Below are 121,896 nucleotides of genomic sequence, written 5' to 3'. Positions count from 1 at the left end.
CCTGCTTACAGCTTAGACTCACAGCAGATAAAGTCCTGGTCACAAATGAGTTTAAGAAGCTGTGAATGGTCTTCCAACTGTGTTTTTATTTTTACTCTGGAACATTAAAGGTGGTTTTCTGTCTGCTCCAGGAGTGTACTAGAAGGCTGGGGCTCAGGCACTGGTGCTGCTGGTCTTATTGGAGCCCTCCTTTACTCAGGGCTCATCCAAGCTGGCTTCCAAGCTCAGACAGTTAGTCCATTCATCATTTTTAGAGTTTTGCATGCCACAGTGAGACTTAACAAGGGTCCAATTTTGAATTAAGCTTCTGTAGGTCTAAGGTGTAGGTAGCCCAATGCTTTCATCTGTGGAGGTGAAGTGGTGGCCAAATAGTCACTTTAATTGAGTTCAGTTGACTCCAGTTCACTTCAGTCAAATGAGACATTGACAGGATGTAGTTTGTATTTCCTGTTGAGACTTTTTCCCTGTAAACTGCGTATAAATGAAGCTGAAACTTACAAAATGATTTGTCGTCTTCTTCATCCCAACAATTTTACCAGCTATTTCCTCCTGCTGGTTTGTCCACCTTCATTACCTCAGTGGAGGACCAAGGACACTGAGTATGCAGCTTTGGTCTCTGAGGACAGACAGCAACTTCTGGACAGTTCAGACGAGGAGGAGCCCGAGAGCTCCACCACAGGTAAATGTCACATTAGAAGGGTGTAGCATGAAATCAGCAATAAACTGAAATTTAAATAAAGTTCAGCGACCAAATCCTGTAAAGACAAACTCTGTTTCATTGTTTGATATATCTACTAACTGAACACGAACACATGAGTTCCTGTAAGTGTTTGAGTCCTCCATGACACCAGTTTTGTTTTTCCGTAAGAATACATGAATTTTAACATTTTAAGCAATAATTTGCACAAAAAGGCAGATGCAACAAATATGATGAAGATATAAAATCATTTACATTTGAAGTTTGTCCACAGACACTCACGTTTTCTTACAATGATGACTTTACACTGTTGCCCAATAGACACGCCTGAAAGATCCCAGAGCGTTGCTTTGCTGTTATCTAATCAGATGGTCATCAACACGTGTCAGTTTCTGTTTATAGCCCAAATTTTAAAATTGCAAATTGCACAACAGGGCTCACTTTATTATTTTATTATTTTATTTGAAGTCTAAACAACAACAGACCTCTTTGACATTGTACATATATTAATCAGCTATACACGATCAAACATTAGTTTCACTTGCAGAAAGTCATCTGTGCAGCTTCATCCTCACTCTCTTACTGCCTCCATTTAAACTATGCATGTTCCTCTCTCCCTCACTTACTGCATGGTAGTTCTTAACATGTAAATAAAAGGTGTCTGTGTTTTCCACAACAGATTCCTATAAAAAGAATAAGCGAGACAACGTTCCTCCAGGACCATAGTGCTACATATATAACATGTAACAGACAATCAACACAGGACTACATAAAGTGCAAGTATACAAAAACTGCAAAAAACATTGCAGCACCAGACAGAACAGAACGATACAGACACAACAGTGCAACAGAAATGTGCATCAGTGACAGCTGGTTGCGCAAAAAACTCTGAGCTTTGTGCAAAATGTAGCTTGATGCATTAAGGTGTGCGTACTTGTGTGTGTGTGTGTGTGTGTGTGTGTGTGTGTGTGTGTGTGTGTGTGTGTGTGTGTGTGTGTGTGTGTGTGTCAGTCCAGTGTGAGTGTTCAGTAGTCGTTTGGGGGAAGAAACAGTTTCACTGTCTGGCAGTGAGGGCCCAAATGCTCCAGTACATCTTTGCCAGAAGGCAGCAGAGTGAAGAGTGTGTGTGAAGGGTGTGATAATTTACTCTAATGTGCTCATTTTTGAGCAACTGTGTAGCCAATTCAGTTCAAACTTGAGCGGGGCTAAGAGAAGTGGATAATGAACTGTTTCCAAGAGGGAGCGTGTAATGCACCAACAAAACAAATGCAGTGTTATGACAGGTTTTAACAGTTTTTTGATTTGGGGTCTTGGAAGCTGAGACTGTTGTTTCCTGGAATAATTTGACAGCTTATTAAGAGAGCAGGGTTAACTGGGAGACGGTGCTGAGGTTATTTAGAGTTTGCAAGTATGAAGCTGAATTCAATGTGCAATAGAATAGAATTCAACTTTATTGTCATTGCACATCTCACAAGTACAAGGCAATGAAATGCAGTTTGCATCCATCCAGAAGTGCTTTGGCAATAATATAGATATATTACAAAAATGGGTCTATTATAGGTATGTTACAATGTACACGGTATGAAGGTATGTTATGAATATGCTATAACTATAAGTATGTACAGGCTGTAGTGAGTGTACAAGCTATGTACAGGATATGAACAGGATATAAATATTCAAGCTTTTAGATTAGATTAGATAAAACTTTATTAATCCCTCGGGTGGGTTCCTCCGAGAAATTCGGTTTCCAAAAACACAGCACTGACAGAAGTTACAGAATGTGAGCAGAATACCATACGCATATATAAATACAGAGACATATATAAATAAAGAGAATACAAAAGGGATAAATAGAATAAATAGGAATAATAATACAAGGGAATGGCACATTTCAAGTATTGAAGTCTATTGCACCGTTGGATATTAACAAAAAGTATTGCACAGTGAAAAGGCACTACAGCTTAGTTGCCCCCCCCCCCCCCCCCTCCTTTGTCCTCCTGTTTCCCCTCCCTCTCCCCTCCAGAGAGGAGTTAAACAGTCTGATGGCGTGTGGGACAAAGGAGTTTTTAAGTCTGTTGGTTCTTGTCTTTGAGAGAAGCAACCTGTCACTGAACAGACTCTTCTGGTTGTTAATGGCCGTGTGCAGAGGATGCCCAGCATTGTTCATAATGTCCAGCAGCTTTTTTAGTGTCCTTTTCTCTGCCACTGTCACCAGAGTGTCCAGCTTCATGCCGACCACAGAGCTAGCCTTCCTGATCAGTTTCTCTAGCCTGGATGAGTCCTTCTTTGCTGTGCTGCTCCCCCAGCACACCACAGCATAGAAAAGTACTCCAGCAACCACTGACTGGTAAAACATCCTCAGGAACTTCCTGCAGATGTTAAAAGACCTCAGCCTCCTGAGGAAGTACAGTCGGCTTTGGGCTTTTTTATACAGGTGCTCTGTGTTGCATGACCAGTCCAGTTTGTTGTCCACCCACAGACCAAAGTACTTGTACTTGTTGACCACCTCCACCTCCTCTACCTCTATCTGAACCGGCAGTGGACCTGCTCTGGACCTATACAGTAATATGGTATAGGTCCAAGTAATAAACAGTTGTAGAACTATAATTGTTATCATACAGAATGATTGTCTGTACAGAATTTACAGTAGTGCAGTTTAGATCAGTGAGATATGTGGCTAATTTCTACAGTGGCTATATAAAGTGCTAGTGGTTGTGAGTGGTGGTTCGGTCCATGTTATTATTGTGTGTATGAGGGTACAGTTGGACATTTTTTTGTTTTTGTCTAGATGTGTGTGTGTTCAGTTATAGGTGACTGTGGGTGTGTGGGTGTAAGCTGTGTGATGAACAAAAGACACATGTTAATGTGTATCTCTGTCTTTTCACTGCTCCACGCTAAATTCACTTCAGTACTGTTACAATAAAATATCTGTATTAATAATGAGGCTTAGTTGCTGAGGAGCTACACTGCGCGTTCACTACTCTCCTGGCTTCGAGCTGCACTCGTACTCGTCATGATAACATCTCCCTCTCTCGTTCCAGATAAACTGATGCATCTCGCAGCTGTCACGACCTCATCAGGACAGAATTATTTCAGTGTTAAATTTGATGCAATCTGCTAACATAAGTATCTCGTGGCTGAGTGACTCATTTAAATTGTCTCCTCTCATAATGTTGTGCTCTAAAAGGGAAATATATACACAATAAAACCATATGTGGAATCACTGTCCAGGCTTTTGGGTTGCTCAGCTGACGCTGGGCCTCTTTAGTAAATCTGGCTCTACATAGTTTGACAATTGACAGTTTTGACCATTCAGATTCTTTCTTGGCTCTGTCATGCATGTGATTGAAAGCTGATACCAAATCTTCTTTTTCGTCAGGACAGAAGAAAGTAGCAGTGCGTTGCTCTGGCACATTCTAGCAGCTTTACATTTATCCATGGATTAATAAAGTATTCTGATTCTGATTCTGATTCTGATGAGGCCAAATTGTAGCCTGAGTCGCTCATGTGACTGATAATAATACTCAGTTCAAGGTTCAAGGTTCTTTATTTGTCACATGCACAGTTATAAAAGTATAACACACAGTGAAGCAGGTGAATTCTGTACATTAATATGAATAGACATCTGACTATTTTACAGGATAGACAATATAAACATATTTAAAATTAAAGGAATTGAAATGTACATTGTGCCTTGGTTTAGTGTCTGGAAGAGTCCTGACTCAGTCAATTATAGATGATGTGAGAGGGCGGGTGTGTGTGTTTAGGGCACGGATGGCTTGGGGATAGAAGCTCCTCTTGAGTCTCTCTGTCCTTGCCCGGAAGATGCGGAACCTTCTACCAGATTGCAGAAGTTGGAACAGTTTGTTGCCTGGATGGGACGGGTCCTTCAGTATCTGCGCTGCTCTAGTCCGGCATCTCCTGGTGTAGGTGTCCTGAAGCGGGGGGAGAGCAATCCTGCAGCAGCGTTCTGCTGTACGGATCACTCTCTGGAGAGCTTTTTGGTCCTTCACACAGCTGTTCCCAAACCACGATGTGATGTTCTGTGTGAGGATGCTCTCCACAGCGCCTGTATAGAAAATCCTGAGGATCTTTGGAGAGACCCTGAACTTCCTCAGTTGTCGTAGGTGATACAGGCGCTGCCTAGCCTTTTTGGTCTGGACCTGAATGTGGGCAGCCCATGTCAGGTCTGAGGAGATGTGGACACCAAGATACTTGAAGGACTGCACCCTCTCCACTGGAGCTCCATTGATGATAATGGGCTTGTAGTCTCTGTGCTGACCCCTTCTGAAGTCCACCACCAGCTCCTTGGTCTTGCTGACGTTCAGCTGGAGGTGGTTGTCCTGGCACCACGATGCCAGATTCTTCACTTCATCCATGTAGGCCGCCTCATCGTTGTTGGAGATGGCACCCAACACCACTGTGTCGTCAGCAAACTTCACAATGGTGTTGGAGCCATGGGTGGCCACACAGTCTGAAGTGTAGAGGGAGTAGAGCAGTGGCGAGAGGACACATCCCTGAGGTGCTCCTGTGTTGATGGTGATGCTGTTGGAGAAGCACCTGCCCACCCTCACCACCTGAGTTCTGCCAGTGAGGAAGTCCAACACCCATGCACACAGACGGCTGTTAAGTCCCAGATCCCTCAGCTTTGTGAACAGTCTGCAGGGCACTATTGTGTTAAACGCTGAACTGTAATCAACAAACAGCATTCGCACATAGTTACCCTGTTTCTTGTCCACGTGGCTGAGAATGGTGTGTAGGACGTGGGCGATGGCATCCTCTGTGGATCTGTTGGATCTGTAGGTGAACTGCAGCGGATCTGTGGTGTCTGGGATGGAGGAGGAGATGATGTTCTTCAGCAGCCTCTCAAACACCTTCATTACTACCGAGGTCAGTGCAACTGGCCGGTAATCGTTCAGGGATGAGGGTTTGCTGTTCTTGGGCACAGGGATGATGGTGGATCTTTTGAAGCATGTGGGGACCACAGACTTCGCCAGGGACTCGTTGAACATGTAAGTGAACACACCTGCTAGCTGGTCAGCACAGCAGCGCAGCAGACGGCCGGTGATGCCGCCTGGCCCCGCCGCTTTCCTTGTGTTCACTCTCCTCAATGCCGCTCGGACGTCATGCTCCGTGTATTGGCAATTGGTTCTTATTCGTCCTCAAAAGTTTGTATAGTTGTCACCTTTTACAGTGGCCTCAGTGAGAGGCTGCTATGTGCATACATATCATTTAGTAACCAGAAATTCATTCAGCATAAAGTACAAGCCGTTGTTTCAATGATTTGTAATTTCTGACCACGTTATCACAGCTTTCTTTTTGCAAACTGAGGAGAAACTGCAGTGTTTGTTAACACTTAACAAAGACAGAGAACATGAGGCTGCTGACTTCATCTCCTGCTGTGGAACTTCACAGTTTATGTGAATGAATTGTCGTTTTAAAGTTCTGCTGCTTATTGGGAAATAATGTTCTCTTCCTCTTGAATGTAGCAGAGGACCAACCCACTGGGCCTCTCAGTTTCAGAGAGAGACTGTTTGTTATCAGAGTAAGTACACTTTTTTACTTGTTTGATCTGAAACTGTTCAGCCAAACTGTTACTGAACTTGATTTCTGTGAGCAGGGCTTGTGGAGGTTTGTGCTTCCACTGGGAGTGGTCTACTTAACCGAGTATTTCATCAACCAGGGTTTGGTGAGTCCTCTGATGCCCTCTAGCAGCACACTCAGCTCACTGCATGCTGTTAGTGAAACTTGGCTCTGATTTTGTGTGATGTTGTGAGAATATTGAACCAGGAATATTTTTTCCCTCTCTGTAAGATGGAACTCCTGTTCTTCCACAATATTTTCCTGACCCATGCAGCTCAGTATCGCTGGTCAGTGATCCATTACAGAGAGTATTCAGTATGAATGACTTCATGCAGATTGTTTGGGGTGTGCAGCTTTACTTGTTTCTTGTTTGCATCCTCAGGTATCAGACTCTGTACCAGCTTGGTGTACTGCTCTCTCGATCCTCTCTGCACTGTGTGAAGATCAGGAAAGTGTGGATTCTCAGTGTTCTGCAGGTGAGAAATGAGAATAAAATACAAATCAGCATCAGAGGGATGTCTGCTCCCTTTTTTTTGACAAGGTAGAGGAGCTTGACCTGCAACTTACTCTGACTGGCTCCTCACTACAAACAATAGATTTGAACATCAGTATTTGTGGCTGCTGTGCACAAAGTGTGTACACACAAATCTGTGTGTCTAATCTGCCTAATGTGAGTGTCTGAATTTGCACTTGAAGCCATTTATAATACTTACCTTGCTTGATCTGCTGCTCACCACAAACAAGCACAAGAAAACAGTTTGCACCTTTAACTGTATATTTATAAGTTTTACAAAACCATATTTATGGACATTCATATTACACAAAGTAATTAAGCAATAAACAATAAATGAATGTGTTTTTCTTTCTACTATGGACACTTCTGTTTTTGTTACGACAACAAAACCTACAAAACTGGACAGTCTGGGGAATGAGCTACCAGAGGCAGGGTCAAAAGTATACATGTCACTTTAGTTTGGTTGCCTATTTGAAATGAATCATTGGTCAGTGTCAGACGGCTTAACAAACAAAACTTGCCTCTGAAACTGTTCAGGTATAAGGCCTGGACTGAAAATGAGTGAAAAAGAAGCCAGTGTTCAAGAAAAACCTTAAAATATCTTCAGAAAGCCGAGAGAGTTTAAAAAATGACAAGAAAGTTAGGTTACTTGGAAGCAAAACATGAAGAAAGTAAGGCCTGGTCAAGACTTTACACAATAATACATACATATATATATATTTACATGTCAAGTCAGTACAATTTTTGCTGGTTTCACTGGTTGAGGTGAAGTTACTGTATAGACTTATTAAAATGCCACAAATTAGACCAAAACATTAGCACACAAGTAATGAAACTCTGTACCTGATGAAGGTGTTGCTATGGATGTGCAGGTGTCATCAGTGTCTTTTATTAAAGCATGAACAGGAATTCATCAAATTACAAAAAGGACCTAAAAGTAATGCTTTAATGCAATGAAGTCTGGCAACTGAATCAGGGTAACCTTCCATTAACAGGCAGTGACTTTGCAATACAGGAAAGCTGAAGGTTTCTCAGACAAGTGGACGTAATCATTTATGAAGGTCAGATACTTTGCAACCTCGGTATAGACGCTAGGATGGTTGGCGAGGCCACAACTGCCAGGACTCCCATGACTCATGATTCCCACCTGCACAAATTTCTCCCTTTTACGACACACCAGGGGACCACCATAGTTTCCCTGTGGAAATGAAACACACAACACTGATTAGTGTGGCCTTTTTGTTCCTGTTTAGGTCTCATTTAAAACACAGCAGATTCAATTATACACTAAAAAGTAACTAGTAACTACAGCTGTCAAGTGACTTCAGTTGAGTGAAACTAAAGTACTTCATGTGTGATAAATCAAGTGTTTTCAAAGGTATAATCATCTATTCAATTAAATGCAAAAAAAGAGTTTAAAAACTCATATAAAATAAAACTCACTTTGCAGGCATCCCTTCCCTTCCTGTTGGCACCACAAAGTGTATTACGGGCTATCTGAGGATATGTCTCGTTACAGGTACTCCGAGGCATGATGGAAATCCTCAGCTGTTGAAGGGTTTTTGGATCAGGCAGTGGTACTGCATGGACACACAGGAAAAGTATGGAAGTGACGGTTTGCTAAATCGGTTTTATTTGAAAAAGTGATTTGAAATAGAAATTTTACATTTTGGTATTCAACAAATTAAAAAATGTCTTTCAAACACTAAATGAAAACTATTATATTGAATGAATTATTTTTTCAAGCAAATCTTTTTTTGTTTTTATAGTTTCAGGGGGTTTGGCTTCTATTTCTTTATTTTATTATATCCATCCATCCATCCATTCGCTTCCGCTTATCCTTTTTTTTCAGGGTCGCGGGGGGCGCTGGAGCCTATCCCAGCTGTCATAGGGCGATAGGCAGGGTACACCATGGACAGGTCGCCAGTCTGTCGCAGGGCTAACACATAGGGACAGACAACCATTCACACTCACTCGCACATTCACACCTAGTGACAATTTGGATTAACCAATTAACCTATCCCCACAAGTTGCATGTCTTTGGACGGTGGGAGGAAGCCGGAGTACCCGGAGAGAACCCACGCAAACACGGGGAGAACATGCAAACTCCACACAGAAAGACCCCGGCCTGATGGTGGAATTGAACTCAGGACCTTCTTGCTGTGCGGCAACAGTGCTAACCACCGTGCTGCCTATTTTATTATAAATCAAAAAATTTTGTTTCAAACCCGTTTTTCATATTTCAGGTCTTTTTTTTCTGCTTCAGACTTGTAGGCATGTATCAAATCAACTAATGATTGACAGCTCCTGTGTCGTGTTCGTTAAAAGTTAAAAATGAGGCCTTTGGTTAAAGATGGCGCTCCTTCAATGAATGTTGCCAGCACTAGCCGAACAATAAAGACATACGGTTTCTGATGAGCCTGTGATGGACCATATTGATATACACTGAAATTATAGATGTATTAAGGTGGATGTGATATTCTGGATTAGGCTCTTCGAAAAGATCAGGACAGAAGGACGCGATACGTGCTTTATTGAACAGCAGGACATCACACACAAACTTGTTGTTTTTCTTAGCGGTGCACAAGCTACCTTTTTTTTGTTATGTTGGTCAACCAAGAACTAGCCCTGTAACAAGCACTTCTGTATTTTACCACTGGGGGGCAACAATTCACTCTATTACAGTGGGGGATTCAAATTTGAAAATGATGTCTAGAATTTGAGGTCGAGTCTTCGATTCTTCTCCAGTTTATAGCTCAGCTCAGCCCAGCCAATCAGAAAACAATATTCTCTGTTGCTGGGGTAAAACTGGAGCTGTCAATCATTTGTATGTGCCCCGCCCCTCCTTTTTGTACACGCCCACAACACACAACGGGCTCAAAGGTCTGAAACTGAAGAAGAAAAAAAACAAGTGAAAAACAAACAAAAAAAACAAAAAAACGAAACATTATCAATGAAAACGAATAATTCAGTCCAAATAAAATAATTCTTTTTTTTCTATACACACTGTATTCAATATAAACATTTGGAATTTCATTTTCAAATCACTTTTCAAATTAATAAAACTTCTGACGATGATTTAGCTCCTCAGTGATGTTTCTTATCTGTAAAGTGCTTTGCACGTTATAAACATCTGTTTTATTGGTGACGGTATGGATAATTACAATGGAGTACAATGTGAGCCTGCCTTGATACAGCATGTATACTTTAAAGCCTACTTTCTGTGCTTAACTTACCACCATTTCCCACTTCCCCCCAGCCAGTCATCCAACACTCAGATGATGGATCAAAGGTGTCATCCTTGTCAGGCAGAGCCACTGGTGCAACATCTTTTGAAAATGTAATCGGTTTCCTCAGCTTGATCAGAGCAATGTCATTTTCGTAGTTGCTGTTGCCCAGGTCTCGGTATTGAACAATATTGGCTATACGCATGTAACGGTGAGCCGCCTTTTGCAGCTGATATGCGCCGACAACAACGAACGATCGAAGATGATCATAACTGCATGACAAGAGAAACACACACATTAAGTCTCATGTATTTTGGAATGACCAAGCCTTCAACAAAACAACACTACACATGGGTTTTGTGGACACTGGTGCATTCAGCAGTTTAAAGGGCTGCGCATGTTTTTTCATAGTTGGCAGGAATTAAAAGAAAAGGAGCTGCAGTGGAGTAAACATTACATTAGTTTGGACTTGATGCGGTGTCTGCTGGGTGTGTAAATATGCAGCTACTCACTAAAAACACAGCTTAAGATGCTGAAATGTGCATATGGTGTATTTAAATACTGACTGAGGCCTCCAGGTCTGACAAGTTAGGCCCACTCACCTAACTTGTCAGACCATTTCAGGACACTTGTCAGAAAGTGTCCTGAAATGATTTTGTCTTTATTGGCCAACAGTGAAGGTCCCTATGAGTAATTATTCCCCCAAAATACTCACATGCAGTGTGAAGCTTTTTTGTTATGACTGCTCTGGAGGATGTTCATAAAAATAATGAGACACGTTTCTGCAAACACACACAGACTTACTTAGCCACGCACTGTGCAGAAGTCAGCACCCACTGCTTTGCAACGACGGTGCCGCCGCAGCCCCATTTCACCATTTTCGAATCATGAGATGTCATGTTGAGGTGAACCATCCATGGCCAACTTTCCTTTTTGGCATCCTCTGCACCAATGATGGAGCTCCTCACTTCATTTCCCAGTAGACCTGAAAAACACAAACAAAATGCTGGATGTAAGTTTGAGGCATCTAAGAAAATTAAATCCCATCAAAGTAAGAGCTGTTTGCTATTTTGCTCAGAATGGATGATAAACATTAGAGCATCAGTCTATCGAGGCTGCACTCTGAAATCTGGGCTCTGGAGTTGGGAAATTAAGGTTCAGCATTTTTCTCTCTCACCACCACTGTTGTGCAGCAGTACCAACACAGTTAGCAGAAGTTTGCAGAAAGCCATGGCCGTGATGAAGAACAGTGTAGCAGTACCTCTGTGTGGTGAGGGGGGAAGAAGTGCAGCTTTATATGCACTGCTGGAGAGATGACTATCATTAGTCCCGCCCTTTACATCTCAAACCACACCTAAAAAAATGTACATGCGATTTTAACATACAGTGGAAAAATTGTTGAAGAGTTTGGTTGACCATTTTTCCAATGTGTCAAGGTTTTCACCTCTATTGTTTCATTATCTGCACTGCAGACCTGTTTGTGTGGCACAGTGTGCTTGAAAAGTTACCTGCTACTGCTGTGTTTAATTTCCACTTAAATTGTAATGATAGAGTTAAAGTGTAAGGCATAAAAGGTTAAACCAGATCAACTATGGGATTGCTTTCTCCTATTCCACTGAAATGATCTCATATTGATGTTATTTTAAAATTGTTCTCTGTGTTTTGCTAATGTCTAATATCTTTACTTATATTGTTAAACAGACTGTAGTGAACAGGGTTCATTAATATATTTTATATTATAATATAAAATATGCGGTGGTTGGATGCATCAGCAGGGATGATGAGACAGAGTACCGGGCTGTGGTCGACTCCTTTGTCACGTGGTGTGAGCAGAATCATCTGCAGCTCAACGTGGCAAAGACCAAGGAACTGATCGTGGACTTCAGGAAGACCAGGAAACACTTGACCCCTGTTTCAATCCAGGGGGTCAGTGTTGACATTGTGGAGGACTATAAATACCTTGGAGTACACATTGACAATAAACTGGACTGGGCTAAAAACACCACAGCACTTTACAGGAAGGGCCAGAGTCGTCTCTATTTTTTGAGGCGACTGAGGTCCTTCGACATCTGCCAGAAAATGCTCAGGATTTTCTACGAGTCTGTTGTGGCCAGTGCGATCCTCGATGCTGTTGCATGCTGGGGGAGCAGACTGAGGGTCGCAGATGCCAACAGACTCGATAAACTAATCCGTAAGGCCAGTAATGTTGTGGGGATGGAGCTGGACTCCCTCAAGGTGGTGTCAGAGAGGCGGATGTTGTCCAAGATAAAGACAATGTTGGATAACACCTCCCACCCACTCCATGACATGCTGGTCAGTCACAGGAGCACGTTCAGTGAGAGACTGAGATTACCGAAAAGCACCACTGAACGACACAGGAAATCTTTCCTGCCTGTGGCTCCCTGTACAACGCATCCACTTAACACACTGGATACTGCTACAACTACACATGTTTCTTTTTCAGCTTTTACACACACACACACACACATATATATATATATTAGGGGTGCAACGATATTCGTATCAATATTGAACCGTTCGATACAGTGCTTTCGGTTCGGTACGCATATGTATCGAACAATACAAAATTTGTAATTTATTTCATCAACTTTCCTTCTGACGATGCTGTCTGTGTTGAGCGCTCAGTGAATCTGCGTTCGACTACTCCGCCTAGGCTGCACTGTCGAGCGCAGATCCACTGAGCGCTCAACACAGACAGCATCGTCAGAAGGAAGAGCGCAGGGCAAGCTAGCGAGACAGAAGTTAAGCTCTCCTTGCAACATGGACCTCCCCCACCCTCATTCAGATCTGGCGTTTGGAATTATTTTGGTTTTCATGTGACGTATGACCCTGAAGGTAAGCGCGTCATGGACTAAAGTAAAACAGTATGTTGGATGTGCCACGCAATGCTCAATTACATGGGTGGGAACTAGTGTGTTAGCGCAGTTAGCTCGTTAACGTGTTGGCCGTCTAGCCTCATGCACGGGGCGATCAGCGATAGCTCGTTAACGGAGATTTGCCGTGTTGTGGCAACGTCATTTCAACGAGATTAACCTGAAAGCACTAGTGGGAACACAACGAATATGACTGCACATTTACATCATCCTAGTGCAAAAACAACAAGCATGCATGCTACAAACTTTAGCCGAGTCATTTAGACAGCCGTTAGCACATGAGTCTCCTTATGGGGACCTGATATGTTTAATATGCTGCTGAGAATATAGCCCAGAAGAAGCGGATAGTATAGCTTTTATTTTGGAAAGAGCCATTTCTCTGTAATAAACTCTCTTTTCCAAAGATGCATGATTCCTCAATCAGATACAGGGCTCGCAATATCCCTAGCCCGACGTCCAGGGGCTAGTGATTTTTCCAGTCGAGCTACCAAAATCTATCTCTGCCCTGCCCGTCGGGCTATTGTAGGAAGGAAAAATATATGTCAATGCTTTTGCATTCTTTCGGAAATGTAGCTGGGTAATTATGTCATTGGCATCGGTGAGCCACTGTCAATATGTGACATATTGAAATCGCGTTTGAATTTGGGCTTGTTTTTTTGCTTTCACTTTGCAATCGCTCAGACAGCACTGATTGGTGAGTGATGATAATTTGCGCACCAATTCCTCTGACATCGTCTTATTAATCGTTAGCTTACTACGCAAACATGACAAGTGAAATCTCCCGCAGCAAGCTTAAACATGTGAGAGGTTGATCGTGGAGAGAATCGCTGAGCTTATGTGAGTGCGTGTGTAAAAGCATCAGGATATATATTTCAGTTCTGCTGAGCCAAATAAGACAGGTCAGAGTGAAGAAGTGACAGCCAAAGAAAAGCTTACCACAAAACGGAAAAGTTATGACAAATCAGACTATAAGGCAAAAAGAAAGTGCAGCTTTATGGTTTCATGGACAAAATAATTTCTGTGGCTGTGATATGATGAGCTATATAACCAGGGCTGCACATAAGTGGTCCGCAGGTACGCATTCGCTGTCAAAATAAAAAACACGCACAAGAGTTAGGGTTAAATTTAAAAACTGTACTTTTGAGTTAAAATATATATTTATAATTTTAATAAATGACAAATTAAAAAGGCATGAACATTTTTTTGTATCGAAAAAATATCGAACCGTGACACCAAAGTATCAAACTGAACCGAACCGTGAATTTTGTGTATCGTTGCACCTAGGGCTGCCACAAACGATTATTTTGATAGTCGACTAGTCACCGATTATTTTTGCGATTAGTCGACTAATCAGATCATCATCCGTTGGACGTAAAACTACAGCTTATTGCACCAGCAGCATCTGCTCTTATATAACTATCATTAGCTTACAGCTTTAAGTGTTTAAGGTCTGTGCTAACTAAAAATAAAGAAAAGATGATAGTTTATTAAATTTTAATGAAATTTGCAGATTGTTTCGGTGAAGTTTAATAAACTCCTTGCTATCTAAAATATAACAGGACACTGGAGTATATTCTGGAGCATCTCACACTTCTGATAATCAGTTGTCTGCTTGACGTTTATTCAGCTGTGTAAAAACTATAACTTTAATCTCAGACAAACTGATTTACTCAGGAACAAATAAAATACTAAAAAAAAGCCAAACAGTAACATTTTAAGTTATCTAAGTGACTCATATATATATTTAACCTGAGTAGCGAAAGACGGCGGTGGGTTTGAAAATGATTTGCGGGCAGTCCGGTGTTCTCACGGTGCTAGTGAGCCTAGCCCCCGGCTCGCTAACGAGCTAGTGGGTAACAGATGTCTCCGAAAACGTCGGAGCGCTTTTGAAAATATGTGGTGTCTTGATAAACTGAGCAGATATTTGAGGTTTACACAGCTACATTCTCGCCTGAAAATATGTTAAACGTTTATTTTGTGACCCAGAAAGAATAATAAGAGTAATATTAAAACTAACTAGCTGCCGCCATTGTTGGAAACTGCGCTGGGCCGCGCTATGAATTCTGGGACACAGCTGCTTCTTCTTCTTCTTCGGGGTTTAACGGTAGCTGACATCCTTGTACATGCAATGCTGCCATCTTCTGTTTCAGTCCGGTATTACACTCTTAAATCCTGCCACTTATTCCTGCGTCTTTTGTGATCTTACAAAGCTTCAAACGACGCGTCGACTATTAAATCAGTCGTCGACGATTTTGATAGTCGACGTAATCGTGACTAGTCGACAAATCGTGGCAGCCCTAGTTGCACCCCTAATATATATATGTATGTGTGTATATATATATATATATATATATATATATATATATATATATATATATATATATATATATATATATATATACACACACACACACACACACACACACGGTACTATTCTTAGTTAGCGTATTGTCTGTCTTGTTAATGTTTGTTTATAATGGAGAAGTGTAACAAAAAATAATTTCCCCCAGGGATCAATAAAGTATTCTGATTCTAAAAATAAAGTGTTTTGCAAGTATCTTTATGATGTGTTATTGAACCTATATTATAGTCAGTCCTCTTTTTAGAAGTCTTTTTTTGGTTTACTTTACTGTGATTTTGTATTTGTTACGATCTCTGAAGGAGGCATTTTTTGATGGAAAGACTTTTTTACCAGATAAAAAAAGGAGAAACATAACGATCACTTTTCCCAAGCCGATTGCAGCTTCTACCTGCTGATAAGAATAACGTTTCATCACTCACGAATATCTGTTTGACATATTATAATAAAAATCCAACTGTGTTCTTGACATTATTTGAATTTGAGCAAACTTAATGTCTCAGGCGGATCAGGAACGTTCAGAGCTGATATTGTTTCCGCGGGGAGGTTTTAGGTTGAAGCGCCGTCTCTGGTGCTTCGTCGGTGAGGTTTGTGAAAGTTGCTGAGCTGAGGACCGTAAAAGCAGTTACGGGGCGTTCTTAGTGACAGCTTCTCGCCAGTGTTGGTGGGAGCTCAGAGCCTGTTAGAATGAGAGCTGTGTGCTTTTCAGCGGTTCGAGACCAACTCAGTTTCTCTTTCATTTAGCTTGGACTGGTTTGTAAACATGGAGCAGCCAGCCAGTGTCAACTCAGATCCTCTTCAGCGACTTGACGGTACCGGTGAGTGTGTCAGCGGCGGACTCGTGTAACTATCAGCATTATTGCTCCGTGAGTCCCTAACGTTTGCTTTATCCTCTCATTTATAGGTCGTTGCGTACAAATCCGCAACTGGATTGGATTTTGGTGAGTGTCCCGATATTTTCAACAGATCACCAATAAGAAAGATCCCTCTTATTTCATCTAAATACATGTTGTGTCGTATCTATAGTAAAAGACGTTGTTCGCTCGTAAGTACTTCTTATGCGAATAAAAAGTGCTGACTGTGAAAGTGAAGTCCACAGCTTCGTCATCTCTCATTTCTCCCTAAACTTTAATGGGATGTGATAAGAACCTATAGATACACGTCATTGCTATGTTTATTCACACGCAGAAATGAGGAAATGTTTTTAGGTCTTATTTGTAGTCTTCCTCTCACCATTAATCGGATTTTTCAGCTGTGGGCCCCGCCCCTTTTATGTATTTAGCTCCTCCAGCAAGCCTTCCTAAGACCACATGCACTTCAGGAATTGCTTCAAGGTGGCACATTAAGATTGGCTATTCACTGTGTGTGCAGTCAGGTCTTTATGTGGAAAAACGACAGACTTGAGTCGGCACTGGGAAAGCAAAGATGATAATCAGGACTGAGCAGGAGAATAATCAGTAGCCTCTCTTGTACATTCGAGTCTTTGCTTCAGATCTATCACTGTATCTGAAGCACAGTGTCATATGTCACGTCTCTTACTCACCTACTCACGGCTCAAGGTTCACGAGAGCAACGCAGATATAAATAAAGGTCTCAAGCATGTACGACAGAAAGGGAGCAAAGGGAAAATGGAGACAGAAAGGCAGAGGAAAGGCCAGGGACCGAGTACTCGTGCTCCGCTTCGTACTCATTGCAGAGACCTGAGTTCCGTTGTGTTTTGCATTTGCTGCATGTCTCTCCCTCGGTCTGTCTCTTTACGTTATTGCCATTCAACCATCACCTTGTAGTAAAAACAAAAAGCCACAAATAAGTCACAAAAGAAAAGTTGTCATTGAATTCTGTCACACTGATAATTCACATTAGTAAGTAAACTGAAGCACAGATGGAAAGCCCAAGGTGGCATAGCAGGTAGTGAAATGAAAAGGCACTTTAGCTGCTACTGGAAAACAAGCAATTAACAAAGGAGGGAGGGAAAAATACACAAAGCTATAAGAAGATGAAAGCTAGAAAATAATGAAGAAGCAAACTGGAAGGATGGACAGGAAAAAGGTGGAAGGCAGGTTGGAAAAGGAAGACTTTGAAGAAGCTTGAAAGAACAAAGGTTAACGACATGAAAAGCACAAAGACTGTGAAAAGGTCTTTGTTGAAAAAGTTTTAATATTATTTTAAAAAATGTATCCTTAAATGAATTCAAAAAACTAAACTATGAGTAGCTGATAAATGCTTGCTAATGCAAAAGTTTTGAAAGTGCACGGTACTGAGTGCACGATATTTTGGGGGGTTTTATGTTGAGAGAAATTTTGCAGCCGCTGATTAAGTTGTTATTTTTTGATGCATCTCCGTATCTCGTTTTTATCTTTCCACATCTATACAGGCTCCTCGGTTTGTGCAACAACTTTGCTTACGTGGTGATGCTGAGCGCCGCACATGACATTCTCGAGAAACAAGAGTCACGAAATGAAACGGCGTCTGTAAGAGAACAAATGTGTATTTAAATATGCACTGCTCAAATAAATGAAAGGAATACTTGATCACTGGATTCTGGCACAAAGTCTTCAGAGATGTTGATCTGTCCAATCAGGAAACAGAAACTGTTGTGAATGCATTTCACCTGCTTAGGTGCAAATGAAAGATGCATAAGGTGCACTGGAGGAGTAACAACAACTATTTCTATGTCACTGCTCATAGTAAGAGAAGGTACCTGCAGTCTATTCAGAGTGCACAGCTCTAACCCTGCAGCAGGACGGTCATGTGATGAGGAGCGCTGCCAGAGCTCATATACTCATCATGTTCCAGGCAGAGGATGACTTTGGTTTCCTCTGATTCCATTTCCATCGTTACATCTTATTTTTCCACAATAAACTGCATGATGTACTTTACCAGTTCATATTCTCAAGTTAAAAATCTCATTCATTGAGATCTGATGTGTGACTCAAGTGTTCCCTTTATTTTTTGAGCAGTGTAGTTTGGCAGTGGTCACGTTTCAAAGTCGTTCTATGTTTAGGGTTAAGTGAACTTCTCAGCTGTATATTTCTATTATTGTTTCCCAGACTTCAGCCTCACTGCACGTGGACTTCCAAGTTGGGAACAGTAGCAACAGTAGCATCTATGACTGCAACCCTGTCTCTACTGCGGTAAATAAAGGTTCACTGCACTGATGCAGTAAAACGTTTGTTCTGGGTGTTTAGTGTCGAGACAAATGTTATAAACTTTTGACTGGTTCACAGTTTGTGCTCTCGTTTAGAAGCGGTGACTTCCTTTTAAATGTTTATTTTAAAAAAGACAAACGTCACATGATTGATGAGGTACTGAAACTAGTATAACACTTAACCAAAGAAGGATAACAGCAGGAAAGCTTCCTACACTAATAAGGCTAATGTGTACATATTAACAGAAGTATATTCAATCAATAAATACAGTCCAATATATGGTATAATAACAGATATACTGTAGATTGTATCTTAGATAGTAAGTTAGGAAACATGTTCATGTTTGTAGTCAACAGTATTTAGCAGATCATAAATATTTCAGGTTCCTGGAGGTTATGAAAAACTCATAAAATATTATTATCATTATAGAGACATTACTGAGCACATACATTTATGTATTATATAATTTAGTTGTCATGGCCATTACATTATGGTGGACCAGCCAAACACCATCACTGTAGTAGCACGCTCCACATAAATAATGCGTTCTGTTTGTTGGTACATTTGAAAGTGTGGAAAAGAAAAAGGTCTAACATGTGTTCTCAGTTTAATCCACAAAACCCAATGTTACAGGAAAAATGATTCTATGTTTCTTTACCTTCTTTTAAATGTACAAAGATGCCCTTTGTCTATGGTTAGATTAGTTTAGAATTATCCTTTTAGACTTTCCCAGCAAAGACATATTGTTTTGGGACATATTGTTTTATCTCTCACAGCTCTCTCCCAGCTCTCTGCTGACGAGACTAGTACCACATATGGAGTTGTTTATTTTATCTGTTTATTATTTTCTTATCCTGTTCTCACTGTCTCTGTGCTCTGTGCCTATAAAAAATGCCAAGCCACTGTGCATGGTGTGAGTTGTTCTCAGCAGCTCACCCGTGTACACGTTTAGCAAAGAAAGTAACTTTGTCTCATTGTGTCTTTATTTCTCCTGGGTTTTTTACAGAGTTTTCTCCTAACACCCAAAAATAAAAGCTGAGTTTTATTTCTGGTTGTTTCCCAGCTTCATTAAAACTATTGACAGATGTATGAGGCAGCAGTGGTGAGGTGTGTGGTAGGAGTGACGGATGGGTTTAAGCTGGGGGTGGCATCCGCACTCTTTACTGTGAGCCCCTTTTGATTGTGATTGTGATGTTCATGCAGGAGTCTCTGTGGACGATGATGTTTGCAGATGACGTTATGATATGTAGTGAGAGCAGGTGGAACAGTGTGTGGACAGGTGGAGGTAAGCGTGGGAGAGATGAGGACTGAACATCAGTCAGAGAGAGAGAGAAGGTGAACATGCAAGCAGTAGAAATGGAGAAGGTAGATAAGTTTAAATACCTGTAATCAGTCATCCAAAGTAATGTGCAGTGCACAACAGAGAGGAGTGGAGACGATTGTAAAGGGTGGTTTGTGACAGAAGAATTAGAGGAGGAATTAGGAATGTAGTAAAAGCTGTGATGATGTATGGTGTGATAACAGTGGGCACTGGCAAAAGGTAGAGCTGAAGCTTTTCATTAGGAGTGACCAGGATGGGCATGATTAGAAATTAGTATATCAGAGCGTTTGAACGTGTACAGAGGACAGAAACTGAAAATGCAGGACAAAAGATGTTAGATATGGAGCAGCCAGGCAGGAGGACAAGAGGAAGACCTCAGAGGAGATTGATGGATGGTAGTGAAGGAGGGCATAAGGATGGATGGTGTGGCAGAAACTACAAGCTGTATCATTTGTGTCCACAGACGTTCAGTTGTTACATTTTTCTTGGCAGGCTGTGCTGTTAGCTGACATCCTACCAACACTCTTCATCAAACTGTTCGCTCCCTTTGTGATCCACAAAATGCCTTATGGGTAATTATTACTTTGATTGCTGTTCTTTGTTTCCACTTGCTGTGTTTTTACAGTAACTAACAATCATCACTCACATTATTGGTACGATCTGATTTCACTGCACTGATAATAAACAAATAGTTGTTTCTTTGACAAACTTGCAAATGACAAAAACTGTGACGTCCTTCCTGTTTTACAGTAGTGTGCTTGTATCAGGTGTCAGGATTTTAGCCCCACTGGCAACATGAGGTTTGAGTTTGGTTTAAAAAAAGAGACAGAAGAAGAAAACAACAAGAACTTTGTTTTATTTGCATATTATTTCCACTCAATCCCACCTTTGGCGCTCTTTTTGTGCTGCTGCTGAGCTGCTGTGATGTCTTTTGGCAATAATGATCTCCATTTGTTTTCGTCTGGCTTTAATGTTTTCATGTATATAAGATGTTAAATTTATGAATGAGAGCTTAGCAGTGACCAAACATATGAAATTGGAGCAATAAACAAACCTACTTGGTTAATGGCTGTGCCTGGTTTCAGTGGCCCCGGCTGACTAATCAGAGCTGAAAAAGAAAAGAAAAATTGGACTTTATATGTTTTGTGTGTGATATAGTCAGGAAGTCAGTTGTTAACAGACTGAGTTCTTCTTGCTGTCTGCATAAAAACATCGCTGTCATGGTGCTTTCCAGCTTTCCTGGTTAATTCCTGTTCTTTTATCCCAGCATTCGAGTGTTGTTCTGTGCCATCATGGCAGCAACGAGTTTCCTCCTGGTGTCCTTCTCCTCAGCTGTGTGGATGAGTATTCTCGGTAAAGCAACCTGTTAATAATTCAGATCAGATCTTTTATCATTAAGGGTGTCTGATATGGCTCTGATGAGCTTTTAGAAGGTGGATTAGATAAAACTTTGAGTTATTTTCTTCGGTTTAATTTCTTCTTATCTACTGTGAGCATCTGTGGTTGTTCCACAGAAGCTTGATAGAGCTTTACTGCTGCTATAAATAATCATTTATCGTACCCGTTCACGCTTCTATCAAATACACTCCTCCAGACACCAAACGTACCAGCCCCAAACTAAATGCTGCCACCTTGAAAGCAGTAGTGATACTGGCACCACAGATCTACTGGTAGAACTGGATACCAGATGCAAAGATGGCCCCTGCTTGCTAGAAATGTCCTGATAGGCTCTAAAGGGCTTGTGCAGCAAAATACCATTAGCAGTGGATGGAAATTGTTTCTTTTTTTTAATAGACAGCACTATTTCAGACATTACTGTTAGAATCAAGCAGACCTCTATGTGAATAAAATAAGTCAGTAAAGAGCAACTAAATTCGATTCAGTTCACCAGTAACTAAAATGTAACCATTGTGACTGCCCACAAAGGTCCTGTAAATGAGCTCTTTTTATTGAAGTTTGTTCTTCAAACAAAAGAATAAATTCTTCCTCTTTGCTCTCTCTGATCACGTTCTCTGTGGCTGTGTTTGCAGGAGTGATCTTTGCCAGTATCAGCTCAGGACTGGGAGAGTTGTCCTTCCTCTCTCTAACAGTATATTTCAGCAGGTAAACACTCTTCACTCATTCTTTTTGCCAATTTTGAATTCAGTTGCTGCTCTCTTATTAAAGATTCAAACAGAGCTTGTCCAGATGACAGAACTTGGGTTGATGCCCAAAGTGTAGGGTAAAGTTTGTGAACAAGGCAGAGTTTACACAGTCGAATTCTTTGAATTCCTGCATAAAGACAAAATTTTATTTGTATTTTATTTGCTGTGTGGAATCCCGTTTCTGCCAGGACTGAAGTAAGAATAGCTTGAGACCAGAATCATTCAATGGAAATTACTTTTTGTTACACTTGCTTAGTAAAAATTGTGAAAAGATAAAAAATTATAAATAAAATAATAATTCATTAAGTTGATATAACAAAGTCCAAGTGAATTAACTGCTATGGAAAAAGAAAAATTGAAAAAAACAAACAAAACAAAACTAATTCTATGTGTCAGAATTAAATGAACAATACCAAGTGTGCAGTATTAATGGAGGTTTGCAGAAAGTAATTTTACAGTAGTTTAAATGTAAGTTGAGAGTAAGGAGCTTTGGTTGTTTTATAAAAACAAAAGTTTAGAGGGGTTGGGATTGTTGACAGTTCTAACTAAAAACTGAAATAAAATACAGATGATAACAAGAAAAGCAAAGTGAGTTTATTTTTCATACATTTTACACAAATTTCCATTCATCATTTTCTCCCTGATGCCACCCATTTGTTTCTGGAGCGTCATAGTGTTTTATGGAGCCAGACTCAAGCAGAGGTTGGAGTGCTGTCTCCATGAGCTGTGCACACAGACACACCTGCTCATTAATAAGTTACACACTAATAAAAAACACCACCAGAATTCCCAGACTTCTTGGACAGTCTGCACCACAGAGTTATATGATCTTGGTAAAAATGGTAAATGGCCTGTATTTGCGTAGCGCTTTACTTAGTCCTGATGGACCCCAAAGCGCTTCACACTACATTCAGTCATCTGCCCATTCACACACACATTCACACACTGGTGATGGCAAGCTGCATTGTAGCCACAGCTGCCCTGGGGCCCACTGATTGCCTCTGTAAGATAATTCCTTCTTCAAAAGACATCAGCAGCATAAATCAGCTGGCATCAGTGACCAGCTGTGCTGATGCCTAGCAGAGAACAGATGGACTGCTACAGGTTTGCAAAAAGAAAAGTTATGAAGGAGTTATCAATCTGATATTCTTGATATCAGACATTTTCCACTGAGTTACGTAGTTTGGGTGCTTGACTTTAAATGTCAGTTTCCACGATGACAGAGCTTTTTCACAGTAACTCCAAGTTTCCTTCTAACAGTAATCCTGCTTACAGCTTAGACTCACAGCAGATAAAGTCCCGGTCAGAAATGAGTTTAAGAAGCTGTGAATGGTCTTCCAACCGTGTTTTTATTTTTACTCTGGAACATTAACGGTGGTTTTCTGTCTGCTCCAGGAGTGTACTGGAAGGCTGGGGCTCAGGCACTGGTGCTGCTGGTCTTATTGGAGCCCTCCTTTACTCAGTCCTCATCCAAGCTGGCCTTTCACCACGGGTTACACTGCTTATCATGCTGGTCGTCCCATTCACTATGGTGGTAAGGTAAGTGTGCAGGGACAAGGATTCTCTGTATTTTTGTGTTGTGACTCATCGCTCACTCAGATAGTTAGTTTGTGCTTTGTTATTTGTGGACATATTATCTTATTTTGTTTTTAGCATTTTTGGATGGGAGTTGCTTAAAGTGAATCAGTGGCACCAAACTTGGCAGGGGATTAAGACATTCTTTAACTATGGTCTTGTGGCTTAGGCAGGTAGGCTGTTTTTAAGTTGTCATAGCATGTACACCGTGTGTGCATCTAATATGTCAGTGGTGATGGATGCTAATGACATCCTCACGAGGTGAGTGTTTTGTGCTGTGACCTTTAGTGCTGTGGGAAATATGGCTACTGGATCACTTGTGAGTGTTGTTGGCCAGGTGATGGCAATAACACTGAGGGGTGCTGAGCCATCCTTGATGTGATCATTGTGTGGCCATAGCTCTCCATTTTGTGGTTGGTCACTAGTATGCTTTCTTTACTGAACCTTGTGGATTAACCCTTTAGAGCCGATCGGAGCGGACACGCTCTGTTTTGCGTAACTATTTTTAAATCCCAGTAGCACTGCAACCACGTAAGCTAGCGCAAATTGTTTTTTTGCATATGAAACCGGAGGAGTTGTACTTACATCTTATGCCATCAGATTGTCCTAGGTCACGGTTTCCTTCCACATAAAGCTTTGCAAAAACTGCATAAAAAGCGCTTGCAGGAACAAAAACATGATATTCCAGAAACACGCTTTGCCGATCCGATCAGCTGTTCATAACACTTCCTAGTTGGAATAGACGTCAGCGCGAACTTTTGCATTTCCGCCATTACCGGCCCGAAACCGGAAGTGACTTCATTTTCGCGGAAATGTAGTCTTTTTTACCATCAGGGCCTCAGGGCATATACTGGTCTTTTTAAAAGTTATCTTTGACTTTATGACTTTCTGTGTCGTTTCTGGGATGCTGAGGACTCATATTGCACTGCTGGAAATAGTTTATTTTGATGCATATGCTGCTTTTTTGCAAATTTGCAGTATAATATTTATTTTCGTTTTTCCTGCAGTATATAAAAATTGGTGTATTTCAAAAATAAAACTATGAAGACACTCAAAATAAATTTCCTGTGGTGGGAAACTATTTTGTGCAACTTTTTTGTATTTACAGTTTTGAGGGATAAGCCTCTTAAATTTCTCTAACTACAAATATATGTTAAAAAAGCAAAAACGATTTTCAATTTTTTTGTAGTTTATTGCACTTTTTTGCAATTTATGTAATTACTATGCACTTAATGAATACATATTATTAAAATCTGGGCTATAATGGTTGTATTGATGTATAGCAACTTGAAATGCTCCCAAAAATGGCTCCACAGCATGTAAAAATATAATATAAGCTCTGGCGGACTTGGTTCTATGGTAGGTCTTAAAGGGTTAAAGTAACTTGTGGTATAAGGCCATTTGAATGTGACCATTTGTGTGGTGGAAACAACAGATCACTTGATTGTGGGTATTTGTTGCTACTTTTGGTTTTGTGTTGTAGCAGGTCAAGTAATCATTTTGAGTTTGTGACTGTCGTGCTCCTTTGTGTTGGTCACATGTTACTTCCTGTGTGTTCAGTGTGGCAACTTCAAATCCTCATGCAGGGGCATCCATGCTTAAAGATGCCTACTATAATGTGAACACTGTGCTTCTGTTAGCTTTTACTTTTATTTCAGGTTTGTGGTTCAAGGACCTGAAGGCTTCAGGGGGGCTTTTAATAAATGTAGGGGTCCTAGAGGAACCCTTTTGAGGGAGGAGGTGTTATGTCCCTCTGCAGCCCCTAATCTCCTCAGTGTGTTCACCTAGTCAGGTGCTGATAAAGGCATATCTGAGGCAGGCTTTTTAGCCAGCCATTTTAGCCGACCTGCTATGCATTTTAGGATTAAAACCTCTTCTCACCCACAATCTGGTATTCATCTCCTTTTTTATGTTGCGGCTTTTGAGCTGGGTCGTAACAGAGACTTAACAAGGGTCCAATTTTGAATTAAGCTTCTGTAGGTCTAAGGTGTAGGTAGCCCAATGCGTTCATCTGTGGAGGTGAAGTGGTGGCCAAATAGTCACTTTAATTGAGTTCAGTTGACTCCAGTTCACTTCAGTCAAATGAGACATTGACAGGATGTAGTTTGTATTTCCTGTTGAGACTTTTTCCCTGTAAACTGCGTATAAATGAAGCTGAAACTTACAAAATGATTTGTCGTCTTCTTCATCCCAACAATTTTACCAGCTATTTCCTCCTGCTGGTTTGTCCACCTTCATTACCTCAGTGGAGGACCAAGGACACTGAGTATGCAGCTTTGGTCTCTGAGGACAGACAGCAACTTCTGGACAGTTCAGACGAGGAGGAGCCCGAGAGCTCCACCACAGGTAAATGTCACATTAGAAGGGTGTAGCATGAAATCAGCAATAAACTGAAATTTAAATAAAGTTCAGCAACCAAATCCTGTAAAGACAAACTCTGTTTCATTGTTTGATATATCTACTAACTGAACACGAACACATGAGTTCCTGTAAGTGTTTGAGTCCTCCATGACACCAGTTTTGTTTTTCCGTAAGAATACATGAATTTTAACATTTTAAGCAATAATTTGCACAAAAAGGCAGATGCAACAAATATGATGAAGATATAAAATCATTTACATTTGAAGTTTGTCCACAGACACTCACGTTTTCTTACAATGATGACTTTACACTGTTGCCCAATAGACACGCCTGAAAGATCCCAGAGCGTTGCTTTGCTGTTATCTAATCAGATGGTCATCAACACGTGTCAGTTTCTGTTTGACATGGTGAGAGGAAACGCACTATTCTACATCTTTATTGAAATTGATAAAAGGAGGTCATGACGTAGGGGAAGATGTGAGTCGCTCAGATGGAAAACAGTGAAAAGGTATTTAAAGCACAACAGTAGTTTATATTTACCTCAGCTAAGAAGGTAGAAGTAATGTTATTAATCTGTCAGTCAGCAGGTTTATAGCCCAAATTTTAAAATTGCAAAACGGGGCTAATTTTATATTTTTATTGTTTAAAGTATAAACAACAGACTTCTTAAAAGTTCTCTTCCTTTTTTGAATGTGTGCTGGTAGTCCATAGGAGCTATGAGTTTGGCAGGTATGTGTTGTGGCTGCCTATTGTCACTAAGTGAAGTGTCTCGAAAGAGCCAATAATGTGGGCTACGGTGGATTATGTTTGGCCTTCAGTTGGTTCTTTAGCTCAGCCTCTGTTTCACAGAAGAGTCATAAGAGACTCTGGTGAAGTGGGGAAGTGAAACTTCCTCAAAACTGTCTGCTGCAGTATTGTTCATGTTTTTCTCGTGTACTTTTTGGTCTTTGATTTTTCTTAATGCCTCTGTCTTCAAGGTGAACATGCTGTTTCCTTTTTAACCAATCAGCATTTGACCTACACAAAGGCTGTATCCCAATTCAGGGTCTGCAGCCTTAACGGTCCACAAGGGCCGCGTACTCAAGGAAGACTAAGGCCGGAAGTGCGAGGCTTGTGAAATGGGACGGTCTAGTCTCCGTGGCACTGCCCAGGTTGCCTAGCAACCATGACACTAACAGCTGGAAACGTTTCATACAGCATTATTTGACAGAAATGAAGGAGAAAATCTTTTGTTTGTTTGTTTGTTTGTTTGTTTGTTTGTTTGTTTGTTTGTTTGTTTGTTTGTTTGTTTGTTTGTACATGAGCTTTGATTTGATGAGTATCTGAGGCTGAGACCACAGGACTGTGAAATCATGATTATTGGGCTTCACTTCTGTACTGAACAGTCATTTTAAGATTAGCTTGTAAATAACAATTAGCTAATGTTGTTCATGAGACTAAAGTCATCTTACTTTGGTAATGTAAATATAATATGGACAATATTAAAGTCATTATTTCAATCATTATTAGTTATTAAAGCAGTGAAAGAATTCTGTTTCAAATACTGAGCTTCAGTAAAGATTCAAGCTGCATTTATTTGTATTTGCTGTCACCTTAAATCTTCACTCAAAGACAGGTTTCTTTGACACTGTATATATAACTGTGTTATATATAAGAGACAAATATTGTTGTTTTAATATGTTGGTATTACTCAATTTGTCTCAGTGTTTACTTTAACCTCCTAGGACCTGGCGTCCACATATGTGGACATCACATTTTGGGTTATTTAGACCAAAATACTAAATTTTGCTCTACAAGGGCCTGATATCCACTTACGAGGACATTATACTGCTACTGTTCTATCAAAATTTTAAACAAATATCCTCATATGTAGCTCTTATTTTTCTTAAAAACAAAAATAAGATTAAAAAAAAAATCTGGTAATTCTTTGTTTTTCATTCATCGGGCCTCAATACTCCCAAATATCAAAGAGAAATTAAAAATGCATGTCATGGAAAAGTTCGGGTCTTAGGAGGTTAAATATCCATAAAATCATCACATTCTCTGTAGGATTAAGGTCAGCTATTGAACGGCGTATATTTTAAAGTAAAGGCTTTAAAACCGAGCAGCCTTTGAATTGGTACAGCCTTCGTCGCGTCACTGTGACGTAATCGGCCTTAAAAGCGGCCTTTAAGGCTGCAGACCCTGAATTGGGATACAGCCACAGTGTGACTGCATTGGCAGAGGTGTAGCGCACATGTGCATGCAGGTTACCTGAGTTTTTGCATATATCAAATGACACATCTGCAGTGGCATCAAACATTAGTTTCACTTGCAGAAAGTCGTCTGTGCACAGCTTCATCCTGACTCTCACTGCCTCCATTTAAACTATGCATGTTCCTCTCTTCCTCACTTACTGTATGATGGTTCTTAACAAGTAAATAAAAAACGTTTGTTTTCATAATATTTCAGAATAAGAGCCCAGTTAAGAAATTAAGTGTTTCTATCCAGTGAAGCACGAAAGTGCTTTTAATTTGAAATGGTTACAGGAAAACCTGAGGTCAAGTCAAATGGCTTTATTGTTATTTCAACCATGTTCAGTGCTATAGTACACAGTGAAGCGAGACAGCGTCCCTCCAGTATCATGGTCAATGACATATATGACATGACATATAAAAGACAATCAACACAGGACTACATATTTTAATTCAATTCAATTTTATTTATTTGAATTGAATTGATTTGGCGCTTTATATAATCACAACAAAAGTCACCTCAAGGTGCTTCAACATACATACATACAGTGCAAGTGTGCAAAAACTGCAAAAAACATTGCAGCACCAGACAGAACAGAACGATACAGACACAACAGTGCAACAGAAATGTGCATCAATGACAGTTGGTTGTGCATGTTTGTGTATATGAGATTGTGCAGATAAGTGTGTGTGTCAGTCCAGTCACTGAGTGGTCAGTAGTCTGACGTTTGGGGGAAGAAACTTTCGCGGTCTGGCAGTGAGGGCCTGAATGCTCCGGTACGTCTGTGCCAGAAGGCCAAATTGTAGCCGGAGTAAAATACGAGCGCTCACAGGCTCTGCAGTAGCTGTCTCAGTTTCTGACCACCCTTTGGAACACAAATTTGCGTGCTAAGCTAAACGGATCACATGTTCCTCTCTGTTCTTACTCATGTGACTGATACTGATACTCAGTGTATTGGCAGTTGCTTCCTATTGCTGCTCAACAGTTTGTATATGTTACCTTACAGTGGCCTCAGTGAGAGGCTGCTATGTGTATACGTATCATTTAGTACCCAGAAATGAAATGTTTCAATGATTTGTAATTTCTGACCACGTTATCACAGCTTTCTTTTTGCAAACTGTTTGTTAACACTTAACAAAGACAGTGAACATGAGGCTGCTGACTTCATCTCCTGCTGTGGAACTTCACAGTTTATGTGAATGAATTGTCGTTTTAAAGTTCTGCTGCTTATTGGGAAATAATGTTCTCTTCCTCTTGAATGTAGCAGAGGACCAACCCACTGGGCCTCTCAGTTTCAGAGAGAGACTGTTTGTTATCAGAGTAAGTACACCGTTTACTTGTTTGATCTGAAACTGTTCAGCCAAACTGTTACTGAACTTGATTTCTGTGAGCAGGGCTTGTGGAGGTTTGTGCTTCCACTGGGAGTGGTCTACTTAACCGAGTATTTCATCAACCAGGGTTTGGTGAGTCCTCTGATGCCCTCTAGCAGCACACTCAGCTCACTGCATGCTGTTAGTGAAACTTGGCTCTGATTTTGTGTGATGTTGTGAGAATATTGAACCAGGAATATTTTTTCCCTCTCTGTAAGATGGAACTCCTGTTCTTCCACAATATTTTCCTGACCCATGCAGCTCAGTATCGCTGGTCAGTGATCCATTACAGAGAGTATTCAGTATGAATGACTTCATGCAGATTGTTTGGGGTGTGCAGCTATACTTGTCTCTTGTTTGCATCCTCAGGTATCAGACTCTGTACCAGCTTGGTGTACTGCTCTCTCGATCCTCTCTGCACTGTGTGAAGATCAGGAAAGTGTGGATTCTCAGTGTTCTGCAGGTGAGAAATGAGAATAAAATACAAATCAGCACCAGAAGGATGTCTGGGTTAAGCTAGGCTCCCTTTTTTTGGTAGAGGAGCTTAACCTGCAACTTTATTCTGACTGGCTACTCATTACAAACAATAGATTTGAACATCAGTATTTTTTGCTGCTTGTGTGTATCTGTGTGTACGTAGTGCATATAAAATGTTGTGCACAAATCCATAATTGGTCCATTAGGCAGTAGGTGAAGCTGCATTAGTGCATAGAAGTGTTAGGAGCAGCCAATAACAAAACGGCGCAGCAGCTGTCCTCAAAAAATTACGACCACACAATGATCCTCATCTAGTAATATTTACAAGGAAACGTTCATACTATTTACACAGTGACCCTGTGTAAATTTCCAGGTGAAACAGAGAAAGTGCTGATGATGTTGTATAAGAGAGAAGCCTGCACCTCTAAGGCAAGAAATTTGGAGAAAATCTGACTGTAGAAAAAGAAAGAAGCCAGGAGAGGTGTGGCTTTGCAGAGTGTCTCAACAACTGTTTAGGACAAAGTGACACTCAGGCTGAAATAATAGGAGAGCTGAATAAATGATTATTTTCCATCATACATTGCATAGTTTATGGTTTGTTTTCAGGTGACTGAATAATTTGTGTTGCTTTGTGATGCAGATAACTATAGTACATGCATATGGGGTTGTTAAATGTGTGTGAATGTATACTTTACAGACACTGCTGTGTTTCTCAGAGCTGCTTCTCTCTCCTCTCCACAGACGCTGAACGCTGTGTTTCTTCTGTTTGCTGTACGTTACCTGTTCCTGCCCACTGTTTGGTTGGTGTTCACTTTTATCCTCTATGAGGGTCTGCTGGGTGGAGCAGCATATGTCAACACCTTCCACTTCATCAGCAAGGAGGTAAAGGACAGCTTCAGAGAACCATTCATATAGTTTAGACTCTGACTTTAGGAATCTGGATAATTCCATATTTTCTGTTCTTCGACCTCTGTGCAAAGCTGCATTTCATTTTTTATCCATTCACGGATACATACACACTCTGCAAATGTCACAATGATTATTTTAGGAGATCAGTACAGAAGCAGCTGTGCACTGTTGAGCTGTTTTTACTCCACAGTAAGCATGCATCTACCTCAGAGTGTCTTCTCTTTTCTCCTACAGACTGAAGACAGACACAGGGAGTTCTCCATGGCTGCTGCCAGCATTGGAGACAGCCTGGGCATAACTGTGGCTGGACTCATATCTCTTCCTGTCCACACTTACTTCTGTTCATTATAACCAAGCCCACACACTGACCAGCACGATGAGTAAGCAAAACGTGGGTGCGTTCGATTTTTAAATCCGAACTGGGTTAGAGACAAAAAGCAGACATTACATAAAAATGTCAATATAAAGTCTTTGACTCCACATCCTGTACTTGCTGCATATTTATAGATAACAGCAAGTGAACTATATAGAAAGTCCAGAGTCCACAAAAGTGTTTTTTACCTTCAGCCAGAGATCAAATAATATCAATAACATCCTACCTACGATCACAGAAGGTAAACCTGAAACACAGATCAGTGAAACCGATAGGCCAGAAAATATTGTCTTGTTTTGATGACCAGTTTCTTTGTGGTTTTCCTTCATGAAAAACCTTCCAGTGGTTCACAGAACAAAAGCTTTCAATGTGAAACAAGATCGGGATATATTTCAATTTGACATAATGAATAAAAAATATATAAATGCAATACATTTTAAAGTCACAGAAGAGGAGATGTCATTTCAGCAAGTTTACTGTGTTTTAATTGTGGTAACTAAAGAGTCCTCTTTAAGTATAAAGTATCTCTGAGCTGTGACCAGGCAGCTAGTATCGTGTAGGAAATCCCTCCACACCAACCTTCAACGCTAAGATTTACCTTAAAATCTAAACTGTTATTTTACTGACCTTCATTTTAACATTAACTCCTCAAACTGAACTCTGGGTTCAGAAACTGTTCTATGAATGACTACTCAGCTAGGATGTGCCATTACTATTTTCAAACTATTTTAAAAGTCAGAGAGCTCAGTCATTGAATGCTGCAATTAAATTTTTGGGAGGTGAAATTATAAAACTATTGCTTTCAGGGGGCAAATAAAGCTCAGTAGGTAGAGTGGTTGCCCCATGATCGGAAGGTTGGGGGTTTGAATCTACTGAACAGCTACCCTGAGCAAGGTACTGCTCCCTGGGCACTAGATTGGTGGCTGCCCACTGCTTCACTGAGTGAATGGGTTAAATGAGAGGAATTTTCCCACGGTGATCAATAAAGTATACATTATTATTATTATTTGAAGAAACTGTGAGTAAATATAATGCTGAAGCCTGACGGCTCTCACTAAGTGCCTTCTATAATAAGTAGTTCTATAGTTAAGAGTTTAATTCATGTTAATAAATAGCAGAGATTACTTTCGTATTTCAGTTGTAGTCAAACGTTTGCAAACACTCATCGTAGAAATGAATCTGAAATTTGGGATTTTCATTATTTTTTTGACATGACTATAGGTGACTTCAATCTTACTGAAAGATTGTGGACTATGCTTAAAATCCAGGTTGGTACCAGGAAACCAAGAGAAGAATAATGGTCAAATATAACGTCAGAATCATGCCTGATTGAGGTGGAAATTTTTCCAAATTAACTTCAACCATGTGCATCCAATTCTCATTTTCAAAGTCTTTTGTTTTTGCAGATGCTATAAAATCATTCCTCTCTGGGAAGAAAACAATTCAAAGAAATGATTAAAGTCCAAAATTACCATGACATTCATGTCCATGATGAGTGTATGTAACAAAGCGAGCAAAAATGTGAGTGTATGTAACAAAGCGAGCAAAAATGTGAGTGTATGTAACAAAGCGAGCAAAAATGCCTTCTATTATAGTTTTTAATACCAGGAGATCATTCGGAGCTTTAAAATGCCACTTGTTTCAGATTTGTACAAAAACAATGTCACACACAGATTTGTTTTTGTGATGTTTATCGTGTGCAACTTGACATCATTTTGCTTAGCTGTGGCTTTTCTGATTCTAATGAAAGACTGCTTGTTAAACTGTGGCACAGTTAGTCACTGCAGGTGGAGCACAGAACACCTGGGAATGGCTGAGATGTGAAACAAAGTTGATTTTAATATTTTTGTTGTAAAATAAAGAAAATAGAGGTTGCTCATGCCGTCATGCTGACATGTATTTTACTAAAATTCTTGGAAGCACTTTTGTTATTTTTTTGTAACATTGTGGGCTGTTGAATTTGTTTTCTTTTCTTGGAATGCAGTTTATGTCCTTAAATACTTGATTCATGTGTCCTGTTTTCTCCTGAACACTCAAACGCAGACCAACGGTCCTACTGACATTCTAATGACCACATAAAGCTAATGCTAATGCTTAACTGGAAGAACCTTGTTACAATATAATATTGTTTTTTAATCTTCTGCTTGCTTCAAATCAAATTTTACAGGAAATCAGAGATGAGGTTCACTTTGACTTTGTTAGCTTGCCAGTTAGCTACAAACATGTGGTTGTCCTTTCTTGCGCAGAGAGCCGTGACATTTCTAATTGTACCGATTTTTTTCTTTGATATAAAGTGTATGTGTCATAAACTGGAATGTGTCGTGCTTTATTACTTATAGTGATGTAAGATAACATAGGTTGGTCTTTAACTGGGGTGTTTCGTGAACCATTTATTAACCTAATATTTAATTCAAAATTATTTAGGGAAAAAAGTAAGGTTGCTATAGTCAGCAATCTGCAGTATTTTCTCTGCTGTCCACTTTGTGCCTAATATATCAGACAAATGCTTGTAGAGTGGAGAATTTATACTGTGGTATCCCAAAGCTATAGGTGATGTTTCTAAGCCAAAATGAATTAAAATGTATAAATATAGGTTACTGTTCCATAACACACATTTTTCTTGTTAAACTTCTACTTGAACTACATTACATTTCATAGTGGAGCACAGAACATGACACAAAAACTTTAATTCTTTATAATTAAATTAAAAGGGTATATTCTACCTTCGTTACAAGTCAAATATTTCAGTAGTTCAATATTTTCTTGATTTTAATGATAATGGTTTATAGCTGGTGGTAATCAGAAATCCTGAATCAAAATATTAGAATATCTCTTTTCCAGTTTCAGACAGCAGCAAGAGGGGATCGGACAGCCGAGGCCTGCCTTTGACCTCGGCTCAGTCCACCCTGAACCTGCTTGCTTATTGTGGGGCCATAGGGAGGCTCAAAATTAAATACTGTATTTCTGACTTTATTCAGTGTCCTTAAACTTGATCAAAATTGTAAGAAAGGGTTTTGAAATACTTTTCATACAATAAATATCGAGTTTATTTTTTTAAATTAATCACTTAAAAAAAGAAAACAAAAATAAACTTTTCATGATATTCAGTATTTGGGATGGACTAGTAAGCGATCTGTAAATTACCACTACAGTGAATGTCGGGTTGAGTAGACTGAGTAGTGAGCTTCCTATACCGGAAGTTACAGCCGACCTGCAAGTGTTCACGAGCACGGCAGGCGTAAACCGGCAAAGACGAGACCGGGGGAAGAAGAGGGGCCAGTGAGTGAGCCGACGCTCCATGGACTGAAATATATTAACGTTGGTTCTTTTCGTTTGCTCGCTGTTTTTGGTTATTCGAGTTGAGCCGTTTTTAAATAGTGTTATTCGCGTTAGCTAGTTTACTGGCGACATTAGCAGTAACCAGCGTTGACGCCGAAAACCAAGTAAGTTAGCCCAGGTCGGCATCGATTAGCCCGCTAACATGCAACATTTCAACTACGCTTAACACATTGCTTTTATTTTGTTTTTTTCTGGCACATAGATTATCTGTAGTTTGTTGGTATCGACTGTCAGACATTTTTGTGAAGCATCTGTTCAAATTCCCAAACAAAATGGTTGGCTAAGTTATCAAAGAATCAGTTGTTCGCTGACGTCGTTAGCTGTGATGTAAGCTAGCGTGCTAATATTAGCTTACTGCTACGCCCCGAGGCCTTACATTCCCTAACGAATAACATCAGTTTTCTGTGGGAGACTACTTTTATGTTAGGTGTGAACAAACTAGTCGTATGACTTTCACAGTGGTGTGTTAAATTGGCGTTTAGTTAGGGATTTCTATGTACGACCGGGTCTTATTTATCATACAGCAGACATTACCTAAACTGGATTATCCGCCTACCAGGTTGTTATTGCGATGTTTAGCTCGGAATTACTTCGGTTGAATAACCTAATTTATGTTTTTTGTCTGCAGTTCGTCACTCCGAGCATCGTCGTAGCAATACCCTGACGTTTAAGAGCTGAAGCCCCCCGGCTGCTTTCGAGGAAGTTTTTGTTTGGGCTGTTCGCTCTTGGAGCCACATATTTAAGCGAGCCCAGTGTGCGAGAAGAGGAGTGTGTGCCTGGTGTGTGAGCAGCTCTCCCTATGTGTGTGACAATGGGGGACATCAGTGACCTGGACCGACAGATAGAGCAGCTCAGACGCTGTGAGCTCATCAAGGAAAATGAAGTCAAAGCACTGTGTGCCAAAGCTAGGTAAGCATCAGTGTGCTTGGACCAACAGCACTTTTATTTAATCAATTATACACTCTCGATTCAAGGCAGAAAACTGTTTAGCTGTTGTCTTATTTCTGAATACTTAAAGAACGGGAAGGATTGCGAATTAAACTTACTTTAAGAGGGGTGATATTTAGTAGAGCTTAAATATATTTATATGTAATGTTCAAAAGTAATGGGGCAGCCTCTTTGTCTTAACTATATGCAGACCAATGGCTGTTTCGACAAAGGGGTCACTACATGGGTGAGCTCCGCATGTTTGATTTGGCACAGTTTTACAGATGCCAAAAATTGATTAACTAGACTAGCCAGACCTGCATCAGACGCTGACCAGTTACAGCTGAGAATTTTAAAGAAAATATATTTATCTATTAACGATATATAACAGGAATAGTTTACGAGTTGTTAAAACTTAAACCCTCTGGTGACTGTTAAATGTCTATGCACTGTGCATATAAACATGCTACTGGGTATGTTGGGTAGACCTTGATCATGCAGTTTCTATACACAAATGCACAGTAAACAAAATAATATTTTTTATTTAAAGTTAATATTTTAATCAATCACCATATAAATGTTACGAATCCCACTGTCGCCAAGTGCTTGCTCATAGAGGCCCATTTGATTGTTTTCTCTGGGGATCTGACAGGATCTTTACTGTATAAAGCACTTTGAGGTCAGTGTTGTTGCTATACAAATAGAATTGAATTGAATTTTAGGACTAGGTTGTTTATAGACTAAATTTAATCAAGATTGAAGATCTTGGAGGAGTCCAGGAAAAAAAAAATATACGCAAAGGTATGCTACGATCATTATAGGATAAGGCGCAAGACCAATCACAGGCCTATTGTGAACTAGGAAGAACTGGGATAAGTCTACTGGATGCAAACTGCCATACAGACTCATTAAATGGAGCCTTATCCTGACTGACCTTTGTTAGCCAATCAGCTGCTCCTGGATATTATTAAATAATCAAGTAACTCAGATAAGGATGATGGAGAAACAATTTAAGCAATCTGATCTTAATTTGAAATGATTATTGTGGTTGGTGGAGGAGTGAAGGTGCCCCCCCCCCCCCCCCCGGATCTGTCACTGGGCTTCAAAAAGTCGATCTGTTTAGTTTGGATATTTTTCAAGTTGCAGTTACATCACCTGTCAGCTGTGTTTCTGGAGTCACAACAGGAAACGGTAGATGTGGCCACTAGGGGGTGCTTGTCTGTAACTCAAGGATTGTTTTATGTCTGCTGTTAGTCTTGTGCTGTTGTGCGTTATTTGTTTATTAATAAATACACATATGTATTTTTATTTCTTTAGAGAGATTTTGGTTGAAGAAAGCAATGTCCAGAGAGTAGATTCTCCTGTTACGGTAAGTAACATCTACTCACTGTTGTCTCCGAATTTGCCTGGATGTCAGATAAATGTGGTAATAATGTTTCTCCTGTTATTTCTTACAGGTTTGTGGAGATATACACGGTCAGTTCTATGACTTGAAAGAACTTTTTAGAGTAAGTTTTTTTCTATTTGTTTTTAAAATCTCTTTTGCTTCTGATTGGGTTATATTTCATCGTTTAAGTATGATACTGCTGTTGCTGAGTTACAATCCTGCACAGCACTACTAAACTTGGTTAGTTATTAGAAATAAATGCAGCTTTTTAAATTTGATACTCTTGCCTGGAGTTTGAGTGTGTGACCATACTGAGTACTGATTCCATAACTGTATTAAATGAATAATTCGTATTCTTAATTCTGATGAAAATCTGGGTATCGTTCTTTATGTTTAAGGCAACGTGTCGCTCAGCTTTCACACTGCGCTCCTAAATTCATCAATAAATATATTTAAGAATATAAATCCAGTGAAAAGGTATTAGTAAAATTGGGGGGGGGGGGGGGTACATTTTTATTTTTCAGCTAAAATATGCATGAGTCTCATTTCATACTGCTGTTACTTATGGACATCCTAGTTTCTCCTGTTATGGCTCTTCCTGTGAGTACACCTCCTCACACACTCACACAGTGAAGCTGACGAGAAACTTGGCATCATGTTATGTTGCTGTAAATGCTCCAGTAGAGGCTTCTCAATAAGATTTACAGCAGACGTAATGAAGAGCGAGAGTGGGTGCAAGCAGTACACTGCTGCTCCAATGTATCGATACCCAGTGTAGCTTTGAGTCAGTATTGGACCAAAATGTCGTCCAAATAGTGAATTGATGCTAGTTTCTTTTACTAATCTCATGTGAGGTAATATTTTGAGATATGGTATGTAGGGCTGCACGATTAATCGTTAGAAAATCGCAATCTCGATTCATACTTATGTGCGAGCTCATTTCCAAATGACAACGATTAAAAAAAAAACAAAACAAAAAAAAAACGACGACGATTGTACCGCATTTTGATCCGGGACGTACTCTGCATGAAAACAAGCGCTCACTCTTCCTGCTCAACAAATGGCAAGGGCGGAGCCTTATACCACGTGATACAGAAGCTGTGCCGTGTGATGCTAAAATTAGCAGGGAAACAACAACGGAGAGCACGTCAGGGATGACGAGAAAGTGACAGGAGAAAATCCGTCCCGGTCAACCACCCAAACATCAATAACGGGAACCTTATACAGCGCTTCCCTATACCCGTCGAACTCCCGCAGGCACAAAGAAATTACGGAGGCTATCACTTATCACCTGACCAAAGATATGGCTCCCATCAACTCTGTGCAAAACGAGGGATTTAGGAAAATGATCAACACCCTAGACAAACGCGACACAGTGCCGTCCCGCAACTATTTTTCTATTGTTGCACTGCCTGCTCTATACACGCAGCGTCGAGCAACGGTGGAGATGGAATTTCAAGCAGTACAACATTTTGCAGCAACGACAAAATGTGAGACATTTGTTGTTTTTATGTTTATTTATTGTTTTTATGTTCAGTCTCAACTGTTACGAAGTTGATGTGCATTTAATAAGCGCGATAAATATTTATACTGGAAAAGAAAATCGTGAGAGAATCGTGATCTCAATTCTAAGCCAAAAAATCGTGATTCTCATTTTATGCAAAATCGTGCAGCCCTAGTGGTATGGTTCAATCTTGGTGCATTGCAGGTCTTGGAGCCCATTATTGTGAGTTGGGGAGGTAGAGACTTGTGCACATTAAATTACCAGTATGCATCTGTTTAAAGGGCTTCTTTTTCATTTTTCTGCATGACAGGTGGGAGGAGATGTCCCGGAGACAAATTATCTGTTCATGGGTGACTTTGTGGACAGAGGCTTCTACAGTGTGGAGACTTTTCTTCTGTTGCTAGCTCTTAAGGTAGTTTGTCTGTCCACTGCTGAGCTACACCAGTCACAGTTTTTACATTTACTTTCCCACGGGGTGTCAGAACTCCCTTTTCTTCATCTTTTATCTCTGCTGTACGATCCAGGTACGTTATCCAGACCGGATTACCTTGATCCGGGGAAACCACGAGTCCCGGCAGATCACCCAGGTCTACGGCTTCTATGACGAGTGCCTCCGCAAATATGGCTCAGTCACTGTCTGGAGATACTGCACAGAGATTTTCGACTACCTTTCTCTCTCTGCTATTATCGATGGCAAGGTTAGATACGTCATCCAGCACTTACTTCATATGTAGCGCTTTCTTCTGAACATGTTACTGCTTTTAAAACTCCCTGTGTAACGTAGCTGTTTCATTTGTTTTGATATAATTCTGTGTCTGTAGATCTTCTGTGTGCACGGGGGATTGTCTCCCTCCATCCAGACACTGGATCAGATCCGGACCATTGATAGAAAACAGGAAGTGCCCCATGATGGACCAATGTGTGACCTCCTGTGGTCAGACCCTGAAGGTACAGACAGTTCACTTGGACATCTAAAAATTGAAATTGACGTTAACAAGAAACAGCAGTGGAGAATTAAAGGACTGTATGACGGATGTGTTTGTGTGACCAGTTTCTCTCTGTTTTCAGACACCACAGGCTGGGGGGTGAGTCCTAGAGGTGCCGGCTACTTATTTGGGAGTGACGTAGTGGCTCAGTTCAACGCCGCCAACGACATCCACATGATCTGTCGAGCTCATCAGCTAGTTATGGAAGGCTACAAGTGGCACTTCAATGAGACGGTGCTCACAGTGTGGTCAGCACCCAACTACTGCTACAGGTACATAGCTACATTAATCTCAGATATCTTGAATGGGGAAAGATGTCCTCGTCATGCAAATACTGATTTGGTCCCTGAAATATTCCAAAGGCGGATCATGTTGTCTTAGTATTAACAGCAATTACCAGTGAAATTCCAGCACTATAAATTGAAATCTACAGCTTATGCAGGCCAATGTTAAGATTGCAAATGTTTGGAAAGGCATACCTGCTGCTGTGTAGAGACTTGCTGTACAACAAGTTGAACCATGTTCGGGTTTGTTCTAGCATCAACTGACGTCAGCTGAATTGGCCAGTCAAGCCTCCATTCATGGTGGATTACTTTATAAACAGACTATTTGTTCTGTTTACCTTACTACTGTTGAAATATGAGATGGTTACCCCTGTGACAAATAAGCATTAAAAGCCGTTGTGTAACATTTTGATTCCCCATAATGCTTCATACATGTCAGTCTGCTGCTTTGACCCAATTGGCATAGATACAAAACAATACTCACTTTGGGGAATGCATTTTAACAAGCATAGTAGTAAGGAAACTTTTATCTATAGAGCAGTTTATACCATTGTGCTATGGCTGGGTGATAAAACACTAAAAATAATTACAGTGAAAGAAATTTTCCTCGATCAAAATATGAAACATGGTCTATATAAAGTTGATATAACTCATTCTATTCTTGACAGGCGACACGAAAGGCCACTGACAATCAGAATAGATGGGATTACATACATTGCATGACTAATAAAAGGAAAAGTTTCCAGTGATCAGGCATGGTTAAGGCCATCTCGGTGTTGTTTCATACCAAAGAAATGTTTGAAACTGTGCTAATTAAATATACACAAGGCTCTTTTTGTGTATAACCAATGTTTGTTCCTCTCCTAACAGATGTGGTAATGTAGCAGCCATCTTGGAGTTGGATGAGCATCTACAGCGGGAGTTCATCATATTTGAAGCAGCACCACAAGAGACCAGAGGCATACCCTCCAAGAAACCAGTAGCCGACTATTTCCTGTGAAGTCTTTGAGCAGACAGCCATGACACATCCAAATTTCCAGTACCGTTTCAAATCAGCTGCCCTCCATCCTGCCGCTGGATCGTTCTGTCAGTGTGAACTCAAAGCAGTGAGACAGAAAACCTGCCAAACCCTGCCAAGCTCCTGCACAGCTTCAGCTTGAAGAGCTGGATTTTTTGCCCTACTGCCCAAGCCTGACAGAGCAGTCACTGTGGAAGGTGTAAGGACGAGGTGGTTAATGGGCCCATGACTGTTGTCATTTCTCTTCAGCTACATAAAGATGGCCATTTCTTTCTGCTCTCCTTCCATTTGTTCTCATCTTCCTCACTCTGTGTAGATATGAATTTCTCCTTTCCTGGCTCAACTTTCACTACAATTGTAGTAGTTGTTGTTTTTTTTTTTTTGTTTTGTCCCCCTCCTGTGACAGACACTGTCATTTAGTTTTAGACGTATTTGGAAGGAGTGCTTTTTTTTCTTCTTCTTTTTTTTCCTTCTCCTTTTTCATGATTTTTCTAAAGTATGCAGCCGTAGGAAGCTTCAGTTTTATCATTTTAGAAATTCCTTCAATGCATATGTTGTCTCTGTTTTTGATTTTTGTATAATTGTTGCTGCCAGGATTAAACAAAATGCCCTCTCTTCTCTTTATTTGCTGTTTAACTGTCTCCCACCACATGTGCTCCTTTTAACAAGAGCTTCCCGAGAGCTCCACACCCTCACATCTTAACACCAGAGATGTAACGACTCCCAACACGAGTCATGTATTAACCATTGCCCTCTTAATTTCTTTTAATCTACACTTCTCTGTAGGTGTGTCAATTTTGATATTGTGAAAATAAAGGTTTTGTATCTATGCTGATATATCAATTCAGTTGCACCTCCTTATGAAAGATGGCTACAAATCCACAGTTGTCAGTTTGTTATTTAAAGCAGACTAAAAAAAATCCTCTTGTCTAAGATGTTAGTCACAATACACTAATTGTCAAAATAGCATCATTGTTTGTTTAGACCAGGGGACGGAAACCTGCGGCTCTTTAGTCCTTATACTGCGGCTCCGGGTGGTTTGGGAAAAGAAATTAGAAGTATTTAGCTGAAGTGTATTTTATTTGTGTTTAGTTCTTTTTTTAAACTTGTATTTCTAAATTGGAAGATTATTGTGATTTTGAAATATAAAAATAAAATTATATCTTATTTTTTCATCGCTCAAAATAAGCGTCACACTCGCGGAAGCCGGTATACCCGCCGAAACGCCGTGCATTTATCGACTTTCAAACCCAGATAGGCCAGTTATGGATCTTCGGATCCACATTATGTCAGTAACTTCTCCACCGTGAACTATGTTAAAAACAAACACCGCTCACGCCTCACAGACGACAGCTTACAGTCCTGCGTAAAGATGAAAGCCCCGATTTGCAGACGCTGTGCGCAGAGGTTCGGGACCATAAGTCTTATTGTAAACATATCACGGCAGACCTGACAGTGTTTGCATGAACACGCTTTTCAGCATCTCTTTATTGACCACTTTTCACACGCGGTTGCTGTACGCACGCGGTTGCTGTACGCACACAGCCGGCTGTAGCTTTTCAGCTCACAGCCCGACACACAACAGCAGAGAGAGCACAGACTTTAAGGTGGCGAGGCGTGATTGCGGGTGCTGTTTTTTTTAGCAGCATAGTGCTTTTTTTTCCAATTACTTTTTAAAAGTCAGGTCAAGGCTCCAAAAGCCCAAAGGCGATATAAGGGTGGCGGCTCACAACAGTTTTTGTTTACTACATGGATTATTTTAGTTCAGCTGGGTGTCTTTCCTTTTGTTATATTTCTTTAAGAGTTCAAAATGTGTTAATTACATAAATAAAATGTAATTTTCTCTGTAGCACTTCATGGATTTCATAAGCAACACACCTTAGTTGCTCTGTGGATTATTTTAAAAAGCAGTTAAAAACTTTTCTGTTCAAACAAGCCTTTTGTTGATCTACATATTTTATATTCTTTACATTATGTACATTTGATCTTTTACATTGTGTATAATGTCTATTGATTGTATTGTTTATTTTAATATTTGTGTACAGCGCTTTGTGACTGCCTGTCTGTGAAAAGCGCTTAATAAATAAACTTTGCTTACTTCCTTTAGTTGTTCACACAAAGCATAAAGGTAAAAAAAAACAAAACAATATATACAGTGTTATCTTCATTTTAGATTTCAAAAAGTATTTGCGGCTCCCAGTGTTTTCTTTTGCGTGGAAACAGGGTCCAAGTGGCTCTTTGTGTGTAAAAGGTTGCAGACCCCTGGTTTAGACAATGAAAAATGTGTGAAAGTATAAAAGTGGACAGCTTTATTTTTCCGTCCCTGGGGCACATAAGGCTGGCTTTGGTAAATAAGGTTTAAACGGGAGTTTGTCTTATTCACGCTAAAACAGGAATAACTGCTGTACCCGTAAAAACGTCAAATGTAACCCTCCGCGGGGACCACTGAGCCAAATAACTGCGACACTTAACTCGCTTACAGTCAATGCTTCGCACACGGAAATGTATACTAAAAACAGCCACCTTTGCCGCTTGACAAGTTTTAAGGCTAGTTTTTCTAGCTCGACCAAAAGTGTTTCCCCTCCCAAAGAAACCCGGTGTCTGTACTTCCGAAAAAAGGAGTGAAGCCCGGTGTTGTGCCAAAAAGTGATTGTCTGCCAGAAACTGATTGCCGTCCGCGGGAGCGCGCGCAGCTGCTTAAAGCTGCAGCGCCCGGATTACTTGCGTTGCCAGCTACTTCCGTGCAACTGATATAACGTGGGGGGAAAAAACTCAAACACATTTATGCCTTTGCTATTAGGCAAAGGTATGCATTTATGGAGCTTTAACGTTTCTTGTAACCGAATTATGACGCTTATCAGAAGGTTGCTTTCAGTGTGTAGCGCAGTCACGAATGACTACACGCATCACGATGGAATAATTAATGCCCACAGGTTTAGTATGTCTACTCTCGTTGTTCATATTTGTTATAAGACTGTGGAATAGTAGTTAAAACAATAAAGACCTATTGTGCCAGTATCACCATGACTCTTTCTTGTTTGTTCAGAATAACGACTGAGAACATGGCATTTTAGCGCTACCAAAAAGTGATTGTGGCCTATAACTTGTCACGGAAACAATATTTCGGCTCCAAACTTGGCGGATGTCATTTAGAAGGGTCATATGTCAAATATTACATCTCAAACAGTCCCTTAGAACTGCTGAATAACCATTAAGGGAACGATAAAACTGATAATATGCAATTTTCAACCTGCCAAAAAGTGATTGTGGCCTATATCTTGTCACTGAACCAATGTTTCTGCTTCAAACTTGGTGGATGTCATTCAGAAGGGTCCTATGTGACATATTATATCTCAAACACTCTCCAAGAACTGCTGAAAAACTTTTAAAATAACATTAATACCAATAATATGTCATTTTCAACCTGCCAAAAAGTGATTGTGGCCTATATCTTGTTAATGAAATACTATTTCTGCTTCAAACTTGCTGCATGTCATTCTGAAGGGTCCTATGTGACACATTATATCTCAAACAGTCCCTTAGAACTGCTGAATAACCATTAAGGGAATGATAAAACTGATAATATGCAATTTTCAACCTGCCGAAAAGTGATTGTGGCCTATATCTTGTCACTGAAACAATATTTCTGCTTCAAACTTGTTGGGTATCATCCAAAAGGATGATATGTGGCACATCATATCCCAAACAGTCTCTAAGAAATGCTGAATAACTTTTAAAGGAACATTAATATTGATAATATGCCATTTTCAGCCTGCCAAAAAGTGATTGCCGCCTATATCTTGTCACTGAAATACTATTTCTGCTTCAAACTTGGTGGATGTCATTCAGATGGGTCATATGTCAAATATTACATCTCAAACAGTGCCTTAGAACTGCTGAATAACTTGTACAAGAACAATAACACTGATAATATGCCATTTTCAAGCTGCCAAAAAGTGATTGTGGCTTATAACTTGTCACTGAAACAATATTTCTGCTTCAAACTTGTTGGATATCATCCAGAAGGGTTACGTGTGACATATTATATCCCAAACATTCTCCAAGAGCTGCTGAATAACTTTTAAAAGAACATTAATACCGATAATATGTCATTTTCAACCTGTGCATAAAAAGTCAAATTTCAAAAGTGTTGTAATTCAAAAATAATACAAAAAAAGGATAATGGCCAAATGGAAACAGGTGGGAGGAGATCTGCTTAAACACATTAGGAACACCAAGTAATAGGAAAGAGAAAACAAACGGTAATAAAAATGTCATTCCAATACAGCAATTATTGACAAGATATAGGCCACAATCACTTTTTGGCAGGTTGAAAATGACATATTATCGGTATTAATGTTATTTTAAAAGTTTTTCAGCAGTTCTTGGAGAGTGTTTGAGATATATGTCACATAGGACCCTTCTGAATGACATCCACCAAGTTTGAAGCAGAAACATTGTTTCAGTGACAAGATATAGGCCACAATCACTTTTTGGCAGGCCGAAAATGGCATATTATCAATGTTAATGTTCCTTTACAGGTTATCCAGCAGTTCTAAGGGACTGTTTGAGATGTAATATTTGACATATGACCCTTCTAAATGACATCCGCCAAGTTTGAAGCCGAAATATTGTTTCAGTGACAAGTTATAGGCCACAATCACTATTTGGTAGCGCTAAAATGCCATGTTCTCAGTCGTTATTCTGAACAAACAAGAAAGAGTCATGGTGATACTGGCACAAATGGTCTTTATTGTTTTAACTACTATTCGACAGTCTTATAACAAATATGAACAACGAGAGTAGACATACTAAACCTGTGGGCATTAATTATTCCATCGTGATGCGTGTAGTCATTCGTGACTGCGCTACACACTGAAAGCAACCTTCTGATAAGCGTCATAATTCGGTTACAAGAAACGTTAAAGCTCCATAAATGCACACCTTTGCCTAATAACAAAGGCATAAATGTGTTTGGGTTTTTCCCCCCACGTTATATCAGTTGCACGGAAGTAGCTGGCAACGCAAGTAATCCGGGCGCTGCAGCTTTAAGCAGCTGCGCGCGCTCCCGCGGACGGCAATCAGTTTCTGGCAGACAATCACTTTTTGGCACAACACCTGAAACGTCAACGGTCTTCAGCATTTTGTCGGCACGGTGTCTGCTCGCAGGTCTGCCAGTTGGACAGACGATAAGCCCAGTAGCAGGTAGGCTAAACACAGCAGTATCTTCGCTTTATTTCTGCTGTTTGCAAAATGCTAGCTACTTCACGCAAATGAATGTTAGAGCAGTTTAAACCATCGTGAGAAAATCCTGACTCCCACACTGAAAGAAATGGTTACACTGGAACCTATTGTTCATCTCTCCCGGGAATTACTTCCCACGATAAAGTTTTTTTCGCCCTAACCACAAACAGCTAGCGTACGAATGCACTTATAGGCATCCAAATCCCGCGTGGGAAATCTGCCAGGCTGTAATAATTATGTTAAAAAAATTTGTTTGATAATTCGTCGTTTCTGTGCTGTTTGACTGCACTTATCAGTTAACGTCCGCGTGCCATTGTCTACAGTAGCGTGCGAATGTCCGTTGGAAATGTCACAGTTAGTATTTCTTCCCCATTCCGCAAAATCAGTGTTCCGGTCATTTCGCCACACAAATATTTGATATATCCGCTGTGCAGTGGCGGTCCTAGCTGTTTTTGCGCCCTGGGCGAACACTCCCTCTGGCGCACCTTGCAAACGAAGGGCGCCCTTACTCCCAGCAAATGGGCGATAGAAAACTGATTGGTGCCTATGCCGTTCCCAATATGCGCTGGCATGATGTCGGGGCAGCATGAGTACCAGCAATTTTTTTTATTTATTTTTTTCCCCCATGCCCCTGATGGCGCTCCCCACCACGATGCCCCCCCCCCCCCCCCAAACCGCCTGTGTCGCCCCTATCAAAAACCGCTACTGCCCCTGTGAAATGTTGCGAAATCCATAAATAGTGGATTTAAAAGCTGTGTGTGGCAGTAATTTCTCAGACTCGCTGGTCTTGTTCAGCGTTTTCCAAACTAGACTTACTGGGATGAGGAAATGTGCAGCTCACGTTACTCACCGGGTTCCATAATCCCTTTTTCAAATGAGTCATCTGCCGTTATTACAGGCTGTCACAACAGTGACCATGCAAACGCTGTCAGAGTAATTACACAAATTGAAATATCGTTGCCAACTATTCCATCAGAAGACTGACAGGAGCGGTATGTAAAGAGCTGTGCAGTGGTTTGCTTTTTAAAATGCAGATTTTATACACATACATTTGGTATAATTCATCATTTACCTAATACAGTTTTTGTAACGTTTCTCATGACGTTTAACATTTCTGAGTAGGAATAAGTAATCGACGTGCACTGAGTTGAAGATGTGAGAAGTTAATGTCCACCTTTCACAAAGTATCTGCCCGTTACAGCTTCTAGGGAAAACAATCCTTCTTTTCTTTCTTTTCTTTTTGTGAAGCTTGAAAAAATGGAGAGCCAGAGTCAGGTTTTGGAAAGGCTGCGCACAGCGTTTGAATCGCGTGTTACAATACCGGAGAAGTTTCGCAGGACACAGCTGACCAACCTAATGTCCATGATCAAAGACAACGAGGAGCAGATTGTAAATGCGCTGCACAAAGACCTCACAAAGGTACAGGACTGTGCTCACGTGTTCCACACAAAGCATGAACACATGACTGTAATTCTCCAACACATAATTACGCAACTAAAGCCTCAGGCTTTTGTTTGTCTTGCTGTCATGATGATTTTGCAATCATGACAATTTGTTTTAAAGCCCGTAATACAACTGTACGGAAGTGGTTAACATCTCCTTTAAAAAACATTAAAGTGAGAATAGTTTAGTGAATTTAATCGATAAATCCAATGGTTTTATTAGTAGATTATTCATTGTTGTCTGCTGTTCTTAAATAAGCACTAATTGTCTTGCTGTTGTTGCTGTCGTTGCACAATAGCCAAAATTTGAGGCTATCCTGTCTGAGGTTGAAATAGTGATGAACGAGCTCCATTGCGCCCTCAGTAACCTCACAAGCTGGATGCAGCCGGAGTATGTGAGCAAAAACTTGGTAAGTTTAAAAAAAAAAGACTTATTAATAGTGTGTGTGCGACCAAATAAAACAAAAAAGGAAACGTTACACAACTGTTTTCATGGCCCAAGTAATACTCCTCATGTCAAACAAGTTGAACCTCTTGTGTCCTCGCAGTCTTTTTCCTGCAGAGAGAAATCCCTGGCACCTCCCAGAGAGATTTCAGGCAGTGCCAAAGGAAATTCACCACTGCAGAATGATGAGAATGAATGTAGCAACTCCACTCTGAACGTATTTATTAGGAAATCACTGTTAAACAAAGAGCACAGACTGAAATACGACGTGTGCTGCGCTTTCTATTTTTTGCAAGATGAAATTTATGGCCAGTGCCTCATTGGCACATATAGTTTTCAGACTGTTTTTAATGTTAAATTTATAAAATGTATATGTCTAGCATTTACTGACAGCAATCCAGAATATCTTCATATATCTATGCATGTCCTGCATTTTGAAAAGCCTTTTCTTGCTGCATAATTTATTTTGTAATGTTTTCTGTTGTTCAGGCCACAAAGCTTGATGAATGTTTTGTACGGAGGGAACCTTTAGGAGTTGTGTTGATCATCGGGCCATGGAACTACCCCATGCAACTTCTCATCGTACCCTTGATTGGAGCCATTGCTGCAGGTAGTTCCACAAACACGCTTTTAGCAAAACTAAATCCTGAAGGCAACATTAAAATTGATGACAATAATGTAATCACAGGTACCTTGAGTGAGGTGACTTCAGAGATTTAATGCTAGCTCAGGAAAAATGTAACTGGGAGGGGCGTGGTGGTGTGACATGTGAATACCTCACAGGAGCGCGCTGAACAATCTGCAGACGTCTTAGGGATGTTTTGAAGTTCAATAATTCAAATGTGATGAAATAAAGGGATGACTAACAGTTCATAGACACAGTGGAACTCAACTTGGTAATATTTCTAAAAGTAAGAGCGAAAGTTTTAAAGTGAGCTGACAGAATTTGCAAATATGGCAACGAGTCCTAGAGTCCACCTTGAATGATTTTATAGACTTCACGTGCCTTTACATGCTGCCTGTTGTTGATGTCTTTGATTAGGAAACTGTGTGGTCATCAAGCCCTCTGAAGTCAGCGCCGCCACAGACAATCTGATAACGGAGCTCATCCCCAAATATCTGTCTAAGGTGAAATAACTGATAATATCAACCAGAAGTAACAGACAAATGAGTTTTTCACAATTGTTATGAATAGAGATGGGCACAGTGAATGTGACAGTGACGATATGACTGTTGACAGGACTGTTATGCAGTTGTTCGCGGTGGAGCAAAGGAGACCCAAGCCCTTCTGAAGAATCGATTTGACCACATTTTCTACACAGGTAAAAACCTCAGAGCACACAGGTATGCATCAGATGTCAGGAATTTTACATAGCCAAAGCTTCACTGTACTGTTTAGAGGTTTAGATGATTATGAGTTAATTATGACCTGTCTAATACAGCATGTCAATAGTAAAGTGACACACAATTCTCTCCTCTTTTCCCTGGTTGGCTTAGTAAGACTGAAATGTAGATTATCCTTTTCTGTTCTGGGAACTGAGTCTTCACCCATCTTTGTTAGGTTCTCAGGCTGTGGCACGCGTTGTCCTCCAGGCTGCTGCAGTCCACCTGACCCCAGTGACCTTGGAGCTGGGAGGCAAGTGCCCCTGCTTAATATATGGTCGGGTGAATGCCACTGCTGCTGCTCACCGCTTGGTGTGGTCCAAGTTTTTCAATGCTGGCCAGAGCTGTGTGGCACCGGATTATGTTCTGTGCTCGAAAGCCACTTGTGATGCCCTTGTGCCTGCGTTGCGCCAGGTCCTGGAGGACTTCTACGGCAGTGACATTCAGAAGAGCCCCGATATGTCACGCATTGTAACACCTAAACACTGGACTCGTCTGATGGGACTGCTCAACAGGACCAAGGGCAAGGTCGTTGTGGGAGGAGAGCACGACGAGAAGGATAGGTACATAGGTGGGTTAAAAAGTATTTTAAGGAGGATTTGGTGTTTGGTATAAGACCGTATATTAGCTGGTATACATTTACTTTTAAATAAACAATGCAAAAAATGTTACACCAGTCGGCCACAACATTAAGAATACCTGCCTAATATTGTGTAGGTCCTCTCTTTCCACCAGCTCTGACCCGTTGAGGCGTGGACAAGTAATCTCTGTCTGGTATCGGGACATTGGTAGCCAGTCCCTTGGGTCCTGGCGGTTGCAGGGTAGGGCCTGTGGAGCGGGCTTGTTCCAGTCTTTCCCATTGTTGCACAGTTGGATTTGGATCTGGAAAGTGAGGAGGCCAAGTCAACACTTAAATTCTTTGTCATGTTGAACCGGTCTTGAACAGTTTCTCTGGTGTGATGGGACACATTGTCCTACTGGGGGAGACTGCTGCCATTGGGGAGTGCCATTACCATGGCAAGGTGTGTTGGGTCTACAAAAATGTTTAGGTAGGTGGTACAAGTCAAACTAAATAAACATCAATGTCAGAACCCAGGATTTCTCCACAGAACATTACTTTTTCCTAGTTTTTGTTCATTGTTGTGGCTGATCTGTGTTTAGATCACACTTTTACTTAATGTTTCAAGGAAAAACAAAAAGAGGAAATTAACAGTCTTCTTGACCATTGATGTAGGGAAAGTTGCTCTCCCAGCCCAGAGTTAGCCTTGCACCGCTTTTAAAAAAGAAAAAGAAATTGCCTTTCAGCTTTGAGACCTGTACTATATTGCCAGAATTATTTGCTTGTCTGCTTTCACATGCATATGAACTTGAGTGACATCCCAATTTCAATCCATATGGCTGAAAATACCTTCCGCGAATGGATGGATGGTTGAAAATGACATCAGCCTAACCTTTTCAGATCTAACTTCCACAAGTTTAGCAGTGTGTTTCTGGGAATTTTTGACTATTCTCTCAGAAGCACATTTGTGAGGTCAGAGACTGATGTTGCATGAGAAGGCCTGACTCGCAGTCTCTGCTCTACATAATTCTTCTCAAAGGTGTTCTTTTGGGTTGAGGTCAGGACTCTGGCAGTTCTTAGACACCAAACTGACTCATCCATATCTTTATGGAAATTGCTTTATGCACTGTTAGTGATGTTGTAACAGGAAGGGGCCATCCCAAAACGGTTCCCACAAAATTGGGAGTGTGAAATTGTTCAAAATATCTTGCTCTGCTGAAACGTTAAGAGTTCCTTTCACTAGAACTAAGGGACTGAATCCAACTTCTGAAAAACACTACACCATAATTCCCCCTCCACCAAACTTTACACTTGGCACAGTGCAATCAGACCAGTACCATTCTAGCGACAGAGAAGTGTGATTGGTCTCTCCAGAGAACAAATCTCCACTGTGTTAGAGTCCAGTGGCAGGGTGGTGAACACCACATGAAGTTTGGGGCTCTGTAACGGTTGGCTCTGCAGAAACGTGGTGACCTCTGTGCACTATGCACCTCAGTTGTTATTTTATATGGCCTACCACTTTGTGGCCGACTTACTGTTGATCCTAATCGCTCTTACTTGGTTATAATGCAACAGCTGACTGTGGAATATTTTTAATAGTGAGGAAATTTCATGAGTGGACTTGTTGCAAAGGTGGCATCCTATCACGGTAACACACTGCAATTCCCTGAGCTCATGAGAGCGACCCATTCTTTCACAAATGCAGTAAAACTGCTTGATTTTATCCACCTTGCCATGAAATGATTGGAACACCTGAATTAAATGACTTGGATGGCACAGTGAATACTAGTGTTTAAATAGTCTCACTTTTTCTTAAAGCAGTCTTTATATTAGAGTGTGACCAGTGTATTGATGAGGCTGATATATTGGCTGACATTAGCTATTTGGAGATTCATTGGTGTGATGAGTGATTAAATGAGAATGTAAAAAGTAAAGAAGAGACAAGAGAAACACCCTTCAACCAAGTTATGCATGTTGATTTTGTTTGTCCACCAGAGGGCGTTCTACAACTTTCCTGCTGGTAACATGGAACAAACGACAACCAGCAGATCAGAGCAGAGTTGGGCAATAAAACAAGATTATTTTTAAACTGCATTGTCGTTAGCTTAGTAAAGACTCAAACATTAACTACATATAAAAATGTTAGAAAAATCTGAGTGAAAGGGGGAAAAGCGCAAACAAAAACCAAACAAATGGATTCATGTGTATTTTTGTACCCAAGTTACTAACAGAAACCAGGTTACATGGGTAACACACTTCATTATTTTTGTCAGTGAGATCATTATGTTATTCTTCTTTTGACTGCATCCTTTACAGGTCATCTCACCTCATTCCTTGTATCCTTTTTTTGTCACACTTTTCTATAAAGTAGCTTGAGTCTGAATTTCCTTGACTGAAAAAAATGCATATATGAAAGAATATTTTGTCCTCATCTTTCCATAGCTCCAACGGTAGTGGTGGATGTAGCTGAAGATGATGCTCTAATGGAGGAGGAGATCTTTGGCCCCATCCTGCCGATCCTCACGATTGAGTCTCTGGAGGAAAGCATCAAATTAACCAAAACAAAAGAGAAGCCTCTGGCCTTCTATGTTTTCTCAGATGAATCCTCTGTAAGAACACAGAACTCTGCAGCCTCCACTTTCTGCTGTAACATTTATAACATTTAGTCTTTTAGCTAATATTGTCATTATTTCTTTAAGGTGGTGAAGAAGGTGCTGGAAAATTCAAGCAGTGGAGGATTCTGCTCTAATGATGGAATTGTGCACATGGCCCTGCCAGGCCTGCCCTTTGGAGGTGTAGGTATGTGTCAGGCTGGCCTGCTGAGAAAGAGATGTAAGAGATGCAGTCATATGCGTAACCAGTGTTCACTCTGCCATCCAGGAAACAGTGGATTTGGTCACTACCATGGTCACTGGGGCTTTGAGGCGTTCAGTCACCAGCGAGCAGTCATGCTGCGTGGTTGGGCTTTGGAAAAACTTAACGCCCTGCGCTACCCACCGTATAGTGATGAAAAGTTGAGCTGGCTGCGCTGGACCACCTCACCCAAGAGCTGCTCAATCATGTGATGACCGGCAAGAAGAGTGTGAGTGAGAGCGAGAGATGATGAGTAACGGTTCACATTAAGGATTTTGTAATAAGCCTTAGTAATTAAGTTTATTTAGATGTTAAGGCATTCGTATCTTACTTAATAACAGTATAGATGTTTAAGAAGTTGCTTTGAGTGTCTTAGTTATTTAGAATAACATTAAAATTCATTGTGGTTTGACTTATCCATGAAGGAGTCGCTCGAGCCTCGATTATATTTTCTGCATCCACCGGTCTGCTAAGATGTAGTTGGATGTAAATAACAAAAATTATGTCATCTTACTTACTTTTATGCTGTTTTATTAAATAACTCATTTTTGTTAATATTGGCTCTAAATAGACAAGTTTCTTATTAAGGTTCATGACTCTGTTATGCTCATAATATTTCTGTTATTTTTACAGATCCCCCATCTGGACTGAGCGCTGCATGTTGTCAAGTGTCATTCAAAAATGAATAAAGTTGCATTCAAATAAATCATTTTAGTGTTGAAGCAGAAAAAGAAATAGCTCTTTTGAATTTATTTTGTTACCCAACAAAGACGATGTTTTATTTACCTCACTGGATTATTATACCTGTGGCAGTGTCGGGCATGTCTTAGGAGTGATGATGCATATGATAAACATATGATTATTTCCTTTTGAAAGAGCTTTTCCCAAAGTGCTCATTTTCTGCACAAACTATCTGCTGAAATATTAACTGCATTACTGACTTACTAGCTTTAAAAGCGAGTAATCAAAGATGCTTCCCGTTGCCTTTTTCCCCCTCTTTGTTGTCCTACCTCTACAAACTGTGCTGTATTAATCCTGTGGTTTAACTTGGCCTGTTAGACTGTACCAGACTGAGGTTCTTGAAGTCATGTGCCAAGTACTTTTTGAAAAGTTCCTGCCTTTCTAACAGTTTTGAATAACATCTGACATGTCAGGTTAATGTTTTAAAAAACTGTGTCGAACAGCCTTAAAAAAAAAGAAAAAAGCTTTTTAAGAAAAGTAAAATTCTCTCTCATAATCTTTATATTATGAAGGGAGAAATCGGTGACCAAACGGTGTTGGCTATGTTTATTTGATAGCTTTTTCTGAATGTTTTATAAAAGTGACTTATTTTTGTTCAAAATGATGTTTGCTGAGTGTCGGTATGTTAGAAATGTATCAGAATTGTAATACTGTACACTGACTAATATCATTGCATTGACAATGAACATATCTAATAATACTCTTCAAATAGGGAACATTATTAAAGTGAATATAATCTTCAGTAAGACTTACAACTAGTGATTGAGACAATGATGCCTCCTGATAATTGCCTGCCTAAAATGTTAGCATGTTGGTCTTTTTGTAGCCAGAAGCTATCACGTTTAGCGGTGCAACGTTTGGCTAATGTTAGCTAGCTTGATTAACAAGGTGCCGACTTCAAACTTATTGTGTTAGTAATGCAGCTATACAAGTAATTTTAGCAACTTTAAACCAATAATGCTCATGAGTATCTTTCTCCTGTAAGTCGAAACCATATTATATTTGCCAGGAAATTATATATTTTGTTATTGTTTATTCAATCTTCTGACATTAAAAACAAATACTAATTAGCATTTGTTAGCATATGCTGGTTTCATTTTCATGACGGTGAAATGTCTCATCTTTGCTACACTTGTGCAACTCATTGCTTAAAAATGCATTGTCCTATTTATTTACTTTTTTGGTTGGGAAACCAAAAGTACACTGACATCTCATAAAAGCTCATTTATCAAATATGACACACTTGGTGTTACATGTTAAGCATAATTATAATAGTAATTGTTACACTTTATTTTCATATGCTTCCTAAAATTGCCTTTTTGACCTATCAACTGATAAAACTTGTACTATTTCATGTAGATTTTTTTTTATTTAGAGGTTGGTTGTGTTATTGTGCACACATTAATTTTTCTCTAACTTCTTAATGGAAATAAAAGATGATACTGTGTGGTAAGTTTACATCTGCTGTTGTTATAGACGACATGCTGTGGCGTTAAATGGCCGCGCATCTTAAATGTCAACTGTGTCCTTTCCTGTTCCTGTGCTGCATAGTTATGTGTAATTTTGTTACAGTGTTGCCGTTTTAACAACCGTACAGTTTTAGCCAGATGGTTTCTGTCACTGTTTTTCGTGAAGTAATGTGAATAATGTAACTTTGCTTCATGGTGTGACAAAATTAATAAAAAATAAAAATACAGTTTCAAACACAGCCTTTAACCTCCAGCTGAAAACTTAACAGTACACTACTGGATCAAGAAGTAGCACATTTTGTGAGTCATGTTTAACTGATCATATTTATTACAAATATTAAGCATCAGGTCATCAAATCAGGTTCTCTCCGGTCTCGAGTGGACATCAGCCAGGAGAGAGAAACAGATGGCTCTGTACTCTTAAGCTTTCCCCCTAAACAAGCTCATGTACAGTACAGCTCAGCCACCATAGAGAAAGGACCAAAGCCCACCCAGATGAAACACTGCTTTCCTTCCTGTGGTATAAATTATAAAAATCAACTACGTTTTAATATCACTTCTTTGAAGATTTCTTTCACAGAAATTACGTTTAAAAAAAAAAAAAGGAAACAGCACCATCATAAAAAGACGTTACTGTGATGACTGTACATGAGGCTGGCTTGGGTCCTGCTCATGTGTAAGCTACTACTGAGTGGAGGAGAAACACGGGGAGGCTGGATCTTGCTCTCTTGACTCCTGAAGATGATCTTGCAGCTAGCAGACAGCTCTGCTGTGGTGCGTTCATGGCTCTGGTTTGTATGAGGAGGGTGGATTTGTCCCAGGGGAGGCCTTCTCAGGATCTGTGGACTCTGGCTGGGGCGAGGGGCTTGCTGCTGCTGCTGCTGCCGCTGGCTCTTTCTGCACCAGCTCTGGCTCATCCTGCCCTGCCTGTGGTGGGTGGACCAGGACCCGGTCGATGAGGCCAAAGTCCTGTGCTTCCATGGGACTCATGTAGCGATCCCTTTCCATCACACTTTCTGTAAGTTGGACAGAAATGAGCGTTTTATAGTTTAAATGTTTTAAACTAACTTTCCTCCTCTCCTTATACATATGAAAATCGGTTTCTTTGAGATTAGGGATGGGTATCGAAAACCGGTTCTTGTTGAGAACCGGTTCCCACTGTTTCAATCCCTTGGAATTGTTTGCCATTTTTGCAAACGATTCCCTTATCGATTCCAGTCGCCCCGAATGACGTCACCACGTTGCGGAGCGTCATTTACCTGGCAGGAAACACGGCGCGTAAGCGGCTCAAACGCTCAAGTTTGGTTATTCTTTACAAGAACGGATGACAACAGGGCAACTTGCAATACTTGCTAAGTAGATATTTCATTTAAGGGAGGAAACACTACGAATATGCAAAAGCATTTGCTCACAAAACACGCGATGACCTTAAATGAATGTCGTGTTTTTAATTCCGCTCCGGACTCGTGAATCTCAACCCAGCAGCAGCGGTAACGTTTGCACGTCCTCTCCCGTTAATGCGGCAGGTAAATAATCAACTAACAGTGCATATTATGTTAGCGCGATCTGCCTTATTACAAAACCTGCCATTACTGTGCATTTAGGCGACCATGATGAGAGAGACAGAGTCTGGCTCAGATGCTGGCAGTTCTCGCTGCAGTCTACCGGTAGCGTCTCCTTTCAGGCCAGGATAGACGAATGTCACCGAGCAGTGACTAAGTTTGTGGTAAAAGGCTTGCACCTATTTGCCACAGCAGATGCCCCCGATTTACGATAAGTGAATGTGTTTAATTGTAGGCAGGGACATTACTGGATATTCTTGTGTAATTGCTACAGAATAATTTATGTTATACTTTGTTATTGCTACAGAAGAATATTTATTTTATTATTTTACATTTACAATTTTTTTTTCCTGGGGACCCTGTGACACCCCATTGAAGAGCCGTAGGCTGGATCTCTTAAGATCTCACTGTTGGGTTTGTAAGGCCATGTACTCCTAAATTTCTATCTTGTTCAAAGAGAAGATGTAAAACAAAGTTCTAAGCTAATTGACTTTAGTGTTCTCCTTTTTAAAAAGAATCGAATCGTTAAACAGAATCGAAAATGGAATCGGAATCGTGAAAATCTTATCAATACCCATCCCTATTTGAGATGATGTCTAACACCTCTGTGAATTCCAAATATTAATGTTCATCACACCTGCAAGTCCTACACTCTTCAGAATAAAACATTATGGCCACCCTCGTCCATATATAATATACGGTTGGTTATTTGCATGTCACACATTGCCACGAACTTGAGACGTGCACTCCAGGCCTGGATTAGCCTTCTTTGTCTGAAATCCAAGTTTTTTGTCGCCAGGAAACATGCAAAGGGGGGAAATCATTGTGCTGCTTTTGTCCTACTTTTAAGTTTGTACTGTGTTGTGGTAATGAGCTGCACAAACATACCAATGGTCTCCAGTAACTGGCCCGTGTGTTTGGCGTAGATGTTGTTGATCTGTCTTTTCAGCTTCAGGATCTCTTCAGCCTGGATAGCAATGTCAGTGGCCTGACCCTGGACACACAGCACACTGAATGTTATTCCCTTCTTTACACCAACTGACCAGCACTCACAGAGAGACTAACTTACTCTGGCCCCTCCTGAAGGCTGGTGAACCATGATGCGGGCATTGGGCAGTGAATGCCTCATGCCTGTCGTTCCTGCTGCCAGGAGCAAGCTGCCCATGCTTGCCGCTTGGCCAACACACCAGGTGGAGATGGGATTCAGAATGTACTGCATGGTGTCATAAATGGCCAGTCCTGCTGTCACCACACCACCTTAAAAAGAGACAGAATGAGAGCTGTCTTTGCATGAATTTACTCATTTACTTAAATACACTGCATTCAACAGAGACGTTAATTATGTCAGGCATAAAATTTCATCTGTGAGATTCAGATCACAAAGTATTTGGACTGTGTGATACCAACAACACAAGATCATCTGCTGCTGCTCTTATATGTCCATATTTGGAATATACTGAAGTGGGCGTATTGTGCTTTTCCTCAAGTTTCATCACAATAAAAGCAATTTATGCTCATTTTAAAAACGGATAACGTTAAAAAAGACAAATAAATAAAAAAATTAAAATAAAATAAAAATCAGGCCACCCTATGTATAGTAATCCCTCCATTACCGTGAATGCATGCTGTCAAAGAGAGGGGCTAAAAGGAAGCTCTGCCCATCTGCTGTTCAAACTTTTTATTTGGCAGCCAATCAGAAGAAAGGTGGCTTAAAGGGGCGGGGCTAGAACTGCTTCTTTGACTGTTGATGGACAAACTGGCTGCACCAAAGCCCAGTATAAGATAAATCAAGATTACTTTGTATTGTGAATCGTGCAAAGCTACTCTAACAGAGTCCAAAAGTAAAACATGGAGCTGACAATGAATATAGCAGGTCCACTTTAACTTCAATGCAACGCTAGTGCAACCATCACACCCACAAACAGTGTTACAGCACTTAATACAAACTGTACCATAAGCATACATGCAATGACCAAAGCTGAAGCATGGCCACAAACACCGACAGGCTTCAGTCACAAACAAAATGACAGCAGCCTGTGAAAGTGCCAGTGAAGCAGCTGGTTTTGCTTCTGTTACTACAAATCAAGAAACTGTTACTTTATAAATACTGCGATTAAAAACATCAATATTTTGAATAAGCAATAAAAAATTATAGTTAATTTTAAAGGTTTTAACTGCACTACTTTTTGGCAAAAGAATTGTAATCAAAATACAAATTCTTGTAGGTGCTGAGTGAGCCTTAGCACAATGACACAAATATACGAGAAAATATTGATAGTTAGTGCGAGTACTCTCGCAGTCAGCAGTGGTTTACTGTAACACTGACGCAGCTCAGCCTTTCTCTGTGGATCAGAAATGAAAAAGTAGTGCTCTAACAAGTTCTTTGCTGTTTCATTTTCATGACGGTGAAATGTCTCATTCCTTCATCCTTCTTTTCATAAAGTTTATCAATAAACCTCACAGCAAAATACTCAGATTGGAACTCTTCGTTTTGATTATGTCATACCAGGACTGTTGATGTACATGTGGATGGGCTTGTTGTTGCTTTCTGACTGTAGGAAGAGTAGCTGGGCTATAACCAGACTGGCTATGGAGTCATCGATCTGAGCAGACGGGGAAGAGAAAGAGCTTGAATATAAATCACTCTGAAAACATGTTTCCAAAAATCTTCAGGAAGACACTTACAGGACCCATTACACATATGATTCTCTCTCTCAGGAGGCGAGAGTAGATGTCATATGCTCGTTCTCCTCTCCCCTGAAACAAAACAAACAAAAAACGAAACAAAAGGAGAGGATTTTAAATCAAATGACAAAGATGTTCTCTGTGGATTACAGGTCTGAACAGCACAGTATCTCAAATTCATACAGAAGGTTCACAAATATGCTGCCGCAACACAAATTCATGTTTTTACATCGATATTAGCAGGAATAAAGCCACTTATACAGATGTCTGTCTTTGCTTTGCCAAGCAAACAAAAATTCTCTCATCCTAAATCTTCATGATTCACACCTGTTTAAATTCTTTTTGTGCAACATTTTTGTTTGCAGGAGAAAAGAAACCATCATGTATTTATATTGTATATACACCTCTATACTGACTGTATATACACTTCTACTAAACACAGAAAGTCCTGCTTCAGCCGTTCAAATGATCACACTCACCGTCTGCTCCACGACTATGGGTATGAGTGGAGTCCGGCATATGGAACTGTGGTGGATGGATCTGCTGTGTGTCAGTGTCAAAGAACCGATACGCAACACCTGCTGAAAGACAGACAAAAAAATCCTCCCAAGATATAGGATCAACAACACTCCCAAAAGTTCAGTAACTGCAGTTTCCAGACATTTGATAACGACTGTGTTTAGTCTGTTCCTTCCCATTCCCTACAAGGCCACCTGGGTTGGCTGGAACACTGTTTACTTAGCCTGGCAGGGCGAAGGACACTGTCTCAGCTGAACTATGGACACGCACACACATACATATACTGATACTGATAAGCACTCACCGACGCATCACCCTCCCTACCCCGGATCCAACGCCACCTCCAACGCTTACCTCCCCTCTGATGTGGCCATCGGGTCAGTTGGAGGCGCAGTCGAAAGATTGCAACGGTCCCAGATCAGATGTGCACACTGGAACTCTTTCCCATGTTGCTTGTCTGTGTTTATTGTGCTATGGTGTGTTGATATCTGTGCATTCCTGTATTATCATTTTGTGTTACACATTTCGATGTTTTTTTCCTCGCTACCTAGCCTGACCTGTCTCCCCAATGTGATGTTTGTGTATTGTATGTACGGTCGGCAAGGTCTGTCATCTTGGTTGTGGCCAAAGACCTGCAACTGACAAATAAAGGCTATCTCATCTCATCTCTCATTTACAGACTGCTGTTGCCACCTAGTGTCAAGCATGGCTCAGTCCTAGCTGAGACAGGGAAAAAACTTTGCCCGGTTTGTTGGGTCTTCATTTCTGCTGAGACATTTAGATGGTAGAGTCTGAATATGGTGTAAACAACATAAAAGCATATCTCCATCCTGCTTTGTATAAACTGGTCAAACTGGTATAATGGTGTGGATGATACTTTCAGTGAACATTTTGGCCCCTTTAATACTAACTAAGCATCATTTATAGGGCAGAAGTAACCATGTACAGCCTTTTATGATCTGCCCATCTTAATCGCTGCTTCCAGCATGATCTCAGACTGGTTTCGTGAACACGACGATGGATTCACTGCACTCAAATGAGTCACAAGATCTCAGTCCAACAGAGCACTTTGGGACGTAACAGAGATTCATATCATGAATGTGCAGCTGTCAAATCTGCAGCAAGTGCATGACACTATGTGTGACCATATGCATCATGTGAATAAAGGCCAACATCTCTAAGGGATGTTTTCAGCACTAGTTTGTTTTTAAGTGACAGACTAAAATTGCTTAAGGAGCAAACATGTTCATAAGTTCACAGCTGTCCTCGGACTAAAAAATAATCCAGAGAGAATTTGCTCATAGAATTCTGATCATGAGTTGAAACTTTTTTTCATACGACTATTTTGAACACTCTTTGTACAATCAAATAATAATAACAATAATACAAACTAAAAAAACTAAAGAAGCACCGCGTGGGGAGAAAGCCCCACAAACTGCTTTTAAGCTCGTTGTGTTTGCTGATCGGGCTCTCTGTGATCCTCAGTGCTGTTAGCGTACAGAGCTGGCAGCTTTAACCTCCTAGGACCTGGCGTCCACATATGTGGACATCACATTTTGGGTTATTTAGACCAAAATACTCAATTTTGCTCTACAAGGGCCTGATATCCACTTACGAGGACATTATACTGCTACTGTTCTATCGAAATTTTAAACAAATATCCTCATATGTGGCTCTCATTTTTCTTAAAAATAAGGTAAAAAAAAAATCTGGTAATTCTTTGTTTTTACATTCATCGAGTCCCAATATGCCTAAATATCAAAGAGAAATTAAAAATGCATGTCGTGGAAGAGTTCGAGTCTTAGGAAGTTAAAGGTGATGCCATCAGACTTATGTCACACAAGCTGTTAGCTAACATCATCAACACGACAGAATAACAGCACAAACCGCCGAGTACACATATAACCAGTTTGTGATGTGTCGTCTGCGGACAGTCAAGCTTACTGGAAAGGTTTTCAATACTCACTCGTAACAGCATTTTGAAGGATTTTAGGGTTTAGCTTTCCTGTGTGACCCCGGAGCTCCTCCGGAACCAATTTCAACTTCTTCTTCCTTTGGGTTTATTGGCACTTATCCAACGGGTTTGGAGGTGCTATACCGCCACCTGCTGACCAACCTCATCGTGCTGGCTTTCTTCGTCTGTCAGTTGGCAAACCACGCAATGGTGCGTTTAACCCGGCTAATGCTGTTTCCTCAAACTTCGTGAGCACCTAAAAGAAAAAAGAGTTCCATTCAGAGGCACTTAGTCCAGCTACAAATCTATATAGTATGAAGAGGAAGCACGTGTTAAATAATAATGGTGAGGATTAGGAAGAGGCAAATTAGTGAAAAATCAGGCACCAAGTATTTAAGAGCCTTCGTTTGAAATTAGTTTAGTTAGATTAATTAATTAGAATAATTTGTGCTTTGTTGTACAGTACTGTACAAAAGTATTGAGTCATATTTTGCTAGGATAATAGGATAGAGGTAAACGGACTGGTACTTACACAGCACCTTTCTACTCAGTTTTAGCACTCAAAGTGGGTTCTACTGCAAATCTCTTTTAGTACTTTGACACACGCATTCATTCAGTATTTTTATCTATACACAAGCACTTTTATCTAATATTCCCACACAAATACACTCAAACTCTGATGGATGCATTCAAAACATTGCTACACCCACTCTAGAACCCGAGCCTCAGGTCCAGTGATGTATTGATAATGTGTCAGTTTATATAGAAATACAGTATATAAGGCAAAAACAGAGTTTGCACAATTCTAATGAGCTTGAAAGTCAGTAAATGCTGATTTTCAGTTATTTTTCAATGCATGCTCTCTGTTTAAGCAGTCTAATGTCAATATGACCTGAAGAAGTCACTCAGATGAGTGACAAAATGTTTCTCCCACTAAAAACACTACATGTGTATAAGCAGACTCAACTTTCTGGGAGTTTTGCAGGCTCATTGAAAGATATTCCAAAGCCCTTTCTTTGAATGTTGTCAAGCTTTTGTTTTGTTCTCTATGAAGATGATCGTACACTGCTTCAGTATGTTTATATCGAGGTTCTGAAGGAGCCAGTCCATGACTGAGTGCTGCACTTTGTGTTTACTCTGGGAATGTGTTTGAAATTACTGTCATGTTTAAAAATTAGGCTGTTGCTAATCATATGCTTTCCAAATGGTAATGGATGTTATCTCATAATCTGATGCCAGTTTTCTGTGACCATAATTCCATCTATTTTGATAAGATCCCCAACACCACTAGCTGAAATTTCAGCCCCAAACTATGACATAGCCTCCATTGTGTTTTGCACAGAAGACAATCACTGCTGAACCTCACTACTGATGGCCCCGATACAAATACTGGGATGATTTGCACCAAAATTTTCAAATTTGGATTCATTGCTACATAAGACCTGTTGCATGTGACTTTCACAGGAAATCCCCTTGTGAGTGCAGAAATACAATTTTATGGTTTTCAAACTGTGTCCCTGCCTCGCCACTGGGAGATGTACTGAGATAGGGAGCAAAACATCCAATGCTCTTAGCCTCCGGCTGATGACCGTGCAGCTGACAACCGTGCAGCTGACCCTTGTTGGCAGAGCAAGTGCACAGGCTTAGAGCAGGAGAAACATCACGCCTGTAAAAGAATCTGAGCACTCTTGGAAACCAGTGACCTCTTCAAAAGGACAGGTGACAACTGGGAAAGGCTGGTGGATGACTAGGAAAGGCCATCTGCCAGCAGGAAAGACTGCAACACAAGTGGGTTTCTATTCACCTTACCTCAGGGGCTACATGAAGCCCCATAAAGCACCATTTCTTGACCGTAAATAAGCAGAAAGGAAGTCAACCCATGGAGTCTCTGAAAGTGAACAGGTGCTTCAGCTGTGCAGATATCTGGAGGATGTCACAGAGTAAGCTCCACACCCCTCTATCACACCTACTGGTTGGGTAAGGAAGAAGACTCATCGAATGGGAAATTTCCAGCACATTCTGTCAGTGTCCCAGGGAAGCTTGGTGGCACTATGATCATGTCCTGCCGAAGACACAGAACTAAAGAGCTAAACACAAAGGCTGGGTCACCAAACCAGGACCATGACAGTGTGTTTTTAAAGATTAAACCTTTTCTATACAATTTGTATTACAATTTCTGTGATGTGTTGTCTTTACTTCCTACATGAGCCTAAAGTCATTTTATTTTTATTTTATTTCACTCTTTTGTTTTATTTAGTCATGGAAGCAGCAACTTTGTAACACTGTCAGAAAACGAAAGTTTATTACTGTGTTATAATGGAGTATTTTTTTTTTTTTTTTTTTAACTGAATGGTCCAAATACTTTTTCAGTCATGAACACGAACAGGATTTTTATTTTGAAAGCTTGGACCGGAAGATGTACTTTCCTACAGCCCAAACTTGGAACATAAGTGCAGTTGTCTACTTGCCCCCTCACTCTGTTACTTGGATTCAATCATGTCGAACAACAGCGCCGCCAACAGCAGTTTAGTCATCGCTCAGAAGGCAGTGAAACAGCTTCGTCTGGAGGCCAGCGTCCGCCGGATAAAGGTAAGCTCACCTCGCTTCACAGCTGAACTCAACACTTTATTACTCCGCTGCCTGCGCGTGACTCCCGCCCTGAAGCACAACCTAAGCTTAACGTGGCGCCCGACGCAGCTAATTAATCTGTCAATTAGCGTCAAAGTGGGAACATTAAAATTCAAAAGCTATTTCAGTGTTTCACTAAGTGTTCTGTGTTTGCTCTTGTTAAAAGTATACAGCCTATACACTCACTAAAATGAATTATTGAATTATTTATTCCTGCATTCACAAAGGACATCAAACGACCTGATACGCACACCACTGCAATAACCTATATTTTATTCATTCCCATGTTAGCGTGTTTTGAAAGCCATTCACAGTGTCATCTCTTGGTGTGCAGTGGAAATGGTAGCAAAACAGACTTTTCTGTAGGAGCAAACACAGTGGCAGCTTTGTTAATTGTGGTGCTGCGTGACTGGACTGATTGTTGGGTGGCTACTTATTTTAGAACAGAAGTCAGACCAGTTTCAAGTGTGTCTGTGTTTGGTGAATTAAAAGAAATCACACAACAGTTTCATTCAGCAGACAAGTTCTTGTAATTTGTTACAGTCCGAAAACCAAAACACACACAGAAGAATTTAATTTGTGATGTTAGTTTTGTAAGTTTTGCAACATTTTCTTATGGTTTCTGTGTTAAACTGGGGTATTGGGGACCAAGCACAAGGCTGAGGGGCTCACAGGAAATCCACATGAAACAGGACCTCACACTGTGTCAGAAACAACTTGCAGATGATTTTCAAGCTCATGCAATGGAAACTGGCATCAGTGTTTTTTAACTTTAAATATTTTGATAAGCAAAACAAATGTGGGCAAAATCACAAAGTGTAACATCCAAAATGCATTACACATGCATTTTGCAATCACATGGCACCTCAAGTGCCATGTGATTGGCTGATTAGATATTTGCATTAACAAGCAGTTGAACAGGTATGCTTAGTAAAGTGTGCAATACCTATTTATTGGAAAAGGAAATGACAATTCCATGTCTATTGACAGCATGTACAGTACTGTGCAGAAGTCCTGAGCCACCTCTCACTTATTTATATTTGGCTAGGACTTCACTTTTATATAATGCAAAATCAGAGTTTGTAAAATTCTGACAAGCTTGAAAATCAACATTTTATGTGATCACATCTATTCTTCAATACAGTCTGTACTTTTTTTTAATTAGTAATCTTCAGGAAAGGTTCTCCAAGATTTTCTAAAAACAGTTCTTCTTTGGATGTTTGCTGGTTTTTGTTCCATTCTCTGTCAGGATGATCCCACATAGCTTCAGTGTGTGTGAGTGTGTTTTATTTAGCTATCCTTTTTACTGCGTTGGCAGTGTGTTTGGGCTCATTGATCAGTCGCTTTACAAGTGGTACTACATAATAAATCAAAGTCTGGTTTTTACTTTTCTGTGTCCATAATTCTGTTAGTTTTGATACGATTCTCAACACCATTAGATAAATCCAGCCCCAGACTGTGACACGGCCTCCACTGTGTTTACTGTGCTATTTGGGATATGCCAACAAAACAAAAACAACCAAAACTCCACATCACATACTGTGAATATTTCTGAGGAGTTATTGTAGCACTCTTCTTTTAGTTATAGTACTTATTAGTTAACACTAACACTTGCTTTCAGGTTTCTCAGGCTGCTGCAGAACTGAAAAACTTCTGTTTGCAAAATGCCCACAAAGACCCTCTCCTCACCGGGGTGCCCTCCAGTGACAATCCTTTCCGGCCTCCCAAGTCATGTGTCCTCCTCTGAGGTATGAGTTTTTATATATATATTTGTGCTCTTTTAATTTTGGAAATGCTAAACAATAAGCTTGTTATTTATTAGAGCACAAGATGTATCCCTCTGAGCTAAATCTACTTGTTCTCTTTGTAGATCCGTAGAGTGCATTCAGGCAGTCTCCTCATTGTTCTAACGTGGATTTCTGTCATGTGCGCCGCCACTGTTGAAGATAACGAAGACCTAGTCAGTGAGGGAGTTGATTAAATGATAATGATTTCAGGTGAAACATTTAGCCAATCTTATTTTAATTATTTGTGTGTTTCTGCATTCTGCATTTCTGTTTTGAAGACCTGTGGAATAACATTTTTAACAGTCATTATCAGTGGATGTGCAATTGTATTTGGCACTATATAAATAAAATACAACTGAATTAAACTGGATGAAAACTCACACAGCTGAAAACAACATGACTAGAAAAATTCCCATGAAAATTACACCTTAAAATACAAACCTAAGCAGTTTATTCCCATTTATAGATGTTTCCCAGGATCAAGCAGCAACCTCTAGACTCTAGAGTTTAGAGTCTAGACTTTAAAAATCAAGAAACAGAAGTTCCTCTAATGACCACTTGGCTCCAAATGTCATTTAGTTTGCTTTAAAACAGAAATAAATGTGTTTACTCAGACTATTCAAATATTTTTTTATGTTACTTAACACTACGAGCAGCTAACTGCTAGTGTTGGTAAATAACATGTCACACTCTCATCCAAATATAACTTCAAACAAACCCACTGAGCAACATCACACTGGCTCCATTTATCTTTAGTCTATGTCCAGAACAGGTGTAAAACAATCGTTTAATCTTTATTTCTTTATTTATATATTCATTTTTTGTCAATTCTTTCAAGCACTAGATGAAAACATTCAATATAACTCAATTTCTGAACAACTGAGTTTAACGCATGTATTCCCATCATCAGTCAGAAGCTGACTGTCTGTAATCATCTATTTTTACCACTGAAAATGACCACGAGTTAATTCAGATATGAAGGAACTAACTGAGCATAAATGAAGCTCATTGGACACGGAGCGTACTACACAAATGACCAGCCATCAGTTTGTGTCAGAAAGCTCTCTCTAAAAATGTATTTGAATTCATATCATAACATAAAGAACAGCAAATGTTTTATGGTGACTTTATTTACAGTGTAATGAAATGTGCCAGATATGGGCCCTTGTGTTTTTTACACCTACTGTTGCTTGCACTGTCATTTAATTGCTACTATGCATGTATCACATTAAATTATTACCCTAACAATCTGTATGTACTTTGTTTCCTTTCCGTTTGCTTTCTCCGTTTTTTAAAAATGTAATACAAAATGCACAAAAGATATCTTCAAAAAATGAAGATGTACTATGTTTATACATTATTAATAATGTAGTGGTCAGTGTTTAGGATGTGAAAAGCTAATGGCTATCATGGAAATGGGGAAGCAGACGCAAGAGTTAATGAATCACTATCATGAATAGTACTCGTCGCCATTGATCGGTGGTCATGACGTTAACAGGCCTAAAACTGAGCCCGTGGCTCCATGTTAGCCTGTGATGCCTGTGTCACTCACTGTGCATCAGCAGTGTTTAGAAGGTTGGGGAAACCTGCAGTAAGCTGAAACTCAGATGAGTGATGACACGTTTCTCTCACTGAAAACGTGTCCAGATGAGCTGAATCAACTCTCTGGGTTTTACTTACCTGGATTATTGGATTAGAGTTCCGCTGTACACAGTCAGAAATAGGGGTACGGAAGGAGTACATTACTGTGCCCCAAGGTACAAAAATGACATTAATACAGTCTAAGGACAAATATTGGACCTCGGGGGAACTATCTGTACCTTTTTTAGCGTCTGAAAGGTACATACATGTTCCTTAATTGTGAAAAGTACTTATTTGTACCCATTCTTTCAAAAGATAAAGTACAGGTTGATTAAGCTCTTTTTGATTAGAGGTTTTTTTTTAATTCTTTTTGACAGTAATTTATTTGCAACTGTATTGATTTAAGCATATATTTTAGTGTTTTTATTTTATTTTTTATTATTTTCATTGCTGTTGTTGTTTTTGTATTCCCTGAACCCCCCTTATTTTTAAGCTGCTTTAAGAACAACGAATTTATTTGAAAGAAAAAAAAGTAAAAATGCATTTAAACATTTTTTTAAGAGAGCGTTTTTTTTTTTTTAAGTATAAGTATTTGGATGAATTGCAAAAAAGCACCCTCGGAGTGCGAGTTGAGCCCATCCTCACAACATCAAACAAAAAGTAGAAGAAGAAACTCAACGAATAGCTGGTGGATTCTAGAACTTTCTTTAAATGCAGCAGGTGCCATTTTGTTTTATCAACGGACGGAGATGGATTACGAACTTGCAAGTCCTGGTGTGCTCTGTTCACTTTCAACCGAGGAACTCTTAACAAAAATACAAGAGTGGGGCTTAGATGTCACCGAAGCTGAAGCTCAGCGTTTCAGAGGTAAGTTTTATTTAAAGAAAAATGTAGCGTAATTACTAATTATTGGTTTAGCCTAGCTTAACGTATATTAGCAATTTAGCTAGTTTCGGCACTCTCTTAGCTCAAATTATGTCTTTTTACAAACGTTTTTACAAACGTTTCATGTGTAAAGTTGAGGTCACAGTTCTGAAAAATGAAAAATGTGTACACATAGTATTTGTATAAGTTTGAACTTATATATGTGGTTCGGCCACAGTCTATGGGTTCGGTAACCCCTGCGCAGCGGAACGGCGCGAAATTTGATTCCCTGGTAGCTGAATGCAGTTTACCGTTAGTGTATTAATGGTTTAATAAAATCACGTTTTTACATCCACTCCAAGGCCATTAACACACATGGGCGGCGTTTAAAGGAAATATCTTGACGCCGCACTTGTTTAAAATATAACAAGGGTGTCGCAGCTGGGGTTTGATAGTCCCGTTTTCAGCAATGTGGGAACTTTTTCAGCATGTAATCTGAGCTTGTAATACGGTCCTCCGGGTGTTATCGCTATAAGTAATCGGTCTGAAAGAACAGACGGCAGAAACTGTCGGAAATCTGGAGAAAGGAGTCACCTTAGTAGTGAATATTAACAAATTACAGCATTCTAGTCTTTTTTTTTTTCTTCCAAACTTGAAAGGGCACAAAAGCATGCTCAGACTCTGCTCTCCTGTGTCCAGTAGTCCCAAACAAACATCTAAATTTAAAAATGAAAACTTTGCATATCAAGAGGATTCACTCTAAAAATTTGGTTTATTTTATTTAATTTACTGATTTTTTTAATGAATATTTCTTTGAACTGAAAGAAGTTGTACAAAAGGTTTTAATGTGTGTGATATACGGTTTTTACCCATGTAAAAATGTGGTGTTAAATATTCTTACATGGAATTTAGAGTTTGTACTACCATTTATCTTGCAGACAATGAGGTTGATGGTGACACAGTTGACTGCGGTCTTACTGAGACTATGGTTGCATACCTTTTCCAAGGATCCTTCAAAAAGCAGGTTAAATTCAACCAATTTGTGTCAAGGATGAAGGAATCTTCAGTGACGCTGACTCTACAGACTGTCTCTCCAGAAGACTGGCAACCATCTACTTCGTCAACTTCAATAAGGTATTTTCTTATTTATAATGAAGTTAGTATGTCTGAAACATACATGTTGGCCATTATGCACTTTTAGGATTTAGTTAATATGATCATTTTTCCTACCATATGTATTGTTACTGTAGTGTTTTATACTTCAATTCATGCAATAAAAACAAACATTTAACTGTTTTCACAGCAATGAAAGTACTTTGAGACTGCCAGCCTCTTTTGAAATTCCAAGATTTCCCAAAAATCTGCAACTAAAACTGGACAACAAAGAACCGTGCCATAAAAATCCAAGGGACAGACACACAATAATCAGAGTTCTATATGAAGCTGTGGCACAGTATACTATGTAAGTTAATCAGGGTAATGTTAGCTTGTTGCTTTAGAAAAAGCTGAATCTGTCATATTGAAAATAAACGCTACATTACTAAGAAACAATAACTGACACTTGATAAAGTTTGTTTGTCAGCAGTTGCTCTAACACTTATGTTTCTTCTGATATTACAGGTATCCTACAAATTCTGAATATGTGCAAGCTGTGAAGACGCTGGTAATGAAGTATCCTTTCCTCAAGGATCGTGAGGGAAATGGTTATGTAAGTTAAATTTAAAATTTGCATAAGGTTCCTTCAAGATTACAAAGTAAAAGTGAAGCTTTTTTCAATCTTGTTTTGTTAGTAAGACAATCTGTAGCCTCTCAGTAGGTTTGTATGAAGTATGTTTACTGATTCTTTGTTGGGTGTATTTTGTGTAGATTGTTTTTACAGTAACTTATGTTTCTGTTCAACAAGCACACATGGCATATGTCTTTGAGACGTAAATTCAAATCAGAGCGGGCACCACTAGTCGACAGTGAGGCAGTGAGGCGTTGTAAGGAGAAGTTTGGTTCTACGAGGAGAGGGCAGCCTAATAAATGTCAACGAACAAGTCAGAGAAATGTTTGTCAGGTTGGTGTGAGGGACATCTTGAGCTATAAAATGTTCTTGCCTCTGTTATTACATCTAAAACTAAGGATTAGGGATGCAACTGTACCCCTTTTTTCAAACCAAAACTATACCAATACTTGGATTAGAGCACTTGCTAATACAAAGTACCAGTGCTAATACTTCTACCTCACAAAATATTATTAATTAGAAGGCGCTAAAAGAGGGTGAACTAGATTTAAAAAAAACCAACATTTTAAATATGACTCCAAAACTAAAATTTCAAGTTAACAATTAAGATTTTATGTGAAATTATTTCAGAGTTTCCATATTTTAAATATTGGTTCATGGTATCGGTTAACTTTAAACGATACGAGTTCTTTGTGATGCACAGATCGTGTCAGCTCTAATTGTATATTTAGTCTTATGTTGGGTTTCTAATCTGTTTTGACTTTCTCTTCTCACTCTTGCTTTCTTTCAAGGGACCATGCGTCCAAGGAGAGGATTTATTATCCATCGACGCCCACTTAAAGGTCTTACAGTGCCAATATCAGAAGATGCAACCAGATACCATGGTGGTTCATAACCGTATGCAGCAAACGTTTGCTTGGCGGCAAAAAGAAATTGCAGATGGTATGCCTGTGGAGGATGTGTTGAAGAAGTACCCCTTCTTAGGGATGCCTACTGGTGTAAGTCAGAAAGCTGAACTGAACTTGGAAATAGCTGTCACATTTAACATGTTTATAGTAGTAAATTTTATTTGCCCTTGACCTTGCTTTCTTCATCTGTCCCTCTTTCCTTTTTTTGTATGTTCATGTAACTTCTTACAGTATTGTTGTTAAATTCTATAAAAAAATAATTATGCAGCACCATACATAATTAATATCAACTTTAGATTATTTCATTTTCATACACTGTTATTTTGTACTGAAAATTTATTTTTTACTTGTAGCTGTGCAACGAACTCGGGTGGATCCAACCAACAACGGGTAATGTAAGCCAGCGATTTCGTGAAGGGCTCTCATGTGTTGCAGCAAAGGTGATTGACGTTACACGAGGGAAAACCCCACTCTACCAGCTCTACCTTGATGCAAGAGAGGAGGCTCTCACTGATGACCTACCAGGTATTTGCTTTCAAGGCTTCCATTTTATATAATTTTTATAGGTAACTGGAAATGCCAGATAAAATGCATGGGTGATCTTGTGTTGTTTTTGGGTTTTTTTGGCAGATCTTGACACAAGGGCTGCACTTTTATTCCTGCCATACGTCTTCAAGGAGAAACTGGATCTCTTTGTCATACTTGGAGAGGTGTGTGTATTAAAATATTTAGTCTATATAAAAGGAAAACAAATGTATCTTTTGTTAAGAGACTAAGATATTGCTTTCCTCTACCTTCTCTTTTGACTTCAAAGGTTCATCCGAAAACCCCCTATCCAACTGTGCAGCTACTTCATGAAGACTGGAAACCAGTGTTCTCCAGAAGCGCTCCAAACATTGTGAAGTTGGATGGCAGTGAAGTGTGCAGAAGCTCGTGTATTTTTGAAGGAATCATCTCTTCTTTCTGCTTGTATTTTGTCTTCAACCTTGCTTATCCAAAACATCTGAAGAACACCCTGATTTTTCTCCAAAAGTACATTGTGAAAATAGATGAGGGTGAGGACCGGCCTCTGCCAATCACAGTCACCAGACAAATAAATCTTCTGTATTGACCACCATGCCTCAGCCATATCAGTGCTCCAAATGTGGCAGAAGAACCTTTAGTTTGACAAAGCTTATTCAGCACATAGGACTTATTCATTCCCATGATGCCAATTTTGATATAACCTGTGGACTCAGTGACTGCTGTTCTTCCTTCAAAAAATATGAATCTTTCAGACGACATGTGTATAGGAAACACAGAGAACAGGTGTTGTGTCCCCATAAAGACTTAGATGAAAATGAGCAGGAGGTAGTCAGTCCACACCCAAATGAATTTGCAAATGACATGACTGAAAATATTGAAACCCCTCCATCCTGGGATGAATTTTTGATAAATTTCAGAGACAATCTTTTCAAGTTCATTCTTAAGTGCAGAGAGAAAAATTCTTTACCAGTCTCTGTTCAGGAAGAAATTGTGGAAGATGTAAATTTTCTGATGTGTTTTTTCAAGGAGAACTACGATGCTTTTATAGCATATCATTTAGAGAAAATGGGTCTTGATGTGTCTTTGTGTCCAGAGCTTAAAAATGTCCTGCATTCAAATGAATTTTTTGAGAAGGCTTCAACAGCTATTCGATCTCCTTATTTGGTCAAAGAACATTGCAAATCAAAGCTCAACATGACAGAGCCTGTTCATTGCAAATTAAGAGACTCTGTGGGTCATACAGTTGGCTCGTATTCATATGTGCCTGTTGATAAGGTGCTAAAAAATTATCTTTCTCATGAAGACATACAAGATCACATTTTTTCAAGTGGCAATTTGGAAACTGATGAATTTCTAACAGATTACTCTGATGGAGAAATCTTCAGACATCATCAATTCTTCAAGGATAACCCAAATGCACTGCGACTCCATTTTTATGAGGATGAATTTGAAGTACTTAATCCTCTAGGATCTAAACGATCCAAACACAAACTTAGTGCATTTTATTACACTGTAGGCAATTTGGACAAAAGGTACACTTCTCAGCAGAGGCACATTCATCTAGCGTTATTGGTACGCTATTCTTTCGTTAAGCGGTGTGGTTGGCATGTTATCCTTAAACCTTTGCTTGATGATTTGGAAAAACTTTCCACTGATGGCTTTACTTTTACCATTGATAAAACTGAACACACTATTCATGCTGCTCTTGCAACTTTATCTTGTGATAATTTATCAGCTCACATGATTGGTGGTTTTTCTATGTCATTTAACACTGGTAGAATTTGTCGGTATTGCATGGCTTCTTATGAAGATATGAAACAATCCTTTGAGGAAGAAAGCTTTGTTTTAAGAACATCAGAGGTTCACCAGTATCATCTTGCACGAATCCAAGAATTTCCGGATGATAAAACAATATATGGTGTAAATAGTTCATGTCCTTTTGACAGACTGAGTTATTTCAGTGTTACGCAAGCTTTACCACCTGATGTAATGCATGATCTGTTGGAAGGTGTAGTTCCTCTAGTTATGAAACTAGTGATTTGTAAAGCCCACACTGAGAAGCATATTACAATTAGAGAGATCAATGAAGAATTGCAAAAAATGCCCATCGGTCAGAATGACAAAACAAACAAACCAGTACAGTTATCAGAGAGACTTCAGAGTGTTGGTATTGTTGGATCAGCATCTCAAAAGTGGTGCCTGTTCAGATTGCTGCCATTTCTGATGGCAGACCGTGTGCCACCTAATTGTAAATATTGGCATGTTTTTCTTCTATGTCGTGAAATAACAGAGATTGTAATGGCTAAAAAAGTGCGAAAAGAGAATATTTTATTGTTGAAGTTGCTTGTCCATGAGTTTCTCACAAAACTGAAAAGTGTATTTGGGGATGTAATTACACCAAAGTGTCATTATTTAATCCACTATGCAAGACTGATTGAAATGTTCGGCCCTCTACGTTTGTTATGGTGTATGAGATTTGAAAGTAAGCACCAGTATTTCAAAACGTTGTCCCACAATTGTAGAAATTTTATGAACATTGCTACAACTTTGAGCAACAGACATCAGTTCAGACAGTGCTGGGAGTTTTCTAACAAAAGTTTACTTGGTGAATTTGAAAATGTTTTTGGAAAAAGTGTGACTACACCATTTTTGTCATTACCACTGGAACTGCAACAAGCACTGACAGTCTATTGTGGCTTTTCTGAAGTTGATAGTGCTAAGAAAGCTTTCCAGCGTGTGTCAGAAGTAATTGTGAACAGTGTCAAATACTGTGTAAGAGATGTGTTTGTCATTGATGTACTGCTTTCAGAGAAGATTCCTCTGTTCTGGCAAATTAAGTACATATTTAATATTGACACAATGTGGGTCTTTTGTGGAAAAATTCTCATTCCTCTGTTATATGACAACCATTTTCATTCATACAGTGTTAGAGTTGATAGTGAATGGACGTTGCTAAAACCTGGACAGGAAATTGATGTTGCAGCTTATGACACATACTCTGTTGATAACAGTTTGTATGTAACAGTTAAGCAATGTATTTAAGAAGGTAATAAATGTGACAAGTATTTTTGACTTTGTATCTTCAATTTTTCAAATCCTGAGAGGAAAAATATAGGAAATCTGTGTGTAGATACTGAACCTTTAGAAAGACATTTTTGTACTCCTTTTAAGGGTTCTTTTTTGTACTTTATACTAAGGGTACAACTTTGCCCTTTAAAGTACAGGTTTGACGTGTAAAAGGTACAAATTACAAGGGTACAAATCAGTACCCACAGTTTAGGGTACAGAACGGTACCTTAGAGGGTACCACCCCAGTGACAAGCCATTGTACCCCTATAGGTACATTTCTGTACTTTAATTTCTGAGTGTGTATGTTTAAGTTGCACTTCTATCTTCTGAACCAAAGTCTAACTTTATTTTTCTTGTTGGAGGCTCTTCTTGAGAATCTGCATTTCGGATGTTCGAGCAATCAGTTCATGCTCCATTGATTAAAAATAAGTGCCTTTTCTGAGAAGTGTTGATGTTGCAGTGCTGATGCATGCTGGGAAATACGTATATTACTTGTAATTCCTGCCCCTGCTCTTGGTCATTTTTGGAAAATACCCATGAATTGGTTAAACTCAACAATGCAACAATTTGTTTTTCAGGGAGTTCATCATGTTTAGAAAGCCAAAGCAAAAAAGTGATGTTCAAATAAAGTACAAGGCCAGGACTTTGGTCTCGAGCAAAGCCTAAAAAATAAAGTTCTGATGGGTTATTTAATTATGAAACACTGTGCCCACTCATATTACCGAATTTCCCAGAGGAATCCACCCGAGGGATTAATAAAGTTCTATCTTATCTTCTCTTATATGTTGAAACTATGCACTCACACAAATACATCTAGAAGCTGGTCCACTAGAAATGATAGTCTCGGTGGTTTTGTGGTGCGCTGACCCCATACAGTCGGAGAGCACCTGCAGGTAATGGGCTTCTCTCTGTTGCCTGCTTACAGTCATTACAGTCGTCTTTATGTTATATTAGTAGGGCTGAATCTGTGTTGAGCTTGTACTAGTCTAGTTGAAGAAGCTGGTAAGTTTATAACCTGAGCTAGAAAAATGTGTTACTGTCTGTGGTTAATCTCTATGGTGCTGATCAAAGGTTTTGTTTTTACTATTACGGCGTGTGTCTGTGTGTGAGTGAGAGGGGGTGCAGGTGGTGACGATGGTGGTTAGGGGGGGTGAGATACCGTGTTTGCTCTTGTGTAACATGGCGATAAAGAGACCCTAAAAACAAATAGCCAGCTGTGGGTGTCGGGCAGAAGTACAGTTTTCGTTTGGTTTTTAAGGTTTGTTTTTTTTTTTTAAATCGTCAATAATAGATATATTTTAATCTCCATGATAAAATTTGATTTCACATGCCGTATTGCGCGATGGTGTTTACGCAATGCCCATTTCTAGCCGCCAGGTGGCACTGTTGCAAAGGCTTATCGCGTTGGTGCCCAGTGTGCCTCCAGCAGAGAGCAGTGCTTGGTTGGATGTGAGCGCCACAGATCTGTCTCTACTTCCAGAGCGAAGATGGCGGTCTCGGTATTCCGTGGCGTGCGGCTTCTCTCCATTGGAGACGCGAATGGAGATATACAGCGGCACTCAGAGCAGCAGCCGCTGCGGTTAGAAGTGAAGACATCACAAGATGCTGCCCTCCTCAATCTCTCCAATGGTGAGTTGACCCTTTTCCGCAGTTGCCGCAGATGGTCGGCCTGACTCAACTGCCGCGCCGCTAATGCTATTGCAGCGTTAATGCTTACAGGCTAAACTGCCAGCGTTAGTAGCCGAGAAGCTAACGCATCTTGAGAGACCACGTCGCCACCTTCTGCTTGTCACGAGGAAGCTCTTAAAACCCCGTTTTATCACCGTCCCGTAGGTGTTTTAATGTTGCTAACTTTAAGCTCTCGCCATTCGCACGAGTTCAGTGCTTTGAAGACCACGGGAAACGTATAACGTAACACATGCAACGTAGCTTAAGCGCATCAGTAAGCAGGGTAGCTAAGTAATGTGTACTTTAATGCTAGTTAAACAATGCCACTAGCCTGGCCTCAGCGGTGATGCGCCAACGTCCCGCACATTTGCTTTTTGTGTTTTCTCCCTGTTTTCCCCCTCCTATCTCACCAACGTGTATTTTGTCTCACAAATATGTTCAATATATTAATATGTAAACGAATAGACTTTGTGTTGTCTAGAGACACCCGACGGACGGGTTCGAGTGTTTAGCTCGTGGACTAGCCTTCCCGATTGTTTTGGAGCCCAGAGCAGAGGGCATCACTCCTGACCCGCTCCGATGTGTTGTAATCCTTGGGACGACTCGCCGTCATCGCTGCTCTTTATTTTAGCCATCAGCACGTTCCCTTGTAAAACTTGCACTCTGTGTGCTGGTATAAGTTCGTAATGTTTAAGGTGCCAAGACGAAACCGGGCCCTCATTACTTATGCGTTTATCTTTGTTCTCGCTGGAACAATAGCCGGGTCCCGCCGCCTCCTTCCCTCCCGTGTGGAGGCAGCAGCAGAGCCGCTCCGCTCCTCCGCGGCTTTTCTGTTGAATGGGATGTCCCGCTGAAAAGAAACGGCCGCGCTGGACTCGCCTTCTGCTTCACACGCTCAAGTTCAAGAGAAGCACAACTCTGCGCCCAGGTTTCAGTGTATAATATCAGACCGTAGAGCTTTCTTCTAAAAATGATTTTCAGAGAACACAAGTTATACAAACTAACGAGGTTTGCCGCAAATAACTTATGTCATTGATTTTACACACAGTCTGTTTCAAATTGTGGGGCAGTATTGCTGTGTGGGTAACGCAGACCTTTCCGGAGCTGTGTGTAGTCTAGTAAATTTCCACAAGTGATGTCACTTACATTACTAATGGGCCAGGTCTGAAGTCTACCAGCTTTGAAAGAACGACATCTGGGGGTTTGGTTGGAAAGAAGGGCGCTTTACCAATCCTCTCCAGCAGGCTCGTCTCTGCTGGAGACCCTGCACTCATGTGCTCCTCCGATGCTTGGATTTCCTGTATGGTGAAGTCTTCTGCCCTCTTTGCTGGGTTCACGTGATTTAAGTTTAAATGTAAAAAGCACTTGATTTGTCTTTGACTTGGAAAGCGTTACAAAAACAAACTCGTATAACAAATTCAGGTCACTATGTGGAAATATTAAATATTAGTAAATAATGGAAAAAGCCTAATGAAATATAACCACTTAATTGTTATAAAAATGTCATTTGATACACACATTAGCACCATTAATAAAACATCTGTCGTCTCTTTGTGTGTGACAGCTCGGGAGCTCCTGTACCAAAACTCCAACAATCTTTCCAAGATGGGTTTTTTTTTTTTTTGGACTTAGGTAGGAATTCATGCCAGTTTTTGGAGATGTGAAGCAGATTTTTCCCTGTAATTTTAGCACCACATGAATGCACCATTACAGGGGAACAACCAAAGACTTTTCAGAGGACTTGTTAGTGAAGTGTCTCTTGTGCTGCAGTAAGCCTTACAATCCCTGTAAGATGTTTTAGAGGGGAGGTCTGTGTCCAGTGTTCATGCTTTACTGAAATACATAAGAATATTGCACTTTTTTAGACTGCTGTCTCAAATGATATATTTAAAATGTCATAATTAGAAACCTTTAACTTTCATGCTAGTCTGAAAGTCCATATAGATGAAAAAAAAAATATAGATAGATAGATATAGACACTGGATGTGCAGTCTGACTGGCTGACCATGCAGTGATGTGCATATTGTGTATTGTCATTTCCTGTCCAGTCAGGTTCGTGTATCCATGACGTAAAGCCCCATAAACAATCATCACACTCATCACAGCTGAGCAGGTGCAGGCTCACTGTGGGTGAGGCAGTAAGAGGAGACCTAGAGAGGAAGCAGCTTAGTGAAAACTAAGCAACGTTAATTCTGCTCACAGACGACAGCTGCGCACAATCATTTTGTGCGAGTTCCAGATATTGTCAGAACAGAAGGCTCATTTCTTTCACTGAATTGATGAAGGTAACAGTGGAGAAATGTTAGCAGGACGGTGTGAAAGTTATAGAACTTGAGCTCCTTCATATGTTTATGTAACAGAGGCCGCCTTATTGAAATTGCTGTTCCTACTAGTACCTACATGGCTCGACTTTTGCATTGGGTAGCAGTTGCTTTTTTTTGTCTTTCAACTACCTGCACGGCCGGGGTCAACCGATTGGCCAGTCAATGGCATCATGAGAGTGACTCCTTCACAAAAATCAAACCGCCATTTTTGAAACCTGGCAATGAGGGAAACGGCTGGACAACAACCAACACTGTGGTCTGACACAAAGCCATAGACTGAGCAGCAGGTGTACCATCGCCTTGGTGTGGTCCATTGTTGCTTTGTTTGTGTTACATGCAAATGATTTCACAGGAATTTCAGTCATGTTGCTGTGTGACCCCAAACTCATTAGGTGGTACTAGAAAATGACAGTAGTTGAGTAGGTACTAGTAGAAAATGGGCTTTGCTATCTTATGTTGTCATTTAATGGGAAGTTGCACGGATCGTAAAGATGTAGGTCATGGCTAGCAGAAGCCAGCTCGTAAAAAAAAAAAGCCTTAATGACATCACAAGTGCACTGCGTCACCTCAATTTCAGGTGACTGAATGTGTGACATTTCAAAAATGATCAGAATCGACACTTTTGTTCACAATATAGGAACTGTGTGATCCATTGATCCCCTACAGTTGGTCAGTGGACTGCCTGGATCATCTGTCTTTGTACTGAGACGGGTAATTTCTCACATTTTTAAAAAGGTATCTTATCATTTGTTTTGTAGTCTAAGTGGTTGAGAAGAGAACTCACCGACATGCTTGGCTGGCTTTTCTCCCAGAAGATGCATGTCTCTAAATCTGAAGTGTCGGTCTCAATCCTTTAATAGATGCTGGATTAGCTCCGCCTGCTTTATGAGTTCACACTGGGCCTGCTGTTTGGCCCTGGAGGAATATTTGCATTGGGCACTTTTACAGAAACGATTCTGTGGAACTTCCCTATACAGTTTTTTCCTTCCTCCTGACTTTTATTACATGGCCTGTTTTTCATAATGAAATGTGAATGTGAAACCTCAGAAAATAGAAGTTTATGCTTCGGTGTCCTGGTATCCTTTCTGCTGTTGTCAGCATGCAATCGTTCATTCTTGCAAAGAGCAAAATATGCCATTGCACTAAACCACTGTTTCATAGCAAAGCAGTTGCTTTTCGTTCTGCTCAGTTACCTGACAGGATAGACGACTGAGAAACTGAAAGAAATGTATTGGGCTCTTCCAGTCTGATGTTTTGACTCGAGGCCCATGAGGGTGCAGGCTGACTGTACCCTGAGGCTAAAATAAAAGACTAAGCGCTCTCAGTATGAAATAAATGAAATGAAAAATGGTCATAATGAACTTTAGTCAGTTATAGTAGAGTATGAGCGTATTATGTTGCTATATTGATGGAGTATGTTCTGATTTTTAAAATAGCTTTTTGTCTTGGTCGTGTATTTCCTCTGTAACAGTAAACACATTACAGGAGTCTTCACACCTTTATCAGACACTTTTAGTCCTGATAAACTCTAAAGACAGACTATAAATGGACTGAGGCAGAATGCCAGCCCAGCAACAAGAAAGCAATATTCTAGAAACACCTTTATCGTCCACTTTGACCTCAGTGGTAAAGAGTAAGTAAAATCAACTTTTTGACAACTGAAACAAAAGCTCAGAAGGAATTTCTTAATAGAAATCATTGGGTGTTCTTAGGATGCACCAGTTAATTTAACCTGTGCATCTAGGAGCACATCCTGAGAGCTCTATAACGTTAACAAAACCAAAGGCAGCTCAAGCTCACACTTCCTCCCTTATCAGCCCACAGATGGCTACACGCAACCAGGAGAGCTAGTCTCAGTTTTGTTTTTTTTCTAGTCTCTTTAGACATTGTCAATAAAGTGTTGGTGTTAGAGTGAATTGTTAAATGTTGTCATTTTTTATGCTTGCCAACTCTGATGAAAGGAATTCCACTGTCCCCCTTCCCAGATTCTCGAGGTTCTGGGTGGGGGGCTGTAGTGTCTTATTGCAGATACACCCTGTCTGGAAGATTTGTTTCTTGTGCTTTTATGACCCTTTGGTCAGCAGGAGGTCTCTCACACACACACACACACACACACACACACACACACACACACACACACACACACACACACACACTCTCTTACAGAAGTTCACACATATACATACAATGCCTTGTCTTAGAACCATGTGGGCGTTGCTTTGCTGTGATGTGTTTTGTGTGAACTGTTTCTCAATAAAAGGCAGCGAGAGGAGGCCGGATTTGGGGGCATTTCGTGGTAGACATCAACGAGGCCTCCCTTGCAAGTGAAACGATCGATCGCTGTTGCCTTGTTTTTCTTTCACGGGAATAAGTCCTGGATACAGCGGGGTCTGAGTTTAGACCCAGCAGTTGGATACAGGTAAAACGTTGCATTTTAACAATGATGTCAACAAGGTAGTTCCGACTTGTGTTCCGGTTGTTTTGTGTACACATACAAATATACGCAAATCAGTAAATTTCAGCTCTTGCAGAGATCTTCTTGCAGCCTGTTTGAGCCGGACTAAGGAAACTAAGACTGCACTGTGTCCAGGTCTCTTCTATCCTCCTTTTCCAATCATTTTAAGTGTGAACCTACTGAGACAAGGTGCCAACACCAGCATTATAGTGCAATAGCAGTGACACAGCATGGGGTGGAAGATGCTATATTAACTTTGCTGCATGTAGTACATACTCATCAGGAGTCGTGCTAAGATTTATTTATTTCTTTGTTGACTTTTCATCAGCTGTGGCAGGAGAATTTTTGCTGCCCTCTCGATTGGCTTTAGTGGGCTTCTTATACGATAGAGAGGATGAGCACTGTCCAGTTCCTGAATCTTTCATTAAATGGTGTAAGAGAGCAAATCTTGTCCTAAACACCACAATGACTATTGTCCCCGTTAGTTTGGACCTGTTTTTGATGAACAATCCTTTATTTCAAATTTGTGAACATGAGCTGCGCACAGGTTGACAAATTGGTGTCCCCGAAATCATCCCTGAGATGCATATTGTGCTACATATTGTCTTATTGTTGTGATTGTTTTTATGTGGTGTATACAAATGTCATAGACACTTGGTGGAGTCATTGTTTACATTTAGGTGGCACGTATCCAACTACTAGCATCTCCTCCTTCATAACCTTCCTAAGTTGTCAGAGACTGACATGTGTCTCTTGCTCTCAGACGTGCCTGTGATTGCCACACTAGGGAACATAAATATATGCCATTGTTATAGCAATCATATCGGACTTATTTATACAGCGTAAAAATCTACATTGGTATTATCCCAGATGATATGTGGTACAGGCCTCCTGGTCATTAATAACATGAGACATTTGGGATATCAGCTGTGGTCATTGTGCTTTCTTCTGCTACCCTCCTTCAGCACTCTGGCACTCACATGCTGTGATCTCAGCCCTCGCTGCTTTTAACCACCAGCAGAGTTTAAGCAGCATCACCTCGCTGCTTGTTTATATTTTGGTAAAGATAAGTATAAACTCTTTCTGTTCTCTCTCCCTTTCTTTCTAGGAGACGAGGCGAGCGTGTTCAAATGTTCGGTTTCCAGGGAGACCGAGTGCAGTCGCGTGGGGAAGCAGTCATTCATCATCACATTGGGCTGTAACAGTGTGCTGCTGCAGTTCTCCTCACCTACAGGTAAACACACAGGCAGCTGTGGCTCAGGAGGTACAGCGGGTTGTCTACCAGTTGGAAAGTTGGTAGGTTGATCCCAGGCTGCTCCAGTTGGCATGTGAAAATGTCCTCGGGCACAATACTGAACCCTGAGCTGTCCTCACTGCAATGCTTAGTAATAGGAAAAAAAAGTGTGTGAGTGTGAGTAAGTGAATGAAGCTTGTAGTAGAGTAGAAACGTGCAATATAAGCACCGTTCACCCCACCACAGTAAGACTGTTACACGTTGCATTTTATACAAGTTTGGAGCCAAGAATATGTCAACTCTCTGAAAGGGTTTTTTGTGTCTGGAGTTTTATGGAGCTGATGATGGTGAGCTGTTTCTGGGGTGTGGTGCAGCTTGTTAACAACAAAGTCAAATACTCATCTCATGACAGCCTGCTTTTATCACCTGCAGGACACTGTTTACAGTTTGCACTGAGTCAACGGTGTGTTCAGGAACAGTGCAGTCATTTGAGTGTTATTAGTTAAAATAGTGTTTGTTTATCTGTTAAATGAAAATTGTGTCACCATTCCTGGAAAGCTCCTCAGACCTCTGCAGGGAGTGTAGGAGAGTGTCTGTTTCTCTGATGAGCATAAGTGTAGATTCTTACACCCAAATTTATTCCCTGTTTTATTATTTTTTCTGCAAACAGTTTTACAACAAGTATATTTTTCTGTAAACATTAATATATGATCCTAAAGCAGGACAACTATACTGTCCTTGCTGACCTCATGTCAGATGTGTACGTAGACAAAGCCTTGGTTTGGATTCTCTTTATTTTTATTTGTTACTCAAACCCTTAAACACCCCCCAGTCTGCAACTGAAAGAATAAAAACTAAAGATGCCTTTTAATGAAATACTCATCAGATCCGATTGTCCCACATTTCATTCGTTGCGATATTCATATCAAGTTAACTTAATTAGTCAGTATTTTTGCCAGGTTTCTTTCCACGCTTCAAACAGGCTAATCTTTGTTGATATTGGAGGTCTTTATCAGTCTTAGTCAAACGCTTAAAACACACATTTTTATAATACTACTATAGACACACACACATACATGTTTTTATATCTCAGTGAGGACATCTCATTGACATCATGCTTTCCCTAGCTGCTTACTTTAACCCCAACCATGAAAATGAATGCCTAGTCCTAACCCTCAGCCTAAACGTAACCATAACCTAACTGTAACCCTGACACTAAAACCACATTTTGAGCCTCAAAAATGTTTTCAAACTCACAGGGAAGGGCAGTTTGTCCCCATAAGTGACTGTTGGTCCCCACTAATATAGCTGCACGCCCATTTTCTGTCCTCACTAAGCTGTCTAAACATGTACACGCACACACTCACACAGGGCTGCGTTGTCAGCAGCTGTTACTTTCAACCTGCTTTATGGATTTAACAGCTTCACATTTTTCCCACAGGCAGTACACTCATCTGTGCTTGTGATTGGCTATACTCTGACAGATACATGTTCAGATGAACGGGGTGCTGTTGGCAAAGATTATATTTAATGTATTTCTATACCTCCGTTTGGACGCACACATGCTCACGTGTGCCTGTGCATATGCCCCTTCTCACTACTGCCACAAATCTGATGACATTGGAAAAATAGCAGCCACTGCCATCAAGCTGACAGATGCTGAAAAAATGAAGTGCTTTTTGTTTATTTATTAATTTTATTTTATTTGGGAATAAATTGAGATTTAATTCAATTTTATTTATATAGCGCCAAATCACAACAGCTGCCTCAAGGCGCGCCATTAATTGAGATTTCTGTGTTCACCTTGGACAAAAAGTCGTCTAAATGCACAAATGAAGCAGAAAAAGAAGGAAATGTTGTGATTGTTGGATGCATCAGTATTGGTGCATTTTCCATGATATGTGTTAAAAATGCTAATACTGTGTGCACTGAGGGGGAGGTAGACCCACTCATGATTAATGCAGACACACACCAAGGTATGTGGGACATGGCAGTTTAAAAAAATGATCTATGCTTGTGAAATGCGAACTTAAATCTTAAAACTGTGATATTGAATTACTTAATTATTTAATCTTGTATTTGTTACACCTAAGCTGCAGTTGTTGCACATGATTTAATATTGTTTCCCAGCACGAGAGGACAGAAAACCAAACTGTTTACAGCTGACAGCACAGGAAGAGAAAAAGGATTAAACTGCAGTGTAGCTCAACAAAACCAACTTACGGTGTGTTTGTGCTTCGCTTCAGACTTTCAGTCTTTTTATAACGTGCTGAAGAACTGTCGTGGGCATCTTGGAGAGCAATCTGTCTTCAGTGAAAGAACAGAGGAGTCCTCTGCTGTACAGTATTTCCAGGTGACTGTCACACACTCTCACACACTCTCACATAATTTTGGGACTCTTGAATTATCTCCTGACTAATTTGAATCCACATTTCCTTTTAAACACACTGCAGTAATGACGCTTACTTTGTTCTTGGCTGAGTATTTATAGACTGCTCATTACAGGAATATTCAGTCAGAATGAAGCCTGCTTCTGTTTTTTTGGGCACCATCTGAACTACTTTGTGTTTAAAAGTAGCTGCAAGTCAGCTCCAGGAGGAGTTAAAAGGGCTCTGTAGCACTTCTACCTGCAAGCATCCATCTGTTGAGAAGCCGCTTGGTTTGGTTGTTTACAGATCCCAGCACAAACTTGGGTGCTTTATGTCTGAGCTGGTCCTTTTATTTACTTATCTTTTTTTTAAGAAACTTAAAGAAGATTAACTTTGTTTCTCTTTTTTTAAAACTGCAAATTGAGCTCAAGTCAAAGTGCCAAAAGTCCAAACTCATGAGCGTGCTTGTGTTTGTGTTTCTGCAGTTTTATGGCTACCTCTCCCAGCAACAGAACATGATGCAGGACTATGTTCGGACAGGGACTTACCAGCGGGCTATTCTCCAGAACCACACTGACTTTAAGGACAAGGTAGCGAGCTGAATATGTGCTATTTGATAAGGCTGACAGATATTTGAAAACAGCTGGTTTACATTAAGTACAGACTAAAGTGTTGTCCTGCAGCTGTGACTGTGTGCTGTCTTTTCTCCAGGTGGTGCTGGATGTGGGTTGTGGCTCGGGAATCCTCTCTTTCTTTGCAGCTCAAGCTGGAGCTAGGAAGGTGTACGCTGTAGAGGCCAGCACCATGGCACAGCACGCCGAGGTACACACACAGATTCATGCTGAGATCAGTGACCTACCTCTGATTATGCTTTCACTGGATGCACAGCCTCTCACTGTTTACGATCCATTCTAAACACTATACTAAATGTTTTAAATTCAGGTGATGTTGTTTGAGCTGTGGGAATCTCGCTGTTGCTGAAAATGTAACAGCTGTGAGCTCTGGCTGTCTGGACAGTCCACATTAACTTTAGATCAGACAAGCTAAATCCAGCTTTTTGAATGATGATGTGTTTGTTGTGTTGTGCTGCAGGTGCTGGTGAACAGCAACCGTCTGGGGGAGCGTGTGGCCGTCATTCCGGGCAAAGTAGAGGAGGTGACGCTGCCGGAGCAAGTTGACATCATCATTTCAGAGCCCATGGGTTACATGCTGTTCAATGAGCGCATGCTGGAGAGCTACCTGCATGCTAAGAAGTTCCTCAAACCTAATGGTGAGTCTTGGAAGAACAAGAGATGTACTTGAAATGTTAGAATGGAGGCTGAGACTGCAGACAGCCACAGATTAGTGACAGTAGCTGCTTCTGGCGAGTTCTGCATGTTGTCAGATATCCACAGGCTTTGGTGTTCCAAATCATTTGATGTCAGTTTAGAAGAATCTTGCACTGTGGTGGAAGATACGTGAACACGAGTTTTGCTTACTGTCTTCATCGGTGCGGGTGTTTCAGGTAAAATGTTCCCCACTATTGGAGATGTCCACCTGGCCCCCTTCACAGATGAGCAGCTGTACATGGAGCAGTTCACCAAAGCCAACTTCTGGTAAGAACAGAACGAGGGAGGGAACGAAGGAGGTTCTCTGGGTCAGCGTCATTGTTTTCTTCATCGGATTCATTTGGTTAGAAAGCTTTTCTATGCATGAATGTCTTTTTAATGCCTTATCAAATTGAGAAACTCCTTCATGCATCTGAGCTCCAAGTAAAGGCAGTTTTCTTCTTTCTTCTCTGCTGGCAGTTTAACTATTCATTTGTTTCTGTTATGAGAGCGGAGTATTGTTCAAAATGTTGGTCATTACGTTCGAAATCTTAATCTTTTCGGGGCTAGTTTGACCGTTTGCATCAGCGAGGGAGTTGGTGCTTCAGCAGCGTGCAAAGGTGTTTATCGCACTCAGAGGTATGAGTCATGCAAACTAGCGTGATAACAGTAGGCACGAGTGAGTGTAGGACGCAATCAGAGTCGATGCTAATGTTGTCGAGTTGACGTCAAACCGGTTTCGGCTGTTTAAGAAGCAGTAGATCCTTGGAGAGGTGTGTCCCTAAATACAAAATGTACTTGGTTTTTGTTGTTGATTTTGTTTTTTAAATGATGATGTCATGTTGGGCTTGCAGGAGTACTCGCTGCCCAAAATGAGCTAATGATTTGATTTTTATTGCTCTTGTTTACTTACATTCATTGGCATGTGCATTGGTGCGTGTGCTTTTTATGACTCAGAATTCAGCTTCATTTTAAAATACACTAAGACTCCTGCAGGGTCAAGTGTGTTGGTGAGCCATTTTTATTGCTGAGGCAGGAATCAAGCAATCTAAAAGTGGGAATCTACACTTCTTCCTGTCCCCTCAGGTACCAGCCCTCCTTCCACGGTGTAGACCTCTCTGCCCTGCGGGGGGCAGCAGTGGACGAGTATTTCCGCCAGCCAATTGTGGTAAGTAATGCATGCATGCATGTGCAGGATTTTAAGATCAGAATTGAACAAACGAGCAAAGCGATCTGACGGTAATATTGACTTCTTAATTGGCTTTTTGTGGGCGCAGTGTTTTGTAGAAATTAGAGTTGTGTGAAAGCAGATTTCTTTCCCCCCACAGGACACGTTTGATATCCGTATTCTGATGGCCAAGTCAGTCAAATACACAGTCAACTTCCTGGAGGCCAAAGAAGAGGATCTTTACAGGTGTGTGTCCAGTTTAATGTGTGTCTGTGATTACTTTAGGAGTGTCTACTAATAAATGATAAATGGTTTTGCTTTCAGGATAGAGATTCCCTTTAAGTTCCACATGATGCATTCGGGCCTGGTGCACGGCCTGGCTTTCTGGTTTGACGTGGCTTTTATTGGATCAGTGTAAGTCAGGAAGTCTGCGTGAGTGTGTTGAAGCTAAAGAAGTTTTGACGTGCGCCAGATTTGTCCTTAAACATCAATCTATTTGTGTTCCTGTAGGATGACAGTGTGGCTATCCACAGCACCCACAGAGCCTCTCACTCACTGGTACCAGGTGCGCTGTCTCCTGCAGTCTCCTCTTTTCACCAAGGCTGGGGACACTTTGTCCGGCACTGCGCTGCTGGTGGCCAACAAGAGGTATGTTAGAATTAATGCAAGAAAACTACAGTTTCATTCACCCAAATCTGTAGCATAAGCTTTGACGTCACAGCAAACCCTGTTGTCGTGTTTTGGAAACCTGGGGCCCGTTCTTCGTACCTCGCTAAGTAGGTTAGCCGGATTAGATTGTTGACGATTTTGCGTGATCCTGGATCAGTCGGTTCCCCGAAGCTCATCCGGGACTTGCTGTCATAGCAACAGAGCCGTAAGCGTAAACCTGCTCGGGAGCAGGTTTACTTTATGTAAACAGGATTAGATCGCGGCCACGCAGGTATGTCCGCTTCATTTATACGAAAGCAACAGCGATATTTTTCCACTGTTTCACCATAAATAAATATTATCAATGTAACTAAAGATAATGCAGCACTTGATCCTTTTATTGATGTCACACAGATACATACAGGTCATTTCCTAAAAAAGGGAAATGTACTATTAACATTCTATTACATGTATGTGATTATTACAGATGTAATTCATATTTCAGAGTAGTAATTGTAAATTACTTCGTGTAATCAAGATGAGAGACCACGGCTATAAAAGCGAAGGTGGATTTGGGAAGCCTGTCGCAGCCATGTCCTGTCCGTATACGCGACCAACCCATTGCGGAAGGTGCAAGATTGATAAGGAGAGTCCTCAGAATTCAGCGTATATTGCGGGATAGACAGGATCCTTTAGCTCAGCGCGACAGTGTGCTCATAGAGAGATATCGATATTCCCGTGAGGGTATTATTTACTTAACCAACTTGTTGACGAGGGGGTGCAGGACCACCACCTGTCTTTTTTTCCTCTGCCCTTTTCTTGGTTGCTGTTATGAACAAACTAACAGAGTATTACAGGCCAGTATTACCTTGCCAAGAGACGAAAAGCAATCTAAGAGATAAATATTACCATTCTGTAGAATACTCCTGTATTCCACTTTTACTTGTTCCCATGTTCTTGTGGGTCCTGTTGTGGCTCTAATGTGAAAGGGGATATAATATAACATATTATAATATAATATAATGCCATATGATATTGGACAATATAGTGTCATATGATAGATCTACCCTACCGCCTACTGGTGTTGGCCAGAGGGGCCGATGGCGCGATATGGCAGCCTGGCTACAACCGTAGCTGCCTCCACCAGTGTGTGAATGTGGGAGTGAATGAATAGTGGTATCGTAAAGCGCTTTGGGTGCCTTGGAAAGCGCTATATAAACCCAATCCATTATTATTATTATTATTATTAAATTACCTACGAGTTTGATTTGTCAGCAACTTTCTGCCAGCCCTCTCTCCTTGCTTTTGCAGCCTTTGCAGTGTTCTCTTGCGTTTTAATTAAACTCTGAAACTCCTGAAATCCCTCACTCATGAGTTCTTGCTCTGCTGCCGGAAAATACCGAGCACGCCCCTTGGACATTTTCGCCGACCAATCAGCGGGTTGCCGATCAATGTTTCTACTATCGATGCGTAGCCCCTTTTACGACACCCAGTGATGTCACATTACTGCGTCCAGCTGTAGTAATCGTCAACAGCAGGTGTGTTCGGGGAACCGGATTAGCGAGCTCACGGTTAGCGCGATGATTTGATCTTGGATGTGTCATGTGATCTTGGATGTAGTAAGCGACGTACGAAGAACGGGCCCCTGTTCATTTCCTAGCTGAAGTTGGGCATCAACATGGGAGCGTGCCTTAAGTGGCCACTCCAGGAACCTTGCTTGCATGCTAATCATGTTATTCTGATGATAATTAGTCTCAATATTTACTTCTTAACAGACAAAGCTACGACATCAGTATTGTTGCCCAGGTGGACCAGACAGGATCAAAGTCCAGCAACCTCCTGGACTTGAAGAACCCCTTTTTCAGGTGAGTTTATCCTGACCACAGCAAACACAGCCAATCTGCTTTGCACTATTGACACAGTGTCTGGTGTCGGTGAACAGTCTTCTCTAACTTCTTATATCTATTTTTATCTATGTGCAGGTACACAGGCACTACCCCCAACCCCCCTCCTGGCTCACACTACACCTCCCCGTCTGAGAACATGTGGAACACAGGGGCAGCCTACAACATGAGTCAGGGGATGGCTGTATCAGGTGAACACACTCAGACACTGCTAGATTAAGTAAATACTTCAGACATGGCGTGGTATGTCCATTCTCCATATCCCAGCTGTCTTAGAGCAGAGGCAGAGTACACCCTGGACAGGTAGTCTGTCGCAGGGCTAATACAGAGAGACAGACAATCACTCGCACTCACAGGCACACCTGGGCAATTTAGGCCAATTAACCTAACCCCATTAACTGCATATCTTTGGACTGTGGGAGGAAGCCAGAGAGAAACCACGCGAACACGGGGAGAACAAACTGCAAACAGAAAGACCACCGTGCTGCCGCACAGAGACCAAAGAACAACAAATATAGTTACCTGTTAGAACAAAGCAGGACTGAGAATTAAATGCATTGGATGGTGCTCACTAATCATGATGACAGCGATGAAGACCAGCAGCTGAAACACGATGGTCAAGCGATGAAGTTGTTCTGTATAGTAGTGTAGCTGCAGCGGTTCTTCAGATTTGTCCTCTTCTCTGGGCTTCTTGGAAGTAAGTGAAGCGGTTCCACAAACGTCCGCTTTAGTAGCAAAACTCCAATGTAGAAACAGGAAAGACTAAATCAGTTCAAACATGAGCCAGTGTAAAAACCAGTCTGCATGAATTTATTATAGTACACATGCCTGAAATTTCATGCACATCTATTCTATAGCTTTATTAGCTCAAGTTTCTGAGAACCTGGGAAGAAGACTGTATATAATGATGGACATAGCCAGGTGTGACTCACTTTGCCCTGGAGCTAGATTGAAGTCCAGAGTTACGCCTTGTAGTCAGCACCAGCTTTTCCAGCTGTAACTGTGCAGATACAAGAGGAAATGCTAGGTTACAGCTAAACTAGCAACATATGCTAATAGACTGTTTGTTTGTTTTTAAAGGTTGAATGTTAGTTTAAAACAGTTTGTTCTAAAATATTTATGAGGAATGAACAGCAACAACATCCTGTCTGAAAAGTTAAACTTCCAAATGTACAGTGCGGCCCTGCAGTAGAAGGACTTCCTGCCATGGTGCATCACTAACTGCTTACCAACTCCGGCATCACATTTTAAGATCACTTCCACTCTGGATGTGTTCAGGAACCAACCCCAAAGAGTGTTTTTTTTGTTTGTTTTTTTTTGACGGTTTATAGTAAATGCTGTTTTTTGGGTTTCTTTGCTGCCTCTTTCTTCAGGGATGCCCGCAGCTTATGACCTCAGCACAGTCATCGGCAGCGGCCCGTCAGTGTCTCACAACAACCTCATCCCCCTGGGTATGAATCTCATCTGAAAATCATCATTTTACTGTTACTGGAGTGCATCTTTAGTCCTCAAAACACTGACATTCAAGCTCATCAAATCACACTTAACTCTTTTAATGCTGTTTTTTTTAATTTATTTTTTTAACCCCACTCTGTTGTTTCGGCTCCTCTGAGCAACATCAAAGGGCTTTTAGTTTGAAAACGTTTGAAAGTACTCAGTTATAGTTTAGCTTTTGATTTTAGTGATATTTCTGATGTTTACATCAGAATACAGCTTATAGTCTGTGATGGGACCCAAATTACTGCAGATTTTTGTAAAGCAGCTGATGTGGCATGCGTTTATTGCTCTGGTGAAATGGTTTGTCACTCCCGATGCTACTTGGTTTTAACAGTGCTTTCATCTCTGATTGGTCACAGTGAACACAGGGATTGTAAATCATACCCACTCCAGGATGGGCTCAATCATGAGCACAGGAATTGTCCAGGGTAAGCCCACTGGTCCACAAACACAAGTTTACTGTCCAAGTCTTCTCAGTGTGAACGTTGACTGTTATGCTTTGTTTCCAATTCAGGAGCCACTACGGGTCAGTCCGGCCCCAGTAGCAGCGGTACTTACTATCCTGTCACCAACCAGTTCACCATGGGGGGCGCTGCCATCTCCATGGCCTCACCTATGGTCATCCCTAGCAACACCATGCATTATGGCAGTTAAGACGAAGACCTCGCAAAGACCTCCTATGCCCCCGCATGAGAAGAATCCCCCTTCCCCTCCCCAACCCAGATTGATCACCAACTGCAGCCAAAACCAGTATACCAAAACCAGCTCTGTGCTGGAGATTCCTTTTTGTTCGACACCCTCTTTCTGCTCTGTTGAATCATCGCTAGATGAACCGTTGAAAACTCTCGTTTCCGTCCAGACTCTTGTCTTTCCGAAAGCCGAAGCCTTCCTTTTCCCCCTCCCTCACTGGGACTGTATCATCTGAGATGCACAGCAGTTTATCATCTGACCTCCCTGGGTTTCCACCCTCCTTCGATATGTATTTCAATCCCTCCACCTCCCTTATTTTCTCTTTATAGCTCATTATTTAGATGTCATGACCCTGCGAGTGTTTGTCTTTCCTCAAGAATCCGCTTGTTGTCAGATACCAACATCGGTCCGCTCCCGTGGTTCTCCACACTTCCTCACCAGTGATGCTGAAGCTTTTCACTTGTGCAGTAGGACACTGTTATCATGATCATCATCACTGCGTCTCTACAGGTGCCACCTTAGATTTTCATACTGGATCCAGCCATGTTCCCTCCACACTTCCCCAGAGACTGAGCTGTGCCGAATGAAACAGCCCCCTCAAATCATTAAACAAATGGCATCTTGCTTACTCCTACTCATGCAGTTTGGGTTTAGGTGGAGGAGGATGGATCACAAACTGAAGCCATCTACAAGTCTTGGCACCCAGAGGAGTAGAAATTTTTTTTTTGTGTTTTGTTGTTTTGTTTTTTTCGTGGCTTGGACAGGCTGACCCTCAGAGTTCTGCTTGGAAGCATTGGTGTTGCTCTATCACCTTCCATGCTGAGTCATGATAACGGAGCGTCTCAGTGTCTGCTATAAGTTGCTGTTTGTTGACATCCCCAGTCTTTTAAAATGATGGCATTCTCCAATTCAGACAGGTTACCTTTCCGTTAATGTTGTTCAGCGTCTTATTCAGACAAATCCACAATATGTACACAGCGTTGCCCGCACGTGTAGCCAGCACTAATTCTGGTGGAATTTGACCCCATTTCTAAATGTTTGGGTCTCTGCTGTTGTCAGTCAGAAGCGAGTCTCCTTTTTGTGTACGCGCTGCTGTTTAGGACGTTCAGAGTTGTAACCGTGTGTGTTTCTATCAGTAAATGTGACTACACTGAGACTTGTGTGATGATATAAGTGATGCGTAAATGTTACTAGGCCTTATAAGATGACTCACTGTGGTTAATATCTGAACAGGAAACTTGAAGATGCCCTCGGGTTAATGGAAAAGAGCGACTGAATGGTTGGGGCTTTTCAGTAAATGCTCCTGTGTGCCATTCAGTGTGGCTGCGCGTGCTGTTAGGGTTAGAGTCCTACTTACCCACGGACTCTGAAAGAATGAGTAGCTGAAATATTGGTGTTGCAGATGGGATAAGTTGGGATGCTAACTTACCTCATCTTTGCATAATACCACTTTATTCTACTTCCTGTTTTTCATATTAAGAAGCAGTAGAACTGTTCAGATTACCGACTCACACCTTCTAAAAACAGTAGGTGTCTTAGATGGATTTAATATCTTGAGGAAAATCACAGGAAAATAAAACTTGAGGAATCGGATGCTTTGACGAGCAGCAGTAGGATGCTGTGTCTGCACAGGACATTTCCAGCTCTGTCTTCATTGTGGCATTGCCACCGTCCAAAGTGAATACAAAAATTCAACAAGACACCATTAGAGGAGTTGCAGGAAGATTTTTTTTTTTTGGTCCAGTCTTTATTTCGTGTTATACAACTGAATTTAGCATGAAGTTCACACATTGAAATTCATGTTTTTAAATCAGAGTTTTAAGGCAAATCTGTATTTGAGCTGATGACCTGTTTGATCCTGTAGGGTTCTTCCCATTCAAGATGAACATGTTTGTCACCACTGTAAACGGCTCCAGCTCGATATGAAAGGGTTTCTGATCAGTGCGTGAACTGTACGACACTTACAGTGGTGGTAGTAGTAATAGATGGTCAGGAGATGATAAACTTACTCATCCACATCGATCTGTAATTACGGCCCTGTCATAGTAGTCAGCTTTATTCTTGTTAGAGTTATTTTTGGCTGCCACCAAATTTTGGCTTTTGTTGGTCTGTGGTTGCCAAATAGCTGCTAGCTGCTTGCCATGTCTCTTTAGGGACTTGTGGAAGATTTGATTGTTTCTTGTACCCAACATGGAAGGTGACGGATCGCACAGTCAGAGAGAAGCTAGAACATTTCAGCCCTGTCAGCCTAAAATATGAAATGCACTTTCTGCTGCTGCTCATGTTTTCTGCACCCAGAAGGTTTTTTTTTAAAAATCAGAATAAATTGCAGCAGCTTCTTGCCAGTCAGGCATTTGTTGAGCCAGATTGCTTTGGTGCAGTTGGAGGAAGATTTGGAGAATGAACCAGTAAAGACCAATGACCCAGGATGCAGCCAGCTGGCTAGCGGGAAAAGAAAAGCTGTGCCGGACCGGCAACGTCCTAGTTTACATCTTTGTTTCCTTTGCCTGACGCTCCTCCCAACCTCCCTTTGAGACTGTGAGACTGTCACAAGTAGACTTCAATGACAAGGCGAGGGAGAAGGGGCCGGTACGCCTCTCTCCTCGTCTGTTCAATGTGTATGACCTCCAACATATCATTGCCCCAACACACACACCCCTGCCCACACCCCCTTTTTATCAGTCAAGGAAAGAAAGACTGACACATTTATGCATTGCTTCCAGTGTCACAACTATTGGAATTTGAGTTAGTAGGAGTGCTGAGGGGGGAAAAATGTCTGTTTGTAGGAATAACTTTTTTTGTTTTCTTGATATATATTTTTTCTTTATTTCACAAAAAAAGCAAACAAGGAAAAAAGCGCAAATTAAATGTTGTGGAAATGTTTCAAAACCATCCTGGAGTCAGGTGTTGTAGTACTTTAATTTGTTAAATAGACTGTGGATACAACAGATGTTTACCATGTTGTAGCTGCTCTATAGCCATCGTGTCTCTTCTGTCATGGATTCATTGCTCTGTGTAGTCATAGTGGCATCCACTTTGACCATGGAAGTGTATGAGGAAGACTCACTGTCATGTTCTCTCATTTGTGTTCACCAACTAGTAATAACACCTTTCTCACTGTCTGACATTGACTCGTCTGCTCCAGACACAGTTAAAAGAAGCCACTGTGCTTAAGACTGCTAAGTGATTCCTGCTTTATGGGTAATTAGTCACTGATGTCCCAGTAGGCACCCTTTAAACCTTTAAATGACGCCATGAGGCATCTATTATGGAGCAACGCATGGAAACGACTAATATCCAAAGCAAATTGGTAACAGAATAGAATATAAAAAGTAAATGATCATAGAATCATGACTTAAGAATAGTATATTCTGGCTTGCTTTCAGGAACAACCATAAGATTGCTGATATGGCTCTGTCTTCATAATTTCCCTGTTTAAAAACGGGCAATGTCACTGCTACTTAATTTGAAAAGGGGTCAGGAGGTAATGCTGAAGACAACTTCGAGGTACTTCCAATGATATCTGCTGATACTGTGGTCTGAAAGTGGTCGGGCGAAAGCTGAATATTATTGGTCCTAATTGATGATAATTGGCAAAGAAAATGCAGTTTATCCATGATGATGAGTATTATTTACAAAAGAAATAATGGGGGGACTCTTATTGGTTAAGCTATTTTAAACATTTATATTGTCTGTGGGTGTTAAAAACATAGCTGTCATGTCATAAAGGCCTCGATATTTCCACCTGTGCAGTCGAGTGTGTACAAAATCATACGTGAAGAAGGGCGGGTCTAACTGTGAAGGTGCATCGCTTGATTGAGTCATTAGCCAATGAGCTTGTAGTTTAATGCCACAGGAAATCCTCCATTTAAAAACATGTTGTGGCCAAGATTTACAAAACAGACTGTTTTTATTCACTGACCCCAAATAAGTGACTCGGCCCATGAACTCCTGGGACACCACAGGAAATCTTTCTGTCACAACCATCCTGGTGCTAGTATGCTAGCAGTTGCTAATTAGTCATCAGTGCTGCGTCCAGCTGAAAATAACTGTAATGTCAGATTGCTGATATTTATTCATAAACCTTGGGGGTGCTCATAAAACCCCTAAGGGTTTTTTATTTAAATAGAAATAGAATTGTCTTTGTTTTTTGTGATGAATACAGCAGGTTGCGACACAGACCTCATGGGAGGCCTTCAGGGCAAGTGGTGCCTACAAACCAAACAAGGGTCTAAAAACAAGATTTAAAAACTTGGGTTTCACAAATGTTTCTAATCTCCAGCAGTGTTCTGAACATGCATGTGTTTATATGTAAGTGTTTTCAGCCAAGCTGTGGGAAAATGAAGAGAGTTTGAGAGGTACAGTATTGAGGAAATCCACACTGAGGTGTTTGTACTTGAGGTAAGTGTTAAGGACAACGGTTTGGGTGGTTTCTCCTAGACTCACTGGTACAATGCTGTTCCAATAGCCATAATAAAAATACCAGCTACTCCAAATTCAATTGGGTAGCTAGGTGTAATTAAAGATGAGAGCCGTACTTACTGAGATCATAAAGCGTTTAAATTTATAAAATTGTAGGTGGAACTGGGATTGCACTCCATTTAGAGCACAGTTGTCGAACTCCAGGCCTCGAGGGCTGGTGTCCTGCAGGTTTTAGATGTGTCCTTGATCTAACACGGCTGATTTAAATGGCTGAATGACCTCCCCAACATGTCTTGAAGTTCTCCAGAAGCCTGGTAATGAACTTATCATTTGAATCAGGTGCGTTGACATAGGGTGAGATCTAAAACCGTGCAGGACTCGAGGCCTGGAGTTTGACACCCCTGATTTAGATCTTTCTCTGGTCTGGAAAAAAGGTTGGGTGTTTTTTTTTTTTTTTTCTTTTCTTTTTTTTTTTCTTTTTCCAAATGCTATTTTTTTAAAAAACAAAACAAAAAACCCCCCAAAGCCTTCTGTAAAGTTAGGGCATCTCACATTTAAACAGAGATTAGTAGAAACGGTTTGAATCATATCTGTCAAAAAGATTACAGTTTATAGATGTAAATGGGAGTTGCACAAAACGTTCCATGGAGTTACGCTCTCTGGACTGTTGCTTGTAAAATTACACGTGCTTCCCTTTGATGATCCTGTTAGAAAGAAAACTTCAAACACTTTCATCACTAGACGGATGATACCCAACTTTCTTTATCCATGAAGCCATTTTTAGGAGTTTTCCTTCAGTGTGTTATTTGGCTAACTGTTAAATCAAGAATCCAGTTTAAAAACCTCCTCACATACGAAATCTTGAACAATCAGGCCTTGTCTTGTCTTAAAGATCGCATAGTACCTTGTTCTAACAGAGCACTTCCCCCTCAGGGTGCAGGTTACCTGAGGGGGAAGGGATGTTAGTGGAATAGGAAACATGTTTTAGCTGTCAGGTCTTTCTTCTGTGGAACTAGTTTCCTTGTTTGTTTCTGTACTTTCAAGAGGTCTAGAAGTTTATTTATTGATTTAAAAAACAAAACAATTTCGCTTTCATTCACCCAACTATAGCTCTTAGTTAAGCTGGCTTATGCAGGCTTAAGTGAGTCTGCATACACATTTCTGGTTGGACAGAGGAGGGAGAGGGACATTCACCCAGTCCAGACACGCTGTAAATAAAAGATTACATTCATTTTGGCACTCCCCATGTTAAAGCCTTAAGGCCACCATCATGATGGTTTCTCTGAGCCAGAAGTGATCCTGTTTAGGGACATGATGGAGGGTTGAACGTTAGGGTGGGATTGCCTCTGAGCTGAGGTTTATGGCAAGAGTGAAAGGGAAGGTTTGCAAGATGGTAGTGAAGCCTGGTGCGAAATATGGCTTAAAAATTAGGCTGAGCTGGAGGTAGCATAGTTGACGATGTTAAGATTTTTATTGGGGAGTGACCAGAATGGACAGGATTAGAAATTAACATATCAGAGGGACTCATCAGTTTTTCCACCTTGGAGACAAAAGTTAGAGAGACGAGACACAACTGTCAGAGAGGAGGAAGACCACAGAAGATTCATGGATGTAATGAAGAAGAGCACACAGAGGGTTGGTGTGACCTTGGAGGATGCAAAGGATAGAATCAGCTTGAAGCAGATGATCTGCTGTGATGACCCTAAATTTACCAGCACAAGAAATATTGTTTGAAATATGAGCTAAAGTTGCGATCATACATTTTTTTGTTGATAAGCTCAAATGGAAAAGAAATAGGAAAAACTTGCATCGGCTTTGGCTTGCTTCATATAGCAAATCATGTAAGGTTTATATGATTTACTCATGAAAGTGGCCACTTTCTCATTACTTTCATATATTGTATTAGTAAGTATCCAAAACATACAAGTTTCATTTATATAATTTTTCAAGGTTTCTTATGTCTGTTTTCACTCTTGTCTGCTTTTCATACAAGTTTCACACAAGACAGATACAAACTTGATAAGATTTATAAATATCTTTTCCATATGGGAGAAGATGAGAAAGAATTGAGAAAATGGACAGAGACAAAAAACAAAAAGAAAACTCTTCTGTAGTGCATTTAATGTTTACTTGATGAAGAACAGTGTACACATACTGGTCACGCTCTCTTATCTACCTTGTTTTTCTTAATGGAGCTGGTTTTAATAGTTGTGAATGCACGAGCGTAAAATGCATTCACAACTATTCAGTTGTATTCATAGTCTGTATGTGTTACTAATATTCTGCTTAACATACAGACTCCTGTGGTTCACTCGGTGTAAGCGGGGCCTATTATTTCTAATATTATTATTGTGCTCTGTTCCAGGAAAGCCTGTTTTAAGTAAATAAAGTACAGTTTATCGTGTGTGTGTGAGAGATCCATAGTCTGGGTAGTGCAAGGGCAGCAAGTTTAATCTGGTCCCATCTCTCCACTGCAATCCTGCAGTGTTATTTATTCTTTATCTGAATGTGGGAAGGCTGCTTTCTGACTCAGATGTAGTAGGCGTTAAGATGATCACGAGGCTGATGGAGTCAGCAAAAACCTCCTCTCACGTAGCTCTGGATGACAAGGGGAAAGAGTAAAAATACATGGGATTTGTTATTCTAAATATTAGCATCAGGCTCAAAAACAATCCTTGTGATTCAAATTGTTATTTTGTCCTGTTACTTTTGAGATTCTGAAAATGGAGTACATACGAAAAAGATGTGTCCCTTCTTATTTCCAATAATGACAGACAAGTTGATGGATTAGGCCAACAAGAGTCTGCATGGATTGATGTTTGCAGACATAGTGATCTGTAGTGAGAACAGAAGGCGGACGGAAGAGAACCTGGAGAGGTGGAAGCATGCTCTGGAAAGAAGAGGAGTAGACTGATTAAGGTGGATGACTTTAAATACCTGGGGTCAACCGCCCAAAGCAACGAACAGTGCACGAGACAGGCGAAGAAGAGATTGCAGAATGTATGGAGACAGGTTTACAAGACTGTTGAGAGACCTGCTATGATGGTTTGAAGATGGTGACACTGACATAAAGACTGCAGGCAAAGGTGAAGTTGGTAGGATTTTCATTGGGACAAGATTAGAAATGAGTACATGAGAGAAAAGGGAAGATTGCAGAAAGGTTCATGGATGTAGAGGAGGACATGAGGAGGGCTGGTGTGACAGAAGAGAGGGAGGCTAGGGATAGGGTGAGATGGAGTCCGATGATCCACTGCAGATGTGCACTGATGACGAGATGTAGTTACATTTCTCAGGAGATGCATGTCAGGTTACATTTTTGGTATATGGTTTCAGCAGGGTTTGCTGTTACAATGTACCTGGAATGGGAATAGTGTATATCACGATGATGGATTATCTCAATTTAATTCTGAATATTTACAAAACAAAAATCTTAAATTGAAAGAAGTCGAAGTTGAGCTTTAAAGCAGTCAAGCATCTTCTCAAATCATTTCACTAACACAAAGTCAAAGTAGGTCAAATTCATCCTGAAACCAGGTCAGAATGAAGTATGTTGAGAAAAAAACAAATCTAGACAAATGTCTGAAGATCTGTGTTAGACATCAAGTCTGAACCAAAGCCACGTCTCTAGTCTTCCTGTCACATAAGGGACCTAGTTCAAGTCAATCTTTGAAGTTGCTTAAGGTGATTCACATCGCTCAACTGCAAACCTTGTAATCCTTTTCAGCTGTGAGTGATCAAAGATTGGAACAGTAATAAGATCCAAACAATCTGGAGTAGAGAATCCGTTTATTAATACAACCCTACCTGGGTTCACAGTAGGAAATAAATAGCTCTACATCCATCAACCCTTTCTTCATTTTACACTGAACTGTCTATGCAAGTAAAGCAGCTGAGGTCATTCTGTGACTGAAGAGTGGCGGTGATGTGCTGGAGTCCCTTTGCAGGTTCAATAAACTCTTTTCTGCACATCCGACTGAAGCAAATTCAGGGAGTCAGTGTTGTGAGTGAAAACGGTAAACTACATTTCCACGTGGCAGAGAAGCAGCAGCTGGAGTTTCAGTTTGTGATAGAATAACTAATAAGTTAGAGCCAACCTAAACATGTATATTCTTCCGGCAGGACCACATAAACTCTATTTTATTTTACAATCATCTTTTGACCAGTCCGCAGCTTTACAGTTCAGAGATTGCTTGACTTGAGAGCATCTAACAGTGTCTTAAGGGCAGTATCACTACATGTTTAATACACAAATACCCCATTATTGTCCCTTTTCTATGTATCTGTACGTGTAGAGCGGATGCAGGGAGGGGGGCATACCCCTGCTTCTAAAATTAAAGTGATGTACACACCAACAAATCAATCATTGTCATCTAATAATATCAATTATAACATTCGGAGCTTTGTAAAACAGCTGTTGAACAATGTTTAAACTCTTGTGCAGAGCCACGCATAATTCCATCTATGAGCCCACAGGGTTGACCACAAGCCACAAAGTGTATTTATATGAGAAATTAGACATTTAGGGCATTCTCATTAACCTAATCATTTTAAACTTGAAAAATCTGGTTGTTGTCCGTGTGATGTGTCATAAGGATAAATTAGTAGGAGTGACATTGTTTTATGTATTAGCTTTTGTAGTGTCTTCCTGCGTCCTTTACGACATCATGAAATGAGTGGAAGTCACAGTGTTAAAGAAGGACTGCTCAATCCACCACATCATGAAACATCAGTCACAGTAGAAATACAGATGAACCACCCCAGGATAAGTTAGACAAACGAAACACACACGCACATACACACAACCGTCCCAGCACTTTATCCATGAAGCATTAAGTGAATCACACCGTGGTGATAATCAACACCGTCTCCTCCAGTCTAGTCGTTTTCGATCTGTCAAAAAAGACGGTCTTCATTTCCCTGCTGCTCCTCGGTGTTGGTCAGTCGGTTTTGAAGGCCAGCGTTGTGTGATTGTGGAGAGTTGAGGTAGTAGGAAGAGCTGTTGGTGGGGATGTTTCTGCGTGAAAGAAGTAGAGCTAGAAGAAAAGAGAGGAGATTGAGTATCTGGTTCAATGTAAAGGTGTCCTTCCATACATCTGAGATCCACGCAGCTCACCGACCTTACAGCCAACTGCCAGCAGTGTGTGCAAAACCACTATGGTCACTACTGTAGCCACCGCCGTCACCTTGGTGTCATCACGGACAACGGGCCAGAAGGTGAGGACCAGGACTGAGCCTGAGATCACCATGGCAATTAGGATCAGCATCCAGTGCAGCCAGTCATATGGTATTATCCACAAAACCTGAAGGTGACAGGGTGACCTTTTATTCAGCTAATTATTGTTTCTGCTTTGGTTTTTGTTGAAATTTACCAAAGTTTGATCTTTCCTTTTGGCAGTGGCCTGGGCCACAGCTGCCAATCAAAACCTTAAATGAATTATTCAGACAGAACATGTTATTCTTCAAAAATACTCAAAACATTGGGCAGAACAGACCTCTGCACTCATTCAAATGAAGAACCACAGGTGAGTTTTAACATTACGGCAAGTTACATAGAGAATGACATCAGAGGTTTCCGAAAATGTGAGCTATATTATACATGTATATCATGTATCATGGGTGAGATCATTTATACAACTTATTAAACCTGTAAACACCACAGATGTACTCACAGAGGTGGGGATATAGATAAAGAGCGAGTAGCCGTAAACACACACAGTCTCCAGGAAAGAATAGCCTCCAATCTGCCTCTCGGCCCCTTGCCTCCAGGTCAAAAAACCCCACAGCCCGATCGGCACCAGCCAGGCATACATAAAGATCACTACTGCAGCAATTGTCACTAAAGGCAGAGAAACAAGACAGAGCTATGCAGATCCAGTGTGCTACAGTGACACAGAGTCAAACTGAGACAGTGTGCAGCACTAACCTCTGTGGAACTGTGGTCTGTAGTGGAAGGTGGGGTTTTTCTGCTCAGCAAGGAAGGTGGACAGGTTCCCACTAATCACCACAGAAAACACCAGTGTGACACAAATCCAGAAGGGACCTGCACAAACGCACACTTATATGAGTGCATTCATCTTCTAATTCATCAATGTCAAAAAATTGATGGACACTTTGTTGATCCTTTGAACCTATGGGCAACAAACAGTTAAAGCTGGAATGACAATAAGTGACACCTGAACAGCTTTTTAACATGTATCAGAAATGCCTGAATCACATGAATTAACTGATACATTCAATAAGATAATAAAGACCATGAGACATTAAACACGTTTAGGATTAAAAAGAGGCTTACCTTGGTGCAAACCAACAGTAATCTGGCCCTTAATCTCCTACCTACCCACCTACGACTCATCTTCAGGCATAGCTAGAATCTAATTTCCCCTACCAAAAATCTACTTACATGCCCCCCATAAGACAAGGCACAGTGCAAAATATGTTCTTCCTGTAATACAGTTTAATAATTAAATGTGTCTTCTTCCACTTACCATACAGATCTGGGTTACTCCTAAGGTAGTATTTGATGAAGTTTCTCCCAGGCTGTGGCATCACTGACCCCTTCACTCTGTCCAGCACCTGCATCATGATAGGGTCAAACAAAAGAAACACGTAACTTCAAACTGACTGACAAAGACTTTATGTGTAGACAAAGTGTCAGGTAGATGTCAGGCATACCTGCATTGTGTCCACATCAAAGAAAGACTGATAATACTCAAAGGTCCAGAAGCCACCACTTGGTTTCTGCCCTCCTAACAGCTGGAAGCACAGATGTCTATCAGCTGATATGCACTCAAAGTAGAAACTCAAACTTTATTCGTGGTCCACACAACTTTTTTACCTCTGAACTCTCTTGCTGACCCTCCTCGTCCTCAGATAGGTCCAGCTTTACATCTTCTCCTGCTGATGCTGTTGTGTTGGGGGTGTTTGAGCCCGACATACTGAGTGTGGAGGCTCCAGGGTCTGCCGATAGCAGCTCTGCTGCTTCTTCAAACTCTATGGACGCACATGGGCAAAAGGCAGTCGGTAAGCGCAGTTCTTCTGATCAGCACTCCCACAGGGACTAAATTCCCATAGATTTCATGTTAAAATGTCAAACTTGAGAGGATTTAAAAGCATATTTACAAACTGTTACTGAAAAAGCGATCTCAGTTTCTGTCTATGGTTTCCTAATTGATGTCACTGAACCGGACCGGTCCTGTTTTAATGATATTATCTGACAAAGAACACAACTTCCTGCAAGAAGCTTCCATACCTTGTTTCATTTTATTCAACAGCAGTGTTGTGCTGCTTTAGATTACATAGTGTTGGTATCAGCCTGCCTCACAGAGAGACAGACTTTCTGTTAAAGGTTTTTAAAACACACACTTTATTGAATAAGACTAGAAAACAAGCAGTAAGAGAAGTTACCAACACACCATGAAGGTGTTTCAATAGCCATGCTAGCATGCCGTTTAGTAGGTCAGAGAAAAGACTTAGTATTTGACACAGAATACACTGGAACTCACTGTGTGTCATAAATCAGCAGGATGTTCAATACATCCATGCATATTATGCAAATGAAAACAAGCATAATTTTCCTGCAATCTGACCCATAATCGCCCGTGCAATCTACACAATGTTACATGAAAGTAAAAGAAATTACAAGGAAGCAGGAAGAGCATCTTTACATACGACTGCGATAGCAGAGTATGGCAAGCAGATGTCGCTATTTGTCCTTTAGTAGATGGTTTGCAATCAACAATATTTTTTTTTCAACGTTTTCAGGGCGATTTCGTGATTCAGAGTACTGTACTATGTGCTCTGCATGGTCACTGCAGTATAAACCCTTTTACAGCCAATTAAAACCCCTAGGTAAGGGGAGAGTCCAGTTTTCTGATTCACGTGGACACGACAGCTTGGTTTCTGCGTAAAACAGATCTCCCAACTACCTACCTGGAACTAACACGTGACACAAAGAAACCCAGGCAGAACAAAACAAGCAGAAATTTACAACCTATATCTCCTTTAAAGATTCTGTCACATTTACCTTGAAACTGTAGGTTGTTTGGACTAGCCATGTCTCCAATGGACAACCAGTAACTTCATGCAAGAGCTGAGAGAAAAATGAACGTTAGTAAAGAAATGCTATGTCGAACATCTGTTAGTTCACCGACAAGAGAACCACTTGAAGTTTACAGTTAATGTATAATATAAAAATATTCAATTTTGACGCTTTAAAATCCGATAAGAACAGGTGAAACGCACCAAAATGTAATAACCAGAGAGGTGAAATATGTCTTGGCAGTCTGTCCTCGCTGCTCAGCAGGATCTTGCTGCTGATAATGATGATACTGAATGGCGTAATATCAACCACTCAGCAGAGACAGCGAATCCTACGACTAGCTAATATTTAAATTGTAAATAAAGCTAAGGTTAATATATTACAACAGCGTCTGTGCGGACTTAATAAAATGCTAGACATTAATAACATTACAATGCTAACACCTGTCTTTCACAGCCTTACAGGTCCTGCTGATACTGGAGTCATTTTAACACAGCTTCCGGTACACGTCACCGCGTAAACAAAGCTGTCACGTGGAAGCGCTCTTCAAAATAACTTTATTTGAAAGGTTCTAACGTTACAAAAAACACAAGAGAGTGCAGGCACGGTGGAGCGGATGGAGATGAGTGTCAGGGGTGATTTGTGACAGGAGGATAGCAACAAGAACGAAAGGAAGGGTTCACGCAAGGGAGTGAGACCCTCTATCGTGTCTAGTGGAGCTGTCGGCGGTCAGAAGTGAACATGGTAAGATTTCTGAGCAGTTTGGAGACCAAGTAAGAGAAGCAAGGTTGAGAAGAGTTTGATAGGGTGGATAATATATCGGACAAAGGATGCTGAAGGTGGAGCTGCCAGGCAAAAAGAAGGTGTAAGTGTAGTGAGGGAGGACATAAAGGGGGTTGGTGAGACAGACGAGCATGCAAGGGATTGGGGGAGATGGAAGCAGATGATCTATTGTGATGACCCGTAAAGGGACCAGCTGGAAGATAAAGAAGTAGTAGTAATAGCAGTAGTAAAAGCATTAAAAGTATTGAAAATAAGAAATAAATGGCAGCAAAGATGGGCCACAGGGGCAAACTAAAGCCATTCATAGACTATACAGGGAAAATGTACCAAAGCAAGACAATAAGAAAAGGGAAAAATAATCAACTGATGATCAACTGCATGTGCATATCAGGGAAATATAATTTGCTCAGTGCCAAAGGAAAAGGGGAACAGGAAAGCTGTTAAATAGCTTTCCTATTTAACAGGAAAGCTAGATCATTTCTCTAGCTTTCCTGTTAAATAGGAAAGCTAGAGAAATGATCAAATTACAAGGGGGTGTAGAAGTTATTGGCAGTTATTGGAAAGAATTATTAATGGTGGGACAGCAGCATTTTTGAGTTATAAAGAGAGACAGAAATTGTAAGCAGAGATGAAATGTAATTTATGGTAGCAGGGTGTGTATTTGTAGGCTAATTCTTTCTGGAATCTCGCACCACCACTCCAGCCCAGTAGATGGCGGTAATAAACCTTTTTGTTAGCTGTCAACCAACAAAAAAGAAGTAGCTGCCATTTTGACTTCATGTGAGGTCCCTGTCACTAGTTAAAATGTCAATTCTGCATGAAGGTTAAGAGTCTTTAGTGCAGAAGAGTCGTTAAAATGGCCTCGTTTCGTGTAGCGAGGATGATGTTCAGCTCTGCGGCGGAAGCAGCGGCGCCTCCGGGCACAGCGAGCCGCTGGGAGCGGCTGAAAAACAGCAAAGTAGGTGAGGAACTGAGGCACGGGTTAGCCACGTTAGCTGGATAGCAAGGGGGTTAACGGCCAGCTCAGTGGTAAACATAGCTTATTATAACGGAAACAGTCCAAGTAATTTTAATTGCTTAAATGACCATTTTAAACGCATTATTCTGCTAGTCTTTGTGCATGTTGGTTGCATGACAAAAACGGTGATACAGTATAGAGTTTTTTAATCCTCCTAACAACTATATGCCGCTGAATTGGGTTGTTGGTGTGATAACGTCATAAATAGATGGTGATTAGGTCACCTGACTCCTCTCACCTCCTGCAGCCGGCCAGTGTTTTTTTTTTTTTTTTTGTCTGTCATGAGGAGAGGTAGTTTACATCCAGGCTTAGTTTTTCGTCCTCTGCTCCCTACAGGTGTGTGGTGTCGCAGCCTGCTCTCTGACTACAAAGAAGCGTGCAGAGAGGCGGTAGTTGGCGCCTGGGAGAGACCACTCCGAACATCAGTGTATGTGACGCTGTTGGGCGGTGCCTGGGCCTGCTTCTACACCAAACCTGACCGCTTGTCCTTCGACGACGCCCTGCTGAAACGTTCCAACCAGCTGGGACTGCTGTCCCCTTGGATCCGCAGCGGCATCTCTGATGTCCATGTACAGAGTCTGGTGAAGCTCCGTAATGAGGGCCGCCTCCGCTATGCCAGCCTGGGTCTTCTGTCTGTGGTGTACTACGCTGACTACGACCCGGACGCCATGCTGTATGAAGCCCAGTGCTCTAACTTGTCAGTACCCTGGAGGGAGATCCCTCAGCGGGTGTTGGACATTGGCTTTGCTGGCAACTGGTGGATCCTTAGCTCAAAGATGAAGGACTATGACGTGAACGAGGATGAATTCAAGCAATTGCCGGTGCACATGCAGGTAACGTCAACACCCAGCGTCAAGGAGGTGGAAAGGAATGAGAAGTTGCACAGAGATTCGTGGTTACCAGTGAGCGTGGAGGACAAGGGAGACAAAAACTAAAGTGGTAGACAGACAGAAAGAAAAGTGAAGAGGAGCAGCCTCGCACTCACACAGCGGGACAGAAGCCTGACTGTGTACACACACACACACACACACTCACACCAATCTCAGCTGACCAAATGATGATTCTGCCGCTGAGACAGAGGAAACATCAAAGTAAAAGGAAACGCTTAAATTCCTTCTGACATGTTTTTGTTTTCTTACAGAAAATGTTGTATATAATTTATACTGTGAACCATGTGACAACGAGTCTGTCAGTTATTTACAGATGTTAAGGTGTAACATGAGATTTGCATTTGATCTGGATGTGACGCACTGATATGAACTCTGGGTGATTATTAAAGATCTGTCATCACTAATCAGACTGACATGGCTGTTGTGGATTTTGTGTGTGACTGTAGAGTTTTTGAAAGCACAAATGCTATTGTTGTATTTAATTATAACAAAGATAAAGGAAAAGAACTGCACTGCTGCAAATACAACCTTTTCTTACATCTAGTTGCAGTAAAACTTGAGAATGGTAGTTTTGAAACGTAACCATAACTGCTAATGACCAGAGGTGATAATAGATTCCCACTGAACAAAACTTTTATTGCAAAATCCTCAAGTCTGAAAAGTATTTTGTAGCAAAAAAGTGGAGGTAAAACTGCAACGCTGCGATGTAGTGAGGAGGTACAGAGCTGCATAATTTGGAAATACAATGAACAGAGTGTACAATTGGCTGTACACTCTGAACAAAACATGAAAATTGAGATAAAATGAAGCTTATGTGCTTATAAACGATTATTAGTCACACTATTAATATAAAAAAAAAATGACTAGTATTTCTTCTCAGCTACCTGGTTATCCACACATAACCAAGCAATGTAGAGAGAAAAACGATTAAAACAAAAGGGGAAAAAACCCTGCAAAACTCCAGTGAATCTGAAGTCTTGGTGAGGTCTGTGGAACCTACAGTTAGGTCCAGAGGTGTTGGTAATTTGGTCTCTGTGCAGTGGATTTAAATCAAACTAAGAAGATGTGATTAAGGTGATTCAAATGTAATTCAAGGGGTTTAACATAAATATGAAGTTAACTATTTGGGAATTACAGACCCTTTTGTTCTTGCTTAACATCAATTGGAAGAAATAACAAATGCATTTGAATATAAGGCTTGTTTTTAATACTTGACTGAAAATACTTTCCTCTTAATGAGAACCTGTGAACATCGTTAAATTCATCAGTCCCCTTATGAACTTGTCGCTCAGTTTTTTCCAGTTCTTATGTAATTTAGCAAACCCTGGTCTCTCCCTGTTTGCACTTCTTCACCACTTCTGTTCCAGTGAGACCGTTTCTGTTGAGATCTTGGTGAAGAGTAAATTGTGGATCTTTGCTGGATTTTTCTTCACTCCTGTTTCTTAAGAACATGCCTTTCAGATACTTTTCACCTGCTATAGATAGTATTTAATCCTCTTCATTTGTCTTCCATTTTTCCAGTTTCCTCTTTTCTTTTTTAAAAAGATACACTCACATTTTCAGCTAACAGCTTTTGGTGCAAAAAATACAACTCTATGCCTGTCAAAACGTCCTCTCTTTGGCATTTTTCATCAATTCAACTAAAGAAGCTGGAACTAATGAGGTGTTTGAAAAAAATGCCTAAACTTGCATTTTAAAACTGGTTCTTTGCTAAGTTGTCCCTTATATGTAAACACAATACTAGCTCACCCCTTGATTTTTGTTCCTTTTATATGTTTGAATGATTTATAAGTATGGGGCGATCGTGGCTCAAGAGTTGGCAGTTCGCCTTTTAATCGGAAGGTTGCCGATTCAAGCCCCCGGCCCTGACAGTCTCGGACGTTGTGTCCTTGGGCAAGAGACTTCACCCGTTGCCTACTGGTGGCGCCAGTGTCCGGCAGCCTCGCCTCTGTCAGTGCGCCCCAGGGCAGCTGTGGCTACAATGTAGCTTGCCATCACCAGTGTGAATGTGTGGATGATTGAATCTAGTGTAAAGCGCTTTACAAATACAGGCCATTTACAAGTCAGTGCTGAGTAGTTTACCAAACGAAAAACATTCCTCTGAAAATGGAGAGATATAGGACTGGATTAAACTGTCCTAAAAAACTAGCCAGTGTTGTTGAAAGAAAAACTTTGAAAGACTGGAGAAAGATTGTTCAAGCACCCGCTAAAGCATTTTCAAGAAAGCCTGTTTTTTCAGAACTAGAATAGAAATGGGACAGTTCTTCCATAACACATCTCACTCATCTCAAGCACCTTTTTCAACATCAGTTTTCTTTCAATCTAATAATTACACTTCTTCTTCACGATGAAGAAGGGACAAGCTTTTTCAGCATGCAGACTGAAGGGATTGAACTACCAACCATAAAATTGGCGATATTTGACCAGCTCACACTGAGGACCATAAGTAAATAAAGAATTACTGTGTTTAAGATTCTACATAGGTTGTGGTTAGTACTATTGCTGCACAGTACAGAGGGCCTTGGTTTAAATGCAAGAACCAGCTGGGGGCCTTCTGTGTTGTTTCTATGAACTCTCTCTAGTTACTCAGACTTCTTCCCACAATCCAAAAATATGTTAAGTTACTGGGGAATTCTAAACAGACGATGTGAAGCCCTCTGCATTCACCCATAACAAACTCACATTGGTGGTGTGGATGTAAACAGGTCTTAATGATATGTAGCTAACACAAACGGACTTTGTATTCCTATACACACCACACCTTATCATCATAACCTGCACCTTATAATGCATTAACATTTATGTTGCTAATAAGGTTGTATACTGTGCAGCAATGCTGCCTGCACTGTCACACGGCCAAAGCAATTACAGTACGTCTTAGCAGTTCAGTTGACACCCCTGAGAAGGAGAATGAGTCTGACCCCTCACACTGATAACCTAACCACAGGAAAGAGACTGCACCACAATGAGGTGACCCATGATGTCACTACTGTGACCCTGTAGCAAGGGCTATCAGATGCCATGCTGAGGGAGTCACAGGCCACGGGTCAGCTGGTTTTCTAAGTTGTTGCTATTGGATTTCTGCTCAATTTGCAGTCTAAGGACTACACTGGTGTTCATGTTTGGATTTTGCCACCAGAGGGTGCTCTAGTTCAAAATAATTATGAGCCTGGTACCATCTAGTTTAAATGTAGCATTTCAATAATATATTTATGTGGAACTGTAAAATATATTTAATTGAACAGCTAAAGTTAGCTTAGCATAAATACAGGACAAACAGTTAGTCTGACCAATAGTTTAATGGAACTACAGCATACATTAAATACACCACTTTGTAGTTAATCATTTAATGAGTTATTGAAATGGTAAATGGCCTGCATTTGTATAGTGCTTTTCTAGTCCTTAAGGACCCCAAAGCGCTTCACACTACATTCAGTCATTCACACACTGGTGATGGCAGCTACATTGTAGCCACAGCTGCCCTGGGGCGCACTGACAGAGGCGAGGCTGCTGGACACAGGCGCCACCGGGCCCTCTGACCACCACCAGTAGGCAAACACAGGGTTAGTATCTTGCCCAAGGATAGTTGGCATGCAGCCAGGAGGCAGCCTGGGATCGAACCACCGACCTTCTGATTAGTGGCTGACCTGCTCTGCCACCTGAGCTACAGCCACCCCATATTATATTATTATTAATCTCTGGCTCTCTTCCACAACATGCTTTTTGTCCTGTCTTCCTCCCCTCCCTCCACACTGATCACGGCAGATGGCTGACTCTCCACGAGCCTCGTTCTGCTTGACGTTTCTTCCTGTTAAAGGGGAGTTTTTCCTTCCCACTGTTGTCAAAGCACTCACTGGGGGTCACCTCTCTGTGGAGACTGGTAATGAACATGTCAAAAACAAAACCCAAACACATTAAAACCAGCTGAAATGTCACCACATTTAGCTAATGCCCTCCACCATGGCATGGGGAAGATGGTCTGTAAAACTAATAACTAAAAGAAAAACTAAAACTTCATGTTAGTCCATCTAGTAATTGTTGAGCTATTTAACTTTGGATCAAAGTGACGGACTGGCCAACTAAGTGAGCGACTGAGGATAAGCTCCTAAGAAACTGTAGTTTTCTTAGATGTTTGTGGTTTGCTTCATTAAGAACTTAACTTGATTTTGTATTCAGATTATAAAATCAGATCATAAAATCTGCACACTGAGCACTGACCACACCATGTCGTCCCTGCTTTATCTCTTTTGCCCTCTCTCGTGCTGCATCCTTTTGAGTTTCCTCTTTGTGGCTCTCCCTCCGTCTTTGCCCTATGTCCTCTATTGACCCCAGGGCTCCCATCCATCCTGACCCCTCCTCCACTCAGACACCAAGTCTGATGGCCAAAGGGTCAGTGAGGGCAGCTGCTGTCAGGTGGTGTTTGAAAAACAGGCTGCCTCTTTTTTTCCAGTGCAAGAAAAGAGGGACATCGTCTGCCTGTGTCCAAAGAAACTTGTAAAAATGCAAGTTTTTGACCTTTACTACTCATGTGTGGTGGTATTCCAGTTTCACTTCAGTCTGAAACGCATTCAGAAACTTGACTTTCCTACACTGACATTTAGTAATATAGGAAATTAACCAAAGATAAGTGCTTATTTTTGGTTTCAGCTACTACCAACTGAGATCTTTTCTGACTCCTTCAAAGTTGCGTTTATCTAACTACACTCGATGACTGTAAAAGGGAGAACAGGAGGAGATGGAAAAGGCAGGGAGAAAAAACAACAAAAATGGGTGGGTGGGTTGGGGGGTAGAAGCCTGTCTGGCCACCATGTTGACCTCATTGACCACAGCAGGACCAGGCATGTACACACACACACACACACACACACACACACACACACACACACACACACACACACACACACACACACACACACGTACGCACATACACACACTGAGAGACCTAATCAATATGTAACTAAGGAAGGAGAGAGCACGGTGGAGAGAGTGGGGAGAAGTTGTAGGGGTGGAAGAAAGGAAGAATGGAAAGGAAACTACAAGTAAAGATGGCTGTGACTGGTTGGTGCTGATGGAGTCAAACTACACAATTTAAACTAATATTATTGCTATTACAATAATGTTTGAAATTTCAGAACCAACGACAGATCAAAGACACATTACAATACAAAGTACAGAAGTCACAAACAGTCTGCTTGGCCTGAATTGACGAAACTCCGAAAATGAAAAACTGTAGAAGTTATTTTCTTACGTATGAAATTACATCTTATTATTACATGATTTTCATGTATGTACTGAAATAGACTGATCAACCACAACATTTATAAAAAAAGTCTGATATTATGCCTCTTTCATGCCACCAAAAAGCCTCTGACTCACCTGGACATCGGTCAGACAAGACCTTCAATTGTGTCCTTTAATGTCAGCCACAGGACATTACCAGCTGATCCTTCTCTCCATATCTGCTTGATTGACCTGAGATTTGGAAGTTAAAAATATGAATACATTTTGCAGTGTGACAGGGCGCATTATCTTATTGAAAGAAGCCATGGTGATCAGAAAATACTGTTAAGTTAAATGCATGTGTACATAACCTTCAAAAGGAGTAAAGGTATTTAGTCCATGGGAAAAAGGCCATTTTTCTAACATGTCCATGACCTCACTAAACTCTTCCCTGATGAGCTTATGGGATAAAATGCTAACTTCTGTTTCTAGGTTTTTTCCTGTTAAAAGTGAGTTTTTCCTTCCCACTCTTCTCCAAGTGTTTACTCATAGCACTATGAGGGGGTTCAAAGTAGCATCCACACAAATGTCAGAACCAAGGAAAGCATTACTCAGAACATCATGTTTCCTTTGCTGACTGGCATTCATCTGTTAATAGTGCATCCTGCTGTGATCTCTCTCTGGAGTAAATGAGTCACTCATATGTCATAATGATGTTCAGGAAACCACGATTGATCAGACTAGGTCACCATCTTCCATTGCTCCTTGTTATGTTCCGAGACTCACTTAGCTACATTTGGTGGTAGGTTAGGTCAGTGAGTAGTTTTTTTTTACATTAATATATTTGTTAAAAATCTGTTTTTAATAGAACACCACCATCTACACTCAACTTAAAAGTGAAGAAAACCCTTGTTGCTCTTATGCCTAAAGACCATGTGTATTCCAACCTGGCTGGAGCCTACAAAGCCACACCCCTCCCCCACATTGGACAATCGGACCATCTCTCCCTGTTCCTCACACCTCGGTATTCACCACTCATCCAACGTGTGAAACCTGCTGTGAGGACAATTAAAGTGTGGCCAGAGGGGACAGATGCAGTGCTCCAGGACAGATTTAAAAACACAGACTGGAATATGTTCACCCACACAGACCTGGACCAGTACGCCTCATCTGTACTGGATTACATCTCCAAAACCACAGACAGTGTCACCACCCAGAAACGGATCACCATGTACCCCAACCAGAAGCCTTGGATGAACCGGGATGTTCGTCTCCTCCTGAAGGCCCGCAACACTGCCTTTAGGTCAGGAGATGCACACGCCTACAGTACAGCCAGGGCTAATCTAAAGAAGGGCATCAAAAAAGCCAAACACCATTACAAAAAGAAGGTAGAAGAACACTTCTCCAACTCCAACCCCCGACGCATGTGGCAAGGACTCCAGACCATCACAGACTACAGGACCACCAAACCCTCCCCCGCATCCTCTGATGTCTCCTTCCTCAACGAGCTCAACAACTTTTATGCTCGTTTTGAGCGAGGGAACCCCACAACCACAACCAAAGCAGACATGACGCCAGACCACCAACCTATGACTCTCTCCCCCACCGATGTAGGAGCGGTGCTGAGCAGGATCAATGTCCACAAGGCTGCAGGCCCTGATGGCATCCCCGGGCGTGTTCTCAGAGCGTGTTCTGGGGAGCTTGCAGGAGTGCTCACAGACATATTCAATCTGTCCTTGGCCCACGCTGTGGTACCGGCCTGCTTCAAATCCACCTCCATCGTCCCGATACCCAAAAACTCCAACCCATTTTGCCTCAATGATTACCGCCCAGTAGCACTCACCCCCATCATCACTAAGTGCTTAGAGCAGCTGGTCCTAGCACACTTCAAATCCTGTCTCCCCCCCACCCTGGACCCCCACCAATTCACATACCGCCGGAACAGGAGCACAGAGGATGCAGTCTCCATCGCAATGCACTCTGTCCTCTCACACCTGGACAACAACAACACCTACGCCAGAATGCTGTTTATAGACTTCAGTTCAGCATTCAATACAATCCACCCCTCACAACTCATCAGGAAACTGACAGACCTGGGTATCAGTTCCCTCATCTGCAAATGGTTACTGGACTTCCTGACCAACCGCCCCCAACATGTCCGGCTGGATAACCGCTGCTCATCTACCATCACAATGAACACCGGTGTACCACAAGGCTGTGTGATGAGCCCTTTCCTCTACTCCCTCTTCACCCACGACTGCAGACCTGCTGATGGTTCCAACACCATCATTAAGTTTGCAGATGACACCACGGTGATTGGCCTCATCAGTGACAACGATGAGGCCGCCTACAGGGAGGAGGTGGATCGTCTGGCTGAGTGGTGCGACAGAAACAACCTGCTGCTTAACACCGAGAAGACCAAGGAGCTCATCGTGGACTACAGGAGGAATGCTGACCCACATCCACCCATCCACATTAAGGGGACGGCTGTGGAGCGTGTGAGCAGCTTCAAGTTCCTGGGAGTCCACATCTCCGAGGATCTCACCTGGACGACCAACTGCTCCAAGCTGGTCAAGAAGGCTCACCAGCGCCTCTTCTTCTTGAGGACTCTGAGGAAGAACCACCTGTCCTCAGACATCCTGGTGAACTTCTATCGCTGCACCATCGAGAGCATCCTGACCAACTGTATAACAGTCTGGTACGGGAACTGCTCTGCCTCGGACCGGAAGGCGTTGCAGAGGGTCGTGAAAACTGCCCAGCGCATCGCCGGAGCACCACTTCCTGCCATAAAAGACATCTACAGGAAGCGGTGTCTGAAAAGGGCTGGGAAAATCATCAAAGACCCCAGTCACCCATCACATGGACTCTTCACCCTCCTGCCCTCTGGGAGGCGCCACAGGAGCCTCCGGACTAAGACCACCAGGTACCGGAACAGCTTCTTCCCCACAGCTGTCAGACTCCTGAACTCTGCCTCCTGACATCTGACCCACGTTAAACTCATGGACTGAACATACACACACCCACAATGGACAACTGTACCCTCAAACACAATAATAACATGGACTGAACCACCACTCACAACCACTAGCACTTTATATAGCCTCTGTAGAAACTATCTACACCCTCACTTATCTTAACTGCACTACTGTATAGCTCTGTGTAAATAATCATTCTGTACATTCGATAATCTTTAATCCTACAACTGTTTACAACTTGCATAGTTCCCATTTCTGTATAGCTGTATATCCCAGATTCTGTAAAGTTATTTATTTCATATTCTGTATAGTTTTTCATATTTATATCCTGTTCATATCCTGTACATAGCTTGTACTCACTACAGCCTGTACATACTTATAGTTATAGAATATTCACAACATACTTCATACCGTGTACATTATAACATACCATAATAGACCCATTTCTGTAATATACTCACATATCTATATTATTGCTAATATATATTGTAATGTATCTATATCACTAAAGCACTTCTGGATGGATGCAAACTGCATTTCGTTGCCCTGTACCTGTGCATGTGCAATGACAATAAAGTTGAATTCTATTCTATTCTATTCTATTCTAAAGCTCATGGTCGTCAGTTCATTGCATGGTCTGCAGTCCGCTGGTCGACCTGCCATGTCTATGTTGTTGTTCACTCCCGGTCCCTCGTTTCCTCCTTTACATGTTGGTGTGTGTGTGTGGTGGTATCAATGTTTTCCTGCGGCACCAGGCTTGGAGACTTTTTCCCGCCGTGGAGCCAGCCACACCTGAGGAGTAATCACACTCACCTGTTGCTGATCAGCCTCATCAAGGGAGCTACTTAACAGAGTAGCTGAGCTTCAGTTGACGCTGGATCTTTGCAGTCAGTTCCCCCGCTACTGAAGTAAAAGTGCTTCGTGATGGCCGGTCATATAAAGTTTACTCACTGCAGCATCTGTTGTTTCCAGTAGAGTTGGGTGAAACGAGTGGAGAGAGCTGGACACACTTCTACATAGACACTGAAAGGGAGCGGAAATACTCACGGATCACAGGTAGAAGTCATGGCACGGAAGCACCATTTGTTATTCTTGCACTGTGAATAAATGGACTGTATTCTACACAGGCAGTCTTGCATTTGGGTCCTGCTTTGGCCTACTTGAGAGACCTGCTGCCCTCCTAGCCATGAGAACATCCACTACCGATCCCAGAGAAGTTCTTGGGTGAGTTGGACAAAACAGTGGGAGTTTTTACTCAATGTCCGCTTGTGTTTCGCCAGCCGAACCAAGCCTATACCTCAGACAGCTCAAAAATGTATTTTATGGTGGAGCTGTTGACGCGTCACGCACTGAAGTGGGCTCAGGCAGTACTAAAGGCTCGCCCTGATTTATCCTATAATGACTTTCTTGCCAAATTCTGTTGTTTGGCAAAGGCTTGAGCCCGGATGCAGCTGAACACAAAATGTTCAACCTTTGGCAAGGTAAGAGAAGCATGGCTGATTTCTCAATTGACTTTTGGATATTGGCAGAGGACATGGGGTTGGGAGAGAATGGACTTTCCTCAAAAGCCTCAATGAGGATCTGAAATGGGAATTATCCCCCAGAGAATTGCCTAAATCATTGGATGCATTCATTTCCATGTGTGTTAGGATGACCACATGCAGGAATATGGTGAGCAAGCTTTCTGTTTCCGACGACCCCATGCGGGGTGCGTTTCTGGGGATCAGAGCCCAGAGACGAGGGGGGCTGCTGTGGAGGAGGAGCAACCAATGCAGCTCGGCCGGGCCCAACTTTCACCCTTGGACTGGAGGAGATGGCAGTGTGTGTGGGTTTTTTAATTTTTTCTTTTTCCCTTGGAAAAGGGACATTAGGGGAGATTATGCAGACACATGCTCTGCTCATCTGAAAGAGCAGGCACGTCAGTACAAGTAGGGATGCTGGCTGCGTTCAATACTGTTGACCATAATATTCTATTAGCGCGGTTAGAGCATGTTGTAGGTATTACAGGTACTGCGCTTCAGTGGTTTGTATCATATCTATCTAGTAGACTCCAATTTGTGCATGTAAATGGAAAGTCCTCTTCACACACTAAGGTTAATTATGGAGTTCCACAGGGTTCAGTTATAGGACCAATTCTGTTTACAATATACATGCTTCCCTTAGGCAGTATCATTAGAAGACATCGAATACATTTTCACTGCTATGCTGATGACACCCAACTCTATCTGTCCATGAAGCCAGATAACACACACCAATTAGTTAAACTGTAGGAATGTCTTAAAGACATAAAGACCTGGATGGCCGCTAACTTTCTGCTTTTTGTTTTGCCCATTCTGCAAATTCTGTGCCAATCTGGGTCATCCTTGTTGAGATGCTGCAGTGGCTGCTGTTTGTAAGGGTGCCATTTGTGAGTAGCTAATAGCCACCGAAGGGATGTTCGACTAATGCCACCCTCCAGTGACATGCGGCGAGTGCTACGCTGTGGGTTCTTGCTGAATGAAGCTAGGACAGCCACTGATGTTTCTTCATTAGTGACAGTTTTCTTGCGTCCACATTTTGGCAAATCCAACACTAAACCAGTTTCACAAAACTTAGCAAGCAGTTTGCTAACTGTAGCATGGGAGATGGGTGGTCTCGTAGGATGTCTTGCATTGAAATCTGCTGCAATGACCCGGTTACTGCGTTCACCAGATATCAACACATTTTCTATCCACTCGTCACGTGTTAACCTCTTTGACATGTCAATGGCTGTGTCATGATTCGGCTGTGTGGCAGGCAGGATGAGGACCCAAAATGCAAACTCACGGACTCAGGGGATAAACTCAAAATCACAGCTTTAATGCTGGAAGGCAGATCACAAGAAATACAAAACTTAAACCGGGAACAATAACTAACACTTGCAGAGAGACACAGGGAAATCCACGCAGCTATGAGGGAGACTACGACACAGAACTGAGGGAGACGCAGACATAAATACACAGAGGGTTAACGAGGGAAGTGGGAGCACACGGGGAACACAGCTGACACAGATAATCATAATGAGACAGGGCAGGAGTGAACACAACATGAGTACAGAGTACAGAGGTTCAGACAGGAGGAGAGAGCACGGGGAGAACACAGACATAACAGGCTGGGGAAAACATGGAATAAAACACGAAAGGGGACAAGGGCTCATGAATACATAGAGGGGCACACAGGGGGTGAGAGTCACAAAGGGAAAGCACACAGGGAACAACATAACAGGGCAACTCAGGAAACAGAACCTAAACAGGGAACTGAATACAAAAAATACAAGAGAAGAATACTGGGCCAACACGGCCCAGGACCATGACATCACCCCCCCCCCCCCTTAAGGGCTGGCACCAATTCAATTCAATTCAATTCAATTCAATTTTATTTATATAGCGCCAAATCACAACAAAAGTCGCCTCAAGGCGCTTCATAGATACAGAGAAAAACCCAACAATCATATGACCCCCTATGAGCAAGCACTTTGGCGACAGTGGGAAGGAAAAACTCCCTTTTAACAGGAAGAAACCTCCGGCAGAACCAGGCTCAGGGAGGGGCGGCCATCTGCTGCGACCGGTTGGGGTGAGAGAAGGAAGACAGGATAAAGACATGCTGTGGAAGAGAGACAGAGGTTAATAACAGATATGATTCAATGCAGAGAGGTCTATTAATACATAGTGAGTGAGAAAGGTGACTGGAAAGGAAAAACTCAATGCATCATGGGAATCCCCCGGCAGCCTACATCTATTGCAGCATAACAAAGGGAGGATTCAGGGTCACCTGGTCCAGCCCTAACTATATGCTTTAGAAAAAAGGAAAGTTTTAAGCCTAATCTTAAAAGTAGAGATAGTGTCTGTCTCCCGAATCCAAACTGGAAGCTGGTTCCACAGAAGAGGGGCCTGAAAACTGAAGGCTCTCCCTCCCATTCTACTTTTAAATACTCTAGGAACAACAAGTAGGCCTGCAGAGCGAGAGCGGAGCGCTCTAATAGGGTGATATGGTACTACAAGGTCATTAAGATAAGATGGGGCCTGATTATTTAAGACCTTGTATGTGAGGAGCAGGATTTTGAATTCAATTCTGGATTTAACAGGAAGCCAATGAAGGGAAGCCAAAACAGGAGAAATATGCTCTCTCTTTCTAGTCCCTGTCAGGACTCTTGCTGCAGCATTTTGGATTAGCTGAAGGCTTTTCAGTGAGTTTTTTGGACATCCTGATAATAATGAATTACAGTAGTCCAGCCTGGAAGTAATAAATGCATGAACTAGTTTTTCAGCGTCACTCTGAGACAGGATATTTCTAATTTTAGAGATGTTGCGCAAATGGAAGAAAGCAGTCTTACATATTTGTTTAATATGTGCGTTGAAGGACGTGTCCTGGTCAAAAATGACTCCAAGGTTCCTCACCGCGTTACTGGAGGCCAAGGTAATGCCATCCAGAGTAAGAATCTGATTAGATACCATATTTCTAAGATTTTCAGGGCCGAGTACAATAACCTCAGTTTTATCTGAATTAAGAAGCAGAAAGTTAGCGGCCATCCAGGTCTTTATGTCTTTAAGACATTCCTGCAGTTTAACTAATTGGTGTGTGTTATCTGGCTTCATGGACAGATAGAGCTGGGTGTCATCTGCATAGCAGTGAAAATGTATGCTATGTCTTCTAATGATACTGCCTAAGGGAAGCATGTATAATGTAAACAGAATTGGTCCTAGCACTGAACCCTGTGGAACTCCATAATTAACCTCAGTGTGTGAAGAGGACTCTCCATTTACATGCACGAATTGGAGTCTATTAGATAGATATGATACAAACCACTGCAGTGCAGTACTTGTAATACCTACAGCATGTTCTAATCGCTCTAATAGGATATTATGATCAACAGTATCGAACGCTGCACTGAGGTCTAGCAGGACAAGCACAGAGATGAGTCCACTGTCAGAGGCCATAAGAAGATCATTTGTAACCTTCACTAAAGCTGTTTCTGTGCTGTGCTGAGCTCTGAAACCTGACTGAAACTCTTCAAATAAACCATTCCTCTGCAGATGATCTGTTAGCTGTTTGACAACTACTCTTTCAAGGATTTTTGATATGAAAGGAAGGTTGGAGATTGGCCTATAATTAGCTAAGACTGCTGGGTCTAGAGATGGCTTTTTGAGTAAAGGTTTAACTACAGCCAGCTTGAAGGCCTGTGGTACATAGCCGATTATTAGAGATAGGTTGATCATATTTAAGATCGAAGAATTAATTAATGGCAGGACTTCTTTGAGCAGTTTTGTAGGAATGGGGTCTAAAAGACACGTTGAGGGTTTGGAGGAAGTAATTATTGAAGTTAACTCAGAAAGATCAATTGGAGAAAAAGAGTCTAACTTAATATCAATGGTACTAAGAGTAGCTGTAGATAATATTACATCTGTGGGATGATTATTGGTAATTTTTTCTCTAATGATAAAAATTTTATTTGTGAAGAAGTTCATGAAGTCATTACTAGTTAACGTTAAAGGGATGGTTGGCTCAAAAGAGCTCTGACTTTTTGTCAGCCTGGCTACAGTGCTGAAGAGAAACCTGGGGTTGTTCTTATTTTCTTCAATCAGTGATGAATAGTAAGATGTTCTGGCTTTGCGGAGGGCTTTCTTATAAAGCAGCAAACTATTTCTCCAGGCTAAATGATGATCCTCTAGATTTGTGACACGCCATTTCCTCTCCAGATTACGAGTCATCTGCTTTAGGGTACGTGTTTCAGAATTATACCACGGAGTCAGGTACTTCTGATTTGAGGCCTTAGTTTTCACAGGAGCTACAGTATCCAGAGTCGTACGTAGTGAGGAGGTGAAATTATTAACAAGATAATCGACCTCTGTTGGGGTAGCGTTCAGATAGCTGCTTTGCTCTGTGTTGGTACAGGGCATTGGAGATGATAACAGTGGGTGGATTATATTCTTAAACTTAGTTACAGTGCTTTCAGAAAGACATCTACTTTGATAAAGTCTACTCTTCACCGCTGTGTAATCAATTATTGTAAAAGTAAATGTTATCAGGAAATGATCAGACAGGAGAGGGTTTTCAGGAAACACTGTTAAATGTTCAGGTTCGATGCCATATGTTAAAACAAGATCTAGAGTGTGATTACCACCAGACAGCCCAAACACAGGAAAACAAAAACCAAACAGAAAACGACCCAGGGCGGGCGGCGGGGGCCTAGGACGGAGGGCTCGGAACAGAAAACAAAAAGGAAAGCACAGCTCAGTTCAGGGGGCCGGCCGTGCACAAGGCAACGGCGATGACGTGGAAACAGTTCAGGGGGCCGGCCATGTGCAAGGCAGTGGTGGCGGCGAAGGAGATGACGGAGCAGTTCAGGAGGCCGGCCGCGCGGAAGGCGGCGGCGAAGGAGATGACGGAGCAGTTCAGGGGGCCGGCCGCGCGGAAGGCGGCGGCGGTGAAGGAGACGGAGCAGTTCAGGGGGCCGGCCGCGCGGAAGGCGGCGGCGGCGAAGGAGACGGAGCAGTTCAGGGGGCCGGCCGCGCGGAAGGCGGCGGCGGCTCTCCAGTGTTAGGCGTGCTGGCCATGGCCCGGTGGGCACAGGACCAGACGAGGCAGGACCAGACGAGGCACAGGCTGAGGCAGGACCAGACGAGGCGGGACCAGACGAGGCACAGGCTGAGGCAGGACCAGACGAGGACGAAGACTCTGAGGCTGGGCCAGA

General features: G+C 41.1%; 11 protein-coding genes across 17 annotated transcripts; 8 read left to right on the top strand and 3 right to left on the bottom strand.

Annotated features, from left to right (window-relative positions):
• The first annotated feature begins 280 nt into the window (after positions 1-280).
• On the top strand, positions 281-6,825 carry LOC146710721 (battenin-like). Its single transcript, XM_085455338.1, has 5 exons — positions 281-679; positions 6,187-6,242; positions 6,318-6,386; positions 6,512-6,567; positions 6,663-6,825. The coding sequence occupies exons 1-5, from the start codon at positions 502-504 to the stop codon at positions 6,823-6,825; spliced, it is 522 nt and encodes a 173-aa protein (XP_085311464.1). The 5' UTR covers positions 281-501.
• Positions 6,826-7,383: 558 nt separating this feature from the next.
• Positions 7,384-11,315, bottom strand: LOC146710720 (tryptase-2-like). Its single transcript, XM_085455374.1, has 5 exons — positions 11,199-11,315; positions 10,826-11,006; positions 10,031-10,293; positions 8,238-8,374; positions 7,384-7,992 (listed from the first exon to the last, which is right to left on the bottom strand). Exons 1-5 carry the CDS (start codon positions 11,251-11,253, stop codon positions 7,783-7,785), a joined length of 846 nt encoding a protein of 281 aa, XP_085311500.1. The 5' UTR covers positions 11,254-11,315; the 3' UTR covers positions 7,384-7,782.
• A 4,517-nt stretch (positions 11,316-15,832) lies between these two features.
• On the top strand, positions 15,833-33,503 carry cln3 (CLN3 lysosomal/endosomal transmembrane protein, battenin). Of its 2 annotated transcripts, none has more exons than XM_085453321.1 (15): positions 15,833-16,092; positions 16,179-16,215; positions 17,649-17,745; positions 18,325-18,408; positions 20,237-20,316; positions 21,012-21,097; positions 21,775-21,847; positions 23,284-23,427; positions 25,670-25,809; positions 29,327-29,379; positions 29,454-29,522; positions 29,648-29,703; positions 29,799-29,892; positions 30,648-30,788; positions 31,050-33,503. In XM_085453321.1, exons 1-15 carry the CDS (start codon positions 16,038-16,040, stop codon positions 31,164-31,166), a joined length of 1,326 nt encoding a protein of 441 aa, XP_085309447.1. In that variant the 5' UTR covers positions 15,833-16,037; the 3' UTR covers positions 31,167-33,503. The 2 variants fall into 2 exon arrangements, with proteins under 2 accessions (XP_085309447.1, XP_085309446.1); XM_085453320.1 differs by having other exon boundaries at positions 29,324-29,379.
• Positions 33,504-34,376: 873 nt separating this feature from the next.
• On the top strand, positions 34,377-41,468 carry LOC146710718 (serine/threonine-protein phosphatase 4 catalytic subunit B). Of its 3 annotated transcripts, none has more exons than XM_085453318.1 (9): positions 34,377-34,506; positions 35,156-35,436; positions 36,772-36,823; positions 36,912-36,962; positions 38,656-38,757; positions 38,870-39,043; positions 39,167-39,293; positions 39,414-39,603; positions 40,486-41,468. In XM_085453318.1, exons 2-9 carry the CDS (start codon positions 35,327-35,329, stop codon positions 40,613-40,615), a joined length of 936 nt encoding a protein of 311 aa, XP_085309444.1. In that variant the 5' UTR covers positions 34,377-34,506; positions 35,156-35,326; the 3' UTR covers positions 40,616-41,468. The 3 variants fall into 3 exon arrangements, with proteins under 3 accessions (XP_085309444.1, XP_085309442.1, XP_085309445.1); XM_085453316.1 differs by having other exon boundaries at positions 34,377-34,631; XM_085453319.1 differs by having other exon boundaries at positions 34,382-34,467.
• Positions 41,469-45,724: 4,256 nt separating this feature from the next.
• aldh3b1 (aldehyde dehydrogenase 3 family, member B1) lies at positions 45,725-54,373 on the top strand. Its single transcript, XM_085453312.1, has 11 exons — positions 45,725-45,838; positions 47,126-47,296; positions 47,619-47,729; positions 48,254-48,374; positions 48,807-48,892; positions 49,005-49,086; positions 49,326-49,718; positions 52,149-52,315; positions 52,406-52,505; positions 52,587-52,788; positions 53,193-54,373. The coding sequence occupies exons 2-10, from the start codon at positions 47,135-47,137 to the stop codon at positions 52,769-52,771; spliced, it is 1,407 nt and encodes a 468-aa protein (XP_085309438.1). The 5' UTR covers positions 45,725-45,838; positions 47,126-47,134; the 3' UTR covers positions 52,772-52,788; positions 53,193-54,373.
• Positions 54,374-54,493: 120 nt separating this feature from the next.
• clpp (caseinolytic mitochondrial matrix peptidase proteolytic subunit) lies at positions 54,494-61,713 on the bottom strand. Of its 3 annotated transcripts, none has more exons than XM_085453315.1 (7): positions 61,502-61,713; positions 59,496-59,594; positions 59,017-59,088; positions 58,838-58,934; positions 57,401-57,588; positions 57,220-57,325; positions 54,494-55,785 (listed from the first exon to the last, which is right to left on the bottom strand). In XM_085453315.1, the coding sequence occupies exons 1-7, from the start codon at positions 61,511-61,513 to the stop codon at positions 55,550-55,552; spliced, it is 810 nt and encodes a 269-aa protein (XP_085309441.1). In that variant the 5' UTR covers positions 61,514-61,713; the 3' UTR covers positions 54,494-55,549. The 3 variants fall into 3 exon arrangements, with proteins under 3 accessions (XP_085309441.1, XP_085309440.1, XP_085309439.1); XM_085453314.1 differs by having other exon boundaries at positions 59,496-59,597; positions 61,502-61,711; XM_085453313.1 differs by lacking the exon at positions 61,502-61,713 and having other exon boundaries at positions 59,496-59,866.
• Positions 61,714-63,906: 2,193 nt separating this feature from the next.
• LOC146710715 (guanine nucleotide-binding protein G(I)/G(S)/G(O) subunit gamma-5) lies at positions 63,907-67,151 on the top strand. Its single transcript, XM_085455373.1, has 3 exons — positions 63,907-64,078; positions 65,739-65,865; positions 65,988-67,151. Exons 1-2 carry the CDS (start codon positions 63,986-63,988, stop codon positions 65,862-65,864), a joined length of 219 nt encoding a protein of 72 aa, XP_085311499.1. The 5' UTR covers positions 63,907-63,985; the 3' UTR covers position 65,865; positions 65,988-67,151.
• Positions 67,152-68,081: 930 nt separating this feature from the next.
• On the top strand, positions 68,082-74,580 carry LOC146710714 (sterile alpha motif domain-containing protein 3-like). Of its 2 annotated transcripts, XM_085453310.1 has the most exons (9): positions 68,082-68,352; positions 69,288-69,483; positions 69,653-69,811; positions 69,970-70,057; positions 70,253-70,408; positions 70,867-71,073; positions 71,337-71,508; positions 71,614-71,693; positions 71,798-74,580. In XM_085453310.1, exons 1-9 carry the CDS (start codon positions 68,082-68,084, stop codon positions 72,092-72,094), a joined length of 1,626 nt encoding a protein of 541 aa, XP_085309436.1. In that variant the 3' UTR covers positions 72,095-74,580. The 2 variants fall into 2 exon arrangements, with proteins under 2 accessions (XP_085309436.1, XP_085309437.1); XM_085453311.1 differs by lacking the exon at positions 70,253-70,408.
• Positions 74,581-75,994: 1,414 nt separating this feature from the next.
• carm1 (coactivator-associated arginine methyltransferase 1) lies at positions 75,995-93,799 on the top strand. Its single transcript, XM_085453307.1, has 16 exons — positions 75,995-76,206; positions 82,133-82,258; positions 84,505-84,611; positions 85,113-85,217; positions 85,339-85,449; positions 85,720-85,897; positions 86,132-86,222; positions 87,021-87,102; positions 87,263-87,348; positions 87,427-87,516; positions 87,613-87,750; positions 89,526-89,615; positions 89,733-89,845; positions 91,028-91,105; positions 91,511-91,579; positions 91,666-93,799. The coding sequence occupies exons 1-16, from the start codon at positions 76,065-76,067 to the stop codon at positions 91,803-91,805; spliced, it is 1,746 nt and encodes a 581-aa protein (XP_085309433.1). The 5' UTR covers positions 75,995-76,064; the 3' UTR covers positions 91,806-93,799.
• A 6,233-nt stretch (positions 93,800-100,032) lies between these two features.
• On the bottom strand, positions 100,033-104,811 carry yipf2 (Yip1 domain family, member 2). The gene is made up of 9 exons (XM_085453308.1): positions 104,505-104,811; positions 104,287-104,352; positions 103,099-103,253; positions 102,936-103,016; positions 102,749-102,836; positions 102,187-102,303; positions 101,933-102,099; positions 101,381-101,563; positions 100,033-101,296 (listed from the first exon to the last, which is right to left on the bottom strand). The coding sequence occupies exons 2-9, from the start codon at positions 104,315-104,317 to the stop codon at positions 101,201-101,203; spliced, it is 918 nt and encodes a 305-aa protein (XP_085309434.1). The 5' UTR covers positions 104,318-104,352; positions 104,505-104,811; the 3' UTR covers positions 100,033-101,200.
• A 1,019-nt stretch (positions 104,812-105,830) lies between these two features.
• timm29 (translocase of inner mitochondrial membrane 29) lies at positions 105,831-107,405 on the top strand. The gene is made up of 2 exons (XM_085453309.1): positions 105,831-106,046; positions 106,439-107,405. The coding sequence occupies exons 1-2, from the start codon at positions 105,941-105,943 to the stop codon at positions 107,035-107,037; spliced, it is 705 nt and encodes a 234-aa protein (XP_085309435.1). The 5' UTR covers positions 105,831-105,940; the 3' UTR covers positions 107,038-107,405.
• Positions 107,406-121,896: the final 14,491 nt, after the last annotated feature.

This window comes from Copadichromis virginalis, linkage group LG4, assembly GCF_057382275.1.
Source record: "Copadichromis virginalis isolate Kocher_CV1m ecotype Utaka linkage group LG4, C_Virginalis_male_GT1.1, whole genome shotgun sequence".
Lineage (NCBI taxonomy): Eukaryota > Metazoa > Chordata > Actinopteri > Cichliformes > Cichlidae > Copadichromis > Copadichromis virginalis.
This window is presented reverse-complemented; position numbering and strand designations above follow the sequence as displayed.

Bases quoted from the DNA above. Each gene is read 5' to 3' on its own strand.
- timm29 (XM_085453309.1), top strand. From the start codon at position 105,941: ATGGCCTCGTTTCGTGTAGCGAGGATGATGTTCAGCTCTGCGGCGGAA. The intron at 106,047-106,438 runs GTGAGGAACTGA...TGCTCCCTACAG, and splicing joins GCTGAAAAACAGCAAAGTAG to GTGTGTGGTGTCGCAGCCTG.
- carm1 (XM_085453307.1), top strand. From the start codon at position 76,065: ATGGCGGTCTCGGTATTCCGTGGCGTGCGGCTTCTCTCCATTGGAGAC. The intron at 86,223-87,020 runs GTAAGAACAGAA...CTGTCCCCTCAG, and splicing joins TTCACCAAAGCCAACTTCTG to GTACCAGCCCTCCTTCCACG. The intron at 87,517-87,612 runs GTAAGTCAGGAA...GTGTTCCTGTAG, and splicing joins GTGGCTTTTATTGGATCAGT to GATGACAGTGTGGCTATCCA.
- clpp (XM_085453313.1), bottom strand. From the start codon at position 59,714: ATGGGAAGGAACAGACTAAACACAGTCGTTATCAAATGTCTGGAAACT. The intron at 57,589-58,837 runs GTATGACATAAT...TCTCTTTTTAAG, and splicing joins CATGTACATCAACAGTCCTG to GTGGTGTGGTGACAGCAGGA. The intron at 55,786-57,219 runs GTATGTTTGTGC...TCCAACTTACAG, and splicing joins CCAGTTACTGGAGACCATTG to AAAGTGTGATGGAAAGGGAT.
- aldh3b1 (XM_085453312.1), top strand. From the start codon at position 47,135: ATGGAGAGCCAGAGTCAGGTTTTGGAAAGGCTGCGCACAGCGTTTGAA. The intron at 47,297-47,618 runs GTACAGGACTGT...GTTGCACAATAG, and splicing joins TGCACAAAGACCTCACAAAG to CCAAAATTTGAGGCTATCCT. The intron at 47,730-48,253 runs GTAAGTTTAAAA...TCTGTTGTTCAG, and splicing joins AGTATGTGAGCAAAAACTTG to GCCACAAAGCTTGATGAATG.
- LOC146710720 (XM_085455374.1), bottom strand. From the start codon at position 11,253: ATGGCTTTCTGCAAACTTCTGCTAACTGTGTTGGTACTGCTGCACAAC. The intron at 10,294-10,825 runs GTAAGTCTGTGT...CTTGTCATGCAG, and splicing joins TCTGCACAGTGCGTGGCTAA to TTATGATCATCTTCGATCGT. The intron at 7,993-8,237 runs GTGAGTTTTATT...TCATTTCCACAG, and splicing joins AGGGAAGGGATGCCTGCAAA to GGAAACTATGGTGGTCCCCT.
- yipf2 (XM_085453308.1), bottom strand. From the start codon at position 104,317: ATGGCTAGTCCAAACAACCTACAGTTTCAAG. The intron at 102,837-102,935 runs GTATGCCTGACA...ATCATGATGCAG, and splicing joins TTGATGTGGACACAATGCAG to GTGCTGGACAGAGTGAAGGG. The intron at 102,304-102,748 runs GTAAGTGGAAGA...GCGTTTGTGCAG, and splicing joins GAGTAACCCAGATCTGTATG to GTCCCTTCTGGATTTGTGTC.
- LOC146710715 (XM_085455373.1), top strand. From the start codon at position 63,986: ATGTCGAACAACAGCGCCGCCAACAGCAGTTTAGTCATCGCTCAGAAG. The intron at 64,079-65,738 runs GTAAGCTCACCT...ACTTGCTTTCAG, and splicing joins CCAGCGTCCGCCGGATAAAG to GTTTCTCAGGCTGCTGCAGA.
- LOC146710721 (XM_085455338.1), top strand. From the start codon at position 502: ATGATTTGTCGTCTTCTTCATCCCAACAATTTTACCAGCTATTTCCTC. The intron at 6,243-6,317 runs GTAAGTACACTT...TTCTGTGAGCAG, and splicing joins AGAGACTGTTTGTTATCAGA to GGCTTGTGGAGGTTTGTGCT. The intron at 6,387-6,511 runs GTGAGTCCTCTG...CCTCTCTGTAAG, and splicing joins ATTTCATCAACCAGGGTTTG to ATGGAACTCCTGTTCTTCCA.
- cln3 (XM_085453320.1), top strand. From the start codon at position 16,038: ATGGAGCAGCCAGCCAGTGTCAACTCAGATCCTCTTCAGCGACTTGAC. The intron at 17,746-18,324 runs GTAAGAGAACAA...ATTGTTTCCCAG, and splicing joins CACGAAATGAAACGGCGTCT to ACTTCAGCCTCACTGCACGT. The intron at 21,848-23,283 runs GTAAACACTCTT...TGTCTGCTCCAG, and splicing joins CTAACAGTATATTTCAGCAG to GAGTGTACTGGAAGGCTGGG.
- LOC146710714 (XM_085453310.1), top strand. From the start codon at position 68,082: ATGAATTGCAAAAAAGCACCCTCGGAGTGCGAGTTGAGCCCATCCTCA. The intron at 68,353-69,287 runs GTAAGTTTTATT...TTTATCTTGCAG, and splicing joins TGAAGCTCAGCGTTTCAGAG to ACAATGAGGTTGATGGTGAC. The intron at 70,409-70,866 runs GTTGGTGTGAGG...CTTTCTTTCAAG, and splicing joins GTCAGAGAAATGTTTGTCAG to GGACCATGCGTCCAAGGAGA.
- LOC146710718 (XM_085453318.1), top strand. From the start codon at position 35,327: ATGTGTGTGACAATGGGGGACATCAGTGACCTGGACCGACAGATAGAG. The intron at 36,963-38,655 runs GTAAGTTTTTTT...TCTGCATGACAG, and splicing joins ACTTGAAAGAACTTTTTAGA to GTGGGAGGAGATGTCCCGGA. The intron at 39,044-39,166 runs GTTAGATACGTC...CTGTGTCTGTAG, and splicing joins CTGCTATTATCGATGGCAAG to ATCTTCTGTGTGCACGGGGG.